Source organism: Echeneis naucrates, chromosome 16 (genome assembly GCF_900963305.1).
Source record: "Echeneis naucrates chromosome 16, fEcheNa1.1, whole genome shotgun sequence".
NCBI lineage: Eukaryota > Metazoa > Chordata > Actinopteri > Carangiformes > Echeneidae > Echeneis > Echeneis naucrates.
The window spans coordinates 7,522,882-7,626,869 of NC_042526.1; the positions used below are offsets into that span (position 1 = coordinate 7,522,882).

At 42.9% G+C, this 103,988-nt stretch overlaps 3 protein-coding genes across 7 annotated transcripts; all 3 read left to right on the plus strand.

Annotated features, from left to right (window-relative positions):
• Positions 1–965: 965 nt before the first annotated feature.
• hipk2 (homeodomain interacting protein kinase 2) lies at positions 966–69,592 on the plus strand. Of its 5 annotated transcripts, XR_003841845.1 has the most exons (16): positions 966–1,438; positions 17,225–18,404; positions 48,458–48,581; positions 49,273–49,392; positions 50,600–50,686; positions 53,986–54,170; positions 54,297–54,459; positions 56,495–56,723; positions 57,101–57,222; positions 60,465–60,595; positions 61,607–61,789; positions 61,942–62,262; positions 62,682–62,926; positions 63,041–63,201; positions 63,309–64,024; positions 64,159–69,592. XR_003841845.1 is itself a non-coding variant. In XM_029523787.1 (15 exons), exons 1-15 carry the CDS (start codon positions 1,420–1,422, stop codon positions 63,771–63,773), a joined length of 3,735 nt encoding a protein of 1,244 aa, XP_029379647.1. In that variant the 5' UTR covers positions 966–1,419; the 3' UTR covers positions 63,774–69,592. The 5 variants fall into 5 exon arrangements, 4 of the variants coding, with proteins under 4 accessions (XP_029379647.1, XP_029379650.1, XP_029379649.1 ...); XM_029523787.1 differs by having other exon boundaries at positions 63,309–69,592; XM_029523790.1 differs by having other exon boundaries at positions 56,594–56,723; positions 63,309–69,592.
• A 1,338-nt stretch (positions 69,593–70,930) lies between these two features.
• On the plus strand, positions 70,931–84,073 carry LOC115056979 (mucin-5AC-like). Its single transcript, XM_029523811.1, has 3 exons — positions 70,931–71,022; positions 71,859–72,151; positions 82,123–84,073. The coding sequence occupies exons 2-3, from the start codon at positions 72,019–72,021 to the stop codon at positions 84,057–84,059; spliced, it is 2,070 nt and encodes a 689-aa protein (XP_029379671.1). The 5' UTR covers positions 70,931–71,022; positions 71,859–72,018; the 3' UTR covers positions 84,060–84,073.
• Positions 84,073–103,368, plus strand: LOC115056978 (UPF0606 protein KIAA1549). The gene is made up of 19 exons (XM_029523810.1): positions 84,073–84,328; positions 84,480–84,568; positions 84,693–84,852; positions 84,963–85,093; positions 85,643–85,835; positions 85,919–85,978; positions 86,089–86,234; positions 89,161–89,338; positions 89,838–90,022; positions 94,137–94,372; positions 95,215–95,324; positions 96,590–96,795; positions 97,096–97,325; positions 97,468–97,612; positions 97,698–98,021; positions 99,250–99,302; positions 99,911–100,059; positions 100,599–100,753; positions 100,948–103,368. Exons 1-19 carry the CDS (start codon positions 84,100–84,102, stop codon positions 101,185–101,187), a joined length of 3,219 nt encoding a protein of 1,072 aa, XP_029379670.1. The 5' UTR covers positions 84,073–84,099; the 3' UTR covers positions 101,188–103,368.
• Positions 103,369–103,988: the final 620 nt, after the last annotated feature.

The following is a 103,988-nucleotide window of genomic DNA, read 5'->3' on the forward strand; positions in this document are numbered from 1 at the left end:
GCCCACAGATCCAAATCCACATGTTTCATTTAGAGGTTTGGTGAGCATGTTGCTGGGAGTGCAAATTTGGGGTCGCTGGCAAATGACAGATTACTCACATTTGTGTGAGCCTGTGTAATCCGATTCCGCTCCAGTTCATTCTGTGCAGATCTCATGTCGTCACAGAGAAAGCCTACAGTAGGAGCGCTCCAGCCACGCTCAGGCATGACCAAGCGCACACAGACTCATCCGACCCGCATGCACTCTGCACGGCGGCGGATAATGTCAACAGCTGTTTAACGGCGGCCGAGCCTCCAGTCACATCATGCTCAGCTAATTACAGCAGGTAGCATTCATGAGCATATTTCAGCAGACCACACGTCCATCGGGTCCTGCTGCCACAACAACTAAAGCTTGCTGCTGCTGCTGCTGTTGTTGTTGTTGTTGTTGTTGTTATATCCGCCGGATCATGAATGACAAGCTTTTAAATAGACCCGCAGAAACAATTAGTTCACACAAAATAGCAAAAGCGCATTGAAACAATGAATACATTTAAACAAAAAAAAAAAAAAAAACCAAAAACAATTGTTACCTACATCTTTTCCAAGTTAATCCTAAATTGAAACTATTATTTTTTTTCTTCATTAGTCCTGCCTTATTATTATAGTTTGTTTTTTTTGTTGTTTATTTTTGCTTTCTTCCTCCACCTGCAAACATTAATCATTCATTTCCTTGGCCAATGTGACTCATTTCCTCATTTCCGCCTGCTCAAAGCTATAAAGCGTCTTAGTTTTTTTTTTTTGTTTTTTTTTTTTGTTTGTTTGTTTGTTTTTTTTAAACACATATTCAAACACAGGGCCTGCTAACAGCTATAATGACGGTAATGATGTTTATTGCCGGCCTCAGACATCCAGTGTGTGCCTCGGCTCCAGACTGATGCGTCTCCTCGTCGCCTCCCCATCGACTCGATCGTCGGTCGACTCTCTCACTTCCCACCAAACTCGCTGCGCTCTGACCGCCGCAACTTTTGCAGACTCCTCACTCCACAGACATGTCGCACAATAGCTGAAGTAAACCTGTCATCGTGGCTCATCCTCCGAGCCTCCACAAGCCGAGCCGAGCCGGTGGGGGATCTTTATTTTTATTTTTTATTTTTTTGTTCGGACAGTCTCTCGGTCTCTATCCTCCGTCGCTTTCCTTCGCCATCGGACTCACCGATTGAAAAAAAAAAAAACAAACAAACAAAAAACCAACAACAACAACAACAACAAAACGCCTGGATATGAATTATGAGCATTTTCTTCACTAATGAACCGGGCCAGTAATGCAGGAGACCACGGTGACTCTCTCGTCAGTGTTTCAAGATGGCAGATTTTTATTGAGTTTTGAACCGAAATCTCGCTTTATTTTTTGCCATGTATAACAGGAATCCTTGCACCGATGGCCCCTGTATACGAAGGTAAGATGGTTTTGAAGATATCCTGTTATTTCTCCTCCCCCCCCCCCCACATCCTGGCTCAGTCACTGAACCTACTGTATCAATTGTGGTACAATTGAACTGCGGAGGGGCGAGATGCTTTGCTCTTTCTGTCCAAATCCTACAACATAAATAAACATTTCTATCCTCCAAATCCACCCGCAGGCAGCCCGTCGCGTTGTGCCTTCATGTCTCTCTCCCCCTCTCTCTCTCTCTCTCTTTTTAAATCACTGTTAAACAATATGAGTAAATGCTCAATCAGACTGAGCTGTGTCCGTTCAAATAGCTCCGATAAGACTGCAAACCCCGCTGAATAAGGTCAGAGACCAGCCCCCCGTGTTGGACACACGCTGGTCTCCATAATGTGTGCACACTTGGTGGAAATGTTGTGGGTTTTTCTTTCTTTCTTTCTATTATCATAATTATTTTTGCCCTCACGTTCGCACAGATTGTAGCTGTGGCTGAGGAAGGAGAGGGAATGAAAGAAGGTCGGAGACCGATCGGTCGGGTCTCGGCTCTTTTCACGCTCATTCTCTCAATATCTGATTTATTTCACGCCAGTCTGAACTGACCGGCCGTTTGTGCTTCCCTTCCCTCGGTGCACTGATCCCCCTGTGTTTGGTTTTATTTATTTTTCCTTCCGCAAACGAAAGGCATGCTGAAATAATACAGCACATTCGCTATCGCTGCAGCATTGTGGCTGTGACTAATCCAATTGAGAGAATGCTACCCCGCTTGCCTCTGCACATTATTTGCAGTCGTATAGGTTTATTGTTTATTTCTTTATTCCAAAAGAGCAATTCACGCCGTAAATCAGGTTTGCACCGTCGTTGTAAGGTGGGTTATAAAATGTAAAGCAATGCAAGCGGCTCATTACAATCCAGGCATGATCGACATCTGTAAATGGCCCAACTGCAACTACAACAAAATAAATAAAAAAATCAAAATAAATAAATAACACGAACCGGCAAATGGTGTGATACAACAAGGACGTCAGTGTCAATAATTTCCTGTCTTCTTCTTACATATTTATTGATTTAATTCAACCGTAGTCCTGTAAGGTGTCATTCAGAAGTACAGTAGCTTGTGAGGGTTGAGATTTCTTTCATTCTACAATAAGAGGAAATTACCTTTAACACCCCTGACTAAGTAAATACACGTACACATGCTGATCGGACTCTAAATGCAGAATTGAGAAGTAGCATTAAACAAATGATGACCCTTCATGTTTCCAGTATATATCTTTGAGCAGCCTTGTGTTTAATGTCGTCCTCTTTACTCTATAGTCCCTCTGCTGGTATTAAAGGGAACCCCCTCTTTTCTAATCAAAATATCCATTAAGAAAAGGGTACTGAAAAGTAAGACTTTAACACGTTTTAAAGTGACATTATGAAGAAAAAAACATCAACATGAAAGTGGGTCCTAATAGGAATATTAAGGTCAAATAATTGCCTACGATGGAAAATACAGTATCATAAAGTACAATGAGATGGCAACAAACTCATTACTAAGTGCTGTTATATCCCTTTAGGAATATATTGTAGTGAGTCTTCATTAAGGGTGTTGAAGCTTGGAGGCATAGCTCAAGACACCAGTGTTTCACCATGAAAAAGAAAGTTAAAATGAGACGCCTATGCAAAAGGTAATTAGTGTAAATTACATTCCCTTGCTTTTCCCTTCACCAAGGAGAAAAGGAGAAGGGAAAAGAAAGAGGTGGCAGGGGGAATTAATTACCTTGCCTGTCGTCCTCAGTGTCGGATAGGGCTGTTACGTGGAGCAGTCATGGAAATGACCAGCGTCTCCGGTGGAAAATAGGTTTTGGTTGAAGGGGGGGGGGGCATTCATGTAGAATTAGAGTGGCTATTATAGTAATTTTTCACCATTGGCTACAGGGCAACTAATAACTGGGATCTATATGATTGGCTATTTCCTCTGAGTTTAAAGCTGAGTTTGTTTACAGTTTAAAGCAGATGTGTCTTCAGTTGCTCAAGACTGGTTTCGCTTTCCTCATTATTACTTTGGCTTAGATTTTATTTTCCAACTGTCTAATTGTGCCATTAGCCTCTGTGTCAGTTTGTGTCATTTTCCTGTTGGTTCTGCCCTTTTTTTTTTTTTTTTTTCATGTTTGCTGTTGGTCCTTCTTGGCCCAGACAGAAGGCCATCAGGCAGGCCTTCTGGCAGGCAGGGCAGCAGTCTGATCGCCCTGGGAGCCCGGTCTCATAACCCAAACTGACACCTTGATGGATGTCTGATGAACAGAGCAGTCCAGCAGCCCCCAGCTGTGGAAAAGCTAATATTCAGACATGGCCGAACCCTGCCTGCCTGCCCTCTTGCCTGGTTAGATATGGGTGTTGTTGTGGTGTGCTCATGCGTGCGTGTGCATATGTCTCTGTGTGCGTATGAGCCTGCGCACATGTGCCATCGCCCATTTGTGAAGGCGGCCCGCGAGAAGATTAGACAGCTGCAGAAATGGGCAGGAAGGCAGCTTCATTTGCAGATCTGCCCCTAACAGGTCAACCAGTACTATTCCAGAGAGGATTAATTCACTCTTGCCTGGAAAAATCGACAGCGTAGGGCTCAGAAGCTGATGATGATGACGACAGTGATGATGATGTTGACGGTGGTGCGGGTGTCCACACAGTTTTTATGACTTAATTTGACCTTGATTTACCTCATGGTGTCTAGGTATGGGGAATGCACCCTGTCCTTGTAGAGGGACAGTTATTTCGCTGAGGGCTGTGGAAAATAGAGGGCAGAACTTTCTCACAAACTGCCCTCAACTCTCCGTTTTCTCCCGCCCCCCTTTTTTTCCCTCACACTTGTTTGGAGCTTGATTGATATCTTCCTCACAGGCCACGACCCGCACATAGAGTCCAAGGTTGCAGCTTTTTAAGCTTTGATTAGAATTGCAGGAAGAGCCCTGGGGGCCTGTGGGGGCCACAGCAGGGCCGCACCCGGTGGCAGAATCAGGGGAACTGAGGAACTCTCTTCCTGGCTGTTTTGACAAGCAGAGTCATATGTGTAGCTCTTCACTGTCCAGGGGGGTTCACGGAGAACAGCCTGCAGAGGGAGAGAAGCTGAGCAGTTGGTAAGAGTTGAGGGGGATAGTCATATAGCTCAGAGGAAAGAACAGCCGTCACTCCACAAATCCGAGCAGCATTGTGTACGTTTATTTATTGTTTTTCACTTTTACTTAGTGTCAGGGCTCGTCTGTTTGCTGACCTGATGCATCACTGCATGACTTGTTAGGAAGGCAGTTTACTCAGAAAAGGTTATGAAAATGGATAAGCTGTCTTTACAAGTATCGCTTTTGCATTATTCAAAGCTTCCAATCTGAAAAGAAAGCGAAATCCAGTATGGGGGATGGAGGGGTTCTTTGTGCTATTGATTTGTTTGGAGCATTTAGTGAAAGAAACAGAGGCTTTGGAGGGAGATAGAATGTGAGTTTTATGCGAGATGAGGTGTGTATGTGAAGCGCTCCAGTGAAGGCAGGGGACTATGTGAGCTCTCTGATGTGCTGAAATAGTTCACAGGTGCGATCTAAGGGTTTTGGAAACAGATGGAGTGGGGGAAAGAAAGGAGGAAGGGAGGGTCAGTCTGAAATGACAGGTTTGTATAGAGACCAGTCTGACACAGGAGATGCTGTGTTGAATACAGGTTCACTACTTCTGCCTATTTCAACAAGCTTAACTTTTCATACAGTGTTTTCAGCAAATTTCTCCGGAGCAAAACTGCCTCCAGTACTTTTTTTTTTTTTTTCTTCTTTTTACTTTTTTTTTTTTTTGCATGAGGGAAATTCAATTGAGTTGTAAGGGAGACTTTGCAAGTTCTCATTTTCTCTTCAGTCAGTAAGTCTCCTGTTTTAGTGCTTCTGCCATATGTTTCAGAGCTTTGTCGGAAACAGCCCTGAAAGCCTGGCTCCGAGGTCCTTGAAGTGGGAGACCACATCAGTTGCTGACATTAGTTGGTTTTTATCGAAGGGGAAAAGGGAGGCAGGCTGGGATGGAGCCTCAACCCTGTCGACTGCTTACACAAGGCATTTCCGTGTTGGTTGTCATGCGTGTGTGAAGGCCCCTTTTCCCCCTGCACTGTTGTCTCACACTGTGTACGGTGTCAGCTAGTGTGGAACAGCTGCCTCTGGCTCTGCCTCGCACTCTAACAACTCCAGACTCTGCTACGAAGGCTTGAGCATGAGTTTAGTGTGGTCTTTAGAAAAGTATGCAAAAATAAAGTATATGCATGAAGCCTGGGACTTCTGTGGTGGCATGGAACATATCAAGGTTTTCAATGATAGCGTTAACGCCATGAACACGCTCGAAAGTGATATATGCTATTTTTTTTTTTTAAACGGATTTGTAACACTTTTAAAACTATTTTCTGGCTCTTAATGGGGTGGCTTGTTTTACAAAAATAAAAAGAGTCACCTCATTGTATTTGATGATCGGGGGGGGGGTGACCCTCTCTAAATGACCTCCTCATGTCAAAAGTAATTAACGAACCTCTCTCCAGCTGGATGTGAGGAACACTGGTTGAAAAGCATGATGCTGGGAATCTCTGTACCTTATGACACATCCAGGGCTTTGATCTGTTGTGAGAGCCACGGTTCGCACAAAGGTTCACATTTTACTGTTTCTCCATACACCACAGAGTGAATAAGGCCTTTTGTTAACTTGGGCCTGTTAAGCAATAATTATGAAGAGATTCCTCAAGCATAAAGGGCACTTTATATGCCGAGCATGTCAATTGTATTTTTTAAAATAGGTTAATATTATTTCATAGTGCAGTGTGACCATGATCTGCATATTGCTCGCATGCCATATATTGAACGCTCACTTTGCTCATCTCTCATCATTCGCCAGTGACCCCCGCCAATTCCCACCCCCCACCCTCCCCACTCTTCCCTGCCCCACCCCCACATCTATCTCTTATCTGTCCTTCCATCCTGCTCTGTTTGTTGATAAGCCGAGAGGCCATTGGCCAGCACACATGGCGCCCATGTGACACTTCAGCAACAGCCTGATGGCCAGATTGGAAGCCCCTGTGTGTGTGTGTGTGTGTGTGTGTGTGTGTGTGTGTGTGTGTGTCTGTGTGTGTGTGTATATAATTGGAGGCTGGTTTCAGAAGAGGTCTGGCTACTGTAGCCTTTTTGTTCTCCTTAATGATGACCTCCACCCACGCTCTCTTAAACTCCCCCATTGCTTCCCACTTTACCCCCCCTGGCTTGTCTTATTGCTTCATCCCATCAGTAACCCCCACAAAACCAAACCAGTGAGTTTTTTTTTGGTACACGTTGTCCCAGATCTTAATCCTCTTGTTTGTGTTAATGTCGCTGCCATAGCCGTCCAATCAACATTGCACACTCTCGAGGAGAGCTGGCCATATGTCACACCGCAAATTGAGCCCTTTAAAAAATTGTTGGAAAAATGTGAACGTGATGCAAAGACAACTGATGATGTACGGCGCCACGACCAGATAGAGCAATGGCCACAGTCTATTTACTTCAACAAAAAGTCATAACCGTCTTTTCGTGTTCATGGAGCATGGAGTGAAATACAGTTTGCGGTTTTTAATCAAGCCTTTCATAACTGCCACATATTTCTCCCTCTTCTGAGGGAAAAGGCGTGGGGGGGGTTGTTTACAGACGGATATTGAAATGAGAAGAGAAGAAGTGAATTGCACAAAAGGATTAGGACACTGAGGTTGAGGCTTTAAGGTTATATGCACAGACACACCTACTGGCTCTGCCATGTGCAGCCAGCCAACATGGGCTAAGTGCCTCTGCCAGCCCCATCACCACTCCTGGCTCCGGCCCCTCTCGGTCATGGAAGGGAAGTGGAGCGATGGGCGGCTGCTGGCGGCCCCTTCACAGATGGCTGCAGGTACAGCTCTACGCTTGGCTGATAACCAAGGACTTCAAAGCTCAGAAGAGTGCTCAAACCCATTTCTGCCCGGAGCCAAGAGGCAAAAGGCACAGAACTGAGAAGAGAGGCAGCAATAGACAAGGACTGGGGGTCATCAAAAGAGTCAACAGGGATGGAAATGAGCAGCTTTAGTCCTTTCCTTTGCTCTTTCCTCCTTTTTTGTTACAATATTTGCCCTTGTCGTCTTTCTTGTGTACAGTCAACCTCCACTTCTCATTGATTTGTTTGATCTATTCTGTTCTTTCTCTACATGCTCTGTGTTTATCATTATTCCATTGCCGCAAAAGCTGATGTGCTAACACATCCTCCTGCGGTGTAACCAGATACAGTAATAAAATGTAATGGTCACTCTTTCAGAAAGTTGCCCCTAGCTCTCAAGAGATTCCTTTTTCGTGTGTTAGATCTGGGAGTCTCTTAGGAATCATCCATTCCCAGTGAAAAATCGGCTTCACCAAACCAAGACGTTACACATCAAAAGGAGCAGGAAAAGTGACAAACTGTGCCCATATAAAAAGATGAATCTCTCAGAGGTTTGATGAATGAGTGTAGTAGTAAAATGTTTTCTGTATCTACTAATATTCACATATTTAGAGAAAATGATTCCTGCTTTTCTGCTGAAGTCTGAGGGATAAGCTTTTCTCAGCTCTTAGGAGATAATGCAGAGAACGAGTGATGTTACAAAAGTCATTGATTCAATTAGACAATTCAATGGCTCCTCTGCTCCAATAATGTTTTAGCAAAGACGTGACAAAATACTGAATGTCCCAACTTTCAGGGGTATTTCCTCATAGCTGCAATACTGCTGCATGAACATCTCTGAGGACCTTTGGCAAGATTCAGTTTCAACAAAAGTGCAGGATTGCGGTTGTTTAATGCCAACGTGAACCTTTTATTGAAAAATTCTAATATTGAGGATCTTCAGCAAAGTTTGAGGTGTATATCAGATTTGCTATTCTCATCATTTTATTCTACAATATCTAAAAGTGCCCCCTTAGCCATATTATTTTAGTAGAGCTATAGAAGAGGCAAGTACTGTTTTCTGAGGTTAGAGGAAAAAGAATGAAGATAACAGTGACATTTATTCCTGGATATACTCCTCACGCACTCGTTATTTAAACATGATTAAAGTGTAAAATGCACTCATTAAACAGAGCTCAGGGAAAGTAATTGCCCTGACTGTTTATTTTTCTAGGCTGAACTTTGTTAGAGGATGAAAAAGAAAAACAGGTTGCACTCTTTTTTTGATCCATTCCTCACTTCAAAGCCTCAGGCACACCATGGCCAGCCAGCAGCTCTCTCCTGGCAGCCTTTTGAACTGACCCCACCATTCAGCCTGAGAGATGGAGACGGAGAGGAAGAATGACAGTGAGATGGGGAATGGCAGTGTACAAAAAGTAAATAAGAAATAGAAGGGAGGGAGGCAGTGAAGCTGGAGTGGAGAAATGAATGCAATCTCCTTGAGGCCCATGGGCCTCAGGGGCACTGCCAAAGGTCAGGGGTGCTTGTGAGGTGGGTAGTTTTTGGAGGAAGTTTTGGGGTTGGGGGGGGGATCTCTGGTTTAAGAGTGACTTTGGGGGTGGTGATATGGTGTTGTTGGGGTAAAAGATCTGAGCCCGCCTCTCTTTTAACCTGTCCCCCCCCTCTTATATCCGGGATCCAGCAAGGCGCCCGTCTCCTTGGCTCCCCTGATGGAGCCCAGCAGCTGCTATCACACATGGTCCCGCCCCTCCATCACTTTTGATGGAAGCTGGCCTAGAAAAAGGCCAAAAGTTGACCTTTAGCTATGTGGACCTGTTCTCTTTAGCCTCACTGCTTCTGAGCTGTCGAGGCCTCTTCAGATTTTTAGGCACTGACTGAGCTCTTCGCTGCTCATAAGGATTTAACCAAAAGGGGCGTCCGTCCCAGTAACATTGACCTTATTCACGGCCCAGCATTTCAATAGCATGTCTATCTTTATTCACAGTGAAGCATCTTACAGTATGATGAAAAATTATTTACTCACTGACTTCCTGTAGCTCATCTTTACCATCTGTTAAAAGCCCTCTCAGCTACTACTGAAGTGTGAGTTCAGAAACATCCCAGACCACAAGAACACAACCAAACTGGTAAATTCTTAAAGTAAATCTATCTTCTTTCATGTAGTTTACTCAACAAAGTTTGCCACTGTGTGTATAATTGTAAAACCAACAACTCTTATTCTCCGTCTGTAAATGTTTACCTTTAATGCAAGCCAGTTCGTATGTGTACTTGCCAAACACGGCCACTCATTGTGTGGGTGTTAAACTGATGGTCAGAATAGCCTTTTCCTGCCTGGTCTTGGCTGCTGTTTGTGACTGTGAGGACACTGTAAATATAATCGGCTAAAGCCACGATTTTCCCGCTGAATCAGTCGCGGAGGACCGAGTTGGCTCGCCATATATATTACCTCAGCTCCCGTGGCCAGAAGGACTCAACAGCTATGTTTATGACACACTGTCAGTTGGATTAAGGACACATATGCCTTGCTAAATTTTTATGTGAGCGTGTTTGTTTGTGTGCAGTAATCTCTTAAAAGCTGCTTTAATATATAGCGTGGTGGGCCTCCTCACTTCGTGAAAGAGAAGACAGATGGAGTTTACAGAAGCTACAAAAGGAAAAAAAAAAAAGTGTTTAAAAAAAGATGAAACGAGATTATGACAGTTTATTAAAAAAGAATATGAGTGAGTCACCTGTAATATGAAGGTAGGAGTAAATGTGGAGGCTTTTTAAACAGAGGAAAGGCGTCTGTAAAATTAGTTAGGGCCCTAATGGGTTCAGAACAGCAGCTTCACACACCCCACTGAAATATCACACAACCTTGTCACCTGGGGAGGCCTGTGCGCCATCTCCCAGTGTGTATTTGATAGCAGAAAGAACTGCGAGCTCAGAGGTACAGGAGGGTGCGGGTGGGGCCAGAGAGTCAGTCACATGTGGGGGTTATGAAGAACTCTGATGTGAGAAGGGCAGAAACCAGTAAAATGAAGGCGTCCTGCACAAGCATCAGTGCTTATCATGGAGAAACACATTGACTGACTTCTCAGCCACAAGTTGTTTTGATAAAACAGGAAGTGATGGTCCTCCCTGTGTGTTATTGGTCCTCAGGTGCCGGGTCAGGTTGGACTGGTTCCTCTGCTGTCAGGGGTTCATCACTGGATTTTGAAGGGGTGTGTGTGTGTGCGTGTGTGTTTTGGGCTAGTGCCTTCATACAGGTTGTTGCTACATACTTACGATGTTAAAGCTCTGACAGATAGCTTAGATAACCCGCAAAAGACAAACAGTCTCAACGTAACACGCACACACGCATATGTGGAGTGTCAAGATTGCACAGATGCCTGTCTGTGGGTACATTCCACTCTGCATACACTCTGCAAACATCCAGAAAGTTGTGTTGTTGTTTTCAAGCTTGTTTGAGGTGAGCATGTTGAATAGGACAGGCGTTATTCCAGCTGCCTCTGTTGGATATGAGAGCAGCAGCAGACTTTGACCCTTGAGTTCAGGAACACACCCAAAACCAGTACTGTACGTAGCAGTCTGTTCCAGGGAACAGGGCAGGGTGGGGCAATGATGCCATCTCCTCAAAACACCGTCCAAGGCGGCCGTCCCCTCCAACTGACCTCCCCTGCAACTGCGTTAGTCTTTGCCTTCAGATTTTACTGTTTCTCACAGTTTGACTCTCAAATTCTTTCTTCGCTCAATTAATATCAATAGTTTATCAACTGCAAATACCAGAGATAGTAATGACCTTTATTGACTCATTTAACACTTTGATTGTGATAATCGTGTTATGGGGGTTAATACAATTCAGAACCTCACAAAGCGATTACCTGTTACCAGTGCATAAATAGCAAGGGATCACATAAAATGAAAATCATGATGGATTTTTTTGTTACCTTCAGATTTTCATTTCAGCATTAGAACACAAATTTTTTTTTTTTAAAAATGAAGATCTAGGCTGCTGAACGGTTCCTTTACAGGCCTCATTCTGGTCTGGGCCTTTTGTTAATCGAACATCAGGCAGAATGATAATAGAGTTAACGGGAGCTGAGGGGAACCTGGACGTCCGTGCTGGTCTATGAAGCAATGTGCATCTCTGTGTGTGGAGCCCATTATCCTTCTCTCACTGAAGTGGTAACCTTTCCAAACCTCAAGTTGTGGTACATTGCAAGAGCAGCACACACTTCACGCTTCAGTCCATGTGCTTATTGCACAAGAGCGCACACGGCAGCATCTACACCTCTTCAGCCTCTCCATGATCGATGTCCCACTGAGCAATATTTTCTCCCACGTTATTTTTCACATTGGGCTACAGCTTCTTTCCTGCAGTCCTCATATGTTAATGTCATTACAGTACACTGTGTCCGGCTGTCACTGTTGATCCTAATGACATAAGAGGAAGTGTGGTGAGGTGGGGCGTTTCTTACTGTGTGTAAATGATAAGGGTTCTGGGGAGCAGCTGCTTATCTGGTGTATGTCCTTGTGTGGCCCTGCATTGTGTTTGTAACTGCGATCAGAGCAGCGCAGCCTGATGTGCTCGGAGGATTTCAGCGGTACTGCAGTGAAGTAACAGGTGCCCGTGGTTTATGGTTAGGCACATTTTCAACTCCCTCCTCATTTTTGTGGCCTCAGATGAGACAAGTTTCTTTTCTGATCCACATTCGCCAGTTAGCTTTTGCGACATCACGCCCACGTACCAGGTCTTTCTGTCTTTCTTGCGGGGAGGAAGTTGGGTGCTGTGCTTTCTACGCTTGCTACACTCGTGATTTGATTAATAAGAAATCCAGCTCCACTCTGCCATCCCTTTCTCCTTGTTTTTGCCCTGCCCCCCTCCACCACTGGCCCCCTGCACTCCTCCTCCTCATCACTTGCTCCTTACCTCCACCCAGTGCCTTGGTTCAGTGCCTGCTTAGGCTGACCTGGCAGTATAAACAAGGCAGCTGTTTTTTTTTTTTCCACACCAGCTGTTTTTATGACCACACTTACAATGTAATAGCAGACTCCTTATCTACTGGGAGTTGCCGTGGCGTACCTGGTTTTTCAGCTTTACTGAAGATTAGAAATGCCAGCTCTAAAACTTTAACTACAAGTAATCATTGCCTTGATAAACCGGACATGTCAATCATCTATTCAGAGCTGTGTGTGCAGGCACCTGGATGTGGAGATGTGGATAAGCTTGCGTGTGTCTGTCCTTGCTTACATATCTATGGCCAAGCGCTGACTGAACATGTTATCTCACTGCTAACACAACATGTTGTATCTTTGGCTGTTTGTTTCCAGGAAGGGGAGAGTTGAGGGAGTGTCACGTTTACAGCAGACATGTTGCAGATTTATGAGCCGAGAAGTTCTGTGTGGTATGTCTGCCAAACAGTGTGCGTGTTTGCCTTTTAGGCTGTCCATTTGCTGGATGGATATTTGTCCTCTTTTGTGTGTTTGCAAGGGGGGTGGTGAAACAGGTCCAGCTGGTCAAGTACCGTGGTCAGGATGAGCACAAAGGCTGATGGAGCACCAGCCTGCATGACAGTATCCCCTGTACAAGCTCATCTGATGCATTATTCTATAAATAAGATGAGATGAGAGAGCTAAAAAAGCGGACTGGATGGTCAATAGTGGCCGCGGGTGAGAGAGGGAGAGGGAGAGAGAGAGAGAGAGAGAGAGAGAGAGAGAGAGAGAGAGACTATTCAGTGTCAAGCTCCAGCTCCCCCACCGAGGGCAGAACTCAGGCAGGAGGCAGGAACACAAGGCTAGGCTTCACTGTATGAACAATATGTTCCTCCTCATTGGTGCATTCACTGTTGCATTTAACCCCAAAGTCGCTCTCACTGACTGGTTTTTCACCAGTGGATCTATTTAATGGTCGAAATGATTGCAGACTGGTGACTAATTAAAAAGAAACTGCGCTCACTGAATGCTTGGATAGGAATCATATTATCATGTTATGACCTTTGCAGTCAACTCAACTGTGCACCTATAGGCATCTTATAAATATATAAATGCATCTTATAACTACAGTATCTCCTGGGATACTCCCATTCAGTCCCTTTGCTGGGCTACCAAAGAGTATATGACGCGGGGAATCAAAGCTGATCAGGCCCTTTAAGCTTTATTAAGACAAATTATGTTGGCCTCCTATCGATGTGTCAGGCTGCTCAGAGAAGAGGGTGGAGATGAGGGTAGTAATGCCCCCCAACACACACATGCAAACAGCAGTAAAGGGTGAGATAATGCTTTGTCTAGACAGTCAGAAGTTATTTCATTAGCAGGCGATCTGACCCAGCCCAACTGTCCACTGCTGCAGACACTGTGATGTCCAGCAAAGAGACAGGGTCATCAGAGAGTCTCCATCTGTGTCAGCATCCATAAAGCCTCAGGAAGTAATCAAAATCTACCCAGGCCAGGGGACATCCATCGACCACACAGACCTGACTGTGCTGTCCCTGCATAGTCTCCTAGGTGATGGCTGGTGTCTTTGTACTGCGTCTTTCCACTTCGGCCTTTCTGGGGGAAAGCGACAGTTGCTCTCTGGATATTGATGGGGATATGTATGTTTAAATTTATGAGCATGATTTTATGCATCCTTGCTATGCAAAAACATCTATTTATCTCACCCTTGATTTGTTTGAAATTAGAAAGTATACGACTTTGGGCACAGGTGTGGATAAGCTGAATGACAAGTAGAACTATTTGTAATGACAAAACACTACTTGGCAGGTTTGGTGGTATCAAAAGGTGTTCTCATCAATTGTCTTTGTTACGTTGTCAGCGGAGAATAAATGACGGGTTTAATAAAAGAGAGCAAACAGAAGCAGGTCACAGGCGAGAATGTGAGAGCCACTCGTGGTCCCACACTCCTCGCTCTGTTCTCCTTCCCTTCCTTTCAGTATGTCTCTCACCCTCACATGGCATGCAGAGCAGCCCCAATCCTCCCAAAAAGAAGATTAACAAACCCCTGACAGAGAAGTAATCTCTCTGAAAACATTGACTATTACCATTTCAACATGCTGCCTCTAAACAGTGGAAAATGCCTCTCTGGTATGCTTAATTGCAGTGTGCAGGACACACAGTGTTCCTTTAGGTATGCTAAATGGAAAGCCTTGGCTACTGAAGGTATTCCCCCATTGTAAACGGACAACAATGGACCTTTACAGTTTTTGCGTTTGGCATAGAGTTCAGAAATTCAGATAAACTTCAACTGGGCATGCTCAAGACAAGGTCTTTTGCACTATGTGGTTTCTGACAACCACATAGTGAGTTTGTTTGTTCGGATTCGACATCATAAATATGTTTGAACCTCAGCCTGGGTGAAGAGTGATTCATGAGGACTGGAGCTGCTTTCCCAAAGAAGTATAATTGGTCACACTGTTGCCTGTGCATGTTGTCATGAGATAACATTCCAGCCATTTGACCTCTTACTTTTGCTTCATTTAATTACTTATCTGTGTTCCGCACAGATTTACAAACTGTTTGCACAGCTTTTCGTTTTGTGGCACAACCGTCTGTCTATAATTTAAACAGTAAATTTCAAGAGTTTCTTGTGCATTTCTAAAGACTTTTGTCAGTTATATTCCAGAGCCCCAGTATTGGGGAGCCTTTGTGTCCTTTAGTTCACTGCACCATGTAGCTGATGTCAAGTGAGCTCTTTGAACACTGTGTTAAAACTGACTGAGAGTCAATGAGTGACTAAGATCGGGGGGTCGAGGGGGGATCCATGGGATGTTAATGCAAAGGGCAACTAGGCTGGAATTGGCCTCGCACAAAACTTCAAACTGCTCGTCGCTGGCAGATAGGCTGGAATTTTCCATAAGAGGACAGGCCAGTCTCTGTTTCCATCCATCCATCTTTGTGTCCATCAGCCTGGGTCTGTGATTATCCCGTCAGGCCCTCAGTCACACACTGTTGATGCTACTCTGTGACGCAACTCATCATTCAAATTATTTTTAGCGTAAAGTCCAGGCACAGGAATTGTTAATCCAAGGAGTGACATCTGGCCTTCGCGGCTTATGTGATTAGCAGAGAGCCTTGCCCCTAATAGCCTAGCGGACGTTCTTCATTACCTCTCTGGTTCAGCCTTACCTAGTAGACTAGACCAAAAGGGACTCGGCGAGAGCACTTAAAGCTGGATTAAAAGCAAAATTACTTCTTATGGATTGATCAGAGCATGTTCGATGAAATATTGGGGCTGAAATAAGCAGTACAGGAAGCATGGAGGTGCTGGGCTCCATCAGCTGCCACTGTGCAGCAGCCATCCAATTTACAGTCAATTGTATCTGCAATCCTGCAGCATTAGGGCTAAGACCAGCTGACACAAGAGAAAGATAGTAAAAAATTCCACAAAAGGAGAAGTAAGAGAGGTCAGGAGCGTAAAAAAAAAACCAAAAACAAATGAAGCAAAGCATACTGGAGGGCCGCCAGCTCACCAGCTTCCTACTGAATTAATAATCATCACCACTCAAAGGACTAATAATGACAAAGTGACCAGGCATATCCCCTCTTCTCTGCTTTGTGTCCGCAGAACGGCGCCCACAATTACGAACGTCCTAACATCTTGGAAGGAAATGGTCCTCTAATTATCTTTGAACTGAGCAAAACTTCCCAGCCTTCAAGACGTCTATTAAACACACAAAAGCAGCAATTTTTTTTCCAGCAGCAAACAAAGTTTAAGGGCTGTTTGAATGCATGGGTTTTGTTAGTGTTTGTGTGCACACTGCGACCGTAGCATTCTTTGAATCATGCTCCAGTTGATCAACAGCGAGGCCTAATTTTGTGTGTGTGTGTGTGTGTGTGTGTGTGTGTGTGTGGGCGTCGGTACGGCCAGGTGGAAGCTCTTACTTTGTTAGCAGTAAACTAATTGTGGGTTTACTGGAAACAGTTTAAACATAGCATTACTACAAGTCTCGTATAATCTGCCTTGTGCTGTAATAATCATTTCAATGTTGCAAACAAGCCTGTTTGTAAAAGAGGGAGATAAAGAAAGGGACTATTTTTGGGCAGTTGTTTGCTTGAAGAAGCGTTTGCTTATTCTGAGGCAGCTTGTTCCCAGGAGTTCAGAGCACAGCCTCACTGAAGTTTAGCTTTTGTTTTGTTGTCTTCAGGATCTGTGGTGGAGAGCTCAGTTCAGTGCCCTTCGCCTGTTTTCATAGATACTTTAGCAAAATTTCTCCCACCACCTTCCCTAAAGTGAATAATTGTGTACCAACAAATGCGAGGGCTGGGCTGTGTAGTGGAGAAGGAAATTGCAATCATTCCTTGGGAGTTTTTTTTTTTTTGCCCTGTTTTTGTGTAGGATTTTGTGTTGCACCTCTGTCTCTGCGGAGTGTCCCATGAAAGGGTATTCTTTTAGTATTCACTCAGCCTATTTACTTTACTGCAGATGGGAACAGCAGGGAAATGGCATTTCCTCTGCATGAACCAGTGGTTTGTATAAGCACTACTCAATCTAAATCTGCTTATCTTTCCAAACATTCTGGCTTTTATTTATCTTATATAACAATATTAGAAAAGATTTCATTACATTATATTAAACCCCCCCACCCACCCCCCCCCCCCCAAAAACACAGTCTCTTTCTCCGCAGTATCTGACATTTTATTACAAAAATGCTTTGTGGTACTTCTCAGAAACAAATTCTCAGTTATTATTTTATTTAAAAGGCTGCTACTTTTCTATGACATGACATGGTGATGCATCAGTGTATATGCCTGGTGTTTTAATGACCTGCTCTGACCCAAGCTGTCTTTATTTAAAGCGTCTAGCTACCACTCGTGTTTCAGACACTCTCAAATTCCTAACCTCTCACTTTCGTTCCTTCCCATCTTTGCTCCTCCCCTCTTTTCACAGGTATGGCCTCGCATGTGCAAGTGTTCTCCCCTCACACTCTCCAGTCAAGTGCCTTCTTTAGCGTGAAGAAACTGAAGGTGGAGCAGAGTTGTAACTGGGATATGACAGGGTACGGCACACACAGCAAAGTCTACAGCCACAACAACAGCAAGAACGTGTCAGCCACCAGTGGGCCTCTGGGCATCAACAGCTCCCTGCAGGTTGCCAGCTCCACCCTGCCCTACGAGCAGGCACTCATCTTCCCAGCCAACGCCGGCCACATCGTGGTCACCTCAGCCAGCAGCACTTCAGGGGCCGTGGGGTCTCTGCTGGGCAGTGGTGGTGGAGGCAGCAGCAGCAACAGCAGCGGTGGTGGAGGTGGCGGCGGTGGCAGCGGTGTTGGTGGCGGGGTTGGCATTCACAACCTGACACGCCGCAGCACGGTCAGTCTCCTAGATACCTACCAGCGATGCGGTCTGAAGCGCAAAAGTGAGGAGCTTGATAACAACAGCAGTGTGCAGATCATTGAGGAGCACGGTCCACCGATGATCCAGAACGGAGCAGCCAGCGGAGCCACGGTGGCTACGGTGGCCACCGCCACCTCCACAGCAACATCCAAGAACAGCGGCTCCAACAATGAGGGAGACTACCAGCTGGTGCAACATGAGGTGCTCTGCTCTATGACCAACACCTACGAAGTGCTGGAGTTCTTGGGGCGAGGAACTTTCGGGCAGGTGGTGAAATGCTGGAAGAGAGGCACAAACGAGATTGTGGCGATCAAGATCTTGAAAAACCACCCGTCTTATGCTCGGCAGGGTCAGATCGAAGTCAGCATCTTGGCGCGTCTGAGCACGGAGAGTGCAGATGACTACAACTTTGTCAGGGCGTACGAGTGCTTCCAGCACAAGAACCACACGTGCCTGGTATTTGAGATGCTGGAGCAGAACCTGTACGACTTCCTGAAGCAGAACAAGTTCAGCCCGCTGCCACTCAAATACATCAGGCCCGTGCTACAGCAGGTGGCCACAGCACTAATGAAACTCAAGAGCCTGGGCCTGATCCATGCCGACCTGAAGCCAGAGAACATCATGCTTGTGGAACCGTCTCGACAGCCCTACAGAGTCAAAGTCATTGACTTTGGCTCAGCCAGCCATGTGTCCAAAGCAGTGTGCTCCACTTATCTACAGTCCAGATACTACAGGTAAGAGCTGGAACTTTGAAATAATAACTAGTATGTTATGAAGTGAATACAAAAAAGTATGGAAATAAATGTAAGATTTGGGAATTTTATGTGATATTGCAGATGCAAAGAGGGAAGGGCACAAAGGAAAAAAAAAAAAAGATGTTGTTTGTTTCTGTTTGGATGATCGTTGTGTTCCCGGCATCTTGTTTGATTTGTGCCTGCTTTAATAGGAATGTTTTCAGAGTTGAGCTGATTATCCGGCCAAACAACCAGATTTGCTGCCAACCTAATGCGCTGCTGCTGAAGCCTTCTCTCCTCACTCCAATTCTTCCTTTCTTGTTTGCCCATTTATCCCCCTACTCCCCATACACACACACCTAGTTAACCCCCTGTTCCATTGTGGGAGGGGGCAGTAAAGCTCAAATGCTTGCTGAGTAGCCAGCTGCTTATACCGTTTCATCTGATGAAACAAGCATGTTTTACTGTCACTTCGATAATTATAGAAAGTCTATTGAGTTGCTTCCCAACCTGCTGAAGCTCTGGTACAAACACAGCAGACCACAGAGAATATTTGAAGTAATGACATCTTTTTTAGAATCGCTGAGAGGCTCAGGGGAAGAAAGTGTTTTTTCCTGCTTTCAATGGAGGGTTTTGAAAAGATCTCAGAGAAACTCCCTCATTGAGGAAGAGCACCAATCATGTGGGGTGGCAGCCTGCCCACAGGCTTCTATTCACCCTTCTGCTCCCCCAGGCCCCTGGACCCTCAGCCCCCCATCGCCATGGCTGGCTCCCATTTCCCCCGGGATAGAGATGAGAGGTCAGCCTGAGTTCTCTTGTAATATGTGCCTGTAATCCACACCAGCGGGCCCTGCATTAGAACCAGATGACTCTCTGGGAAGGCCTTTCTTTCTTCCCCCACTACTTTCTTCAACGGTATTATTTTTTTTGCCCATAGCAAACAGCGTGTTTAGGTTTAAGCATATGCAGCGATGGGAGAACTGTGTGAGGAGTCAAACAGTGTCCATGTTCGGACAGAGGGAAGCTTTGTCTGTGGCTCAGGCCTGGTGCTGAGGGAAGAACAGGTGTGTGCGCGCACGCGTGTGTGTATCTTCTGGTAACACGTGTAAACACACATATGCACACACACTGGCATAGAACCGCTTGCACATGCCAGGTGGTGATTCTGCAACTTACTCTGTCGGGAGAAGTTTATTGGGAGCATTTAGTGGATTCTGTTGATAGAAGACTTTGGTTTTGTTATTATTACAGTTTATCATTAGCTTTTCGACATGCTCTACACTGAAGGCCACTGTTTCCTGCAGCAACAGGAGGGTAGCAAGTTAGAACAAAGAGCAATGAGATTCAAACAGATGCATTCACATCATCACATCTGCCAGGTATATTAACTGCATTTGAGCTTTACTGAACTTGATGCACCCCTCCTCACCTGATTCCAGAGCCTATAAACAGATCCCTGTATGGGAATGGGATTGTACATATCACCAGAGCAGTGCTGTTATATCAGTGTAAGTAGCTCATCCTGCAGTAAACACAATCACTAGTAGCCTGTTGTTGTTGCTCCTGGGCGGTAGGTCAACAAGCAGGCCATAAAATCCTCCTGTTTGTTTTCTTGGGCAGTGATGGCTGAAGGAGTGCGGAGAGATCATCCCCTCATTTCCTCTTGGCAGAGGAGGAGGGAAAAGAAAGGCTAACATTGACCAGAAAATTATAGAACCAGCTACCAAAACCTAGACCAGGGACTTGGTGACCCTGGTTTGGAGGATTGGGAGTGGGAGTGAGTGAGCATGGCTCTATGTATCTGTTTGGCTCTACCATGCTCATACAGTGTGACAAAGTGTGTGTGTGTGTGTGTGTGTGTGTGTGCGCGCGCACGCTTTCCCAGGATTTAGTGTGAAGATTGAGTCTTATGGTTTAATTCAAACAATGAACTCATGGGAGATGGGTACTATGGGTGTCATAACATCACCTGCAGTTTGGGCAGCAAATAAAGCTTGGCTGTGAGTAAAGGTCCTGGTGAGTTCAAAAGCTTAGAAGACAACATCAAACCATCTTTGATGATTTCAGATGAGATGACAGAAGGACAGTTTCCTGTATAGGGTAGAGATTACACAGAGGTGTGATTTTTCTTGCTCTTGCAAGCTCTACGTTGCTCCCCCCCACCCCCGCCTGTTATCTTCTTTGATTCTTGTTGAATAAAATATTTATGTCTTGTGCTCTTAAGTTGTTTTTTTTTTTTTTTCCCCTCAACAATGCTGCTTTTGATTGATGGAGTGAAATTATGCGAGAGACAGCTACAAAAGAATCCAAAGAGCAACTTCTTCATCTTTCTTCTTTTTGCTCTTTTATGTTGATGAAACCGAAAGAAAAGAGTAATTTTGAAATCCATAGTACACAAAATACATAGTAAGCCATTATTATTTGTTTTTGCTTCCATGTAGTTGGTGAGAGTTTAATCCCCTTCACACACGGATGTTTGCTTTTAGGACATTGTAGTCATGGCACTGACGTTGTATGTGCTGTAAAAGCCTTGCAAATGAGTTATGGATTTTCCACAAGGTTGACTCATGTAAATAAAACGCCGGTATTCAAGGTAAACAAGTGACATGCTATTTGCAAGAACAGCTAACGTGGCGCTTACAGTTTCTACTTTGTTCGCCTCAGTGCTGAGTGAATCAAGGCTGATGTAGCTGTGCTCATCTAACCTTGTCAAATAGGCCTGTCTGTAGCACTTATGTACTTTGGTACGACTGTGCTTCAATAGCGACAGCCTCTCTGCAATTATTTGAAGGTGTCATTATCTCAAGCTCTCAATAGTCAGCCAGAATATCTCTATGTCCCGTTCTTAATTATTTTGTGGTGTTTATGCCCCGATTATATCAACTTGTGAACTATCCCCGGTCCTACTTCTTTTATCCTCCTTTCTTGCTCCCATTCTCTCCTCTTGCCAATATCTAATGATGTAACAGGTAAGCCGGCTAGTCAGGCTTACCCTGTGCCAGATAAAGGGATTATTGTCTTGTCCCAGTTGGGCATGTTCGTCCTATTTATCTCATCGGTTAAAGACCACGAGATGGGCTGAATGCAGCAACACATTATTTAAGTTTATGTAAAGTTTCCTGAGGCAGAGCAGCTGGCAGTGACAGGCCCTGTAGTGGCTGCTAGCAGAGGAAGGGAGGTGTAGCGTGCAGACAGAGGCAGGAATGTTAGGAAAGCATCCTCTACATAGACTATCCAGAAGCCTCCTCATTTAAGAACGGGATTTCCATGTCTCCAGCTCTGTTAGCTCTGTCGCTTTATACGTGTCTGTCAGGGCATGATACTCAGTCTGGTGTCTGATCCTCAGCTGTGACTTTGAAACAGTTACACATGCAACATAAATGGAGTATGTATGTACGTATATATATATATATATATATATATATATATATATATATATATATATATATATATATATATATATATATATATATATATAGATAGATATAGATAGATACGCCACGGCAACTCAAACACAGCCCATCAGACATATCAAAAGTAATTAGAACCTTATATAATGTGGAATTTTAAATGTTTACACTTCATATTTAAGTCCAGCTATTTCTTAAGTAGACATTGTATTTCTTCAGGCCTACTACACTTCTTTTGATTTGCAACAAGTCTAAAATGCACGTTCATAAAGCAATTCTATTTGATTCCAACGAGAACTGCTTTACAGTCTTAGTACAGCCCAAAAGGCTGATGCGGAATGTCTTCAATCTTTCCATCCTATATTTACAAAAAAAGATCAATGGCTCTTCATTTGGATTTGTCATGAATAAAATACAAATGGTAAACATATATATTTAGTTCCTGTCATTTATCTTTTTGTTCCAACAATATACAGAGAAGATGTTTTCAGTCACATTTATGAATGTTGATTAGTCCACAGCTAACCTGTGATTAATAACATTAAACATTTTAATTGTTTGACAGAACTTTTTTTTTTTTTCATTACATTTTAGGCCTTAGTTATACAAAAAAGTTGCAGCAAGCTAAATTCTGGGCAGAGAAAAGCGATATTAGAAAACCCGACAGGGCATAAAGGTGACTCAACTCCCCTCCATGCTTTGGCTTGTAAGAGTTGCCTTCACAAATATTAATAACACTTAGATTGATTACTTACTCACTTGGTCAAAAAGGTCAAACTCTGCTTGCACCTTTCCACCTTTGGAATGTGATCCAATGAGCAAAATCTAACAAATTAGGCAAGCTTTATCAATCTCTACTGCTCCTTTTGGAGTGTAAAAAATATGAATCTCCTTCAGGAGAGACTGATCGCGTGCACCATTATATCCGCATTGAAATTGTTGATGAACACGTCTCACGCTTCATGTGAACCCAAACCCCCTTGAACCTCTTTCAACACAGCTGCTTGGAACAGCTATAACCACTTTCACCCCCCCCAGAAAAAGATTGTATGACTGTGGGTGTTACAGCGGCTCGCTCAACTGCCACAAGACAGAGGAGGAATGACAGAGACGGAGCAATTTCCTCTAGTAATTAAACATCTTAATATTAACATCTGAGAAGCCTGAAGCCACGCTGCACACATGTCAGCACCTGCCAGCTTGTACCTTTTATTTAACATGCACACATCCTTCGCGCTTAATGCTCGCACGTGCATGAGCATCATATATGGCACATCAGAGACTTTATGTATCTTACAGTATTGGGTCTTTTTAGAATTGCCACATCAGACATTGTGGGTGAACAGAAAATGAGTCAGCTCGGTGTCTCCGAGGGGATGAATGCGCTCATTGATGTCACCAGTAATCTTAAGTGGCCAGTGTACTGTTAATGCTATCAGTCTGAAGCTATAAGCGCCCGGGGTAGAGGAGATCTGAATGCATCCAGATGGAAACTTCACTAAAAGCTCTTATTATGGAAGTATCCGCATTTTCTCATTCTACTTTTAGATCCCATATCTTTATTTATGCTGGCAGTAAAGATAGGTGCTGCCGGTGCTACAGTTGGATCTCTGACACCCCGAGGCTTATGTCATAGCCTTAATAACTGATGAAATATGTATCTATGTCTTCATCGTGGGGTGGTGCAGTCAGTGCTAGGTCTGAGGCAGATGAGTGTAAGACGAGCCTCTGCCCCACCTGTCTGTCTATCTCTCTATCTGTTGTTAGCGTTGAAGCAGCCAGACAGACAGGGCAGGCGTTCCAGCACATTTACCCTGCCTCCGTGCGAAACATCAAGGGGTGTGTTAATGAATGAGGTTGCTATTAGTTACTGTTCTGTGAAGCGTGCGTTAAAGCATATGTGTGTATGTGTCAGAGAGCGAGAGAGAGAGAGAGAGAAAGGTAGGTAAACACCAGGATCAGGTTTCTACAGAGAAAAGATGAAGTAGAAAAGAATGGAAGGGCAGATTCACTCATTGGCTGCAGAGCTGTTAATACTGCAGGTGTTGTTTACGGGAAAATTTTTGAGAAAGTATCCTGATCCTGACCGCGGAGGGAGAATGGGGGGTGAAAGGAGATATAAAGGACAGAGGTGGGGGTGTGCGTGAGGTCGTTGTTTTGCATTCCTAGCCAGAGAGGAAGAGGGACTCTCTTTCCCTCGAGCAGTGGTAGATTATTACTAATGCAGATGAGCCTTCATTAGGTTCAGCCTGACTGGGTGGCTGGTATAGCATATCGTTCCCTTTTTTTTTTTTTTTTTTTTTTGCTGACTTCTTGATTATTTCCCCCTTTTGCCCCTATGTTTCATATTTTCAGTTTCTGTCCACTCAGGACCAGGACCATCCTGGTGGTATTGACTGGAGAAACTGGAATCATCGGCTTTTATCAGGGCCTGACATAAAACAAACACTCCAAAAAATGATAATTACTGTTCCCTGGGTTCACTTCTGTGCTTTTTATGACAGTCATAACATCTTAGTATGCATGACAGAATCCTAATAACCTGTTTCTCATTTATAATTTGCCTCTGGGCAGTGCTTCCATGTGTCTTCACAGAGGAGCTGGCAAGCAGGAGACATGTAGCAGCTAGGCTAATTAACTACCAGTTGTCGAGCATATGCATTGGAACATGTGCAGTAGTCAGCCACTAAGAGTCATTTTGGAAAATAATGAAGAAGGATCATGAAATAACTCTTGAGGAAAAAAATCTAACTTTGTCTTTTATCTGATAGCTATACTCAAGTACTTTGTGACAGGTTGCCCAGGTCTGTGTCTGTGTGTGCGCGTGTGTACGTGTGTGTTTGTACACCCCTACTGGGGTGGGACTGTGTGGACCAACAATGCGATGGAGCTTTCTGAGTTGCACCACATCATTTGATTCTGGCTTCTTGTCTTTGTTCTCGCTCACAGTTCAATTTCCATACATTTCCCAGGATATTAAGCCAACGGAAATTAAGCTGCCTTGATAAAATGCAGCGAGGCGCCCACTCAGGCTCACTGAGGCTGCAGTCTCACTGCTCTATATTGATTGGTTTATTTGAAACATAGAATTTTTTTTTTTTTTCTTCTTTTTTGCCCGAGCTTCTGAGGTGGTTAGCAAATGTTATCAGCACCAAAGTAGGAACTTGCTCAGCCTTACAGCTGTATGAAGACTTGCTTGCCCAACGCCGCGGGCAAGCTCAGAAATCATAAAGTGGAAGGTCATTAAAATGGCCCAACTCCACTGAAGGGTTACAACCACCGAACAATGGAATTTTCGTCCCTGAAAATCATTAACATTACAGGTGAAATTTCTCACAGCAGTAGTCACATATTAATTATCCTTCTTGCAACAGATTTGTCTTTCTTTTCTGAATTCAAGCACCAGTGGGTCGACAGGGTGATGGCTGCTATCAGCAGCTGACTGGTACAGGTGCCCCCAGCTCTAAATAAATCATGAGGCCCCCCCAACCATGGTCCCCGTCCCCTCAGCCCCCCCTCCACTCTTCCTCTATGCCTGCCATCCCTCGGCAGGGAGCTCCAGAAAGGGGGTAGCCCCCACCGCTGCAAGCTGCCTCGGCTCCTTCCTGTTCTCCTTCTCTTTCTCTTCTTTCCCACCTTCCCCTCACCCCCTCACCTCTTCCATCCATTTACATGAATATTTAAAAGCTAACACCAGGATGGAAAAATATGCAGGAAAGGCAGCGAAGACTTTCTAAAGAGAGAGTGAGAGAACAAAAAAAAAAAAAAAAAAAAGAAAAGAAAAAAGAGAGAGAGAAGAAATGTTCATTTTGGGACCCTGAATTTCCCAATTTAAGGCAGGTCATGAGAGTGCTGATGAAATTCAGACAGACTTACAGAGAGAAAAAGAGAGCAAGAGAGAGTTAAAAAGGCAAAATACTGACTGTTAACAATCAGAAGGAAAGACAAACAGAGGACAAGAGGGGCAGTGGGAGAGGGAGACTGATAGCTATAGCTGTCCAGCTGCGGAGAGGACTTGGGGAGGCCCGGCGAGGACCTGCAATTGGCTCCATGCTGGCTGTGTGTGTGTGTGTGTGTGTGTGTGTGTGTTTGGACTAACTGCCACTGTGACAGAGAATGCCTGGTGTGCAGAGGCCCATGCAGGCTCCCATGAAGTTTTCAACAGAACAAAACAGATGCATTTGTTTTCTCAATTGGAGGAATTTGCTAATGTGCATATACAAGGGTAAATAGTTTGGCTAATTTGTGGCAGGCAAGTGGGCAGAGCTTTCCGTCGCTCAGCCAGCCAGCTGGGGCCCCTGTACAGAGAGAAAAAGAGGCTTTGATGACCCATCTCTCTCGCACTCTCCATTTAGTATCATTTCTGTCTCAGCACAATAACTAGATTTTCTTCTAACCGCATTTTAACAAATTTATCTGCTTGCTTTTATGTCCTGCCCCTCCACCCCCCTTCACCCCCACTTTTATATGTGTTCATTGCGTTTGATAGAAGATGTTCCGCAGCCCAGTTAAACATAGCTCATATTCATGGTGACAGTTGTCGCTCTATAAAAACATTGCTATTTTTCATTGCAGATGGCAGAATTAAATGAGGCTCTGTTCTTAACACGCAGGCTATTTTCAGCCCATAAAGTCATAAAGCTACATTGCTATGCGACTTTTAGATCCGTATCAGTCACATCACGCTTTCCTCACATTTGTGGTTGTCTGTGTTTTAGAAAGATATTTCAGTTTAGCTCAAGAGAAAAAGGCTTAAAGTACAGTCAGAAACACGGAAAACACTAAATAGTATCACAGCTTTGACCATATATAAAATAATTCACAGAGACTTTTGTGTTTTACTAAAAAAGCAATTCATGGGTCAATGAAAGCCTGAGGGGAGTTTATAACATGATGTTTTTCAGCACTAAGTATCTGATGTAGCCATCCATTAACACTGAGAAGTCCTCTGAGTTGAAGTCTTCAGTAGATGTCATAAGAAAAAGCTTTTTCTACACACAATGTACGTCAACATTTTCATTCTTTCACTCTGACCTTGTGTCTCAGTGAACTCCTCTCATATGGATGTCTCTGGGGCTTTTGGGGGTGAGCCAAGGGAGCTTTTCATCAAAATGGCTTTTTTTGGAGTATAATGGCCACTCAAGATTCTGTTGAAGTGTTAGGTAGTCATAAAAACAGGTCTGAAGCAAATCCTAATTCAACCCAAGCTTGATAAATAATTTAAAATGACTAATAGCAGCTTGTGACACAGAATGTATCGCTGTGGTGTATCAGGTTGCGGTGGTTTTGGCCAGAGGCGCAATTTGTTTGGAAAAATAATTACTCCTGTATTGGATCCTGGTTAAATATTAAAAGGGTTAGCATTGGGATCCAAGGGTGTTTTGGTGTACTCCTGGACAAACCCACTGCCGCCGACAGCCTGCCACAGAGTAAGGAAGCAGCTGTAATTTATTGGTAAACTCAAACCGCATTGCTAAATTTCCCGTGATAAGAGCAATGCAAACTAATGAACTTCCCTTCTGCACTAGCCCACCGAGCTTTGAAGAGTAATCCCAGTGTTTTATGAGCAAGGAGCGTCGAATTGTCTGTTGGGTTCAGCTGGTTATTGAGTGCACAAGCTGGCAGGCACCAAAGAGCATAAAGACACTATATACCCGCCCAGAGGGAAGAAACAAAAAAAAAAAAAAACATATTCCAGTGAGATTGTAGATAACAGACAGAAAAAAGCTGTGATACAACAATAGGAAAAAAAAAGAGAAATTAAAAAGAACAAAAATGTCAAGAGGAAAATGAATCACTATAAATGTGATCAGCAGCTGCTAAGCCGCACTTGGCAATTCGCTTTGTGTGTTGTCTGTGTGCGACTGCCTGACTAAGCTCAGACGTTGCGTTCCCACTACACACAACCAACCTGTTCAACGTACATATTCTCGAACCACCTAATGAAACAGAGCATCTTCGTGTGTGTCAGCATGAACTGGACATAACGCACATCACCCCTTTTAAACGCAGCGGGGACATCGGGGAAGCAGCAACACCACAGCACAGTGTTTCATTGCAGCCAGAATCTACAGTATGCATTATCAAACAGACGGCTTCTCTTTAAACAAAGGCCGTATTGTTGTCGGTCCTTGTAACAAGGGAAAGGGAATTACATGTTTTCTGTCCCCTCTCTTAATTTATATTTCCACATACACTGACTCCTCATCTGGAGTAATATGCACATGGATACACCAAACTTTCTATTTGTACTCCATAGAGCACTTTATAGATCCTGAGTAAATTTATTCACTCCTTATAGGCAGCTGACACAAATCCATTATCACATAGGCCTGCGCCCGACACAATCTAATTCTTTCAGCACAGTGTAAGACCTAACTTTAGACGTTAATACATCTGTGACTTCAATAAAATGTGAAATCCAGTTAGAATCTTTAAGTGTATACAAATCTTCTGCACTTTTTTTTCCTTTTTTCCATGTGCTCTTTTTTTTTGCTGCGACTCTGAGTGACAAACATTATCATGCATCATTTCACATGACTTCTAAAAAGAGTCTCACTGTTGCATCCGTCACCTTGGTAACCAAGGCTCTTGTACCAAAATTGTCCGTTTACTTCTGAAGGTGCAACACCTGAACCAGACTGGGGCTGTTTTTGATCCGCCAGCCCGCCCGCCCTAACCGACAGCTGTGTACTTTAGGGACCGGGAGGGCCCTTGAGCCACACTCTCATCTCACTGCTATTGTTTGCCCAGGTGGGCCAGGACACCCTTTCTCTGTCTATCTCTCTCTCTCTCCCTCCCCCTTCCTCTCTTGCTCTCACTCGTCCCTGCCTACCTTTCTCTATCTCATTCCCTCGCTTGCTCTCAATCTCTTCCTCTTTCTCTCTCTCACTTCTCTCTGTCTTTGTTCCACAGGGACCTGTGGTCCAACCGAAGCTCTCAGTTACACAAAGAAACCCAAATTGGCTTTCATCTGCAGCCTGTTACCAGCTGTGTACATTGTGCGTTTGTGTGCTGAAAAGGCATAGAATTTTACCCATGACAACATCATTATTATTATTATTGGTTTTGAGTCATAGCTCTCGTTTGATGAGCGAATCGCTTCCCTTATAACTCCAGGGTATAGGTTTCTAATTTCTTTCTCTTTGGCATGCCTTCGCTGTTAGCAGTGTTGTTGCATATGCTCACATCTTTCTGGTTTTGAAGTAGGTTTTAAATTTAAAACTAGTCTGATGTTGAAAGGCCTCCGGAGGCCCATTTTCTGATTCCGTCTTGGGTCAATATGTGTGTGCCAAGCTCTTGACATAACACTCATATGTAACCACCCCCCCATCCCCATCTCCCAACTCAAGAAAAAAACAAACCTTATCCACAGTGTCACCATGGTGACAATGAAGCCTCAAGTCAGAAAAAAAAAAAATCTAGAGTTTTAAGGTGTCTTCGTCCATTCTTCTGGCTGAATATGTTTGAGCGAAAGAGAGGAAGTAGGGAAGAGGGGAAGATGGCTGACTTAGCATGCTCAGAGTTTGCGGCCTTGTATAGAGCACTGCTGAAGCCACTGAGAATAACAGCTGAGAAAACAGCAGGGAGTGTTCATTAATGATCCCTGCCCCTTGTCCCCTTTCACCCTCTTTGCTTCTTCTCACATCTCTTCTTCTGTCATCATCCTCCCTTAACCACCCCCCTTTCTTAAACGTCCCCTTGCTTCCATCCCTCCCTTTCCTCTCTTGGTTTCTTTTATCCTGACCTCTGTCCCTCATGCAAATTTGCCCGGCATTTCAATCATCCAGAAGCCACGTAGGATCAGCCTCACCCCTCACCGGTTGCCATAAGTTCACAGTGACCCAGTATGTGTGTGTGTGTGTGTGTGTGTGTGTGTCAGAGCCTACAGTTTTGGGGTGATGGGTGAGCAGGAGCTTTGCATGAACATTGAGCGCACTGAGACGGCGAGCTGCAAGGAAAGAAAAAGGCGCATCTCACCAAAACCATATGACGTCTTAGTGTGCAGTACAGACAGATGTTGCATCAGGTCGGATTCTCTATTGTGCCACCCTTTGTGTGGGTGTGTGCATTCTAACAGGTGTCCCACAGTCAAATATCTGCACCCACAAACATCACAAGCACCCATGCTGCTGATGGAGTTACCTTAGCTGCTCTCAATTCAGTCAACGGCAAACGTTACCACAGGAGGAGAGAATTTAACAGACTACTTGAACTCATATTCACAACTTTGCACCCGAGTCGTCTTTTTGACTCTGAGGTGCACACTGCCTCTTGAATCAGTCTCAACTGCAGCACAAATTCTACAGAAATTCCAGCATCAGTTAAAATGGCACCCTTTTTTGTTTGTTTGTTTGTTTGTTTGTCTGACGGTCTGCATGTCTGTCAGTTTTGTTTGCCTGTTTCTTCATGGGAGCAGGGGGAAAAGGGAGAAGAATGGATGACTAAGTGCACTGAATCATAAATGAGTTGAGGAGTGTGTTGGTGCATTGGGGAGGCTCAGTGTGATAGCACCAGCTACCTGTCACAGTTGTGTATCCTCTTTGTTCGCACTCTAAAAAAAAAAAAAAAAAGCCTCCCTCTTCATGAAAAGAAGCCATTTTGTGAGGCTAATTGCATAAAGCAAGGAAAGGCCAAAACAGCTCTTTTCAGATATGCTGCAGACAGCTGTCCCTGGACTGGAGCAAATTGATGGTCACGAATGTTGAGCCTGTGTGCAAAGGATGGTGACCCCCAGTTTTCGCTCAGCACGCAAGTCCAATTTAAAAATGTTTTTGTTTTTTTTCATAGCAAACTGTCTTTGCATTAGAAGTGCACAGGAAGAATATGGAATGATTTACAGATTAATCCTACCCGAAACACAGGAAAGCAAATGTGTTCGTGAAACAGCCGCGCCATGCCTCCTGCCTGTTTTCCCGTTGTTAAACTGGGTGTGAGGAGTGCTATTTGCATTACAAGATTCCTGTGGAGCAGAATGAAATGCAGAAAGAGCTGTGAGCAAAATGAACACTCTCAGGGTGGCCCTGCACTAATTGCGACCGGGGTGCATTTACTGATTATAGTTAAGTGGTCCAAAATGGTCCCCTGCTCTCTGTTACATTGACCCACTCCCTCCCCTGGTGGATGTGGTCAATAGCGGGGCCTGTTGAGATGCCTTTCCACTGAGAGAAGAAAACTGGGTCCAATCCTGTCTGGCTCCTCGCTTCATCTCCCTTAACACACTGGATGGGGAGGGGGTGAGTCGGAGGGGAGGAAGTGCTGACTTTAAATCAGAGTTTATAACAAGGTGAACAATAGAGTGGCGACAGCAGGAAGAAGGCGGCTGCTATTTTCATTTATCTCATTTAAAATACATGTTGAATTGAAGTACAAATGTCAAATTGGATCTGCTGCAACGGCAAAAAAATGTTTTTTTCCCAAGACTGAGCAAGGATTGAAAAAGAAAAAGTCAACTCATTTGTGTTCTTAAAGCTGTGTGTCGCTTTATGTGAGTGCGTTTGCAGCTCATGATTATTCATGTTGCCATTAGAAACATGCAAGTGTGGTCAAATGGAAATTCATGGAATGCAAAGTGGAAGATGTAATTGTGGTTGCAGGAGAGGGAAATTAAATTCTGACAAGAGATCCGGCAAGGTTGCATGCACAGACGGCCCAGGTCAGTGTTTTCAGTTTCCTCTCTTTCCCTGTTGCTTGAGCCTTAAGAGAAGGCCCCGCAGTCGGAGAACAGGCCGGGTTGATCTAACAGCCACTGGATCACACAGGCTTTGATCTCCCTTCTGGGTTTCTAAGCATCTACCGGGTAGTCTTTAGACGTAGTGATGAGAAGGAGGGAATATCACACCCCCTCTAGTGCCGGCTCACTACCAGGTCCCTCTATTTGACCACACAGAGCATATCTTTAGGCCGGCCGGCAGATTTCATATTTTGCATCCAGAAATATGGCAAAAGGTTATAAATGACCAGGTTCTGTTTAAGCTAGGTAGGTCATCGCTATTTGTGTTACGCCCATAAGTTGCTTCCTTCCTAAATGTTTTCCTCAGAGGTGTTTTCAATCTCACAGCAGGTCTAGTGTTTTACATAACCCTAACACGGTGATTTAATTCCTTCTTTCCCTGAAAGCTGCTGTCAGAAACACAGGCTGTGTCCCTCAGTCTGCCCTTGTGTTATGATCTCTTTCATGCCTGGTCTGATCCGGCTCTGATTTATGTAATTAACTGATGTCACCACTCTGGATTGCTTGCAAACACTGTATCACTCCAGCCCTGTTTTCTTTAAAAGTAACAAATCCTTGAAGACCTGTGGTCTATTAAAGCTGTTATTCACATAGCTTAGCGTTATATGAGGTGGGAGGTATTAAAAGTCAGAAAATAACAAGCCCTATTACATAAACATGGAGAAGTAATTGCAGTAGAAAAAAGTTTTTGGGTTGCTGTTTTTTTTTTTTTTCGTTTTATTGTTGGAGCTAGCAAAATTACTATATGCCAATGAGTGAGTGTTTTATGAGTTTGGCATGTTGGGATTTGTGTGTGTGTGTGTGTCTGTGTGTGTGGGTCTGTGCAAAGGGGGTTAGCCTTATGCCACTCATACATCACACAACCTGTGCTTTTGGAGCACAAATACTAAGAAGAGCACAACAGCCAGGGTTAAAAAAATGCTCCCATGAAAGCTGGGGGGGGGGGGGTCACTTTTGTTTGTGTACATGGCCGGCTGTTTGCACTCCTGTATGCACATCTGTGTGTACAAGTACAAACAAACATCCAACTGTGCTGGATGATTAGATTTCCAGGGCATGGTCAGTGGCTCGCATGACTTCATGCATCCATACAATGTGAGCAAAGGCAGGATCTCTGTCGAACAGACCTGACCTACAAACAGTCAGACCGACATATAGGCAGACGCTAAATCCAGCTAGATGGGGGGAAGACAGGCAGTCAGACAGTATGGCAAATGGGCAGATTGCTAAGAAATAGGCAGATGGACCTACAGACAGATACAGGGCAGGCACTAGCTGCAGGCAGACCCAGGCCCTTTGAATGAACATTTAGGTTAGATGGAGTGGGTGAATGTGTCAGGCTTTGCCACTGCCCTCAGTCATCGATCAAATGTAGAACCAGCCAACCCAGGACACATCGCATTGCTCAAGGCCCAAAGTCAGCCCCCCCATGACTGTGGCAGGGACTCGGCCTCACTCCCCTGGAGGGGAGGAGATCCAAGGACGTCTCATGAAGTTTCCATGGTTGCATATCTCAGCTAGATTCAACCTTGTTTGTTTTGCCTGCAACATGCTTCACTTCACCGACCCGCATTAATGAAGTGCTTGGAGATTTAACCCGTTGGTGGCCAACTAGATGGGACAGACGCACTGTTTGTTCCGTGCTCACACTTTTCATTGGGAGGGTGACATTTAGGCTCCTATGTGATGGGAAATGAGCTCTGTTTGTGCCTCCCGTATCACATGCTCCATGCCTGATAATAATGAGGGAGAAAAAGGCCAGAGGAGAGGGGTGGGGTCAATATGCTAATAGTGGGTGTGCATTTAAATGCCTCACTGCCAGCATGGAGTGGTTTGGAGAGATGAGCTATCATTCTCCATCTCCTTTCCCCTCATTATGCCCACGTGCTTCTCTCCATCTCTGTCCTCCCCCATCCTCCGCTTTCTGCTCTCGTCCCTCTCCATTCCATTCACCATCTTCTCGCCTACATAGCCCCCAACACCCCAAGCTTCCCCCTGCTCCGTCTCTCTCCCGGTACTCCTCTTCTACCCCCCTGCCCTCTCCCAAACGACTCCCTCCCAGAATATGAGCTACATTTGTTTTCCTCTGCCAGGCTTCAAGAGTGGGACGCGTGGCATGCAAAGTGCTGATGTGTTGGTTTCTGGGTAATTATAACATCCCCCGGTCTCCAAGAAAACTCTAAACTAATGTTTAATTTGCCTCTGTGCTCAAAGGAAGCCCTTCTTTGTTATTGCTGTGGCAATTAGCTGGAGCTAAGGCCCAGGCATTTCCTGTGATTGTTGTGATTTGCATAGAGAGCGAATCAGAGAGAGTATCAAGACCATGTACCCCTCTTCTCACACCAGCATTATAGCCACCCACTCCTCCTCTCCCTTCCCCACAGCCCCTCCCCATATCCCTCTTGCTAAGCTGAAACTCCATCAGTGGCCTAGCAACTGAATCTCCATCCCTGCTGTCTGATACATCTGCATTTTGTGGCTGATTGACATGTGGGGGATGTTCGACTAACTGGAGGGCACAACACAATGATTTATTTTGTTTTCCAAGACAAAAGTGTCAGCAGGTCACATGTTACTGATCCCTAATGGTCACCCTCACATTTTAGCCAATAGCTTCTAATTAATGATCTGCTTGTAACCTAGCTGGTGGCAGTCCACTGAGAATGGCGCTAATGGATGTTGTTAATTGAAAGTATGAACATACGGGCCGCAGATGAAGATGCCACTGCAGCTAGGTGCACACTGGCCACACAAATGCATTCAGAGTTTAGAATGTGGCAGAGCAGCGTGGAGACCTATGTGTAGTTAATCAGTCACAAAGTAAACAGCTAGATGTTGGTGAACGTGCAGTTTTTGGTCCTGAGGGGGAAACCATTAACTAGGATTGCTGCATCATGGCAGGTATTGTGTTTTCTGCTCTGGCCAGATAAGAAATAGATCCCCTCCTGACTGATTAATCTCTGGCAGAATACAAGCTGCCATGCTTTATGACAGAATTGTTACTGTGTGTCTGAATAATTCACAATGGGCATGAGTTTCTTTATCTGCAGTCACAATATATTTGTTATCATTGAGTATTTTTTGAATATATGCGTTTTAAACTGGTAAAGCTAACCTTAATGAACTCCTTCAATAATGGCTGATTTACATAAAGAGCCTCCCTTTGCAGCTTTGTTAAGCTTTAGTTTCATTAGAATATTTGAATGAATTTACGTTATCAACCTGCCTCTGTGTCTACGCTTACTATTATAGCACCTCTGCGCGATATGATATCCACATTTCCTCCACTGCTTCTCTCTTATGCTCTCATCAGATTATTGGCACTGGCATTTTCCCATTTGTGGGTTTTAGTGCAAAGAGCTGTGGCTTCAGGGGGGCAGTTTAGTGGAGAGAGAGAGAGAAAACGAGAGCGCAAGATGATGGAGCAGAGAGAAAGACGCTTAGATAGAGAGGTAATGGTGAGATAGAGGGTAAGTTGCTGGGGCTGTTAAACCTGAGGAATGGCTAATCCACACGATTGTGCTCATCCACTCTGGCCTGGTGTGGCATGGTTGGCAAGTGCCACATCCAGGGCCCCGGCAGTCAGGCATAGCCTCCTGATCTATATTTCAAAACTAAGCATTGAGAGGAATTCAGTAATGAGCTCCTATCTTCCTTTTGGTAGTAGAAGTCTCTCTTTGTGGAACTAATTGAAAGTGGCATGTGGAGCGCCGGGGAGCTCTTTGGCGGCTGCGCTGCATTTCAAGGGATGTGGGGAGATAAGCCTGCATGCCGCTGTGGCTTTTGTGTCACAGGTCTGAAATAAACAGTTCTCTAAGAGGCGAGTGATGCACTTCACCGCATTGTGAGGGGTGTTGTGTCCTTCTGTGTGTGCGTGCGCATGTTTCTGTGTGTGCGTTTTTCCCTACAAATACCTGTCCGTTGCCGAAATTACACCCCCACACACATTCCGCATCCCCTCCTCTTTTCCTCCCCTTAATAAATCTAGTTTTCTGTGTCAGCTCATCAGAGATGTGGCGTGTGTGTGTGTGTGTGTTTGCACAGGCTTGTGTTGGGCTCTCTAAGCGCAGTGGAGGAGCAGCTAGAATGGGAAATGCACTTTCTCTTTTACAGATATGGAAATGGCCCGAGATGTAAGCAGTTAGACTGATATACTGCGTGACATTTATTGAAATGATGAAACGGAGCTTGGTCTTAACTATTTACACACACACGTGTATGCATGAACACTACACCCACACTTTCATGTTCGGTATTTGCCTTGGCAGGTGTATGGATTCAGCTTTTCTTCCCAATTGGTCTGCATCATCTGTAGGCTTGTTTGTTTGTTTGTTTGGGTTTTTTTTTTTTTTACATTTTTGGAGCCAGTGAGAACCTTGTAGACAGGAAAGACACATGTCACTGAGCCTTCTTCGTGGGTTTTTCTTTTTTCCAAAATGCAGCTATGCACATTCCTCAGCGGTTAAAGCTGTGGGAAATGGGCTTTTTTTTTTTTTTTTTTTGCCTTCTACATCTGGATGTTAGAATTGTTGTGGGAACATTTGGAGTATCAAATTAGATTTTGATGCTTTTATTTCATTAAGACCTGACCCAACTAATTCTCTCAACTCATTCTCACCCACCATCTTCTTGCGAGCTGGCAGGAAGTGTGAAGGAACTGATTTGATGTAGATGTGTCATATTCACAAACTGATGTTCCACTGATCTCTGATGATCTAACCATGGTCCTGTTTCTGTTGTGCGTTGTCACTAGCATAGTTTTATACACACCGACAACCATTAGTCATGCTGCTCCACTGTACTCCACCTTCTTTCTATATATGAATGAGCTGAGAGAAGCGGGCAATTTCTCCTCCAGAACAATTTGAAACACAGGAGCAAAAGGATGCGTTCAGGTGGGGGCTCGTCTAGCTTGGTGCCCAGCTGTGGAGCTGCCCCTTGGGTTTGCGGAGGATGTGGAATGTGGTTGACTTGAGTCTGAGTTCGGGCTGGAGATGGTAAAGGCCCAGGGCACACAGCTGTGAGCAGTGCCGACTGGAAAGAGGGCGTGTGCACATCCATTCCTGCTAAAAAAGAGAGTGTGTTGATGCATTTGTGTGTTTTTGCCTCTTTGTGTGTGTGTGTCTGTGTGTGACAGTATGTGTCTGTACACGCAATGTTGTTTGCGAACTCTTGCTGTCCACAGCTGAGCCCTGAACCTACGGAAAGGAACAGCATTCGGACTGATTTCCTGTTTCAGAGTTCCCAGCGTGCCTTTTTGACGTGCTAGCTCAGAGACGTCTGGAATGTAAGACAGGACCAGATTATGAGAAGCTGTGTCCTTCCAGGATCAGTCAGCTTGTCAGTCAGCTGAGAGCAGCTTTGTTCAGAGCGAGCCTGTCAGGAAGAGATGACATCTAGCTTTTGTTCTGGAGATTTCCTGTCCTGTCCTGGGTGAAGGGTTGGGTAAAGTGCATAGAAAAGCTTTAACGCCACTCCCCTGCACCCCCCACCCCCCACCCCTCCTCATTTGCTCCTTTTTTTCCCGCCACTTGAATCCCCAATGCTCATATTTCCCACCCACCAACCAATTATAGAGCCCTGTGTGTTGTGGAGAAGTGATTTGATTGGTTGTGTGGGGGGTGTCTGGGAGGTCAGAGCTGTGTTCATTTCACACTGTGTCCTTTTGGTCTCCCTCCAGCAGCATCTTCAGCGCGCTCACACAGATAGCAGAGGGAGAAAAGTGGAGAGGAGAAAAGAGGGAGACAAAGAGGGAGGCGAGGGAGGGAGAATTCCTCTGTACACAGCTTTCAATGCGAACTGGGCTCTTGGCTGAGAAATTGTAAATGTGTCATGTTTAGCGCTGGTTTAAAATTCACATTGACTCCAGCAGGCACCTCCAGTGCTGCTGCTGCTCCACAGTTTTTGCTTGTACTATAAAACTGTCTTTTGCTTTTGACTCCACAACAAAAGGAAATAATCAGAGCCAGGCGGCCTTTGTTGTGTGTGTGTGTGTGCGTGTGTGTATGTGTGCCTTCCCCCTGGGCAAGGTAAGCTAAGACGGCAAAACACCTGGTTAAGGAAGGTAGCCATCAGTTATGGCGCTGTCACAGGACATGCATATGTGTGTGAGGAATGTTTTCCACAATGGCAGCATATTTGTCATCCTTTCTTTAATACGTCTTGCCACGGAGAGAGAGAGAAAAAAAAGAAAAAGAGTGCATCCATGTAAGCGCTGAACGAGCTTGTCAGTCATTAGAATCCCACAAGCAACAGCCTCCGATCTCAGGTGGTGCTTTCAGGCTTTACATTGTTTTGACATTTTATTATTCGGGCAGTAAACATGACCTTTCCACCCATCACTGTATGTGTTTACGGGCTCCTTTTTTTTTTTATGGAAACTGAAGTCTATCATTTGTAAGGGAGGTCTGATCCTCCAAAAAAGCACACGGTGCTAGATTCAGCCTTCATTGAGTCTCTTGTTCAGTATTTCTATTCATGTTTTGTCTGGCTATGCTTCCTTAAGTTACACCAAGAGATACTTAAATCATATTATAATTTTAATTTAACTAAGAAAAACAAACATGCATGGAAAGCATTTGCTGCTTCTGTTTCTGTTTTCTGTCTTCTCTATTATTTAGGTTGAAGCTGTGACCTTTACATATATTAAACAAAAAACTATTGATATCGTTTAAGACTAATAATGTGAATAGTTAATTCCGCCGTAATTTTGTGCCAGTTCCCCCTGGATCCATCACAGCCCTTCGATCCGAGGGGATTGTTAACTCTCCTCAGGATCACTTATCCAGTACATGCTCCTGTTTCCATGACCTCCCTCCCTCGGTAAGTCTACCACAGGGATGCTGACAAACTGTACAGTTTATTTTTTTATTTTTTTTCTTCGCCCACTTGTGCTTGAATGGTGGTTGCCAGAGACGATTTGACTTTTGTCCAAATTACTATTAAGATGAAATCATCACTGACTTCCTGAGCGAGGCCCCAGCAGCAGAAAAAAAAAAAAAAAGTCATATTCTCCATAATAATTAAATCTTCAAACATGGCTACATGAAAAAGATAATGCTGTATTGATTGTTGCTGTTTTCCCTCAGTAGACGACGTATGGCACCTTAAATGCAGAGCATGCCTTCATTGTTTGGCAGTGCTGACCATATAGTAGGTGAAAATCCCATCGCTGTCTGACAGGAGGAAGGAAAGACAATACAGAGGAATTGTCATTGAGAGGTGATTAACTGTGACTGCACTTACAAATGAATGCAGGGTTGCACTGCGCTGTTGCTTGGACAAATTAATTACCTGTCATTGTGACTGATTGTTTCTGAAGACATCTCTTATTATTATTACTGGATGTAAGAAAAGGAATTCTCACTTCATCCCCCATGCAGGGATAATGTAAACACAGATGAATAATGATGAAAGACTACATTTCATTTTGTGTTTATGATTCGCATCTGTTAGTTTTGGGAAGAAGCTTAGATGGATTCGTTGTTTCCTAAAGGGAACGCATTCTGGCCGATATTGAATGAACGCAGAAAGCGTGTTTTGCTTCAGGTGTGATTAATCACCTGCAGTTGGTGAAGTAAGGTGTATTAATATTTCTGATCTCTCTCTAATCACCTTTCCAAGTCATATATGTGAAAAATGTCCATCTCATAAAATACACATATCAGTGACATAAAAATAACAAACAACATGGCTGTGCTTTGTTCAGCTGCTTCCACAGGTGGAGATTTCTGAACCATGGTTCCTTCACTTTTTAAGTGGCTTGGGCTTTGAGAAGCAGAAAGGCAAACATCTGTCTTATTCATTACATGTTTCTGTCTATTGCAAGACTGATCATGAGACAAAAAGCTACTGCCAAGTCAAAAAAAAAAAAAAAGCCACACCTGCAATACTTACATTTGTCTTGGAAAGGTTGCTGGCTTCTGATGAATCTATAAGGGGATGCCCTATTTGTCCAAATTCCTTCACAAAGCCTTCATAATTTTGCCGCTGTTTCTGTATGTGATGACATTTCTAATTCTTGTCAGGGAAGAATGAAGCGTGACGAACAGTGTTAAGAGTGTCTGAAGGCACAGCAGGCAGGCGGCACACTGGGGCAGACAGAGGGACACGAGTCTGTGGAGGGAAGACTCACCATCAGCGGCAGCTTCACCTTTCCCAAAGGACATCGTTGCATGTTTGTGTGTGTCTGCGAGTCTGTTTTTGCTTAGGGACCTGTGTAGTTTTCTTGCATGCAAATGCGATAGCTGTCATGCATGTATGATGTTAATTGTGAGAGAGAGGTGGGGGTTGGGGGGGTCAGACACTGTGTTAAGATTAAGATCTGACCACATCTGGGTGACAATCTGTATCAGGCTCTGTCAGCCTGTCCTTTCCCTCTCTCTAATTGACCATGAGGCTGTTGCACTCCAGGGACAAGCTGAAACACACACATACATCACAAAGAGCAGAGTAACACTGCACAAAGACAGACAGACCGACACAGAGCAGAAAAGCAGAGGAGAAGGCAGATAGAACGGAAAGATGCCTGGGGAACCACATCCAGGAAGTCTCTGCCTGTGTTAAATTTTCGAAGGAGATGGTGAGAAGCTCTATAGGACCTGTATGAGGTTTAGTTACAGCTCTCTGCGGCCCCGTAGCTTGTCGCGAGGCAGCGCAGCCTTGGGCACCGAGAATTCATGTCACACACAGCAGAATTTGATTAGGCAGGAGATGGTATTACAGCCCGACTGGGTGGGAGGAAGGAAGAGGGTAGTCAAACAAGGGATAGCGATAGAGAGGAGGAGGAGGAGGAGTGAAGGGGCGGTGGGGGTGGGTAGGGGCTCAGAAATGTAGCGTCTGTACTGTATTTTAGCTCATGCTGCGGTCGGAGGTAAGGTGGAGGGGGGATTTTTTCAGGCTGCCTTGCAAATGTGTCCCCCATGTGCTCTTTCACTTGTTCCAGAAATAAGGAACTAGTCAACCAGAGCAGGGTTTATGATTGAAACCGTGTATGTGCATGTGTGTTTTGTGTGTACTGGATGGCGGGGAGACGTATGTCATTACAATGGTCGGATGGTGCCCCCGTGGCTCCTCGCTGTATGTTCTGAGGTGCTGCATTTCAAACCGATCTTTGCCGTCTGGCGTTTTTACATCATGTCCAGTATGTACGACTCCAACTAGCCAACCACATTGACCGTGTGCCCTCTCTTTCTCTCCAACCCCCCCATTACTTACTCTCTGTCTTGGTCGCACTAAATCAATAGAATGGTACATGTCAATGCTCTGCCTCGCAATTTCTTGCTCTATACTGAAGGGCCGTCAACCAGACAGCAGAAAATACAGACAGACCACAAAAGAAGGAAGGAGAGAGACAGCCAGTCGAGCAAGCAGATGAGATTGTGATATGTTTGGCCAGCAGTTTACATAACTGTCATACTGGGCTTTTCAACTGAGAGGCTGTGATGGAATATTATGATATGATATATATTTTGCTCTTCTTTTCCTGGGTTATTGGCCGCGCTGAATGAACTGTCTGGCTTTCCTTTTGAGTGCTTGTCAGCCTCAGATGCAGTGAATCCCCTGTACACTCTAATTTGCTGAGGTGATCAAGGCTCAGGCTTTAGCATCCCTCCGCCACGAGCACACACAATCTCATCTGCCTGACTGACCGCCTGCACCCGTCTGACCAGTGTGTCACGCCGCCTGTTACCCTCCATTCCTGTCTGTTTTGGTAAATGTCTCAGCCTCGGCGACAGGCTTGCCAGCTGGTTAAGCTGGTTGACTGACTGACTGCACATTAGAATGTGTTATCGTCTGTCTTTAGTTTGGCTTCACCCTCTCATAGCAAGATGTCCATCTGACCCACTTATTTCCTCCAGGCTCACTTGATAGCAGAAAGTGGTGACTAACGCAGACCAAGACAGCAATGGGTTCATGAGTAATGTAAATAATGTATGTATTTGTAAATTATACTTTTTACTGCTAGGTTATCAATAATTACCCATTCTCAAGTTATTACTTAGAGTTTTCCCTTAAGTCTGATTGTTATGGACATTCAAGTCTGACAGAGGAAAGAAGTACATGCCTCAGGGTTGGTCTGAGTCTGGCCAGTGGCTGGTAGACTGGCCTAATACTGTCTGACTGTCAGTTCACTATCCTAATAGGGCTAGAGAGACTTGAGGCTCCCTCTCGGCATCCACTACATTTTCTCTCCAGGCTGTCTGTGCAGAGTGTCACAGAATGACAGATACCCATCATTTACCAATCGCAAATCCTTCCCGGCACTATTCCCTTTGCGAAGAGAAGCTGGAGACGTAAAGTGTGTGTGTGTGTGTGTGTGTGTGTGTGTGTGTGTGTGTGTGTGTGTGTGTGTGTGTGAGAGTGAGTGAGTGAGTGAGTGAAGGTGGATGGGCGGGTGTTGATTCAGAGGGCATTCCTCCATTGTTGTGTCCATTGCACTGTACGTCTTCCTTTTCCTCATCTCCTTTGTGTCCTTTTTCCCCCTCGTCTCCCACTACCCCACCCTCGTCAAAGGAGGTCTGTGGCTTTGACTCCTTCACCAGGCGATGGGTTTTGGGGGTGTTATAAAGGGTACTGCAGGGAGTCAGGGAGGGCCCGCTGGTTGCAGGTGGAAATTAGATGTATTACTGATAGGATCAGCTGCATGGTAGGGAATAATAATAACCACAGGAAAGAGGTAATTACCAACCGGGTACGATAAAGCACTCCATAGATGTTGAAACGAACAACTGAGCTGCACCTTAGCTGTGCTCATTGTTTGGTTTTTGTAGATGTTAGCATTGCTAATGGAAGCTTTTTGTGAGCAGAGGGGGAAGGAAAGAGAAAGGCAGAGGGCACTAAACGGCTTCGCTAAAATTGGACAAAGTCTCCACAGCAGCAAATATACTGCCAGGGCAGTAAAATATGTATTTGATGCTCTCTGTTACCTAACAGTAAATCTGATATGTTATCTAACACTGCTATGTGCGCAGGCATTTGAAAAACGGCCTGAGTCTAGGGACATAGGGTGATGCCATGTGAGAGAATGTGGCATATCTGGTGTACTAATATTGACTGTGCCACGCTGTAATGGCAGGGCTCCATGTGTCATGTGTTCTACAATGACAGAGGTGGCTCTCTGCCCGTTGAATATTTCATCATATAAAATGCTCCAGAGAGGAGGAAGGGGGTTCAGTAGGAGCTGGTGAAACCAGGAGAGGTGACTGGAAAGACCTTTGGATGTGCGAGCACTAAGTTACAGTTCGCTTTCTCCGTGATTCGTGAGCTGAACTGTACTTCACGTTGTGTTGAATCAGCACAGGCCTACACACAGCTGTCACCCAAATGCACATTAGCCTGCAATGATGCATTCGAGTTGCGCACAATTTCTATTTAACAGCTGAGTTTGTACTCTCCATCTGCAAGATTCCCTCTCGCTTTTTGCATAATTGCGAAAGTCTTACAGTTCGCATTGTATGAAACCTCATATCTCCTTGCCTTCTGTAGGCTTTTATTTGTCTTGTTTTAATACATTTATCGAGCCACCAGGAATGCTCATACTTGAGCTAGTGAAGCAGCGGCAGCCTCGTCAGTGCTTTTCACTCTGCCTTTTTCTGGGAGAGAAAAAGAAAACGAGAGAGGGAGGCCTGTTTTCAGGACCTTGAACGCGAGGCATGTCGCCCCTGTTTAGGGACGAGGTAACATTTCTCAAGGACTCTGAAAAAGTTTGCCTTGTCCAGATATCAACCCTCTCCCCAACCCTTTCCCCTCCCTCAACCACCTGGAACACGCAAGCTGTAAATTTAAATGCGCTCCTCACTTTACATAAATGTGCATTTACATGATCGCTGCATCCTATGCCTGGCTGGCGCACTTTGCAACGATTTCTGATTTGATGAGAGCAGGTGGTGCAGTTTTAGGAGACTTGGTGAATATGTATTTGTACTGTATATACATGTGTGTGTATGTGTGTTCTGGGTTGGTGCAGGTCCCAGCGAGCCACAGGTGCACGGCAGGGGATGTAACTCCGCACATTGATTTCACAGTCAGCGACCACCATGCAATATATCTAGAAAAGTGTTTTTCTACGGTCCATCTTCAAAGAGACTATGGAGGAACCTTTGAGGGCATGAATATGTAGATGAATACCCCAGGGGAGGCAGGGAGTCATTCACAGCACCAACTCGAGCATTTTACATTAGGGAAGGGCAGAGCGTGTGATGGAGAGAGGGGAAGAGGCACAAAGAAGGGAGGAAAAGGAAAAGAGAAGGAGATGGGAGGGGAGAAAAAGTTAATGGCAGACTTTTTTCTCATGAAGTGCTTTTTCCTGTCAGCAGCAGACAGCTATCTCTCTCCCCAGCCAACACTATGTTATAACAGTGCTTTCAACATAAGAGCAGCCAGCATAAGATCTTATTTACCTCCAGTATACATGCTGCTCTTTACTTATAACTGCCTGCCTATTGAATTAAACATAGCTACACAAGTCCAACGATGAAGTCTTTGAAATGGAAAGGGAAAGGATCACAGCCATTACCATAGACTGGCTCTGTCCTGTGCACATTGGATGCGTCCGTTTGTGTGCGTCTGTGCGTGTGTGGGTAAATGCTGCAGGGTTCCAGGGATCCATCAGTCTCCCATCTGGAGCCAAGCTAAAGGAAGGTCAGCCTGATGGATACATCCTGACATGCACACAGCCTGTGATGTCAGCTGTGTGTGTGTCTCCGTGAGTGCGTCTGCATGGGTGTCTATGAATGTGTGGGTTGGCAGGCCAGCCAAGTGCAGGCACGGTTCAACAGAGCAGAGGGCGGCTAGGCAAGTAGGGAGGGAAGCGCTAGACTGGCCTCTGCGCCCTAGTTTGAGGGGTTTGAAGGGGGTTTTGCTGGCAGAGAGTTTGTAAGGAGGGGGTAGATGGTGAAGCAGGGTGAGGTGAGGGGGTTGGCTGGGCTGGCAGAGGGGGGTGGATGGAAGGGGCTGAGGTGTAAGGGTAGGCTGTGGTGGCAGAAGAAAGGCTCCATTCATGAGTCGTGCCATCTCTGGCTCCAAAGGGGACGAGGGCTCATCAATGACCAGGCCAGCTGGGAGGATGTCAGTATGCAGACTCTCTCCCTCCCTCATTTCTTTCCATCCCACCCTCCTTCGTTCTTTTGTCAAGGGCCAGTGCTGTCAGATCCACTAGCCCTGAACACTGAGGTCTCTCATGCATTTGGGTTCCCATTGAAATCCAGAAAAGGCCCCTGGCCAGCCAGTATTTTGCACACCATATGTACTGTATGTGAGATCTGTGATGTGCAGTGAGAAGCTCACCTCCGTCCCTCCGAGAGGCTCTGTCTGTCGTGGCCACCTCTGCTGGAGATGAGCTAACTGGGGTGCATCTTGAAGGAGGATAAAATAGAAATGCCTGTCATTCACACTCAGATTCTGTGTCCAAGTACCTAAACTCTGGAGCTTACCAGCATTGTGCAGCTTTTCAGCAGAACAGTAAAGAGATCTTTGATATTTAATTGCTTTAGTTAGTCTTGAGAATTATCTAAATTAAAACCACCTGAACGTCTCAGTCCTTCAGTGTTTATTTTACCTACAATAGAGATGAAGAACAAATGTCAGTCTTTTGTGCTCTGCTACTTCAGTAGTTTAGGAAGGAAAGGGGGACAGGAAAGGAGCAAAGCTTGTGAGCTGCACAGATGTGTATGCTGTTTGTCACTGCCAGTGAAAGGCCTGCATCAGCAGCAGCTGTAGGTAGGTTTGCATGCAATGGCAGCAGTGCGCTGGTAGGGGCACATTTACATTTGCGGTTTCATATCACATTTCGTATCACGAGCAACGACGTTACTCCTGCTGTCTTCCTTCCTCCCTCCCTTTGCTTGCTCGTTCTCTTTTTTGCTCGCTGTCTTCTGCTGAACCAGAGCTTTCTGTCAGAGGTGGAGGAGTAGCTGCCGAAGCATTACCCCAGGAAGGTTCAGACTGAAATGGATCCATGCATAAGGTCAACACAAGCAACACTGAGCAGCAATCTCCTCAAAGAGAAGTGAATTTAGTTGAAGCTGGTTGTAACAACACATAAGACATCACAGCTGCATCAGCTGCTCTTTAGCTTGTTCTCAGTTTTACTCAGTTTGTGAGCTTATATGCGTTACATAGCATATTGGCGATTGGCGTAGGAAGTTTTGCGAATTAAAAAAATAAAAACTTGCAAGGCTGAAGTTGAAGGTCCTGTGGTTTTCATGTCTTGGCTGGAATTGCGGCGATCCAGTAGAACATCGGATGAAAGGGCTTCCTGCAGCTTTTACATCCACAATGCGTTTTGATGTGAAGAATTTCCTTGCAGCTGCACAGCCCTGTATTGTCAGAGCAGCCCATCTCCTTTTACTGCCTGCCGTTGCTCATACATATATTTGGTCAAGTCAGATAAGGTTTTTTACAGAATTCATACTCATGCAAATGAAGGGGGTATATATTTTGCGCTTTTTTGTGTAGGAATGTGTGAATCCTATTTGGATGACAAATGCACAGCAGATCTGCAGGGTCACAGTTGTATATTAGTTTTATTATACTGAATATTATTGCGTAGGTTTAAAAAAAACCCACATTGGTGTGACGATGATGTCACTTCTATTATAAATTTCTACAAATGCAACATAATTAGCAAAGAGCTAAGTAATAATGTTTGGCTGTAATAAATAGAACATAATTTTTACATACTTCTGTGTATTGTCCTGTGTTTCAAGATTTTTTTCAAAGGGCTTTAAATTGGCCCTGACTTCAAAGCCATGCTGGTCAATAAGAGGGTTAAATCTGCACATAAACATGTGCTCATGATTTCACATCAAATGTAACTGAGCATATTTCTGTCCGAAGGGGTCTGAAGGTGAAAGGGGCACAGAAAGAATTATTTATATATATATATATAGTTTTGAGTTCACTATCTTAGTGACTTCACTCCATTGGGACTTGGTGTTTGTGTTGTGTGCGGCTGTTATTTTTCCTGCTCCACAATGTCCGTAGTGAAATTCCAGCCAGCCCTAACAGGCTGTTAGAGCAGCATCGTGCTCATCCTGTTGTCCATCTCTTCTCTTCCTTACCTTCAAAAGACTGTTCCCTCTTCTATCATCTCCTAGCAGGCTCCTTTTATGTTTCTTTGGCAGCCCCTTGATAGACGTCTTGGCTCATTGTGTGTGAAGGTGTCTTTGTATTGGTGTGTAATAGTGCCCTAAGATACTGTTGCTACACTGTTGACTTGATGTCTGTTCCACTGCTGCCCTTCAGACCCCAATAACCACCTCCTGGGACAGGAGCTTCTCACTGAGCAAATCGCTGCTCCCCTCATTTGCGTTGTCTCTGTCTCTGCACTTCTGTTGCGTTCTCTCTCTCTCTCTCTCTCTCTCTCTTTGACTTATTTAGATTTTTGTTGTCCTCGCCGTCCAGCCGGTCATTTTCCTCTGCCTGTGTAAGTCAGGCATATCTCAGTGTATGATGAAATCCCTGTTGCCCTCTTGGGGGTAGGTGGCTACAGTTAGAAAGGAGCTTTTAAATAAGGTGTGTTAATTAATTCTCCTCCAAATCCTCCAGCTGCCCTCAGAGCAGTCACCCATTGCCCCCCTGCAGGCCTGTAAAGTCCTATAGCGTCTCCTCATGCTGTTTTCCACAGTCTCTGTTTCCCTGGTACCTACAGTTCCAGCGGGCCTGAGGCCAGGGCCCCTCGTTTGTCTCTCTGCGACCGAAACCCTGCCAGAGCCCGCCTTGGCTTGGGGGTTGGGGAGGTTGCTAGCCTAGTTACCATGGTCACAGTAATTAGCATTGTGAACCAGAAACTTTCCAAGATCAGCCTAAAGCCGCTCTGATCTGTGTGTCATACTGTTGGTATGATTGTTGGTTATTGATTGTTAGAGAGTGATTACAGTTTTTGGTCAATCAGTCTAGATTGACGTTAAAGATGGGACAAAAGCTCAAGACCAAAAAACATCCCCCCTATAGTGATGACAGCCTGAGTCACTATGTTCTTGGTTATTTTAAGCCCCATCAGAGACATGAGCTCACGAGAAGTGTATTAGTCTTTTTGACAGGACATAAAACGTGTTGAATTAAATTTGGGAATTGTTTTGGACTGCAGCGCTGTTCGGATAACTCAAACAATATTTCTTCCTTTTCATCAAATCATAGATGTTTATTTCTTCCACCAGTGAAATGATCTGAAGTGGTATATCACTGTGTGTGTGTGTGAGTGTGTGTATGTGTGTATGACAGGGGAAAGCCACTGTCTGTGAATTAAACACTGGCTTTATTAACTCAAACCCAGCCTACTAAAAGCTTGGATGAACCTCATTGCACGCTCAAGAGAATATTTATGTTGGCTTTATTTTTCGTGGCATAATTGCCTCCACATTTTTTTGTGGCTCTGGACCGTGAAACGCACACTCCTACCTCCGCACAGTCCCCATGTTTGACTTGCAGAGATGGAGCTCACTGATTGGGCCCCCTGCAAAGGCCATCAATCAGTTATCTATGAGGTGCCACCTTGGAATCTGTCAAGACGACGGTCGCAGCAAATGAATGTCTTGCTGTAGAACTGTGGTCTGTTTGCAAAAAAAAAGTGCACTTAATATAAATGTGTGTGTCGTATAATTGAATCATACTTGCTCTGGGAATGTTTGTAAAGTTTGTGGACAGTGTCCTACGTATTGAGCAGAGATTATTCCCTCCTCTGATCTGTGTACTACACCAGGCTGGTTGTGAAGTGTGAAGAGACGCACCTCACAAGGCTCTCGCACATATGACTTCGTATTGAAAATGACAATGTAGTTATGTTGGATTTACACTACGTCTTAATTTTTAATGCACCTTTCCCATTATAACTGAGCTAGCTCTGAATTTATAAATTTTCTATCGGAGAAAAAAACTCTCTGACTACACTGCGTTTTCTTTATCCTCAGGGCTCCGGAGATCATCCTGGGCCTGCCGTTCTGTGAGGCCATAGACATGTGGTCCCTGGGCTGTGTGATAGCTGAGCTCTTCCTGGGATGGCCTCTTTACCCCGGAGCCTCAGAGTATGATCAGGTAACACACGATTACTCAGACCTTTAAACTGTCTTTTGACCCCTTTGAACAGCTTGGGATTGTTTGGATTTTGGGGGTGCTAGAATAACCCATGAAGCCCTGTTCTCTCTTTGTGATTAAGTATATGTGTATGCATTTGTCCTCACTATGTGAGTGTGTGTGCTTGTGAGTGTGTTTGGGAGGGTGGGATGCTCCTCGAATCCCCCTGACAGCCCCTGATGATTCTTGCGCAGCCTCCCTGTTTATCTGAACAGATGCCACAGAGCCACTTGTCCAATTAGCGCAGCCCCTGTGCTCCAGAGCAAGACATTGCCGCGTTCCCCTCTCTCTATCACTCAGACGAGGCTCAGTGGGAAAACCTTGAGCAAGTTGTGCTCCATCAATGAACAAGCTTGCCTGGTTTTTCAAAGGCCCCAAAACTTAGGACGAAGTCTCTCATTTACAAATGTAAAACCCCTGTTAAAAGCTCAAGTCGTATTTTGCTGTTGTGGAGAAGGTTGGAGTAGTTAACTTCAGTCTAGATTTTCAAACTTCTTTTCCTCAGGTTTTTAGCTTCTTTTTTATTTTTTATTTATTTTTTTTTAGGGAGCAGCATGAAAGATTTACCAGGCTCCGCAGTTAAGTGGGACTCATGGTTCAGCCATGCATGTGATGTGAGTGAGTGTTTCATCTTTTTTCATCTGTCTTTCAGATCCGGTACATCTCACAGACTCAGGGTCTGCCTGCAGAGTATCTGTTGAGCGCAGGGACAAAGACCACCAGGTTCTTCAACAGAGACCCTGACTCCACCTATCCCCTCTGGAGACTTAAGGTACAGCTCTGATGATACTGACAAATCCACGTGCACAGCTGCTAGCAGCTGAAATATACTTCTAAGTGTGGGTTGCACCTCACAGGCAAAATCTTAACTCATGCGAACATTAATAATCTGGAAACTCTGGCCTACTTCTGGCTATAAACAAACTGAGGGGGTTATGGGAGCAAAATGGATCTGCGTTAGAGGATTTGGCAAATGGAAACTCAGCCTGGCCATTCCAGCTCATAGGGTGTCTGCACAATCCCCCTCCCACTTTCCCTTTATGTAGGCCACTCAGAGAGGAGGTGTGCTCTTCTTTTCTAACCTGATTAACTTAACTTGAACTTTTATGTGTCACACAGTGAATTTGCACACTGAGTTCTCGACTGTATCAAATGGCAAACACCGATCTGTCTCCACACGGCACAGTGATATAATGGTATTTTTTCCTTGTCTGCTCTGCGTCGGGCCTCGTACTGTAGGCGAGTGCATTTCCTCTCAATCCCATTGACGTACCACACTGATAACTGATGAGAGTGATGATTGGCCTCTAAAGGAAGATGTGTTTACATTGAGTACGTAGTATGCAGACTCAAGTTTATTTCTATGTACTCTGAAAAATTGTAAGAGCTATGAGGCCCTTTTTAAAACACGTTTTTGTCAGTGTAAAAATTGGTGGTTGACAAGGGTATTGAAAGAATGACAAAGATGGACCGTTATCTCACACTTGACATCATTGCTGTAACTCATCATGATCTTCGAGGATCTCGGTTATGTGGTCAAGCATTCCTGTCCAATTCTTTTCCGCTCCATTTGACCTTGCCATCTATTTCCATGTAACAGCAGCTGTGTAGGTTTGATTAAAAATATCATGTGTTCAGTCAGAACGGTTCTGTAGTCAACATAGAGTTTTTTAGGTGTGCAAGGTGTACTTTTAAAATGTAATTATAATATGCGTTTTGCAATTATATACAGTTTATGTAAATGCATTCCCATACGAACTTGTGTAAAACGTGTGATGGTGTTGGACAGTGTATGCTCTGTAAGTTTCCTGGCTGTTGGCCAAGTGTTTATGTGCTACCCCAGGGTTGCTCAAAGGGCAAGCCGAGTCCTGCTGCATATCAACAACAAGAGGCTGTAATGAGCCAAATGTAAATAGTGAGTTTCCAGAGGGGAAGTGTGATGGGATTTGGGATGAACATCTGCTTCTTGTCTCCCACAGACTCCGGAGGACCACGAGGGTGAAACGGGGATCAAGTCCAAGGAGGCCCGCAAGTACATCTTCAACTGCTTGGATGATATGGCACAGGTATGTTTTTTCAGTATCACAAAGCAGATCTCTTCCCTTCCCACAACTCCGTCAGGAGATTTGTCTTTTGTTCCACCTGTCTCCCATTTGAAGCTTCCTCTGTCGGGGCTACTCGGGTCCTGGGCCAGTTAGATTTATCACATCCCGAGAATTATCTATCAAATACTAAAAAACCTCTAAAATATTTATTCTTTCAAGGCCTGATCTCCAGATGCGATGGCGCTCTATAGAATTTTATAGCAGTGAAAGCAGCTGTTCACCAAAACCCCTCCTCATCTCTGCCTCTGCTCTTCATTTCGCCTAACCGCTAACTAATAAGTTACAGACAGACATTTTAGCTGAACATGTGGTGAGGCTTGTTAACGTGTTAGATATGTACAGTTTGCTTTCTCATTTAAGCTGGAACGAGTGTTGTGGCTGTGCCTTCACTCTGTACATCTGCAGTACATGTAAAAATGGAGAGTGAAGGTATAAAGTGTTGCCCGTTTTCCGTCTTACTGAGACAAAGACACAAACTCATACATGCACACATTCCAGAAGGTCCCGACCAGTATTTTCAGACCGGCTCAGTGGGACCCGCACCAAGTTGTGTCTGCATGACTCAGCTGGTTTACCCCGTCTCTCCTTTCGGCCCCATATGTCACACTTTGGAATCTGTTTGCTGTGACTTTTAGATTTATATATGGAGAAACAGTGTCATTGACCTCAGCTACATCTTATGTCCAATGCCTTTGTGACTGAGAGTAAATTCATCTCTCCATGGTGGGAAAGTTCACATGTAGCCATGACATTTTGATAGGACATGCCTGAAAGAGAGGTGATAGTGATGTTGTTTTGTTTCCCCATGCTTGGCCATATGCTGGTTCTGCTGGCAGATGCAGCAGCAGTGATGGAAAATCACAATGTTTTTCTCCCAGGTCCCTCCTAATCTCTAACAGTACTCCCTTGTCATCATGTTTCTCGATCCTACCTCTGATAACAACTAGCCAAAAGTTAAGTGTCAAGCAGGTGAATTATTTTGTTTGGAATATGGCCGTCTTGCTACACCAGCAGCAACAGCGCTGGCAGCAGTCCCCTGTAAACCGTCTCTGTGGATAGGCAACACATATAGTTACTTAAGTGATGGAGACAATTATGGTTGTCCAGTAGCGCCCAGGGCCGCTGTCAGGCGTACTGGGAATAACATGCTGTCGGCAGGGACAAGATACTATCACTGCCTGGGTTTGTTGAATTTGCAGTTACCACACACATGGATACACGCATGCAACACAGATTTTAATGAAACCAACCTGCAGTGGTATGATATCCTCTGGCTCATCTCTGTTTCCTTTGCTTCAAGCTCCGTCCCATCTTCCTCTCACTCATGCAGCCAGACCCGGTTTACTACAGAAACATGGAGGGAATACAGCAGAGCTGCTCAAGCTTAATGTGGGAGAAAACTGCCTATTTTGCCCAGTCTCACTATCCCGACCATATAAACAAGTCAGCTTTGTGGACATCTGTCTCCGCGTGTATAATGGATGATATAGCTGAAGGCCCTGCAAGACAGAGGGGCTGGGTGCCAGGAAGAGATAATGAACCTCCTTTCAGTCGTGGGAAATGTGGGGAGGCTTTAGTCACAAGTATATCTAATTTGAGTAAATCAGAGACCAACTTAGAGCAAATGGCTTGATGCAGATGGAAGAAAGGCCAGAACTGCTCAAAAATTGAGTCACTTTGATCTGCAATCATTCGATATGTCTGTTCATAGAAGTGAAGCCACGGCAGGAGGAGCAGCATGTTCTTCACCTTATCTATCTTTGATTACATGTATTTAAATAAAGGCTTCCATCCGTCTGCCTTGGTGCCTACTGAGAAATAAACTTTAAGGGCCAATCTGCACATGCTATAGTGCTGTATAGGAGATGGGTCTTCATGCTGTATACCTAACTCCATATCTCCTGAGGCGTAGTCCAATCTGTCCCACTGCTCGACATCTGCCATCCCTGCCCTTACTCCAGAGCGGCATGTCAGGCCTCCTCATGACACAGATGTGTCTCTGTAAACAGCCGTTGACATGCAAAACATGCAATGCTGACCATATTAGTGGAAACCCCTGTGTTGTTTACAGAGCATTTTCATTCAAGACTTGGAGATGTCGCTGACAAGAACTGCAGCCTGAAACGCTTTCCAGTGAATTCACATACTTTAATTAAATTGATGATAGGAAACTCATTTCTATTTCTCTTTGAGATTCTTCTTCTCCAGCCTGAGTATTGCGACACACCGTAGCTACATGCTATGCAGGTGCCACCGAACTGTACACTTCCCAAAGTCATCTCCTCGGCTAGCTCAGGACAATATGATTATTTCTCACCTCATTCTGCAGATTATTCCTTTATCACAGCCAGCGGAGATGGCAAGCATAGAGGAATAGTTACAGAGCCTGAATAACCTGCATAGAGAAAGAGAATCAAATCTGATTTGCAGTGTGGACTGGCAGCACATCTGATAGCCCCTGGAGCAGGCCTACAGATAAGCACTGTGTCCTTATGAAAAACAGGTCTGCTACTTCTGCATGGCAGAACCACAATAAACAAGGCTGCCTGTTTGTTGCCAGTGTTCCTTTGCCTGTCCTCACGTTGCCTGGCAATCTTGTGCACTACAGCCTAGACAAACTATATGATGACCTTCTCCTTCTTCTTTCGTTCCTCAACCCACGCGACAACCCTAAAAGTAAAACCCCCGGCCCCAGAGTGACTACTAAATGTGCTTATTGTAGTTTTGTAGGTTTGTTTTTCCCATATTTATCCACAACCTATGCTGCAGCGCTTAATACGGATGAAGCGACATGATGTTCCATGGCAGCTTCCCAGAACTGGCTCAGAACAAATTTAGGTTAAGTTGTCTTATGTCAGCTTTTTCAGAGGCACTCTGAAAACGTTATTCTTTGTGAAAGGGTTCTTTAACAACTAGCCAATGGCAGCATTTATTGGGTTCGTGTTTTTTGTTTGTTTTCACATCTTAGGAATAGATAAAAATCTCAGTGAAGGCGCCGGGAGATATTTCAAGTGGTGCTATGAATACCAGTGCAAATGTTTATAATGTCACTAAAGTGCAAGGTTATCATTGGGCTCTGTGACACACAAGCGGACACCCTAACTGAAGGGGCCTTGTGAGTATTAATAGGTTTCTCTATGGGAATAAACTGTGGGAGAGATTTTTCACTGGTGTCTGCAGAAACATTAGAGGCCTTGAATACTCAATCAGCCTTCTGAAACACTAAGAAGCGCATGTATGTGTTTCTTTCATGCATCTAGGTGAACATGACATCGGATTTGGAGGGGAGCGACATGCTGGCAGAAAAGGCTGACAGGAGGGAGTTCATTGACTTGTTAACCAAGATGCTGACCATCGACGCAGACAAGAGGATCACCCCCATCGAAACACTCAACCACCCATTTGTCACTATGTCACATCTCCTCGATTTCCCACACAGCACACAGTACGACCCTCAGCCGATTCTGTTGTTGCTTATTATATATATATCAGTGCTGATCATTTTGAAAGGTCAATGAACATCTGTCCCTTCCACTCTCTCATTCCTTCCCTGCTCTTGCTCTCTGCACAGTGTGAAGTCGTGCTTCCAAAACATGGAAATCTGCAAGCGGCGCGTCAACATGTACGACACAGTCAACCAGAGCAAGACGCCCTTTATCACGCATGTTGCCCCGAGCACCTCCACCAACCTCACCATGACCTTCAACAACCAGCTGAACACTGTGCACAGCCAGGTAAAACTGAAAGAATAAACTTCTATCTTTTCATCATAAGACCATTATGCAACCACTGATACTGAGCGTGTTTGCCGGCAGATGCAAGTATGCCAGTTGTTTTTAGCTGTGATTTATTGCATATCCAGGGAAAAATTAGAGCAGAGACAGCTCTGTACTGTTTCCTTTAAGGAACGCACTGAAAAAAAGAAAGCAGTACTAAGTATGTGACCTTTAAAACTACAGTATTCTGACAAAACAGACTGTTAAAATGGATAATTAAAGTCAAGCCCAGGTGAGAAAAAATGGATGGATGGAACGATGGATTTGCCAATAAAGGCAGTCCAATGATGTGCTAGCCCTGAAAAGCAAAATATCAATGGTTGAACAGCTTGGCATCCACTGAGAAGCTATGCACCCCCCCCTTTTTTTTTCTCCATGCTTACATTCGTGGTGCATGTATATCTGTCTGCCTGTGCCCCAGGTCCTGTGGGATTGTCACAAAGTGCTGATTACACACATGACAAGCCCTACTTCCTGCTTGCCTTGCATTCTGGGGCTTTCAGGCCTTAAGATTCCCTTTACCAGGCTTCCTCTCGTTTCCCCTCCTCTCCCTCCTGTCCTCTTCTGTCTTCTCCTTTTCCCTTCCATTTCTCTGGGATCAGCCCATGGTGCTTTACGCGTTTCGTTTTCGCTCCGCCTGTGAATTGAAACTGCTGACTTTTGGCTACTGCCGGAATCATTGCAAGGTTTTTCAGACCCCGCCCACCTCTCATTTTTTAGTAAACAGAGTTCTTTATCACCAACTATATCGAGCCAGCTCACATTGTGTAGCATGCGACAAAAAAAAAAAAAAAAAGAACCCCATCTTGCTGTGATTTAAATGGATTAACATTCCCTCAGCTTGTCTTTTCTACGCCTGGCTCTCAGGGCATATAGACAGACTTAAGTTAGTGATTTATTCAGCTTGATTCATTTGCAAGCCTGGAATACATCTTTGGCTTGTATTTTGCCGCTCCTGCGCTTGTTTATGATGAATGCCACAGTGCCGTATTGATTATGTTCCCTCCCCTGGTGTTCATTGAACACGCTAAAGAGAGCAAATGAAAAATGAAAGCGCTGTCTCTGTATTTCCCTCCACTCCTATGTATGCGTAATGAAAAGACTAAAATTAGACAGTGTCTTGTGGAGCAAATACTTCTTCCAAGCTAGGCGAACAATATCTGTTAAAAGCATATGGCTGTTTCGAGGATGCTACCTGGTGGTCTTACCATTCCATGCGTGCTGTTAATGGTCAAGACATGCTGGAGTGGCCTAAGCTTACATGATTAAAGTACGACTGCTGGTGGTGAAATATTACTCCTGTCAGGCATATTGATTGTGGGACCAGATAGCGGTGCTGTGACATGAAATGTCAAATTTCGCTGCAACTCATTATATTGATTCATTATTCTGTACCATTTGCATGATATTATAATGTGTTCCCCCCCATGACCTCACGCTCACTTAAGTGTGCTAATAAGTTTGTGTTTCTGTAAAGTTAATTGATTCTAAAGTTTGCACCAAGACATATACAGCATCAGCTCATGCAGTTTATTGTCGCTACAGATAATATACATTTCCTTTGAAGCAATGCGTCACTGTTTGCTATAGACATCAGGTCAGTAAATGCTGTAAATGATCTACAATCTTAGCTCTCCGCTCTGGTGCAGTTTTGCTTATTGACGGCTAATTATTCTAAGAATTACAGCATTGATTGCAGCTCTCCTCACATTCTTTCTCTCCCACTAATTAATCAAATCAACAATGTGCATACGCGTTTAAATCAGTTTTCCAATTTCTCATTCTCCCATTGGCTTTCATCTATGATGGATGTCCCGCTATTCCTCTTCTCTTGATCTGGTGCTTGTTTTTTGTATCATTAGGTGTTGTCACCTATCTGTTTTTACCATGCCTGCTATTCAACCATCCTTCCCTGAATCATTTCCACTTCCCTGTTCCTCCCACCAGATCCTCCACTCTCATGATTTTTATTTTGGTCCCATCATTCCTTTAGGCCACCAACCTGGCTCCCTCCTCCACCACCAACAATGCCACCCTTTCCTTTGCAAGTCCTGATGTCTCCATACTAAACTACCAATCTGCACTCTACCAGCCCTCAGCTGCCTCCATGGCAGCGGTGGCCCAGAGGAGCATGCCCCTGCAGCCGGGGGCTCCTCAACTCTGTGCTGCCCGCCCTGACCCGTTCCAGCAGGCACTCATCGTCTGCCCACCTGGCTTCCAAGGTAAGGAGGTCTGTCTCCTCTGTGTCCGCACCGGGAGGACGGAAGAGCTCAATGGCATGGTTTTATTTGCTCATTTACTCTTTCTGGGAAATGGTTGATGAAATTATATTATTAGTAATTGTGTTTATGCTATTGCCATGACTACTATTTTTAGCTTTCTCAGTAATGTTGCTATATTTGAATGTAGCAACATTATGGTTTTGAGATCTGTTGATTGCAGAAGAATCAGTTTAAACATATAATCTTTTATTGGAGCCCTCCTCTGTTCCTGTGCAGATTGCATGATGTTGTTAATCAAGTGACAGACTCAAAAAGTGTTGTTGCACTTATTTGTTAACATTGTCTGTGTGTGTTATACACGCGTTATATACGCACAGGGCTGCAGGCATCCCCTTCCAAGCACACCAGTTACTCTGTGCGGATGGAGAATGCTGTTCCCATAGTGACACAGGCCCCTGGTGCCCAGCCTCTGCAGATCCAACCTGGCCTGCTTACACAGGTAGGTAGATTTACAAGTGTCACAGAGAGAAAACTAATAGACTTCTGGGGGTCTTAACAAAAACAGTGCCTATGACACTTAGAACTGCTCTCGTTCAAACAAAGCTCTCTGCATCCTTCTTTTCATAAGGCCTCACTAAGAATAGTATCTATTGACGGGGGCTGGAAATCACTCAGTGTTCGTGACCCTGCTCCTGCTGGCAGCTTTCTATTTCCTGAGCACTCTTCTGTGCATTGCTTCTTGCCTCTCTCTCCCTACTCTCTCCCCCTCTCACTCTCTCTCTGCTGTCCCGCTCTCCTGGAGGCTGAGACCGCCACGGTCTGATGCACACAAAGGCAGGAGCCTTTCACATGGAGAAGGCCTTCACCGAAGCCTGTGGAGCAGAGCAGGAGCTTTAGTTGCTAATATTCAGTTGCTGGAAGTAACAGAGAGTGACTGTGCATCACTCTTGCAGCACATGCCCGCACCATGTAGACCGCTTCCATTGCCACACCACCTCCTTCCCCATGGAAATTTCCATGAAGGCTTTAAATATCCCTCAGAATCCAGAGAGTTTGAAGCACTCCCTTATCTCCAGTTAATCATGCAGTAGGCAGGCAGGCAGCATGCCCTATGTGTGTCTGTGTGTGTGTGTGTGTGCCTGTGCCTGTATTTCTATGGCGGGTTAATCTGTCAGATACCAAATGGTGATTAGCTCTAGGGCTGGTTCCAAGTCAGGCGCTCCAAATTACAGGCCTCAGAGGATCCTGGAAGGTCAGGGGAAGCTTGGATGAGGCTCTGCATGATGAGAGAACTCGCATCACCAGTCTCATGGATATGATGATTCAATCAAAGGGGAAAAAAAATAAAGAAAACATCTATAAACAAACAAACAACGAAAAATGTCATTAATTGATTATCAAGAGCAGCTCATTCATTGCTCTGGCGTGCTCTGCAGGTGTTCACTGTAAACTCTGTCTGCACACATATTAAACAAAGACAGGCAATAGTTAAGGTAAGCGGTTTATATAGGCCAGCAAGCAGCACACCTAATAACTGGGTGTGGTGTGTGCGTGCGTGCATTCATGTTACTGTAGGAGTCGTTTGCCTCTTGGTTGCATTTTCCCCACCTGTGCCTTCACCCATCTACTGTTGGCTGACACCCACCCCACCTCCTGCACCCTTTGCCAAACTCAGACCCATGCAAGTTCTCCCCCCAGACTCCTTGGGTGTGCTTTAGGGGGTGGTGATGGCGGTGGTGGTGGTGAGGGGGGTGAAGGAGGCTCCAGGCAGGGAAACCAGCAGGACCTTTATCTGGAGCAGGAATGCAGAAAATGTGGAAACAATTGTGCAGCGAGAGCTGGGGCTTTCAAAGCCCTGAGGTGACAAAGGGTTTTCACCCGGGGAGTGTAGGTTGAGGTGGGAGGTGGTGGCCTGCTGATAGTGATGGTAGACTCTGAGAAGAAAGAAAACGACTGCTTAACTGGGTTACCATTTCAGGGCAGACAAGCTGGTTACACAACGCAGACGCCTAGTGAGAGAGGCATGTAGAGTGCCTGCAATTGAGATAGAACAAGCAAGAGGAGGAGGAGCAGGAGATGGATGGATGTATTAGTGTCTCTTAATGGCATGATGATAAAAGGCCTTGACTGTGGTCTTAGATGTGAAGACCATCAGAAAGTCTACAATGTTCCATTAGAGATGTCAGTCATCAGCTCTACTGGCCAACAGATGCCCCCCATGCTGCACTTTAGGGCTGCTTGGTTTGAGCTTTGCAACCTACTTCAGACAAAAGCAATTCAGCATTCATGAGCCTGCAGCCGGACTACAGAGCAGAACAGCCAGTTTGTGTCAGAATATAATGGGAACAGACGGCAAAGCGAAATACATGAAAATACAGATAAAGCATAAGCTAAACACAAACATAGAAGTAAAACATAAGATAAAAAAAGTTACTGTCCTATATACACAGATTACCTGCTTTGTTTTTGGATGGTGCTCTCTATCTGTTTATCTCTCTCTTTCTCTGCCTCTCTTGCCTCCTTCTCTGTCTTGTTCGTCCGCTATTTAAATGTGTGCATGCTGCAGTACATACAAATGCTTTTGTAAATAGATGTGCAAATGGTATTAAAGGAACAATTCATTAGCCCTGACATTAAAGTGCTAATCAATAGAACTGCATTAAACTATTAGGGTTACACACACACACACACACACACACACACACACACACACACACACACACACACACACACTAACATGCTCAGGCTTGCATGTACACACACTTACCCTGGCACATTTCAGAGCATATTATGACTGATACTCCTCCTGTTCTGCATCAGAAATACAAAGTAGCCTCTTTCACAAAAGGCTTGAATAGGCCTATGAATTAGAGCGTAGGTTGATTTGACTCAAGTCAAACACATAATCACACTAGCTCACAGATGCACACTCACACAGGCTCAGTCAATCATACACAACCACACAAAGAAAGGAGCTCTAATTTATTAAGTCTTCGTCGTTTCTCTTTTGTCAATGGAAGTCTACTCCAGGCTGACGAGTTCACTTTGCATGCCCAGGAGCTGGTTGAAACCAGCTGTTGCACTTAAAATATACAATAATAACAATTTATCACAGCACCCTCAAAGTAATCAGCATGGTTCAATGGCTTTCCTTTGTTCATGCTTTCATAAGGTTTTGCCAAAAACAATGCCAATGCCAAAAAAGACTCATAGGTAACTTTGCCACCCATGAAAGGGTTAGTCTTCCAATTATTAATGGATTATTTTACGCGATAAAATGTATGTTGGGCAACATGGCAGCATAGTGGTTAGCACTGTTGCTCCCAAATAGCAGTTTGCAGGTTCAGTTCCCGGGTCTGGGGCCTTTCTGTGTGGAGTTTGCATTTTCTCCCCTTGCTTGTGTGGGTTTCCTCCAGCTACTGCGGTTTCTTCTCACCGTCTGATGCATGTGTAGGTTGATTGGTGACTCTTAAGTGGCCTGTAGGTCTGAGTGTCAGTGTGAGTGGCTGTTCTCTGTGTGTTGGCCCTGCGATGGACTCGTGACCTGTCCAGGGTGTACCCTGTGAGCTGGGATTAGCTCCAGCACCCCGAGCAACCTGGAAATGGTTAAGCGGCAATAGATGGATGAAACTTGCATGAAAATTAATGTTTGGTGACATGGCAGCAGTCTAATTTGAACCTCCTCTCTTGTTCTTTCTCCCTCCTTGTCTGTCTCCCCAAAACTGTGTTGTCCTACCTCAGCAGGCCTGGCCCAGCGGCACTCAGCAGATCCTGCTGCCTCCAGCCTGGCAGCAGCTCACCCACACCTCAGTCCAGCATGCCACTGTCATCCCTGAGTCCATGAGCAGCACACAGCCTCTCGCCAACTGGAGGTGAACAGTACTGCTTTCTTACTTCTTCCTTTTTTATTTGTTTAACTGCCCCTGGCCAATTTTCCCCTAAACTGAATTAGGAGAGTTCTTAGTTGTCTGAACATAGTGACCTTCAGGCTTTGAGCTCACCTTTCTCCAGGCATGATCTGGCAGGATAAATGATTCCAGTAGCTCTAAACGTGTCATTTTAAACTTCCAAATCAAAGCACTTTGTAAATTTACATTCATGCCCATAATAAGTCTATAGTTCAGGGCAGAAAAATGGATCTCATACAGGTCTTGTATGAGATCCATGAGATCCATGGCCTTTACAGGTCAAAACGTGCTATAGGAAGATGGTATGTCATAGGTCTGATCAACCAAGGAGTCTGCACCTCTCTGACAGCTTATCCTTTATGTTCATTGAATCACAGTCCCCACGTGGATGGTGTTGCTTTATAAGAGCAGATTTACCTCTGGGAGATGGGATTTATGTACATGTAAAGAAATTATGTCAGGTATAGCCTGTAACCACGATGACTTGATAAATGGATAGATAGATGGCAGAGTGCAATCTGCAGGCAGATGAAGAGGATTCAGGTGTATCATGTGTACGTGTGGGTGGCTGCTGGGGCCATGTGTGCACAGAATCATTCGGAGCTGTCCATCTGTGACCAGACACCACCCTCCCCATCTCTCCCTCCCTTCCTGGCCAGTGGCAGCTCTGCTGTCCTCTGAGAGACGGTTGGGAAAGTGTCGCACTTCCTCTGCAGAGCTATCGCTCCACAGCTGCTGGTGTCAGCTCCTCTGCCCTCCCTCTTTGCTCTCTCCCTTGCCGCTCCTTTGGCTTTCTTTAGACAAGTTAGGTGCTGCCACCTGCTGACTCATGTGGGGACAGGCTAATAAATCCTCACCACACTTTCAATGCTGATTTTAATTATACTTCTATATATCCAAGTAGTATTTTGTGCATTGATGTGCAGCTTATATGTTTCAGATTGCCGTGATAGCTACAACTGTGTTATATTACAGGAATTCCCACCCTCATGGCAGCCATTATAATCCCATCATGCAGCAGCCAGCATTGTTGGCTGGCCACGTCACACTTCCATCCAACCAGACGCTCAATGTGGGAGTGGCTCACGTGATGAGGCAGCACTCAACCAATAACAGCTCCTCTTCCAAAAAGAACAAACAGCACCAGATGTCTGCCAGGTACTCTTTAACACACAGGTGGCTCTTGACACACTATAATCTATCATCCTGGCAGCTAAAGATCATCACAATCAGATCATGATGTCTCGTACCTTTTTGATCTTTGTTTATCACTATCAATAAGTCACTCCCTGTCCCTGTCTTTCTATCAGGAACATGTCCGCCTACGAGGTGTCATCCTCCCAGGCGGTGTTGTCCCCGCAGCGCTCCAAGAGGGTGAAGGAGAACACGCCCCCACGTTGCGCCGTGCTACAGAACAGCTCGGCTCCCAATTGTCCGCCCCCGCAGCCATGTGGGGGCAGCGGGTGGGGGGCTGGAGAAGCAGAGCAGGCTTCCAGTACCACCCGTGATCATCAGCACCAGCACCACGTCCCCAGACAGACCATCGTCATCCCTGACACGCCTAGCCCTGCAGTCAGCATCATTACCATCAGCAGTGACACAGATGAAGAGGATGACCATAAACAAAATAGGTCAGTTCTGTTTTTTGGTGTTTTGTTCTGTTTTTTTATTAATATGGTCATTTTCCTACTAAGTAAAAGTTTCTGTATGTGCAGTATTAATCATTTTACTTTTGCTCATTGTGTAACAGAGATGCAGTAATAGGAATCAACACAAACACAAAGAGCTGCAGACAGTTATGATAAGAGCCATTTTAAAAACAGGACACATCTGTTTTGAATTAGCATAATAGATATATGGTCCCCCATTGACAGTAAAACAAACATTTCTTCTAAGTTTTACTATTGTCCATGATAGTCTTGTCTTACAGCATCAATTCTTGACTTATGAACCAGAATACAGATGTAATAAAAAAAATAAGCCACCTGAAATAGTTTTGAATGTTATCCTTGAATTGACTTTTCTCTGTCCAATATCTTTATTTCCACAGCTCATCTTCCAATCAGAGGAAGAATGTCATCAGTTGTGTGACAGTCCATGACTCACCCGACTCTGATTGTTCCAGCCACAACAGCCCCTACACTGTGGAGTCTAGACCCCCCAACAACAACAGCTATGACACAAAAACCACCATATTGGACAACTACAACAATGGGAACCCCCGCACCATCATCATTCCCCCTCTCAAAACCCAGAACAGCGAAGTCCCGAATGAGTGTGAGCGCCTGATGCCAGGTAAGTCTTTGGCAGGCTCTGAAACAATCTGTGCAATTGCTGGTAATTATTATGCTGTGCAGTTGCAAAGTTACAACTTCCCAAGGAATCCATCTTGTATCCTGTTCTGTGCAGATGCAATGAACCATCAAAATTCATCTTACAAATTTAAATCCTCCAATGGAGTAGTGTCTGGCAATAATCATGTACCAGGGGGCGTGACTGGAGGTGGTTCCTACCGACAACAGCGCTCAGGGCCACACCCCCTCCAGCAGCAGCCTCTCAATCTCAGCCAGGTAAGGAGAAACAAGAATGAATCTGTTAGTGTGCGAATATATGTGTAGAAAAGCTATGAATAGATTTACTGGCCTCTAAATCATCATTGTGTCATCTTGTCTCCCAGGCCCAGCAGCACATGGTAGCCGAGCGAAACGGAGGTCATCGGCGCCAGCAGGCTTACATCACCCCTACCATCGCCACTCAGGCCCCATACTCCTTCCATCACAACAGCCCTTCTCACACAGGCAACGTCCACCCACACTTGGCCGCCACCCACCTGCCTAGCCAGCCCCACCTCTACACCTACACAGCTCCCGCTGCTCTGGGCTCCACTGGAACCGTGGCCCACCTGGTGGCGTCGCAAGGCTCGGCGCGCCACGCAGTCCAGCACGGAAGCTACCCGCCAAGCATCGTCCACCAGGTCCCAGTCAGCATGGGCCACCGCGTGTTGCCCTCGCCCACCTTGCACCACAGTCAGTACCAGGCCCAGTTTGCCCATCAGGCCTACATCAGCGCCTCACCCGCCTCCACTGTCTACACTGGATACCCACTGAGCCCCACCAAGGTCAACCAGTACCCTTACCTCTAGAGAAGACACTGACTGACACTGGAGAGCCTAACCCAGCACTGCTGCCCCACCCACCCCAAGCCCAAACCCATCTGCCCTGAGCCCCATCGACATTATGAACACCCTTTCCTCAACCTCAAACTTAAGCAAAGACAGAGGAACATGCAATCTTTATGAAACTGTCACGTATAACTTGAAGATATAATGACAGAGAGAAAAAGAAACAAAAGATTCACAGCCTCTCAAGAAAGGAAAGATGAAATTTCAGAGGGGTAAACTTCAAGATGTTTTCTTTAGATCTTTTCTTTTTTTCCCCCTCTCTCTCTGAAAGGGCCAGTTTCTTCTTTTATTTGTCAATCCTTCATTTTTACTTTATGTGGAAAGTAATGTCTCTTTAATTTTACAGGGAGGTTTGGAAGACACCATTTGGGACAGTGGAGGTTTTCTGATTTGTTTTCTTTTACTTTTCCCCTCTTAAATTTGGGAAGGACAGTTGAACAGGGGTTACTGACTGGAAGTCTGGAATCCCAAGAGTTTTGGGAGAAGGTGAAATACGGAAACCTGCTGCTCTTCAAAGAAAAAAAATATTGATGGCCTTGAACTGTCTTAATATTTCCAAATCATTCATGGTGTGGGGAGAAAGGAGAGGCAACCTCCCCCCTGCTCCACCTCCTCTGGTCGAGGAGGCTTCTGGAAATATAACCAACAGAAGACAACAAACTTTTTAGTGTATTTATAGATATTTTTCTTTTTGTTTCACCTTAATGACGATACTTCAGTTTTAGCTCTAGGTGTCTTAGCTGGGCCCCGTTCTTAGAATGTAGCAGTCTGCACCTGTTTGTTTTAAGATTACTTTTTTTTTTTCCTGATACCAATAGATTTTCTGTTCCTCTTTTTTCAATGTGATTGCACAAAGTGGTTATAATAACATAGGCATGTACAACGTGATTGTCTGTGTGTGCTACTGTCAGCCATGTGTGTGTAGTCCACCTCCTCAAAACCCTCTTCAGTCGTTAGGTTTTGACCATTGTTCCCTCGTAGTGCCTTACAGATATGACACAGTTTACTTGGCTTGGATCCTGAAAGCCACACGAGACTATAGCTATACTTAGAGAGACATGTTTCCCTGTTTTGACATCCGAGTCGGGGCAGTTGTAGCTCTCTTCCAGGTGTAGGCTAAGCCCTTGCTGTTTCTTGTCCTTAAAGACAGCTGACAATAGATGATGATGATTAATGTCGGAGTTGGTATCACACTGAGCTATTTTATGATGTGTGCATGAGATAACTTGCCTGGGGTACTTACCAAAGTCATAGATAAATTCTTGTTACATTTGCGCTAAATATTAATGTATATATGAAAATGTAAAGAATAGATGTAGCTCGTACAAGGGAATTTGTGCATCGTGATTACAGAGCAACGATATTAGCTCAGTTTTCATGTACAGGGAATGAGTTACAGTACAATGTTTGCAACACAGTAGAGGTCTTTGTTGTTGTTTTTTTTTTTGGTTTGTTTTCTTTTCCTAAGGTTAAAAGCTAGTCCGAAAGAAGGGCCTGACAGAAAGTGATGGTTGCCATGAGAGTGATTCTGTGAGGCTAGAGATAGCCTGGCTGCAACAAAGAGACAGAGTATCGAGGGTTGTTTGAGCGAGATACTGTGTAGGCACGAGTGAGGGGGCTGGTTGAAAGCATTTAGGTAGGGACTGTGGAGGGCACGGCGAAACTCTATCTTAAATGGGACTAAAATGGTAGCAAGTTGGCACTGAGCAGGTTGATAGTAATACTGAGCCCGTGTGGTTGGTAGGAGCCGCAGGGGCACTACCTTACCTGAATGCACGCTTAGAGTTTTGACATGTATCCTTTTGTTGTTGTCTTCTTTTTTCTCTCTCTCTCGCTCTCTCTCGCTTGCTGTAGCTGTTTGTTTCTCCTGCAAAGATAATTGGAAGTTACTAGTTGCGTACGAGGTATGGGTAGCATTACGGAGCTGCAGGAACAGAACAGAAGGGAAATGCCACAGCATACACCTGGAAGGGCACCCTGTAGACGATTTGTTGCCACTGTCCATTTGTCTTCAAACCAGATACGTCACAGACATCACTGCGCCAGCCAGACGGGATACATGAACACTTAGAGAACCAATAGGGCTGTTGCTTTGTATGTTTGCTGCTTGATTTAACAGACATCATTCATTGTAGCCAATGATACAAATAATCTCCTCTGTTCATTTGTCCTCATGAATGTGGGCACATCAGAACTGCTGGTGGTTTTAGTGAAAGCCTTCCCCTTTCCTTCTTGGTATGCCATAGTACTTGCATTTGAAGTGATTTTTATTTTATTTTTTTTTTTTAACTTAACTTTATCTTGAACTTTTTGACATGGCTGTAGTACATGTTGTGTTTATTTTTAGAGATTGTTGCAATAATTCTTGTGGATGTTTTATCAGAGTGTGTGTTTTTATTACATGTCAGGCTCATTTCTATTTTGTAACCTGGGGGATGGTGTACAGTAATAAGTAGTATTCCATGGAGGTGGGTGCACCTGTGTAGTGTTGCAACACTGCTGATGATATTAAGTGGTGAGTTGGTAATAATCTAATGGGGCTCTTATAGATACATACTTGGTTTGAGGGTGCCACACCCCAGAGTGGACTTTCATCCTGGTACTTCTTTCCCCGATTACTCTCCACTCCTGGTCAGCTCCAGCATGCAAGTCTTGGGTTCCAGGCACTTAAAGATGTGATTACAAAGTACGTTGCTGGTTACATCATTTTACCTTGTTCTGTTGTTGTCTTTTTATTTTATTTGATCTACTTAATTTCCTCTAGGTCACTGGGGCCTAAGCACACACGCGCATAAGGGAGACGATTTTTTTTTCCATTGAAATCTTTTGGCTCTTCTGTTATGAGACAGACTACTGAAACATTCCACTGTTTTAGGGAATTTGGCGTTACCCATGCTACACTGCTGTCCTGTCCCCACTCTTCTCAGCACGGGGCTGGTTGTTGTCACGCTCTGACTTTTCCACTCCTCCCACCAAAGAATTAAACAGATTGACCATGTACAGCACAGCACAGCACAGTACACAAGCAATCCTCTACAACGTTGCTAGAGCATATAGGCAATAACTCCTGGTCATGTTGTTTTAACCCCCAAGCAAGTGCATGATGTGCATAAGATGTACAAGTACACAGGGAGGATTTGGCGTATTTAATGTATACAGCACAGTCTTGAGTATGTTTGGAATCTAGACATTTAACTATGAGAAACGCTGCAGTCTGTTTTAAGCTTCCTCTGTTTTACTTTCATTAGTCCTCACACTTTGCCCCTGTCAAGACTGAATGATCAATATTTGTCTAACTTCTCTCCAAATTGTTTTATAAGCCAGTTATTTTTTACGCTGTTCATGTTGTAGCTTTATTCGTGTTGTAAAAAAAAAAAAAAATTGTATTTAAAAAAAAAAAAAGGAAAAGAGGTTTGTTTTACATTAGCGTGCCATGAAATAGAACGAGCTGTAAAAATGAATTAATCAAAAAAGTACCAACTATACCTTTAAATCCATGGTCACCTACGCAAAAATGAATGTAATATGTGACCTATAAGATCTGAAATGGCTTTAGATCTTTCTCAGTGGGTGACCATTTAATATAATTTTTTGTTTGTGGCCATGCATGATGCAATAATTATACATCTGATCTCCAGCAAAATCCCTTGTGAGACAAATAGTGTAAAATTACCACTGTCCTCATGATTAGGGGTTATAGAATAATCACTATTTTCTCAAATGAAACATCCAATTAAGAGTAGCCCTGTGTGCGCAACATTGTGGGAAATAACTTGATGTGTATTATACTTTTGTCTATCATGCTGTTTCACATAACCAATGTTTTTTGTGTGTGTGTGGTTTTTTTTTTGTTTGTTTGTTTTGTTTTTGTTTTTAAAGAAGAAGGGGGAATCAGAAATGTGAGCATTAACGTAGATTGAGTGACCTTACAATTACCAAAATGTGCTTAAGTAGAGCGTAAAAAATGTTTTGTGTTGTTGAGGTGAGCATAGCCTTCCTGGCAAGCAACATTATTGTTAGAGTACTGCCTTCCAAATAACCAACAATACCTCTAAAGCTTTAAGGTGACATTTAAATCAGAGAAAACTGAATAAGGCAGCATCTCACTCTCTATAAAGCCTGGCATTATCCTATTTAATACACTCAAACTTCCAACTATGCTCATGTTGTTCTTGTGAATAGTCCTCCTGGAGCTTAGGAAGCACCAAGAAACATTCCTGAGAGCATGGCACACAGTGCTATACATTAGTCTTCTTCGGACAAACTCCTCTAAGGTGACTTGAAGCTAAGCAAGAAGAGAACAAGCAACCTGTAACAGAAATCCGCACACCCCTACAGTTAAAAAAAGAAAAAAGAAAAAAGAAAAAAAAAAAAAAAGATGTCATTGGCGATGTTGCAGCTGCTTCCCAAAGTGCAAAAGGGTGTTAGGTGGATTAATCATTTGCTGATGTACTTTCTGTCACCAGGAAATTCATCATCGAGCTACACAAGCATTCTTAAAGCCCTTTTGGATATGAGTGTATGTTTTTTGTTTTTTATCCTTTGTTCAGGAGATCTGCTCCTTTTACTGGCTATTCCTTGGGGGAATTCAGGGTGAGGTGGTCAAGGTTTGATGCCATTACTCATTAATTAGCATTCTTTTCATAACTATAATCATTTATTCTAATTCATGTACAAATTAGACAAGGGTGAGAATTAATTTCCAACACCTAATCTGCAATTTGAAGATCTTTTGATCCCAATTTCTTGTGAATGTTGTTTATCCAACTGACTGCGGATAGATCTGTAGCCAGTCAGCTATATTAGTAGTGTTAAACTGAATAAACAGATTCTTTAATTGGTAGACCAAAGCTACATGCAAACACAGATTTTCCTTTTTACACTACAAAAATACCCATCTTAACCACAAGTTTGTGTCAAAAGTTTTAATCCCTTTATAATTATTTTAGCAGGAAATTGGTACAGCTGAAGTGCATTGTTAGCTATTTGCACAACAACCATTTTGCAGGTGACATATCAGTTCATTTAGACTTTCTAAAGACCTAAGAGCGCATCAAACCCTGACCCCCTTTTGTGTCCATTGCTGTATGGTTTCTCAAGTGGTGTAAAATCTCATTCTTTGTCGATGAAGCTAATGTGTGCCGCAGTATTTCCTAATATACTTCTCTGTTAATTGTCTTTTCTTATTTACTTTTGTTTATTGGGGTGTGATGTCTTATTATTTCAATCTGTTGATGTAGCGTTCTATGTATACCCTGTTCCTTAGCCTAATATTATTAAGTATGTTATGAGAATGGATATTTTACTGGCTTTATAGAATGTTTAAATAAATATAATAATGACAATAAGAAGAAGGATTAATTAAACCTCCTAACAAGTTGAGTACTTGCTACTAAGCGCTTGTGTTACCATTATGATGTTGTGTGCTTATCTTAATCATTTTCGTTGTAGAAAAATGGAGTGAATTTATATTAGGCTTCGAAAAAACTAATGATAGCATTGTAAATTTTACAGGAGGATTTTAACAGACAAACAGCTTTGTCAAATAGAAGAATATAGTTATTTTAATTGTCCTCTTTACTAACTGTAGGGTGAGAAGGGGCTCGCGTTGTGGTGAACTATGTTATAGCTTGTTATTCACTGTTACTTTTGATCATTTTTTCGGTCTCCGAGGTGAATCGAGTTATTAATGAGAATTTGTATGCTCACATATGCATATTGTATATGTGTAGAAATGTAATCACACTTTGTCTTGGATTTACATTAAACTGTTAAGTCACGGCACTGGTCTCCTTTTTTCCGCTCTGTGTTCACTTTTTTGTTATAATTCAGAAAGGGGGGAAAAAATTATACAAAGAATTTATTCCTCCAATTTGAGAGGTATGATCGTTTTAGGATCAAAAGAACCATATCTCATGTGTATCCATTAATTAAAGAAGCTTTCTTGTAAGTAAAAATAAATATACATATAGTGCATGCTAAATTTTAACATGTCCTGCAACTAAATTGCATGTAATGGTACATCGACAGTATATTCAGCTTTATATATTACTTAATCCAAAATATTGTTATGCATTGTGTTTGCAAGACAATCCATGCCCAAAGCAGATCTAAATTCCTTCACATCCATCCATCTTCACCCGCTTATCCGGGGTCGGGTCGCGAGGCCTTCATAGACATGACTTTCCAAAATGATTGTAAACATTAACATTAGCTGATTTAATGTACAAAACATGATGAATTTTATCATTTTATTTTCCTGGTCATCTCATTCACACTGTGGGTAACTATTTAATAATATGCTGTATAAGCTCATCATGAGTAAATATTAAGAGGTATTTGTCACCCCTGACTGAAACCCTGTCAGCTTCAGTGGCTTCTGATCAAACAGGAATTATTTTATTAAAATTCTATATTTTTTTATAATATAACAAAACTATAAAACTCATCATGTTTTGTGAATATGTTTTGAAAGTAATTGACTACAATTTGTATAAGTGAGTGAAATTTGATTCGTGGTCAGCCAAAAGGAGTCATACTACACCGACACTAGGTGGCGATGTGCACCATAATGTTTGTACATGAACTGTCGCTGACGTGATTAGTGTATGCTGATCATCTCAATTTACCTTCAACCACAAAACCTTGCTATGGACAGTGTCTGCGAACAAAAAAAAAAAACAAACACACACACGCACACATTAAGAAAGTAGCAGGTCTAATCACGGGCCCTGTGAACTCATTAGGATCTCCTGACAGAAATCATGTCAGTATGCATCATTGGTATTTTTGTCAGAAGTCGGGTATGCATTTAAACTGACCGATACATGCTAACTGCACTTTAAAAAAGCACAGGAGTGCAACCAGTGGGCCACACACAGATGCATGATTTTTATGGGAAATGCGCTTATATATGTATACACCGTACCTTGTTCAGTGCACCATTACGTCAGGCGACGTTGCCGTGGAAGCCGCAGACGCCAGTCGACGAAGACCAACCTAGCGTGAAAGCCCCTCTTTGATTGACAAGTCCTTGCACCAATCACATCAGATTTTGATAATTCGCAAACGAATCGGGTCTGTCGGGAGGCGGGGCCAAGCAACGCCGAGGACGAGAGGTGGTAAGTGTTTCCAAAAGAGTGTCAGATGAAAAGCAGCTACCAGCAGCTAACGCACATCACGTCTGCTCTGAAATGACCGAAAAACGCAGGTGTGTACCGGACACTTAATGGCCGAGCCTCGGCCAACAATTCAGATCTCCCAAGGACATTTTTTTTTCTGACCCAGACAAAGGAATTGGCAGAGTTTGGGCTCCCCTTTTTCTTTCTTTTTCTTTTTTTTCTTTTTTTTTTTTTTTTGGGGGGGGGGGGGGTAAGTATGAATACGCAGCTATGTGCTGGCTGACAGGAATGGCTGGGGGGGAAATGATAAAATATAATATATATATATTATGCCGTTTTATCTGTGTTCTCAGAGCGAGCTATGGGGAATATAATCGGAGTGTTAGCTAACCTGATTTTAGCATGTTGCTGTGGCACCCTGAGGAGGGATGACCGTTAAGCTTGCTCGTAACGGGACGGGATGTAGGATGAGAGGCGGACAGAGGGACACAAAGATGGCCATGCTGATGAAGTCTGTCTGCAGCTCTCCTTTGCCTAACATTTCTCACTGCACCTTCATCATCCTTTAGTTTGATAGGGGAGTCTGAATGAGGTTATAATCCATCATTTCCCTCATCGTGACCTGGTTGGCCCCTCTGCATGAAACCTGTCAGGTTTATTTATCTGTTTTAAACATGGGATGTAAAGTTGCGTTGTTCGTTTGTTTGTTTGTGTGTGTGTGTGTTTTAGAGGCAGAGAGCTCCCACTAAAATAAAATATAGCAAAGGAAATGCAACCCTAATTGAAGAAATGTGTAGAGTCATACAAATTGAGCGTGTGTTCATACAAACCCGAGCTTTTGGCTGATTAAATTGAGCGATGCTCATGTGTTATTTGTGATTGCTGTGTTTTGAGAGTCACACTGTTACTCTTTTGTTTTCCACAGCCCTTCTTCTTCTTGGCAAGCACATGTTGCGGAAGGAGGGGCCTAAACCAAAGGAGACCAAACCAGGCAGTCCTCAGTAACCCAAACCTTGACTGACTGTTTGGCACGACTCTTTTCTTCCCAAGTGGATGAAATGCCTTGACCTTGCCTCCGCCATACCATGGCAGGTTTATTCTCCTCTGTGGGTTTGGTGCTGATGCTCGAGCTTTTTATGCACATCCGTAGCCAGCGTGCAGTGTTTCTTGGGATGACGGTGTGGGCAACACTGATTGCTACCAGCTCACCTGCTGCAGGTAAGACAACACCCTGACTCACACAGCATGATCCCCTAATTTGTACCGTGTCACATCACTGACGGAGCTCTTTTTCATGTACAGCATTCATTGAGCATTGTATTGACTAGTAATAGATATCTTGCACTTGAAAAGCCAAACAAAGACTATGAACATAGAGATAATTTTCAAGGGGAAAAAAATGCCCTTTAATGTTCCTTATTTTAACTTCATTGATGTATCTTATTAATTATTTAACATAATTAACTGTTCACAATAAGATCCACAAATTGTACTATAACCTGGCTATTCTAAATGAATAGCTACATAAATTCCACTAAACTTAAAGACAAAAGTTACCTTTGTTTGTTGAGTGTGTGTTGTGTGTGGCATCCAAAATATCATATTTTAGTCATTCATCATTTAATGAAACAACATAAAATTTAACCGTCACATTTTATTTGACAGTACTTGACACTATTGCGCACACTGATATAGTCAACACTTAGTTAAATTTCTTTTGTGGGCCACCAAACAGCTGTACTGTTATTATATTCCTTGCTCAAGACCAACTTAATCTATGACCTTCCAGTCACAAGCTTGCTGTCATTACCTTGAGGCCACTACTGCCAATTCTTCCACCCAAAACTTGTCCTCATCTTCATCCAAAGAAATTAAGATATAAATGGTGGAGAGCACTAATAGTTCCAGTTTTACTTTAGTTAAATAGTGTACATATTTGCTGTTTGAAAAAGGGTTGAGGTGGTGTACCTTCACATAAAAAAAAGTCTTTATATTGAGGTTAAATAACATGCTTGCTGTCTACCCATCGAGATCTGGTTTTAAAAGAGGCAAAGTGGCCCTATCCCTACACGGACTGTGGGCTTAAGCCAATATCCAGTAATTAGAGAAAGAGAAAGGGTCTAAAGTCATCCTCTTGATATGTGTTTTCTCAGGGCTTACTTTTATAATGAGTTAATCCCACCAAGTCCCCTCCCCCACACACTACCCAGTGTAACAAACCTATTTTAAAGGCAGCCAAGAAACTCATGATATTATGTGTTAATAGAATTATGTAGTAATTGCCAGGGTCATGCCATCTGATGTGATAACACTTCCATTCATAGATGTTCAGTTTATGACCTACATTGCAGGCTATTTCTTCAGTTGATTGTTTAAGTGTTTTTATGAGGAAATTGGTGTTATCAAGCATAAAGACCTGGTATAGATGAAAAACAGATACGTTGTGCTGTAAACAATTTCCATTTCATTTCATTTCATTTTACCTGTACTTGTATGTACTTTGTACTTTGACATTACTTGTTTTAAATTCTTCAAATTTTGGCATTTTGAGTGACAATTTTTTACTTTTTTTTTTTTATTTATCTCAAACCCCCATGAGATATCTGTTTATTTTATACTTTTGTGCTCATTTGGCTGGTGTGATATACAGTATGCGGTGCAGATATATATTGTTTTTCTTGGCAAGTGGCACAATTTGTGTGATAAAATTGGGGGAATAAAGTTAACATGTATGCTATAGCCTGTAATCATCCCTGTTTTCGTTTTTGCACAAGAGATGTCAGGGTTGTTTCTAAAAAGTAGAGCAGCTGCTTGACATTGATATCCTCACAGTTTTGATCATCCCACCAAGGTAAGATATCACTTTGAGGAGCATCTAATCGACAGTTTTTCTCTGATAAAACAGTGCTTCACATGAGGATACATTTGAGTCGTGGTTTTGACAGGCCTCAGATAATTATATGCTGTTCTGAATTAGTGTGTTAAGTTCTCAAATTGTTTATTTATTTTTCTTTTTTCTTTTTTATTGCTATATAACAGGAAATCTAAAGATGAGCCTTTTATTAGGGTTTTTTTCCCTGAGGAATTGTATAGTCTTACATTGTATAGACTATAATAGTTGTGTAAATCTGTTCATGTCACAGTCCAATGTTTGCATAATCCTTTTACTGGGATTTTGTCCTACATAGTTTAGTATACATACTAGTTTGAAGCGTCCTTTGGTGTGTGTGTGTGTATACACTGCACATATGCACACAGCTTTGGTTTTTGTATGACTTTGCCCATCATCAAGCACTTGGCAAATGAATTTCCACAGTCTGGTTCGGCATTCTTAATAGCTTTTTCTTCTCAACTCAGAAAAGCACACGTTACAGTTTCTAGGTCAAATAGAGTAAGGCGATGTGCATATAATTACTCTTCCAGACTCAACATCTTACAGTAATTTCCATACGTCTTACTTTTATAGTTGCTCTTTTTTCTCCTCTGCTTAAAGTTCTATTTTAAAAGAAATACCTTGACATATATAAACCTAAATGATAAATCTTAACACTTTTCCTTCCTTCCTTCCTTCCTTCCTAAATCAGGGCTCACATTTTATTTGTATTCATCCTTCATATACAAAAAACACACAATGACAATCGCTGCTGGTTGACTCCTCACCGTCAAATTTAGTAGCACAAAGAAATCTGAAGTTTAGCCGATCGTTGATAACCAAACCTCTTCCACACTACTGAGTCTCTTCTAATGTCTTTTCTCTTATCAGCTATTTACTCTGCTTTATTATGAGTTGTGCAGTCACATTTGTATTACAGTCAGGGGTCACATTTAGCAGCTAAAACTTCTGCGTCTGAGCCTAGCCTACTACTGCTGAGCAGAAGCTGCATGCCTGTGGTGTACGCCATGTATCACCAATGTAGCCTCTTGTGCTATAGACCCTCAGTGACAGATACTGTAAATAACATGCATAAAAATATCAGAAATGTGTTGAAAAACCATCTCACCATTATTGAAACATTTTACATCATTGAACCACTGTCTAGCCCTGATGAAAGATATAATCAAAGATATAATAATAAACATCATGTGCATGAAGTGCAATTTTTCCCCAACATTCTCTATCTCCAGTGCAGCGAATGGTGAGTTTGACACAGCAAGCTGCAGGCCGAAAAGGTCCTGACTAATTAACAGTGCAGTCCATTGCCCTGTGAAATGTGATCTGTGTGGGATGACAATATGGCCATTCATTATTCATTAGAGCAGGGAGCCAGTAGCAGATCAATGGTTAGAACCCATCAAAAGCCAAACACTGGGCACTGTTTCGCTCACCAGTCCTGTTGCTCCACTACACAGATCTATTGGTGAGCAGCCAGCGGAAGACCCTGACTGTTCACTGATAGCTTCTTCCAGCATTATTTGGCCGTGTGGAGAGTGGTAGGAGCTTATCCACCGGTCAAGGGTGGGTCAATGATAATAGGCTGAAGCATTTTTTCACAATGTGTCCAGTGTCTGTTAGTTCTGATATCATGTTCCAATGTTAAAGTTATAATTTAGTCAGCTATTCTGAGGCTCATTGTACACTCATTGACGTTATTTTTTCCAGTTGTCCATTATTACCTACATCATCGTCATAGTGGGGGTTTTTGAGGTGAAGGTGCCATAGTGGGAGCTTTTGAATGTACATCTGTTAGTGATTTTGCTTAACTTTTTTTTTTCCTTTCAGTTTTACCAAGGCGATTTTCCATTACAGCTTCAGCATCATGCAAGTGTCTAAATTTGGCATATGTACTGTTGAGTACAAAAAACTTATTTAATCACAGAGAGAAACACCTTGCATTTTTTCCCCCCTACACAGCTAACATTGGAATCTACCTCCATGTTTGGATTCTTTATCTTATAAAATCTCTGCTCATCTTGTCTTGTAACCAACTCATTTATTTTGGGAACATAGAGATGTTTTCTTTTTATATAATCATCAAATGACCACCAAAATACTACATTCTCTGAGACCGTGAACTGGCTTAGTAAAACAAAAACTTGTTGGTTTACTTTTTAGAGTAAACACAAGACACAAGTAAACAAAAACATAAATTTTTATGGTGTGATTGCTGAGTAGGCAATTCTGCAATACGTTCTTGTTATAAAGAGATCCCCATGTTTGTGCTTACAGTTTGCTGCACTAACTACCTGCCTGAGTTGGGTGCTTGAAATGTGCAATGCAAAGTTCCTAATCGATAGAAGGCAATGTGAAGTCCACATTGTGCTCAGCCCAACTCACTCTGTGCTCTGATGAACTGCAGCTGATTATTTATATATTTATCAGAGCAGATGGTGCAGTTCAGCCTGGCCTCTTTCAAGTCCCTCTAGGCAAAATCATATTGTTTTGGACCTCTCAACTATCAAGCTCCTACAATAAGCATTAAGCTTAGCCTTTCACAGATTTTTCCATTTTCTACTTGTGTATTGACTGTAAGATAAACTACAAAACGTTTTCCTTTTAATGACAGATTAACTGAAGTCTCTGGATGGTGATAGTTCTCAGAGGACCTAAAGCCTGAAAGTGGCTTGTATTGGGAGAAATGAGGCAGGGTAGAGGAGGTTGCTGAGTGACACAGTCCTCTGTGCCTCTCTGGTTACAAGTTTTTGCCTTCCTGTCTTTCATAGAAAATCAGCACTGCAGAAAGTGGAGAAGTATAGTCTGATGTCCCTGTATGCAGAGCATTGCGGGGCATTTTGGAGGGGGGGGTGGCAGTGACGTCTTAAATCTCTTATTCAGCAGCCCAACATAGTGAGAACACCTACTAAACCACTGAAAATCTTTCAAAAAGTCAACTTTCCTTGCAACTAAGACTACCTTTAATTCTAACTCCCTAACTCTCCTCCTGTGACCTCTCTTCCTCCTTCTGAGTTTGACTCTCATACTGCTTGCTTCCCCTCCCCCTTATCCTGCTCCCCCTGTTTCTCTTTAAAAGTGTTCCCTCAGGAAAACAAAACAAAGATCACGTGAATATTTGATGTTCAGGCATGACCTCAGTGAGTCTCCATTCCCATACTCATTTTTAGCCAAATCAGATGAATCGCTTTTTGGTATATGTTGGCCAATTCTTCAACTACAAAACTTTGTGTGGTTCTTTCCTGTTATTGACATATTAGATCATGATTAAAACTGAGTTTCTAATTAAAGGCTTCATTGATGTAAAGCTCCAATCTTGTACTGTTCCTATAGGTTTGATGCAACAAGTTGGTGCAGCTAGAAACGGTGCAGGTTTATAATGCATGAAATCACACTGATTTTCTTTTCTGTGGGTGGCTGCTTGAGATTTGGCAGAGAACATGATCTGAATCAACTCCAATGATAAAAACAATGGAATCTTTCCCGTCTTAAAAGCTTCCCCGATAAACCAAATGTCAACATAGCCATATCTTGATTGCTTGACTGCACTCAGTATATGCAGCTCCTGCCAACTGAAAAGAGCCAGTCACGCAAGGGGCTCAGCTGAAAACAGAACCACATGTGGGGTTGTAGTTCGTAAGCATTAATACCAACAGACCCTTTCTTTTTTTTTTTTTTTTTTTTTTTTTTTTTTTCAAATTACACAACTATTAGGAGACTTTCTTTTTTGTTGAATAAGGAGTCTGGCAAACATAGGAAATGATATCATTATAGGGCTCTGTAATTGGTATCTCAGGTTTCTAGACACATAAGAGTATATGTGTCTGTGTGCATTATTCTATGATGCAAACTTGGCCGCTTGACTAATACCTGCTGCAGTAAGCTTATTGGGATAGTTAGAGGTGAGTCAGTCCTCAGGAAATACCCCCAAAAATCACTGCTGGACAGCTTCTGTACATATGTTATTGGTTTATACTGAGACTCATGGATCTAGCCCTTAGCTTGAAAGCACTGACTCCTCCTCCAAATTAGCTTTCTCATCTTCTAAGCAGACAAATCATATTTGTTCCAGTTCCAGTAAAGCAAACATAGACAGAAACCTGTTTGTTGTCCTTTTTGTTCTGCAACTACAGCTGCCAAAATAACAAAATTGTCTATGAACTCTTTGACACCATATTTCAATGTGTTAAAGGACAATTAAGTTAACAGTATTGCTCTGTTGCCTTTGTCTTCACATGTGAGTTCAGGGTCTGGTCGAGTAGAGGAGACCAAAGGAAGGAATTTTGTGAGTCAATTCCAGACATAAGCAAAGCACTGTCTGCAAACAGGCATTATCAGGTTAACTCTGTTTCAGCCTTGGGATCAGTTGTCACGAGGACAGTAAAGCCAAAGTTAAGTTTTATCTCACTTGTAAGGATGTTTGTGTTTTCACAGTTCCTTTCAAAAGTCTGAATTCATCTTCCAAGTTTTATTGGAAGATCATATTCAGAAATATAATATCTATATGTCAGATCTAAGAACTTAGTAAAATCTAATATGTTGACCCATGAATATTCAAACATTGACAGTTTTTATATACACAACTCCAAAATTATTAGATATTTGTAAATTATAAATTGTATAAAACTAAGTATCTTTAAGCCAGCAAAATAAACTGTGGTTGTAGTCAGAGTCAAATAGAAAAAAACATGTCTCCTTTGCCACATTAATTTCCATGTGTAATAACACTCAGACACATACTTTACTGGGTTTACCCTAACCCTAACCCTTACTGGAAAGTTGTGATGATGCAGTATATGCTGTCAAAAGATATTGTTGCTATTATCCATGTCAGGTAAATGGGTTTGTGCTATTTCTAATGCCTGATTTGTATCTTTCTCACAGTCTGTTCCGTAGATTTTTGTTCCTTTGTAGGGATTTTAGAAAGAAACATCAGATCAGCCACCAGCAGTAATATTCCTCGTCCTGTCAGAATCCTTTTTAAGTGATTTCTAGCAGTGATCCAAGCCTGCAACCTGGTGACACAGACAGAACAAATCAAGCAAGCCACATAATGGGCATTGGTTTATGTTCCTTCGCTTTCTTAATACAGATTTTTTTATAGGTGCAAATGTTCTGAGAAATTCACAGCAAAAAGGTTCACCACTTTGTTGGCAGCAAAATGTGTATTTTAATTAACACATAACACCTCCACTTATTTACCAGATGCAAAAACAACTTGGAAGCCCAGAGTAAATAACTGCAGCCTTGTAGGGTTTGTTAATTTGTTAATTTGGTCAAATGCAAATTTAGTTCTTTGCCATGTACAAGGCTGCTATTCATGAGACCACATGTGGGCTACAAAACGCACCATGGCCTGATGAATGGAAATAGAATCTCATTAGCCTGGGATTTTTCATGCAATGAATAAATTTAAATCATACTGCATTAATTCCTCAGTGTTGTAATGAGACATATTTTTTCATTCATGCCTTTTTATGTGAGGTTGACACAGGGTATTCTAACTTTTCTTTAGTTTTGAAGAAGCACTATTTTTGGCTTTTCTGTTTAAATTCTTAAAACTTAACACAGTTTCTTAATCACATTTAAAAACTGCTAAGACAGTACTGCCCTGATTTAATTCTTGTAAAGAGTTTTTGTTGCCAGTAAAATAAGAATTTGTTGTGAAATTGATTCACCTACTACAGGAAATCAAAATGGGACTCACTGAATGACTGTGAGACTGAGATGAAAAGAGATTAACAGATTGTACTGGCATACTCAATGCAGGAGTAGAATACTTGACGTTTCTGCTCTCATGACTTGATATCTGAAGGTGTCACTCTACATGGGTCATGGTGCTTAGTTTCAAAGACAGGCCACCAATGAGTGTCCAGTCGAGTGTGGCACACTTGTGTTTCAGGGGACAGGTGGCAGTGCTGCTAAGTGTGCAAGGCCTTTGTCAGTTTTAGCTGACTGTAATGTTAGCCCCAATTCATGCTGAACTTGCTGGTCTGCTGTCTGTCGCACTAAACTCTGACTATCATTACCTAAGATTAGGTTAATGCCTGGTTAATTATTAAGAATAACCAGGCACATCTCTATACAAATATAGTTGAGCCTTCAGTCTAGCATACTATTTGATTTTTTTATTTTTAATTTATACGTTTTGGTCTCTATTGTTAATAAAATTACAATTTTACCTTCTTTTTTTTTCTCGTCTTTGTTCTCTCCATCATCATCCTCATCATTGGTCATCATCAGCACAACTGTCAGTATTATCATCAATCACCTATCAGTGATAGTCTCAAGTTTGAATTAGCAGGATGTTTTGTCATCAATTCTTGCATGAGCAATTGTCTGAAATTGGGCCATGTTGAGATGAGGTGACATTTCAAGGTCATGGAGCATACTATGACCTCAAACATCAGCCTGTTCTGGTATCAAACATGGCCTCCTACAGAGCATGTCTATTCCTTGATTGGTTATTTTTAATGTTATCTGTGCCAAAGGCAGAGTCACATTCGTGGGGATATAATATTTCAGGGATTTCATTAACTTTCTTACGAAACAGTGAAATAAGGCCAGGATTAAACACGCAACTGTATGATACATGCTTCTATATTTTCGATTTTCCTTCCATTAATGGTTAGGCACATTATTTGGTGTGTTCAGAGTGTGCCCAGCTGTGTGGTACATCCCTTGGGGCTCAAAGACTTGGCACAGCAGACCATGAGCTGTCTGGCCTTTTTGAGAATGTGCAGCACTGACTAGCCTTCTGAAGAGAAAGTCTTGGCTCTGGCTTCCCAAATGCTTTCCTATGGGCTCTTTTATAATAGCATGTTGACTTGATAAGGTACTAGTGTAAGTTGTAATTAAGTTGGGCTGAGTTTTTTTTGTTGTTTTTTCCTGGGCGAAGCCAGGGGCAGTGTGCTTAAATGAAGTGATGCAGTAAATTGAAGATGATGCTCTAGTGATAAATAATTTTTTGCTGATGGTTTTTATTATCATTTATAAGTGAATTTTGTGCTCCCGGTGTTAAAAATAGTCTTCTCCCTCAGCTGATTCTACAGCTATTTTCAAGTGTGTATGATTCTGTAGAGCTTCAGTTCACTACAAAGAGCAGCAGCAGTACCAGCTGCTGCTGACTCACAATGTCGAGGCTATTGGTGGTTGCTTGCTTCTGGCAATGGCAACAAAGACACCTTAAAAGTCATACTCCATGAGAGACCTACTTTTAAGGATGAAAGCAAGACATGGCCTTGAGCTTCTTTAGTAGAATTATTTAGCATTTTCCCCTTGAATTTCTTTTTTGTTTATATTTGAAAACTCAGTGGACATGGATTGTGATTCATTTTGAACATAGCACCAAGACTGATAGTATGACAACTTGTTTTATTTAAGCAGGCGTCTCATCTCATCTCTGTCTGTCCTATTTATTTACCATGAGCTCTTGTGCCACAGTACTGTAGCTGGACCACCCCTCCACAGATTGCCCCCGCCCCCAAAGACAAGAACGGACCCCTCCATAGACTAGAGACTAGACGAGACGAGAGACTGGACCCCTTCAATGAAAAAGTGGAAACAAAACAAATATCAGAAAAATTTAAACAGAATTTGGGAAAAAATAAAACAGATTTTATGGGACTCTGGGTAAAAACCAAAATGAGTCCAAATCTTTGCCTTCAATGAGGACAGGGCCAGTGGAATCTCTCTTCTATTATCATAGTTTCCTCCTTGTTTTGGTGCTTACCACACATGCGTATGTTCCAGAACAAAATGGAGGCAGAGAGCCTCTTTTTTTTTTTTTTTTTAATTTAAACCAATTTTGGGACATTTTAAATAGATTCTGAATGAAATGTAAATGAGAATCAGCTATATTGTACATTTTGCAATACTATTTTTTTTCCTGCAAAACCATGCTCACTGTTGCTGTCAATATAGTATTGATTTAATCTCAATGTAAGCTAAGTTATAACATCCTAAACAACCAGAGCATTGTCCAACAGAATGAATATACTGTCCTATTTTGCTATACAATCTCTTTATCACTCTGTAACCTTTGTCCCAGAAGTAGCCAATGTAAGAGTGACTCATTTGATGGTGAATTGTAATCTTATCAAATGTGTTTGTGAGCGGGGTTGACTCTTATATCAGTGTTGATCTTTGCTCAGTCTACTTAAGGCTGAGGATGGATGATCTGTACTAATTGACTGTTTCTAATTTGTCCAGCCCTGATCCCTATATATGAGTTTTTTGCCAGCACTTAAATATTTGGTTCATTGAAGATGAGACTGAGGTATTTTCTTTATTCCACCAGCTGATGAGTTGGACACCACATACCACCCCATGGGATTCCTTGGAGATTCTCCAAGTTCAACAGGGTCAACACTATCCAACCTACCAGCCTCATATTACACTGCCTCTGAGAGCTCAGATTTACCTGGTTCCCTGCCAACCATTACTGAAACTAACCATGAAACTAGGACTGACATCATGCTTGCTCAGTGGGGACATGTTCCTTCTGAGCACGCCAAATCCTTCGCACCAAGTGAGATCCTTGCAGACGAACCACAGCCTCTTTCCACTCCATCATTCAGCCCATCTGAACCTGCATTTGGGTCAAGTCCACAGTTTGAGGCACCAGCTAAACTCCCTTTAGACTGGAAGCTGGCCAGTATAAAATCTACCAAGCAATCTTCCTCTCTTTTTGTAACTCCTACAAGACCCCAGCTACAGTCTCAATCAAACATCTCTGTAACACAATTAAGTCCCTCGACTTCAGGGTCAGCTACGCCTCAGCTCAGTCTTACTTCTGAGTACAAACCTTTAGATGCTAAACTCGCAGTTTTCAGAAATCAACAGGAGGCTACATCAGAGCAAACAGTTGCAACCATACCCTCACAACCTGTTGATCCACATGAGCCTCTAAATTTGGCTTTTGCTGACTCACCAGCAGATGAATCTTATCTTAAAATCTTTGATGTGAATCAGTTGAGCCCCAGCAGTCTTCCCTTAGGGGAAAAAAAACCAGTGCATAGCATAAACATGTTACCCAAAGCAGAGGATATTTTGTCCCCGAGTTACAATGTGCCTTTCATCGCCCCCAATCCTTCATCACCTTTGTCTGAACCCACAGAAGCTCCTCCAGAGGACTTCTATCCAACTAACTCAATGGAATTGGACTGGGGATCTGGGGACTATGTGGAGACAATGTCAATCTTAAATTCCGATGGAAATGACTACTCTTTAGTCACCAAGGTTCCCTCAGACTCATATGACCAAGAGGAATACACAGAGCACTATGATACATCTTTCCCTTCCAGAGTGGGCATACCTCTTTTGTCCATGCCTCCTCCTCACCACTCACCTTCTCCCAGCCTTATGACAGCATACAGTACAATTGTTCCATTAAAATCCGTACATCCTTCCTCTTTTTCCTCAACAATTCACTATACAATGGCACCTACTCCCATAGCTGACAGTGATATACCTGATATCTCTGACATAGATTGGGCTGATACTTTCACAATCCAGCCAACAGATGTCCTCTTACCTGACATGAACAGCTTGGAGTACTACACCATTCAGTTGACCAAGGAGAATAACAGTTCAGACACTGCAGCTGAACAGAGAGGGAACGTTACCATGGTGTCTATCAGTACTACAGTCATCACACCCACCAGCAACGTCACCAATGATGCCAAATGGACTGAGGAAGAGACCTTTAGTGATCAGTCAGGGTTTGAACCTCATGATGATTCAACAATAGTTGTCACCACAGAAGAAAGTCCTCAACTGCTCAATGTTTCTGAGCCTTCTATAGATCCTTCAAGAGTCCCAAACCACTTCTTTGATACCTCTTCTTCCATTTGGGGTGGTAAGGCATCCACCACAGATTGGTCCGCACCTACTCATACTGTTGGGCTGGAAAGCACTGTATTAACACATGCTATACTTCCCACAACCACGCCTTTGCTGCCAGATGATTTAATATCTTCATCCTCTATGACAGATGTCAATTGGTTTGTTACAGATTCCTCATTTCAAAGCCCCCAACACACCACACCTGTCTTAGTAGGAACAATATCCTCCTCTTCTGCTCCCATTGATTCTGTTGCCAACACGACTGCTGGCATGACAGAATTAGCCCCCCAAGACTCAACTTCCACAACTGAAGAAACTCATAGCATTACTTTAGTTTTAACTGAAGCCATGTCTAATGTCACTCTCGGCCCCCCCCGACATTTTGGGTGATCAGGGGGTAACTGAAGATGGACCTGACAACCCAGCCACAATGAGCCTGATCCCAGCTAGCAGTGAAGCTAACACAGTCTCTGTTGTGCCCTCGACTACAACTGCCACCACTACTACTCGTCAAGCCACAACTAGAGTTACTGCCATCACTGAAGCCTCAACTAGAATCAATATCATCCCTATCACCAGTGGAAAGACCACAAGTGCAACACCAACATCGAGACAATATCTCTGCAACTTTGACAGGCCTGTTTATTTAGTGAAAATTGGTAGGTTCTTTATTTTGTTTTGCAACTAACTCTTTTTCAGTCTACGTGTATGAATGTTGTGACTTACCTTTTGAAATTTTAAATTATACAACTATGAGAAATTGTCACATTGAAATATGACCTATCTATGACCTCATCCTCTCCTCTGAAGGTTTCCCCTCCGGCGCCACTGTAGGATATGCCAAGTCCCAAATCAAAGACATACTTAAAGTAGAATTCAACAAGTCAGTGGAGCTTCAGGTAAATATGGTCCTGTAATAAACAACACATAGATTAGATCCACAATAGTCAGTTATCTTAAAAAAAAAAAAGTTATTTAATTAACACAAGCCACTAAATGATTGTCTGTACTTTGTCTGTGAAGATTGTGGACCCCCCACCAAACTTGGTGTTTCGGGTGGTGTCTGGCCCAGTTGTATACACAGCCATATCTGTCATCAACACTCTGAGAAGGTCTGCCCGCCGCTTCCTTTCTGTATCTCCTAACTGGACAACACCCGACAATAAATATCAAGTCCACACAGGTAAATGACGTTTCATAATCTGTCATTCAGGTTTGTTGGAAAAAATTATATTTTGGCATGAAAATTCTTAAAACTTGAGCTAAAATTCTCCATCTTTCCAATCTGTGCAGTCCTACAGTTTGTTCCCAGTCACATAGACGTGCGGTTCTGCAACTTCAGTGAGAGTATTGAAAAAGGTCTCACCAAGGCTTTTGCAGAAGTGCGTCGCCGCTCAAAGGAGTCAACCAATTTCACAGTTCAGGTAAACATTAATCTTCCCCCCCACCTCACTCCCAATTTAACCATCACTCATGGACCAAACCCCAGGATACCACACGTGGTGATGTGTTCCTGAGGGAGTTCATAATTCAGTTTTACAGGTTAAAAAAATCTTCCTGTTTGTAAATAAAAAGATTATTAGCTATGTAGTTAGCTGGCTTCAGTCGAGGCTTGTGTAATCTTATTGAACTGATGCCTGTATTATAGTCTTACAGTTTGAATAAATATAAGAAGTAGTTGCCAAGTAGAAATGAATTAATCTTCTACCACTTACCGGTATCCCGGGTCGCGGTGATGCTCAAGCCAATTCCAGTTCACATTGGACATGCAAACAGAAAGGCCCCAGGCCCGGAAGCTGAACCCACAACTTTATTGTGGGGCAACAGCTCTAACCACTATGCTAGTGTTTGCTGCAACTGTTCACTGATACAAACACGCTCTCCACAAGACTTCATCAATAGCAGAAAGGAAAATGTTTGTTGTATAATCATTTGCCTTCTGGATGCTACATTTCTGTTTAATTGTGTTTCAGATTGTAAACATCACCATGGCTGCGGCAAAATATCAGGAACAACGTTTAGTGAGACAACCGGTCGACATCACCTTCACTGTGCGTGGTTCTAGGGGTTATCTGATCGGGTCGGAGGTCAGCAATGCTCTGATGAAGCTCACCATGGTGGAATTCAGCTATTACATGGGGTTTCCTGTACTGCAGATTGCTGAGCGTGAGTACTGTAGTTGTGTCACTATAATTGAGCCATTTACATGTTAAGTCACTCTACTTGAACATCATTATATCCTTTTACAGCTTTCCATTATCCAGAGTTAAATACCAGTCAGGTGCTTCGGTCCTCCTGGGTTAAAACAGGTATATTGGATTTTTCTATTCTGTCGCATGTTGAAATGTAAATACATATTACATACAGTAAATGTGAAACCATTTTAACCTTATATTGTATTTCTGTTGTCTATGTATAGTGCTCCTTGGTGTGCTTGACCAGAAAGTGAGTGAAAGAACATTCCAAGCCAGCATGGAGCGTCGGGTTGCCATGTTACTTGGGGAGGCTATGGGATTAGCCAGGCGTGTTAAAAGAGCCACCACCATAGGCAACAGCAGCATTCAGGTACATGTTCTGTCTCTGTCTATCTTTGATTGCAATTTCAACACTCAATACTCAAATTTGAAACACTGTGACATAGCAGCGACTGATTTCCAATGTGCTTCTCCAGATTAAGTATACAATGGATTTACTTGTTAAATTTTTGTTACTTGCATAACAAAACTTATAAATGTGCTTAACTCGAGGTTTCTGGGTTTTTTAATGGATTACTTACTAAATCTTGAGAAAGCTTCCTTGCTTGTACAATTTATATCATTATTCCCTGATATAAGTTCTTTTTAACTACCTTGCCTGAGTACTGAGGGCTCATTATGTGAGCGTTGCATTGTTTGCAACCAGTGAATGCCTTGCCGTTTTACTAATCAGGCTTCAGTTTTTGTGGGCTCACTCTGCACCTGCTCAGCTCATCTCTAAGGGGACAAGATAGGGATCTGTAACCATGGCAACAGCATCCCATTCAGCCCAGGGGCCAGCCACTCAACAACCACAGCCTCGTGATTCCTTTTTTTTTTTTTTTCCCCTCTTCTTCATTTCTCCTAACCCCGTTACTTGATGGATCCTGTAAGCTATAGAACTGCTAAGAGCTGATCAATTATTAATTCTTTCTTTTTCTGTCTGTATCCTTCAGTTGGGCAGATTAAGAGTGTCTGTGTTTCCTGTTGAGTGGGTAGGCATAATGGAGGAAAAGATATAGACAGAAGGGTAGGTAAAAGATAACAAAATCAGTGGAACAGGGACAGCAAAATCCTTGAATAAAGGAGCCTTGTTATGAGACGAGAGACGCACAACTGTTCCAATCTTACAAAGTCTGAGTGCATATGGTGGTCTTTAAACTAGAGGGCTGTCAGGGTGATAAATATCATCATTGGTTGAGTAGCAGCCTCACTGTTTCTGACCTTTCTGCCTCCCGCATCCTTGTCTCCATAAAACCCACAGAGCAATTTTGGAAAACGGAGGACCATGCAGTTATGGTGAACCTTTAGTGTCTGTCTCTGTGCTAAGATTAGATCTTTAATTTTAGGCTGTGGCATCTTTCTGCATTGCAAAATAACATTTTCAGTCTAAAATATGCATATGCAGAAACTGTATAATGTTCCTTCGTTTCCATCGAGCTTTGATGAGGTTTAATTTGGATGGTTTTTTTTTTTGTTTTTTTTAATTTTCACCTCAAAGGCACTCTCTCTGAATGTCTGTCAGATATAATGAGAGCAAGGTGATTGAACTTCAGATCTCCTTTGTATTTTGCTCATACACAGACACATATGTATCTCAAGTAGATGTCATAGACTGTCATAACAGAGTCAGCGTGGTATTGTCACCTATGGGAATACTTTATGAGTCTGCCGAGACAGATAAGAGAGGAGGTTGAATTGAGGTCGTGCAGTACACACATTCACACTGCCATCTTTCCACTCTAATAACCATGCATGGACTGGATTAGACTGTGGATAACGGAGCCTGCCCAGCCGTTTTCTGTGTCAGCCCAGGCATGACCTGCGCTTTACTCTTTCCAGTAATGCAGACAGCAGACTGCGCTGCACCTCAGGGCACGCAGAGGGACACACACATGCACACACACACACACAATCTCCCTCAGAAGTGTTAAACAACATGGAGAACTATTTAAACAATGAAGACTCTAATGGGAATACAGGATGGGAATTAATATATCAAGACTGTTTTCATCTGTGCTTGGGCATGATGTATGTTTAGAAAAAATCTGAGAAAAAATGCTTACATGTAAAATATTTGGCATGTTATTTCTGTTCCTGACAGGATTAGGCACAGCCCAGAGAATGAATGTGTAGATTCATGGCTGCTTTATTGTGGGCTTGTATTAAAAAAATATATAATTCCAGCATAGTGGAGACTGTGGAGGCCAACTGGAGTGCTGGTGTGCTTTAATTTTAGTTTCTCTAGTGACCAAAAAAATTAAGTTATCAATATTACACAAGTCCATAGAAGATGAGGTACCATGTTCACCATTAAAAAGACATTTTTATTATTCAGATTGTGGCATTTGGCTCATTAGGACCTTCATTAGTCAGCTACTTCTTGATGTTGAGACTAATGTCTCATCCTCCATGGATCTAATGCTCATTTTTGGAAGCACATCTTTTCCAGATTCTCAAGCATTGCCTACTGGCCACAAATGTTGCAGGGGAGAAAAATTTACAGGTTATGATAACAAATGGGAGAGCATCACCATTAAAATATGCTGCATAAATCTTTTCAATTTATATGCATTCAAAAATGAATTTTGCTTGATTTTTCAGTGTAATTCTACTAAAAAGTAGTCTCATTGTAAAAGAGATTTAAAAACCGTTAACATGATGATTAGTAAACTGTGGGTTGCAAGTGTGTGTCCACAAAGAAGGAATAAGGTGTCCTTCAATGTTTTTACTACATCTGGTTATGTTTATGTTTAGAAGAGGACATAAGATGCCATGATGTCTGCCAGCAGATTAAGAAAGTTGTGGACAGCATAGGCAGTCATTTCACAGCACACATTTGGCCTTATGATTGCTTTGTGTAACAGAATTACATCCAGGCAACCAGGCCATCTAATCCTTTCCATATACAACACAGTGTGTGTTACAAGAAATGCCCAATCACATGGCTAAACAAGCAGACTTTGTTTTGTTTAAGTCTATCAATACATATCTCAGATATTTCATTTTTCGCTAAATATATTTGTCATCTTTATACCATAAAGAGAAACACATTCTTCAATTGTGTAATTCATACACCTCAGGAATTGGCTAATAGAGTACAGTTACTTTGATTACAACTGATACCTTTTATTTTGTATATTAATAAGTTTATTCACAGAGATAATATATGTGCACTTACTCATGTACTGAATTATTATATAGTAGTACTTGAAAAATTGTCAAATTGTACCTTTTTTCATTGTGCCAACTTCAAGGTTGTAAGTACAAACCGACTGGTGGGTGTGGACCACCCCTTGGAGATAGTATATTTTGTGGAGGGCCCCAGTGGTCAAAGGGTGCCTGCAGTCCAAACAGCCAACCTTCTCAACAGCCTGGATGTTCAAAGAGCTGCCATCATCTTGGGATATCGTGTACAGGGTATTTTAGCACAGCGTGAGTACCTCTTATATAGTAGATAACTGACATTCAAGGGCCGCTAAATGATGTAGTGGTGAAGAAGATGGTCTTCAATATGGATAAATGGAAATAGAGTTTTCATGTCTCTAAGCATTGATTGCATACTAACTGCTGGCTCTGTGTGTTCCTTTGTATGTTTTTAATAACATTTGGGCTAATTAACTCCCCTTGTACACACTGTACAACAAGTCTGTCTTCCTCATTAGGAATCTAAACAAGGGATGATGGCCTAATGAGAACACCTCAAGGGAGTTGTCTTATGGTACTTTCCCAGGGGAAAGAATGAGTGTTAATTAAAACTCAGGAAGGTCTTCATTGAGGATTACAGTATTGAGACAAGAGCCAGCACTCCAACAAGACTGCAAGTTTAGCTTAGCATCTATATGCAATGCTCTTGAATCCTTTAATGGCATTCAAAAAGGGGTGTGCTTGAAAAAAAAAATTAACATGGCTCTCCCTTCTTCTTTATCTGAAGCTGTTGAGAAAGTGACCACTTCACCCTCCGATGCTGAGAACACCAACATGTGGATCGTCATCGGGGTGGTGATTCCCCTCCTTGTCGTCATTGTGATCATTTCAATCCTGTACTGGAAACTATGTCGGACAGACAAGCTGGAATTCCAGCCAGACGCCATGACCTCTATACAGCAGAGACAGAAGGTAGAGTCATATCAGTTTTGCTGGGTATCTGACCAATGCTTCATTGTTTCATTATTTCACAGTCATATCAGCTCAACAGCTCTTTGTGTAGCTGTCATACTTGAAATGTGTAAAATGGCAGGAATTGGCACCATGGCCACCATTGTAACATCAGTCATTAAGAAATAGAAAAAGCTTATTCTTGCCACAGTGTTTTAGGTCAAGTTAGCCATGACTATAAACCTGTTTTCAAAGAAGGGTTGAATTAAGGGCAACTACACTGGTTAGATACTTTTCATCCTAGAGGCTTCTTTATGGAGTCAGAATAGTCTCATAATGAATGAACTCTCACGGGTCTTGTCTTTTGCAGTTTCGTAGTTGTATTTCAGACTTTGTGAAGGTAATTTTGAGGCACACTTGCAATATAAATTTACGGAGCATACGAATAGCTGAATGTACAATTACAAAATCTGTACGTTTAATTTTGAGACTGCTCTGACGACGCAGGTCAACCAACGTCACCATTGGCTGGTAGCTGTCAATCAATCTAATTAATCTGTCAATCAAATGTTTTTGATTGACAGATTCATTAGCCAATCAACTGTGTTTGATTGGCTAAAATAACAAAACTGCGAAAGGCTACTATGAAAACCCCCACGAGAGTTCATTCATTATGAGACTGTTCGGACTCCATACTTCTTCAGCTTGTTAGAATGACATCCTTGATTGTCTAAAGCAAATCCATTTGTGCATACGCCCAGGCATACGGTCAACTCTGCAAGAGGGATTACACTTCGCCATTTGCTCTGTGGGTCATGGGCATGAACATACAGTATACAATCGAATCATAAAGCTAAAGTGCATCGCTTATATATTTGTTAAATATGCAGTGTTGTGTTATGTTTCTGATAAAACTAGTTTGCTGCATTCTGTATCAAAAGGTCCAGCATTAGAAGCCAAAAAACAGAAAACCACTAAATTCAAATTATCCTCCTAATTAACTGGGTGTATCTGTCATTGTCATGAATATGCAGTAGGACTGTGCAGAATCTGGACCTCTTCTTCTTCATTTCTTCTTTTAGATAGATTAATAAAACTTTAATGATCACAGCAGGGAGACTTATTAAAGGACTTGAGCTGGAGTAGAAGTCAGTAGTACAGAATATGGTCATCAGCTGCTCTTTTACTTTTTTTTTTAAAAACCTTTGTAATGTTTTCTTCCACAGTCCATAAGTTTACTTTGAGAGACACAGGATCATGTTTAATGGAGAGTCAAAGAGCAAGAGTAATGTGACCATGAATTATTTATCATTTTGAATGTTTAGATTTACCAGAGGAGGATATACTGCCCTTATAGTACACTGCAGAAGAGGTAATTAATTGTGATCCTTGAAAGGGATGCTAATGCCAAAGCTTTAAAAGCCCAGCTACCAGGCAGTGTTTTGTCTTATGTTTTTAGTTTTGGTGAGCAGGATCTTCTATTGCTTATCCATTTCCGGCTCACATTGGGCAAGGGCAGGTTACACCCTGGACAGGTCAACAGTCCATTGCAGGGCCAACATATAGAGACAGGCTGAGGCGAACTCAACCTAAACATGCATGTCTTTGGACGGGCTTTGGGACTTTGGGAGGAAACGGGAGTACCTGGAGGAAACCCACATAGCCAGGGGGAAAAGATGCATACTCCATACAGAAAGGCCACAATGTCTATCATATGTGAAACAATTTAAAGTTAGCTTCTGTTTTAGGTACTTTCATTAATGCAAGGAAAACATGAAGGATTTGTGCACAAATGTGCATGATCTGCTTTGCTATGAGTAACAAGCTCTACTGTATGGTAGGAGTAATTCTCTCAGCTCCCAGTGACTTGTTTCTTTGTTCACTCTGATGTTGCACACAGAACGTCCATTCCAATCCTAAAATACTTTTTTTGCATACTAAATTACAACTTGTCTGTTTTTCGTGTGTGTATGCATGTGAGTGCGTGTGCGCTTGTAAGCATTTGTGACTGTGTGTGTGTGTGTGTGTGTGTGTGTGTGTGTGTGTGTGTGTGTGTGTGTGTGTGTGTGTGTGTGTGTGTGTGTGTGTGTGTGTGTGTGTGTGTTGTCCCCTTAGTTGCCTGACTTTTTTACTTTCTATCTCTAACACATGCATTTATTTGATTGAGCCTAGCATTGAATTGAAGCCATAGCATCAGTTTAATGCACTGAATCTAAAGTGCAAAATCAATTAGTCCTCCCTCTCTGTCCTAAATAACCATGTCACTTAACACCCCTCCTCTTCTCTCAGTCTACTACATCATTCAGAGAGTCAAGAACCTCCCTTCCACATAAATTCCCTTCAACTAAGGATGTAGTGTATAGTGAGGGAGAGGAGGAGTATGAAGAAGAAGGAGAGGAGGAGGAGGAGGAGGAGGAGGAAGAGAAGGAAATTCAAAGGGGGAAGGTACAGAGCAGTGTCTGCTGGTTTACTGGAGATGTAGTGGAAACGTATTGTGTGTGTATATTTGTTGTGAACAGAAGCCATTGTTCGATAACGCTTTTAATCTTGTACAGTTAATTAAAGAAACAAAACAGCAGTCAATATTAAAGACAGATTTTTAGTTTTCACAATATATCAGATGTCACACTCAACAACATCACCACTAGAAGTATTTATGCTATCCACAATTGCTTATGCTTAGAGACCGGTAGCACTTCCCCAGAGAAAAATGACTATAAGGAGTGAGGAAGAGGAAGAAGAAGAAGAGGAGGAGGAGGAGGAGGAGGAGGAAGAAGAAGAAGAAGAAGAGGAAGAAGAAGAAGAGGAGGAGGAGGAGGAGGAGGAGGAGGACAAAGATAAACATAAGCAGAAAATTAAAATGACACCAGAAGAGCAAAGAAGACTAGGGAGCAAAGCAATGCAGAAGGAAAGAGGGGGGATGAAGAAAGAAGAGAAAGTGAAGGTGTTGTCTCGAGGGAAGAGAGCAAAGAAGGAGGTATACTGTGTGGTAGCTATAGAGACTAGCGCTTGTTGGTGTTAGTGGGTATTATGACTCTTCTGTCCTTAGTTATTATTGTTATGTCCACATATTGTTATTATTATGGTAGATTTCACTTAAGACTTATTGTGTCTTAGATCTTGTGTTGTGTTAGAGTTATAGATGTAATTTTGCTTGTCACTTGTTTGTTGTGAGTGTTCTTCAAGTTGACCACACTAAGCAGTAATAAGTATGTATAAGTCATCCAAGTTATCACTAGGTATGTGTTCATCCTTTATGCTAATTATACTGAAACAGCTTTTACTGTTTCAGCTGCAGCTTTTTCAGCTGCTATCCTTTCACTGATGCCTTATTTATATGCTGTGGAGAGTAGCACACGGAAAACATGCACACATACTCTCTTTCAGGATTAGCTGTCTCATACTGGCAATCATTGCACTGGATTAGGTGGTTTATACCAACAAGCCTCTTTGAGCCACACATTTTGCTTCAATAAACTCAGCAAGCGTACATATAATTCAGAGAATTAACAGAAACGTGTCACGTCACTTTGCTTTTTCCATGTAGCCACATTTCAGTGTCATAGGACGAAAGAAAATTAATGAGATCTGGCATCCTCTGTTTTCTCTTTGGCTGTTGGAAAGTCCCGTGGGCTTAACACTCAAATAGTCTCACTTCATTCACCACCCTCAGTCCTCCACCACCTTAAAGGAGCGCGCACAGCAATGTCTCCCTGCATCTCTTATCCCTGTTGCTCTTTCTCACAGTCTTTCTCTTTATTCATTAATGACTGTCTGTCTGAGTCTCCATCTTGGACATCCATTCAACAGTCTCTCAACCTGGGAATGAACTCTAAAATCTAGTTTTCCCCTCAATCTGGCTGTCACTTGTAAGCAGTTTTGTTGCAATACTGCAAATACTGTTTATTTATATAATTATAGTTTATTTATATTATATGTTATATAATATGTCACAGAAATAGATTTGATTTTTATTGATCTACAAACTGGAACATTCTTACTGAATATTAAGCAAGTATTTATATTACTTTTAAACTTATCTCAGTTTCTCATTTACCTATTTTGAAACAGTTGTTTTTCCATCTTTTTTTATTTTTATTTTTTTATTTCCAAAAACTCCTTTTCCTCTTTTCAGTTGCAGGCTCCCAGTGTGAAAGGCTTCGACTTTGCCAAGCTGCATCTTGGCCAACAGAGTAAGGATGATGTCATGGTGATTCAGGAGCCTGTCCCGCCAGGGCCAGGCTCTGGTCCGCTTCCTCTATCCATTAAAGATGGCCTCAGTCCCTCTGAGAATGGGGAGATCCCCACACCTTTATCCAAAACCTCAGCTTCCTCTACCAAGGCATCCCGCAGCGGCCGAAGGAGAGAACGGTCAGTGTTGCTGATGATAAAGAGCAGAAGGAATTTTGCCAGAAAAACTGTTAACATTAGGTCCAAATTTATTTGAGTAATCAAAGATGTTGAATTGCACAAAATTGTGTCTGCCTAGGCTGTGTTGTAACAACCTGGAACAAAAATATACAAAAAAATTCACCCTGAATTAGTAATAATTGGTTGTATGTTGGGGTTGTTGTTTTTTTTTTCTTCTCTTTCTACCTTTCTTTTCCCCACCAAATTGCCAAAGAAAGACAGAAATGTGTAGGATACTTAGCTTGTGTTTTTTACCCCATTCCTTCCACTTACTTCAGTTGATCAGTTATTAATTCACTAGACAGTGAGGAATCTTCATGTGCTCTTGCAGACTTTATTTATTTATTTATTTATTTATTTTAGGCAAGTGGCATTTTTAATTTTTACTGTAGCGCTCGATCACTTAAAAGTAATGTACATGACACAATAGTTTTAACAAATTTATTTATAGTTGGGTTTCACATGAATATGTGCATCATTACCAGAACCTCCCAGGAAACTAGCTGTTGCTTGGGTTAATAGCTTCTCTATGAGAAAAGCACAGATAGAAAGCACTCCCTGGTTAATGCATTGATTAACAGCCAGGACGCATTGATTGTGAGTTTATTCTGTTGTAAATACTTTCCTATTTTACTCAAATGAAATCATCTTAGAAGAATACTCCCAGCTTTCACCTTTTCATAAAAACACTGTTCTTGATTATGCATGGCATTTCAGCAAGTAAGTAAATTCTTCTACTTCTATTATTCATGCAAGTGTGTGGGTTGGTTTTTTTTTTGTTTGTTTGTTTTTTTTTTACCTAGGATCTCACCATCAGACGGTGACTCAGTTGTAAGTGACCGTTCCAGTGAACGGGAATCCACCGAGGATAATCTGAGAGCCCACACCACGCCCAGCGACAGCAAGCAGACCCGTAAGGTTCCCATCAATGTTTTAAATGGCAAGTGACTTTGGCAACGCACACATCAGTCCTCCAAACACAAAGAGCAAATCCAAGGGGGGGGGGAAGTGGAAACGGTTTTATTGTGCAGATAAAAAAAGCAACTCAGGCTTACAAGATGTGATTGACAAGGGGGTCAGATTGAGAGCAAGGGGAGAAGATATGAGAAGATGAAGCTGAGAAAGACTGGGGAAAAGTGCAGCATTACACCAAACAGTGACATAACGATCACAGAGGGAAACTGAAAATAAAAGAAACACCTGGAAGAAACTCTACACACTGGTCAAAAGAAGTCCGGGGAGAAAGGAGTGAAGTGGGAATAGGAAGGGATGAAATTGCTGAAGTTACTCTATCTGACAGCTTGTTGATAGATTCAAGCCTTCAGTGCCACTCACAGACTCCATACTGGAGCCAGACGCAGTCAGGCACACAGACTTAAGCCTGACGCACCCACAGAGGAATGGTCTCTGTTTTGTTAATGATAAATCTCAGTCTGAGATATTTATACATTCTAACACGATGTTTATAATAAGGTTGTCTAAGAGATATATTTTGTATTATGTAATGAAGCATCTTTCCTTTTGTTATTTCAGTGAGCATTTTGATCAGGGCATTCTCTGTTCACCAGAATCATTTCTTTTTGATAAGAGAAGTTTCTACCAGCCATGGAAATATATCTACATTAATGACTCACTTGCCTCTTTCATTTACTGGCAGCCAGTTTTCAATTCACTAAACTTTTTATCCTTATTTTATCATTATTAGCTTAAGGTTAATAAGGTCCTTGCATTTGATTTTCCTAATGTCAATAAAACTCCCTTTTGTTTCTGTTGTGGTTTTCAGGCAAGAATAAAATTGGTAAGAGTTTGTTCACTCCTTGTCTGTCTCTGTAGACCTCAAGCTTGACCCCCAGCAGCTGTGTCTGTGTGTTTCTGTGGTAGCTTTGTTTATGGCTTGTTCTCGCCATCCATCACTGTCTACAGAGCTGTCACTCAGAGTGTAACTTCACAAATAAAGGCAGAGTCATTGTTTTACTAGAAGTTTGAAATAAAAATCCTTGTCCATTTCACATTGTCACTGTAAACATGTACACCAGGAAGCTAAAAGTTCCATGGAGATTCTCAAACAGATGTCACCTGTGCTCTGTCGCCTAGTTGAACTCTTTAACAGTAGATCAACAGCTGCAGTGTGCTGTATTATGACCTCTGTTTTACCTACTTCTTGTCTTCCTTCCACAGGTCCTCCACCTATGAATGGAACAAATGAGCATCTGTCATCAGCGTCCATCTTTGAACATGTTGACCGGATGTCTCGTGCCACAGACGCAAGCAGAAGACTTCCCAACAAAGTTCAGCTTATTGCCATGCAGCCCATGCCGGTCCCACCACTCCACAGCCCTCCCATTAATGGAAAATTATCAGACACGAACCAAATTAACAAAGAGGTTTGTTTTTTGACTTTCTTGGATGGCAAAATTTGTTCCCAGAGTTTAGATGGTTTGGTTTTATTTGATTTGGTTTTTGTTACAAGATATTAAATGTAGCCTGCACTGTGCCAGTCTTCATAAGTTGAATGAGTTGTGGAGTATGATGGTCTTAATTTACTGTGATTTAAGAAAATCCACACTTGTGTGGTTGGAATGGAACTAGCTTAATTATTTTTTTTTTTTTAAGTCATGGTTAATCTATTCATATTTCTGCCAGGTTTTAATTTTTTTTATTCTATTTTATTACTTTCTCATCAGATCCAGGTAGCATTGAGACACAAGTCAGAAATTGAACATCATCGCAACAAGATACGTCTGCGAGCCAAGAGAAAAGGTCACTACGACTTCCCCGCCATGGATGACGTGACCAGTGGCCTCGGAGATGTGAAAGACCAAGATCGCATCTATCAGAAAGCACAGATACAGATTGATAAGATCTTGGCTCCAGATGCTCAGATGCCCTCCATTTTCATGGAATCAAAGAAGAGGTAAGGGCTCAAGTTCTGGGTCAGTGAGCTTTCTCTGTATTGTAAAGGAAAAGTTGTCAAATAAAGAAAACCTGTGAAAATGGAAGTCTAGGAGATTGTCTTTTCTCATAAATAAATGAACATTTCTCCATTTGTTTCTCAGTGGTAGAGGGAGGCGCTCTCCCAAACGAAGAATGAAAGAGCAGTTGAATGGAGGCCTGATGGATGCAGACAAAGACCACCTGATCACTGAAGACAGTGATGCTGCTTATAGAAAGTGTCCTGGGGTCAACAATGTGGCTTATGTTGTGAGTAGAGCAGAAGCATCGTGCAGTCTAAACTTTACTGTGTGGTCTCTCTAACCTCAAGTAAATATGTTTACATTTATTCCAGTCGGACCCTGACCAAGGACCAGGATCCCCTCACAGGAGCCCCTCCCCTACCGATGATGTTTTCATGGGTCCCACTTCCTCTCCTCCAGGTCACGCCCCTCCCCCACCGCCCTACATGCCCCCTCAGCCCTCCATAGAGGAGGCACGGCAGCAGATGCACTCGCTGCTGGACGACGCCTTTGCCCTTGTGTCGCCCACTTCTCAGGGCAGCACAGCTGGAATCACTCTTCCAGGGGTCAGCAGCAACCCCCCTGGCTCCAGCCCTCCTGGCCGGGGCCCCAGACCTTGGGGACCCTCCCACCAAGCTCTTGGGCCTTTACCTAGTGTAAGTAGCTATCCCGGGCACTTATATCTACACTAACAGTTTTTTCTATTCTTTCAAAAAAGCATTAACCAACACTGAGTAAAACTAGGTATTCAAAACGTCTCCCTTGCATTAAAGCTTTTGCTAGTTGAAGATCCTATAAGCTGTTTTCTGTTGTGCATCTGTTCATTTCAATAATCTGAAGAAGGGCCAAAAGAAAGAGGGTCCCTGTTGAAATTTGTAGTAACCCAAACAGTAAACAAGCCCGTGTAGACTCCTTTGAGTTCACTATCTCCTCCCTCTCTCAATGATTTCTTTTCAGTTTGTTCCCAGCATGAAGCCTATAGCTTCAAGTTTAATCATGTCCTCTTAGCAAACTAATCAGTTAAGTATTCCTCCATCTGTCACCCCCACAGAGCTCTGACCTTACAACCCCTGTCAGCTTTCTACATCTCCTAAGGCTCTACAGTAATGTAGCCTGCATATGCTTCTTCTGCATTAGCTCCTGTCAGTGTAGGCTGGTTTCACATAACACACTTGAACAATGAGCACAGTATCCACAGTTGAACAATCTTGAGTTTATATTTAGACCATGATACTGTCTATGTATAACAAGCAGTAGAAGTTATCTATAGCATAATTGTTGCTTTGAAATTCATGTTGAAGGGTAGTGAATTGAGCTAAAATTAAACTAAAGTTTGCAGTATTGTGGGCAATGTATGACAAAAATCACGAGTTGCCTTGAGATGATGATCCAACACTGTCTTGTCTGTAGCTTGACTGTACTTGTGTTAATTAAACATTTTTGAATCCTTATTGAAATACATTTTACAGCTTTAAAGATACATTCATCACTGGTGCTCTCTCTGTGGTAGCTACAGAGATTGGACATTTCTTGGTTTTGTTTGTACAGGTTAAGTGCTATCATATGCTGTAAAAGGTCAGCTGTAAAAAAAATTAAATAAAAAATATCCACCACAATCACACTGACCCTATGCTGTAATTAACAAATCCATATCAGTATCCATCACAAACCATCTTAAAAGTAAATATATTTGCTACATGTAGTTATACCATGAAAACACTGCCATATTTTTGAATATTTTGAAGTTAATTATACCAAAGGATAATTAAATTAAATAAATACATACAGTGACTCTTGTAATCTTTTTTAATTGTTTTTATTTTTACGATGAATTTGAATGTTTTACTCACTTTATTCTGAACTGTCTTTCTTTGTCTCCCTCAGAGGTTCACTGACCTGGGCATGTCCCCTCCTTCAGCCCAACCCCTGACACCAAGGTTAGTAGAGCAGTCCGTGTAATTTATGTGTTTGTGTGTAAATTAATAAATATCCAAATTTTCTGTTCATTTGTTTATTTCTTCCCAAAACCAAATGATTTTATATTGATCTGTGATGCCTGATTGCCGGCACTTCACCAGTATTCTCCTTCAGGTGCAGCGAGTTCATTTGGCCTCATGAATAATAAAAAGAAAGTCATTTTTATTTTATTGGTTTAATGGACCAGGTCCAAGCAGTGGTCTGTTAACTGGCTCCGAAAACTGAAAGTAAACCAGACACAGAAATTCTGTAGGCTCAGAGCCAAAAATTTAAACAGCTTTTTCAATGATGGTCATTCATTTGTTTTCTAGATGATGGAAGCCTGACTGATCTAGCTTTGGTTAAACAGCTGGAAATAAAACAACATTAGCTGCTGTCTAACATGTTTTTGTATTTATTACGTGTGAGATGTGTAACATGTGCTGCTCTTCTGCCAAGAGAAAATGCTGATTTGGAAATAACACTTTCTGTATAATTTACTGTTAGCATGAAAATGTAGACACTTAAACTAAGCAATTTTATTAAATGGCAAATAAGTGAATGGATTTTGAATTGCTTTGTGATCCAGGCAGGGCCTTGGCTCCAGCTACCTGCCACCAGGAGAAACAGCAGGGCACGGTGAGCAGCTCCAGCCAGACAGCCTGTACTCCAGCAGGGGCTTGTACGCTGATGAGCTCCCCTCATCTGCCAGACCACGACCAGTGGGCGGGACCACAGGTACATGTGGAAACTGCACACACATCCTCATACAAACAGCCATAATTACTAAATTATGGCTGTTTGTATGAGCCATAATTATTAAGACTCATTGTCTTGCTTAAGTATGCAACACTTTCAACAGTAAAGACACCCATTTGAAGCAAGAACACTTGAAGGTTGAAAACCAATTTTTTGTCTTTATGCAGGATGATTGTTCGTGGAAATAATTTTAGATTTCTTTTGGACGTTGGCCTTAGCATTGTTCCTTAATACAGCACACACCTTCACCCCAAGAGCTTGTCGAGCTGAAAGAGCCTTGTCTTAGTCTTAAATTATTAAAGGAGTTGGCGTGATGCTGCTGCAGTCATGTGACATGGAGAAATAGAAATGTATTTTGGCATTTACCGTACGAAGTGCAGCACAGCACAAAGTGTTCCAGTATGATGATTGCATCAAAGTGAGATGGGCTGCTGAGGGTTGAGTGTTGTGCTGTGCCTCTCATGCATCGTGTGTGTCTATTTGCTTGTGTTTGTGTGTGTGTGTGTGTGTGTGGTTAGGTGCCCAACTCCATCATCTTACACAGGTGGGATTGTCCAGCCGGATGAATGGTTACCCAGCAGGGGTCAGGGCTGGGCCAGGCCAGAATGGAGGCATTGGCTGGAACCACTACCATGAAGACAACTTCTCCAGGACTGAGCCTGAAAAAGATACAGTGCGTGAACCGTAGATTTATTCATTTCAGTTTAATTAGAGATATTTTAATACCTTTTTTTAATAATGCTGTGCTTTACTAAAAGAAATCTCTGACCACTTAATAGCTCCTTCAAGTTCACTCTATATATTTCTTCCATTTTCAAGATTTTTCATACTCTTTTTCTTCTCTTTCCCTGTCTTTCTTGCCTACAGTTCTTGGACTGTCCTGACTACTCATCCTCCTCTATCTTCCAGATGCCTAGAAGTGCTATCAGAGAGCCTTCAGCGCCCCCTGCCCACATAGATCCCCCTGTGATGGGATACCTGTCAGCCCCACCACCCCTGGATACATCTCCTCCTACCCACTCCTCTGCCTCCCTGATCAAGGCCATCAGGGAAGAGCTCTTGCGCCTCTCACAGAAACAGGCAGCTTTGCCCAGCTACCACAGCTGAAGCCCTGTGCTCCAGGCTGCAGTTCTAACCAGTCATCCCACTGACCCTGCCTGCCTGCTTCGCCTAATCTGACAATGCTTCCCATGGAAGTCCCTGAGGGTGTACAGCAGAGGGATAGTCCTGCTAAACTGAATTGAAAAGGTGACATGTTGAAATTTCTAAATGAAGAGACCAGACTAATGAAACAACATGATGGTTGATGCAGGTTGATTCAGATTTGGATCAGCTGCAGAATGTCAAACCAGAGACGGTGTTATGAAGTAATGAGCATTTTGGACCTTTGGAATGAGATGAAAGGACATGTCTGGACTTGTCCTGTCTGTTCCTGTCCTGCACCTCATTGTGGAAGCAGAGAGGAATCCTTCAAAGTTCTGGCCACTGTGGATCCACATGTTGGACTTTTTTTGTTTTGTTTGTTTTTTCTGCATTTCTTCAGACTCAGTATTCTGTCATGTTTTCATTCTCGTGCTGCCTTTACTTAACAGATATACCCCACATGACATCTGATTTCAAAACACTGTCTCATTTTAGTTCACCATACAGGTATTTGTAGTTTTCCATTGCAGGCCCTTAACCTCTTTATGACCATCAGGTGCTACTTCGTGTTTTCTGCCATGATGAGCCATGCTATGCCTTGACACTGTGATGTAGTTCACCCGACCCAGTCTAATGTACAAGCCTACAGTAGGGTCAAAGTTCACAGCCAGCGAGCTAGTTCAGAAAGTATGCACAAAGGAGCATCCATTAGAGACTATTAATCCTCATAAACACCACTTACTCTCTCCTTACTCACTGCAGTAGCGCACAGTTTTTTTACTAACACTACATTAATTGATTTTTCATGTTGAAGTCCTGTCTTGTACCTTGTTTTTATTTATGTTCAGCAGCTAACTGACAGTAAAATGGCCTTGAAACATATAAATCTTCAAACATGACTACAGAAGCAGATTTTAAAGATGCAAGCGAAATGCATTACAAATAGTAAACAAATGACAGTATGTACTTGACAATGATGTACAGTTAGTGCTGTATATACTCAGTATTTGGCTGTAATTGATGCACTGTATGCAGACTACTTGGTACAGCTCAGGTCCTCCAAAAAATAGATTGCAAATGGACAAATCAGTGAAATGGCAGTTTGCTAGGGTGTGCAGATGAACTGTTAATGAGGGAAAGAGAGACCAGTATTCTGTTTTAACACTATCCTGTATTGACTATATACTGAAACACCATCTCTGTTCATGCAGTATTGAAAGTTTGCTTTGCCTTTTTGATAGCACAGGAAGGATATTTGTGTACTGTATTTGCGCTCACGTAAAGTTCATCCAGTCATGTTTATGTGCTTTTTTAAAATTTCTCTGGATTGACCTTGCCTAATGTAATATTCACCTTAGATGTCTATTAGTCATTGTACTGGTTAATTCTAGGTTTTGAACTCCCTTCCCCCAGTCCCTCATATTTTGTGATGTTTTGGGGCCCGGAGTTATATTTTATTTAAATGAAATAAAAGAGAAAAGTATGGATTTTAAAGGCAGGTCCTGAAAATATGTATCTTAAGAGCGTTACCAGTATGAAGTGGTGGATTATAAATCTGCAATACACAAAACATCAACTTTTGGCAGTGAGTAGAAGCCCAACCGATGCTACAGATTAGTGTACTTCCCATCTTTTTTTGTTGATCGTAACATGGTGTGCCTTCAGGACTTCACCTTCACCTGAATAGATCAAGTATTTGGGGGTGACAGAAGCTCTCTGTGTCTCATCTTTTACTGCCATTGCTTCTGCGATTACCAGCCTAAATTAATACAAAAGTCTTTTATTACTGTTGATGTGGAGGATGAAATGAAGTAACATCCAGGTAGTCATGATCAAGTGCTGTAAAGTGGGTTTAGTCTGGCGGTTCATTTCACCTCGGTGGCCATGTCCTGTTACTGATATCACACTGTATGCCTCCATCTGCTGGCTCTGTACTGTAGCAACAGCCCATCTACTTGCATTTGTCCTTTGTTGTTGTTGATGTTGTTTTTCATCTATTTACACCTGTTGTGCATAGTGAAAAAAATCTGTTGGCAGGCCCAACTTTACATTTGATTGATGTTGCATGTTATGTTATGTATTTTATTCCTTTGTTTGCTTGTGCATGCTGTCCCACTTTCATTGAAATACAAAACAAAACCATCAGTTGATGTGTCTTTGAAGTTTAAGCACGTCACCAAAATTAGTTTTTTTTTGGTGATTTTTTTTTTTTTTTTTTTTTTCATGCCACACATCTCATGCCGAAATCATGTCACCCGTGGATTAAAAAAAAACGTGTGAACATTGTACTCACCACAAACAACCAGATGGTGGCAGCAAAGAACAAAAAAACAAAACAGATCTGCTGACCTCTCAACAAAGAGAGCTCCCTCGCTGCAGATGATGTAACCAGTTCCCATGGATGCTTTATAGAAGTGTGTGGAAGGAGATTGTTTCATGAGATTACTGACCTGAAAGTGCACGTGTTTTGTTGAGCAGTGTTTGATCAACTTGGCATTATGGTGATGCTGTACCAGGCAGTGCAGCAGTAACAGCAACAACAAAGCATTTCCCCACAAACTAACAACTGAATAACTGTCAATCACTGTGCTGGTCTGTTGTAGGTAGTACTTCCTGCTCGTGTATTGATTTCTATCTCATCCCATCAGACGCTTCCCTTTATAATCCCATCAGAGGACATAAAGCCACAGCGATGCAGCTAAATACTCAGGAGATCTCCCCGTCTCACTCTGCTGAGGGTGGACTGTGCACGAATCAGCAGGTAC

Coding starts and splice junctions, on each gene's coding strand:
- LOC115056979 (XM_029523811.1), top strand. CDS start 72,019: ATGGCAGGTTTATTCTCCTCTGTGGGTTTGGTGCTGATGCTCGAGCTT. Junction 72,152..82,122: donor TACCAGCTCACCTGCTGCAG/GTAAGACAACAC, acceptor TTATTCCACCAG/CTGATGAGTTGGACACCACA.
- LOC115056978 (XM_029523810.1), top strand. CDS start 84,100: ATGAGCCTGATCCCAGCTAGCAGTGAAGCTAACACAGTCTCTGTTGTG. Junction 86,235..89,160: donor TAGGCAACAGCAGCATTCAG/GTACATGTTCTG, acceptor GCCAACTTCAAG/GTTGTAAGTACAAACCGACT. Junction 100,060..100,598: donor ACCAGTGGGCGGGACCACAG/GTACATGTGGAA, acceptor GTGTGTGGTTAG/GTGCCCAACTCCATCATCTT.
- hipk2 (XM_029523787.1), top strand. Junction 18,405..48,457: donor CTACAGTCCAGATACTACAG/GTAAGAGCTGGA, acceptor CTTTATCCTCAG/GGCTCCGGAGATCATCCTGG. Junction 56,724..57,100: donor CTGCCCACCTGGCTTCCAAG/GTAAGGAGGTCT, acceptor ATATACGCACAG/GGCTGCAGGCATCCCCTTCC.